Raw genomic sequence first — 144,179 nt, 5'->3', positions numbered from 1 at the left:
TGGCGGCGTCCATGCACAGCTGCTGCAAAGCGTCTATACATCCATTGAGCACGAAGCGCGTGATTGGATACAAGTCCTCGCCGAACGCCGACGCGGGACTCGTGCTTGGTACGAAATGAGACGAATTCACGTCGAACGTGGACACAGCCCTCGTGTCCGATAGGGTGTTTTTATCGACGTCATCGTGTCCACCATTTTGTTGCTTGGAGCTGCCTGGCGCTTGCCAAAGGCGAGCGTTTGAAAGATTCATCTGGCACTATACCGAATACGCGGTGCACCGAGACCTATAGGGTTCATCGTGGGGCTTATAACAAGAAAATGGCAAAGTGACGCCACGTGAAAACTCTCTATCCATTCTCAGAGTACGTTCCTGAACAAAAGCGGACTCAGATAATTGGCATAGCGGCTACTAGATGGCGCGCACATTTCAAAGGGGTTCTATTTTACACACCCGAGGCTTTGTTTCTTCATAGCTTGGTCAAATCTGTCCAGAACAGCTTTATGCAGACCTCAAATGGGCACCACCTTAAAATACAAGATTAATGGCGTAGCTAACTGCAGACCCAGCTAGCCTTCTTGCCTGCGTGGTTAGTATTCCCCGAATGGTCTGACGCTCGTTATGACGAATTTAGTTTGAATAAGCAAAAATGTGTTCCAAATCCTACCCACATAAATCCGAGTTACTCTGGCAGGTCGCGCCATGTGACAACACAGTTGGAGAAACGTTGGACGCGGGTAAGTTTTCGAACGCCAAGGTACAACGCGCTTATCCTGGAGTAAGATCGAGTTAATTTTGGAACACGGCCTAATTTTTGCTTTAGTCGACAAAATTGAGGGTAAATGTCCGACAGTCACCTTTTTGAAGTGATGACTCCAAGGATTCATCTAGGGCCACTAAATGAGTTACACTTAGAGTATCGGCACTCTGTTCCCCGTCATTGTTGTGGGCGTCGCCATAATGGGGCTTGTGCAGAGCAGACGCAACGGCCGATCGTCATGATTCAAAGGTGCGACTTCCTCAGCATTAGATTCGGTGTTAGAAAGCTCATGTAATATTGATTCTCTCTGTAGATAACTGTTTAGTCATTTGTGGAGGGCAGAAAAACGTTTACTGTGATTTCAGATAACTGACAATCATGAATGTAAGACACAATATGGCCAAATGCCGTTACTGTGAAGCGTATAGCTTATTTACTGGCACTAGGACGAGCAAGAGAAGGAGCAGCCGGTCAAGATGCAGAAGTGGCGCTGCTGTCGACACTGAGATAGAGTGCCTTCATACACACGCGCGCTTTTGCTTTGAGACAGACAGACATGTAGGCACCCTACACTGAGATGCGTCTTCCGCTCGCGTCCGATGCGATTCGGGTGCTTTCTCGCTCCGCGACTAAGTATCGCGTGCCATATATGTGCTCCTTAAAATACTTTCAAAAGTTAAACTATGTCGATTTTGGGCTTGTGGTTCACGTAACAGATGAATAAACCTGCCGACGCTTTTGTCGCCGTCGTCGTCGTCGTCGGGAACGGCGAAGAGGGACACTTTTTCCTCTTTCTGTTTCGCAGAAACGTACCCCATGGTGCATCCGGGAACAAAGCAGTGTGTTTGCCGTTTTGCCATCGCGGTAGTCTGGACGCGTAGGGCAGTCTTTCCACGAAGAGCATCACAAACGAGCACTTCTAGCGACATGAACGAGACTTTCCTGGCGCGGCGTCTGCAATTGACCCTGTACGTGTGACGTCACCGCTCCAAACAAACCGTTGCTAGGGGTGTTGTTATGCGTGAATATATAAGACTGAATAGACCGATCCCACCAAGCGTTCCACGCATACGTGACGCCGCCATAACTGTAGTTCGTAGGAGGCCGACGCCAGTTCACGAGAGAGCTCCTGCCGCCTCGTGCTCTGCTCCCGCAGACGTCCAGCAGGGTTGTGGCGCGTGCAGAAAGACTACAGCTCCCACGATGCATGTCGGCAGCGGCGGCGTACTCAAACTAGCTGGTGAGATCGGTCTCTTCCGCTCTGGAAGAACGATCGGGCAAAAATCGGACATAAAATTTAAACGTCTAAAGTTAATAGATAAAGGAAGCCTAGATTTCACACTTATTACGACAGAATTGTGCCGAGAATCGGCTGTTTTTCAAATTTTGCGACGGCAACTTTCGGTCCTCGAGACGTCTTGAGATGCCTGTTGCAGACAACGAACGCATGACGATCGCACACGAAATGACTAAAGTATGCCGTCTGCAAGTTTAAATCGTTCGCACAATGATCTTTTTTGTTGAACATGGCAATTCTAAGAGAACTTGCCAGGTTTATAAAAACGAATTATATTTCAGTTCGATACGGAATACTGTCTGGCGAAAATTATCTCGTGTATGGAGATCTGGTAAAAATACAATGAGGAGAGCATGTGTTTAGAACATCATATCGAAGAAAAGTCGGGCCTTATTGGATTTTGCAGTTAACATGCATTGTAAAGAAAGAACAATTATTATGACTAACATGAGCAGTTCGAGACTCAAAACTTCATTTTTCAAACTCCCAATCCAGGTGTGTTTCGTACCTGCCTTGTAATCATCAAACCGAAAAAAAAAATATATATTTATTCTTTTGGTTTAAGTAAGTCCCCAAGCGTGCATCACTGAGCAGAAACGCTTCTCTCTCCGTGTCTCTAGAAGGTTCGAGTTTACTCTTATCCCGGATGTAAAAGATAAGCAGGCCAGAATGACCTTGCTTAGTCAGTCTTGCCCTGTACTCCGTGTCACTAGTTGCGTGCAGTACAGGCAAAGGCAACGTCAGGCGAAAAGAGAAAGGGCAAGCACCAGAAAGGCTTGGGGAGGCTCCTTTCTAACGGTCCTAGCGCTCAGCCTGCCTCCCCTCACCCTCCATTGCCCGCCTCTCCCGCCCAGCCTTCCTAGTGTTCCCCCTTTCTCTCTTCGCCTGGCCTTGCCTTCGCCTGCAGCGCAAACAACTAGTGACGCGAAGTATAGCTCACTAACGAACATTGTAGGTCGAATGCGCGAGATGTGGAGTGTAGTAGTTGTAGCCGAGCACGGCTTTGTTGACTCACAGCCAGCTGTCAACCCAACGCACCGTCGTTCGCTGCTGCCGCCGTCGACGCTCATCTTTTTTTTTTTTTTTTTTTTCTGCACAAGTTCGCCGATTAAATCTTTATTTTCTGTTTGACGCTCGTCGATTCGTTTCCATTTGTGACAATATTTATTTATTTATTTATTTAAAATATCTCAAGGCCATCGGCATTACAGGGGGAGTGGGGGTTAGTGGCAGTAGTACACTTCGCAGCTCATTCTGAGCAGTATAGATTATTTATGGCAGTTCTAAATAAATGGTCAGGAACAATTGTTGCGATAGATGCGGGAAGGTGGTTCCAATCCACTGAAGATTTTGGAATGAATGACTCTCGGAGTGCATTAGTGTTGCATTTTAGAATGTCTACTTTATACATATGATCAATGCGTGGCGAAATATAACTTTTACGGACAGCTCGTTTGATCACACAGATGTTCACTGAAGCAACTGTGCTGTCAGAAATCATTGAAACGTGTGCTGGCCTACACTTTGACCGTGATACCTTTACGTCGTCGTCGCCATATGTTGTTCGGCTTCACAGTGTTTTTACCTCAAATATTGCGGAAACTAGCTCCACGGGAAAGCGTTCGCGTGCTCGCGCATTTTGACCGTCGATCAAAGCTGTGCACGGGCGCTCTTCGCTTCCGAACTCCCACATAAAGTTGACTCCTAGAAGAGAAGTTTCGTCGATCCTCACCAACCTCATTGAGCACGGTCGTGTACCCCCTCAGAAAGAACCACTGAACCCGCGAAGCGAGGGGATCACCCAAGCGAGGGGACCACCGAGTGGGCTAGCGCGCACCAGCTCAGAGCACATGGAGCGAACGTTCGCGCTACAGAACCCAGGATCCTGTGTTCAATCCCCGCCCCTGCCCGTTTCAATCTGGGTGGGCATCGTACCGGCGTGCGGTCGTGTGGTGCGTGGTGCACGTTAAAGATCCCGGGCTTGCGGCTGTACTGCACTCGCTAAATTGCTCATCTACAGCGAGTGACTCGTCGCAAATTTGAAATGGCTGACCAACCACACGCTGTATAGATATCCACACAGCCCCAATTAGTTTAACGCGCGAAGACATTGTGTCGTCTGCTAGCAAGGCAAAACTGGTTGTGAAACTTTATTACGGGCTTTAGTCATCGCTTTATGGTACTGAGACGATAGAAAAAAAAAGTCTTCATGACTAGATGTTGAGAAGTCACAATGCTTACAAAAAATTATTTACCTTTTTATCGGACAATTTCTAACCTTGCGTCAAGCCGGCCCCTATGCATTTGTCCATAACAACGGCCCTAGCAACAGTTTGTTTGGAGCAGTGCGCCATTTTGAGACGTCATCACTTACATGGTCAATTGGCCTTTGATAATGATGATGATGATGATAATGATGATTCTGCGGCTTTTCCCTTCGCAGCGAGCGAGCTCGAAAAAATTTTGTGCTCTAGTTATAAATAAAACGATGCAAAATAAAACAAAGTAACATTACGAACCCATTTCGTCTTTTGCCACTAGTGCTCCAGTGTCGCCTTCGTCCACTGGGAACACTGAGCTCGCAACCCTCTATCCCCCATCGCAGTGTTTACCGTGACTACCTTGATCGTATTGGGATTCCGACTGGCTCTGTTTCACCCGTGTCGGCATTCTTGGCACCTGGAGTCAAAGTGAACCAAAGAGCGTCCGCTACGGTCATTTCGGGGTAAGGCTGACGATGGTCTATCACATGTAGTAGAAGGCAGGCAGGCGAGCACCAAACGCTCCACTGTCTCAGCACCGTCCCCGCACGCCCGACGCACTGTTGATTCTACCTTGAGGTCGAATCGTTTCCGGTAGTCAAGTGCTCGCAGGGCGCCCGCTTTCTCCTCGAAAACAGTCGGCTGCCCAAACTGTTGTTATAGAGTGTGGTTTCTGCTGCTATACCTTGTTTATTGTCCGTGTAGAATGATAAAGTTGATCGTCCCTGAGCCGCTTCGAACCACTGGAGGGCCTCCCTCTCACGAACTCTTCAACTTCCCACTTCTACGCTATTGTTGCCTCAAGGGATTGATAATAGAGACGCCTCCGCCACTATGTCTGTAGTCCAGCCATGAGGGTGTGGTCGAATAGCCTCCTGACCCACCGGCGCCGATTCATGCGCGGCAGTCGTCCGTCGTAAACGAGCCTCTCGGGCTTCGAAACTCGACCACCCCAGGTACTCCTGGACGGCCTCGTTGGTGACGTTCCCATGACAGCCCCAGTGCCTGCCGACCCCCCTCAAATTGCCGTCGCTCCATGACGTCTCGCACGTCACCAAGGACGCACACAACCGCGTTGGCGAAAGTCAGCCCTGGGGCCATCACCGCCTTCCACACCTGTCCAGTTACAAAGAACCTGTTACAGCTCCACAGGTTGTGTTTGTGGAGAACGTTGGACCCTCGCACGGCTGATTGGCGGAAATGATCATGGTGCTCCCAAAGGTAGTCGGGAGAGTTAGAGAGGATGACGCCATCTCTCCATCCCTCAACAACAAACGTAACAAACGCGCTTCAAACCTCAGAGTCGATGAGCGCGCCACCTATCGTCGTCATGGCACTCTAGCGCAGCGCCGCACACGGAGCAAGCTGGGCGATTCTGACCAAAGCCTCGCTGTTCTGACACCTCCCATTCTAGCCTCCGAGGGTATCGGTTGAACTTGGCTAGCGGTTGCACTGCACTGGCTAAATTACTCATCTACAGCTGGGAGACAAGTCGCCCGTTGAGCCAGACTAAGTTCTAGGCTGTATAAACATACGCAGAATTCGATTTATTTTTCGAAAGGGGTATAGATAGACGAGAACAAGCAGGGTATCTGGCCTCCGCCATGTCTTTGTACGTGCGGGCAAGCACAGATTACAAGCCTGTCAAGGCCACATTCAAGCGCATGCTTCGCGTGCTGGTGCCCATGAGGCACCCGGGGCGCTAAGCCTGCGATTGTCTGTTCGCAGCGAGAAGTTTGGGTATCACCGCCTGGAGGAAATTTTTCACAATCCAGAGTGAGAATACTACAACTTCCTCAGCTGGTGCAAGCACGTGCAATGCCAAGCTTCTATGCACTATGAAAATTAAAACACAACTGCGTCGGAAGCATGTGCACTATCCATAGTGAGGAAAACAGCAGCGCTCCTCGCGAGCTTCTCACCGCGTATTAGCGGCGAGATGTTTGGTGGCACCCTCCGATGGTGTCCTCTCGTGACTTCATTGGCTTGCAAACAACAAGCTTGATGGTGTTTCGTAAAGAGCATGGTGGAAGCTTGAAATGACTGCGCTCTGAAAGAAACACTGGCAATAAGGAGTATTCACTGGGCGCCATATTTGTGGGTGATGTCTATAGCGCATGCTCTGAATGAGCTCACATGAATAGGCTGCTAAGACCGGCAATCTTGAGGGTGCGGAATGCACGTTACAAAAGAACTGTGGAAGCTCGCCATCAACACGCGCTCAGCAGTCCTGCACACAGCTATGGCCGCCAGTGAATACTTCCTATAGCGTCAAAATTGAAGGTCTTACATTACTCTTATTTCCGTCGATGAGAAATCCCTTGCTGACGTCATAGTCCGTATTCGGCCAGTCGTGGAAGGCCGACCAGAGCGACGCTTTCGATTGCTCGCGTCTCCTATAGCTGCCGTGCGTCATCTATAGCCTCCTTTTGCATCTCACCAAGGCGCACGCGCACTCGTGGAGAGGACCTAACAGCGGCATCCTCTACGAATTTCAATCGAGGGTCTCGAGCTCTCCGTTGACGTGAAACTGCTCAATGCTTCGTCCCAGCTTAGATTCCAGCGCACGGTTTCAACCAGGACTGCCTGCTTTGGAACTTACGAGTATTACCTGAGTGAGACCTACAAGCAGCGAGTTATCACCTGACCGGCAGAAGGGAGATGACTTTTGAGGCAAGTCTGTCGAGTTTTATGACATTAATGAGAAGCTTTTGCACTGAAGGTTGGCAAAACGCATCTGCGAATCAACAGTGAATTTGTACTAGCCACCATCACAAACATCCGACGACACCATTGACTCATTAGTCGAAACGGCAGCAATTTTTCAGCAAACATTTTACTGGAGTACGAAGGAATGGTGTCTTCTGGCTCTCGTTGATAGCTTTATGTCACTGTGAAAAAAAAATTTGTTAGGCACCGTGTTGAATTAGTGCGAGTCACTGTGTTGGTCCAGGTTGCCATGCTCTGTATTGTTCTGGAAGCTGGTCTGCACGATTGTCTTATAGCCGCGTTCAGGCAGCTGCGCATGGGCGCCGCCATAACCGACCTTAAATTTTTAATGCGAGAGCATTAACTGTCTCATGGAGCGAGCCGACGTCATCAGCTTTGAAACCATGCAAAACGACACCTTAATGAAACCATGAGCAAAGCTAGCCAACGGCACCTTCTACATTTCGGTCCAATTGGCTGGCGCGCGTCGACGAGGCTCCCATTGGCCACTGGACGTCAGTTTGTGTGGCGTCATCCTGACAGTGTTATCACGCTGTTGTGTTATCACTAATCTCCGCGTTCGCTCGCCTGTCATCGGTTGTACGGCCTGTGGCAATATATACGGCGAATAGAATAAACCAAGGGGTTCGTTCTGCAGGGAACTACGTTGCTGTCTGCTCCTTCCTCGCGCCGCAAGGCACACGGCAGTTTGAACGAGCGCTCACCCGGCGGCGCTGCGTGCCCGCGAGGCAGCGGCTCCACCGTTCCACGCCCAAGGTCAGCACGTTGTACGCCGCAGATTAAATAAGAGAGTGAAGAGCGGCGAGCGTGGTTTCGCATAAGAACTGATAGGGAGTTCTTAGGTGTACCACGAGCCTTTTGTTCCCTCTTATTCTGTTCGCTTCACTTCATCATTAACACAGCAGGGCAGGTTATTGCCATTCTAGGTGTTTTTGTGTCCCTCTTCCCAGCATAGACTTTTGTGGGGGATCGCCAACGCCCCCTTGAGTGTCTCGGCATCTCTGTAAAGAGAAGAGAAGGTCGGCTATGGCGGCTCAGTCTGGTGTGTGTTTAAAGCGTCTATAGAAACTAGTCTCAGGTTCCACATTCGACGTATTCTACTGCTTTTGACCTCCAAGCATCAATGGCACACGTGGCTTATACCCCTGTTACACGGGCACACTTAACCGCGGTTAACTCAGCTTTAACTGCGGTTACGTGGCAGCACAGATGCCGCACTATACCCTCGGACAGCTATTTCAAAAGAAGTGAAGAGAGCGCGTGCACTGCTTTGATGGGTGCTCAAGATGCTCAAGCGCACGTTCGCCCATAGCTCTTACTGCATCGCCGCAGAATGTTGTCGGCAAGTATTGTGCGCTAATTGTAATTTAGCTTAACTGCAGTTAAGTGTGCCCGTGTAACAAGGGTATTAGACTTAACACCATAGTACGATGCTGGTGGTCACTCCTAGTTGTTACAGGCATGTTCCTCCCAAGCAGGGGGCACGACCGTGTCCGCAAGACGCGACCATGTTATTCTGACTGCACCCTCTGCGTGGCGCTGTAACGTTCGATTTTTCACGTGCCATGTTCGAATATAAGCATATTTCAGCATCTTTAGATGCTGAAATATGCTTATACCGCGAGAACGTGTGTTTCACTCAACGAGGTAGAAGTTTCACTTTACATGATAGCGAAGCCGAAGCTTGCAAAAGCACGTTCCCCTGGACGATGTTCGCACTGCATGAGCGCGCGTGCTTGAGCGCTGAAGGCTCAGAGCTCGCTCAAGTATCCTTTAGTATCCTCTACTACGCTGGCACGTATAATGAAACGGAGTACGAAAACACTGTAGTGGGGAAGTGTAAAGACGGAAGTTCGAAACGCGAGCCAAAAATATTCTTTTTCCTCGCCTCAAGCGCTGTTAAAAACTTGAGAGCTACGGGCCTATACGACCATAAAAGCGGCGCTGTAACGTCCGGTTATGCACGCGCCACGTTCGAATACAAGCGTCTATCACCAGCTGTCCAACTCTCTCAATACACGGCTCTGCTGATCTCTATTGTAGTAGGCTGGATCGCGGATCGGGAGCCCGTCGGTGTCGCCACCGGCGGCCATTGCTTGACACCAGGCAATACACGCAAGTCTATGGGAGAAACGCACAAAAGTACGAATATTGAAGCATGTACGCTGTGCTCGGAGGCGAGTATTTTATGGTGTGCTGCAATCATTATCTGGGGTGTTTGGAGATCGAATCGGTATTTGTCAAACGTTCGAACGTCGGTTAAAAAAATAAAACGTACCGGAGCACCTACGGCCGAGCTGGCAAGCTTGCTCTCGTAGTGGAGTAAACAGAGGAACTTGCCGTTAATGAGACCGTCCTCGGGGAAGCCCAGAAGTTGATGTATAACAAAGAAGTTCCACCTCGACAGCGGCTTTCCGGGAGTGAGCGAATTCCGCGTAGCAAAGCCTTGGAGCTTGTCGTCTGCTAAACCCAACTCAACCAAACCGCCACCGACCCCTCGGTAACTCTGGGTGACTCTCGCCCCATTTAGCTGCACTACACCGGAGTCACTCTTGACCACAAAATATTTATTTATAAGAAATGCGAGGGCTGTAAGTTTTAATGTTTGTATACAAACTATTTGACGGGCTCATCGAAAAGCACCCAAAAAGTTCCAGTGCCGACAACAGCTTAGAAACGGGGGAAGCGGCACTTTTTCTCGTTCTTCCCATAGAGTCCCATGCATTGGCTGGTGTCAATCAATGGCCGCCGGTGGCGACACTTGGCCCCAGCTGCCGAGGCCGCGGTCCGCGATCCAGCCTACTACAATAGAGATCAGTGCTCACAACGCCAGGCAGTTGGACGACGGAGCCATAGAGTGCCCGGTCGCAGATTTGGAGCGCGAGGATGTGGTAGCACACAGCATCAAGGAGCCATTTCTCCAGGAGCCTGCACGTCAGCGCACAGCTTTTGCAGCGGCGAGGACTCGAAACACACATGCTCGCTCGGGAGAAGTGTGTTTCGGCGTCTCGCCGCAGCGGGGTGCCAGTCACATGGCTCTCCCCTCATCCTATGTCTGCCACTCCACCTCTTCCATTTCGGCGGCCGCTTCTCGTGGCCATCTGCCAGGCTTTGTCTGTATAGGAGGCGATGGCTCAATCCATGCTTCGAAGTGGCGGCACGAGCTCGGAGCTCGCTCTTGTAACCTCTGCTACGCTGTCATTTATCTAAAGATTCACTAGTGGCCACAGCTGCGGGCACGGTTTCTGAGCGCGTGCTGACGGCGACCTTCCGCAGTTCTTTTCGTAACGCGCATTCCGCACTAATGGAGATTGGCAGTTTTGGCAGGCTATTAACTGTGAGCTTGTCCTGAGCTTTCGCTTTAAAGATCGGATTGAAGTATGGCATCCAGTGAATAAGCCACCGCGCTGTTTACAAACAAGCCCTCACGAGCTATGTGCAAACGCGCAGTTTCCGCACAAGGTGTGGGCACTGCGCATGCGCAGAAACCATGTTCGCGTGAGGTGGAGCGTTTGCGCGTGCGCCTTGCTAATAGCAGCGCTACTGCACCGGCCTGGGATCAGAAGCGCGTATAGACTCTTTACACACGCGCCAGATTACAGCCGCCATTGCCGACCTTCTCTTGCCTTACCTAGTGCCACCAAATAAGCTACGCTTCAGAGTAACAACCCTTGGCCATATTTTGACTTAAAATCATACTTGCCAGTTATCTGAAGATTTATCTGAAATCACAGGAAACGCTTTTCCGCCCTCCACAAATGCTTAAACAGTTCGCGACAAAGCAAACTTCCTATAACCGAATCTAATGCTGAAAAAGTCACACTTTTAAATCATGACGATCGCCAGTTGCGTCTGCTTTGTACAAGCCCCAAAATAGCGGCGCCCACAACAATGTAGGGGAACGGAGTGCCGATGCTCTAAGCACGGTTCATTTAGTGGCTCTAAGTCTTACCGAGACACCGAGCCACTGAAACTGGCGTTGACGAGCCTCCACAAAGGCCAATGCTGAGGAGAACGACGCAGTGAAATCTAAAATGGCATTGACCTGGCCTGCAAAAGTAACGACAAAGTGCAATAAACGGAATAACAAAAAATAAATACAGAAAGTCGGTTATGGCGGCGGCCATGCACAGCTGCTGCAAAGCGTCTAAAAAAAATGGTAGCAGGGAAACGTTATGACGCATGTTCGAAACGCCACCTACATGTATTCTGTTTTGCTCGCCTGGAGCGCTGCTCGAAACTTGAAAGTAAAGCCCCTCGATGTGTTTTGCGTTCGTCTCGCTATAGACCATTCCAATGTTTACAAATCCACAGCTCAGCGTGCGATCTCCACAGCTCAGCACGCGCGTGTGCGTCACTTCGGAAAGCGAGCAAATCACGCGCGATGCGCGCAAACATTGAAAATGAAACCGGCCAGCAGCTCTTTTCTGGAAAGGTCTATAGTAGCTTCAAATGAGCCAGTGCACGAGGCCCGCGTCTCGAGCCTTTTCTCGAGGGGCCCTTTCAAACAAATGACGGCCCCAGCACTGATAATGAGCAGCACTTGGAAGCGGTTAGCGTCGGAGGACCCCGCTCGTGGCACGTGTTTTGCGCGTTTCAACAATAATAGTTGCACACTATACTTGTAAAAAAAAAAATAAAAAAAAATAATAGTGCATGCGCGTTTCCAAAACAATGGTAACGGTATACTTGTAAACAAAATAATGAAAAAAAAAAACTTTATCAAGAGATTTTACTCAAAAAACAAAAATACCTATTGCCATTCTAAAAAAAAAAAAAAAAAAAAAAAAAGGAATTGGTGATGCGAAATCTAGGCTGCAGGAGGTACGTGCTCAGCAGCAAGACCACTTCAATGACAGCTGCTACAACGGAAGTGCAAGCCACCGGGGAAGCCCTACTAAAATATTAAGATGGGCCAGCTGGATACGCATATTAGTAATAAATAACGCTAAGTTGTAGCTCGACCTTCGCGCTATTTATTTCTAAAAACGGGGGAAGCCCATTGGTCATCACACGCCACCGCGATAAAAAAAACAAACATGGCCTTTGCGTTCAGCGCATTGGTGCTCGGCAGTCCCGAAGAAAGGGCGGGCGTATCTCGGCAGCGTTTTTTATGGCAGCCGGGGTCACTGCATTTATGGCTCACGACGGAGGCAATTCTCGGCCCCTTACTTCCCTTACACCGACACAGTGTTTCCAAAACAAGCACGCTTCTGCCCACACCAAGCGTGGTGGGCGCTGCGCGTGCGCGGAAACCAAAATCGGGAGGAGTGAACCGTCTGCGCGTGCGCAATACCGACAGCAGCGCCACCGCTGTAGCGTGACGTCAGCGAGTCGAGCTGGTCTAAATCTGTTTCACTTTAACCCCGACCGCAGCTAGCCGACGCTATAGGACCGGATGAAGCCAACCAAGGAGTCAAAAGTGCATCTTCGTGGCGCTCGTTGTCTTTGTGCGTCCTCCGGCAAAACCAATCACCCGTTGAAAAAACAAAAGGAACGTTGAGCCTTTTTACTTTTGTGAAGAAGGAAAAGCAGGGGAGCTGTTCTATATGTGCCGCCATCTATGAGCAACGGCGGCAACGAGACAACCGGCAAGCCAATTGTCTGGTTACCGCCGTCGCTCATAGATGGCGGTAGCTGTCCAAAGTTTTCTGTAACCATTTGCTTGCTGACGGACACGATTCTGGGAAATCTTTCCGCTGTAAAAGCGCGGGATCGCGGCGCATTTGTTGTGCGTGGTTGGTTGGTTTAGTAAGGGATAGGCATAGCGAACGGACGAAGCCGAGAGCCAAGCTTTCTTATTTGAGGATGATGAGAGCCCAACTGCCCAGAACACAATTTTGGTTCGAAATTTCTTTTTACTTTCAGCCCGAAAAAAAAAAAAAAACCGGTAGAGCATAGGCCGGTTTCAGTCGTGCTCATTCTCTTTTCCATGGTCACGTGCCGTTCAAACTATGTGTACCAAATGTATTCGAAGTCGTGGGTTCAACATTTAATAATAACAATAGAAAAGCACACGAGGCCCATTTTCGTGGCCGCCTAGACGCTGGAAATACGTTGATCGAAAAGAAAAAGATGTTGCACAGATCGCAGGAAGTACTACTTGTGTACGTAATTCTCAATATGGCGACGAACCGAGGGCTAAACAACGCGATGGCGGCACACGACGAACCAACGTTGCGACGGACGTGGGGCGCCCTATCTGTCCCTCGAGGTACCGGCCTCAAGTGTAGAAGATCGAGTGGAAAGGATATGAGTGCGAAATAATCGTACGACAAACGCTGCACGCAGCTTCGTCATCTGCTTCACACGCTGGAGAAGCGAAGAAAAAAAAAAACGCGGTAGGGTGTAGCCACGACACTTCCGGCCATGAGCTTCCGTGCTCGTGTTACGGTTTTGGTTTCGAACACTCCAGTTTGTTTGTTTGCTTTCTTAAAAATATACCTGATTCCGTAGCAAAAATATTGACTGAGTAATCTCCTCATACCATGCATACTAAATTGCCTGGCAAAAAAAAAAAAAAAACCGTTTTGGGGGACTTTAGTTTTTTTTTTTTTAAGTTTAGCCACTTATGGTTTCAGTCAGAGCTCGGCGTTCTGATGTTCCCGCACGCTCTCGTCTCCTCTTCTCCGTCAATCTCTCGGCGCATACCACTGATTTGGAGGGCATACAATCTCTCCTTCAGAACTTTGTTTTCTGGTAAATTTCTGCATGAAAATCTTTCTCGACTCTAAGCCTAACCCATGCCCTCTTTTCATACCAATTCACGCGCGTTCGATGATGGAACCGAGCGAATCCGCTTAGCGGCTGCGATGCAAATGCCAGTGTGCATGCAGCAGCCTAACGTGAACGAAAGCGACATCGGGCGACTTTGGACGAGAAGAAATTTCATCGAGGAGTGTGCTGGAACTGCCGAGCAGCGATCACAGTGCAAATAGATCGTACAAAAGGAGCTCTGCCGACACCATCTTGAGGCCTCTTTCTTCCTTGCAGGACGGCCCTGCCACATTAGTTCACGAAAACTGTCTGGAGACAACATATCTGAAGCATACATACGCGTGAAGGAAGCATGTTTCGAACATGCCGGAGGCGCGGAATGAAAACATTGAAAAAAATCGAGATGATTTAATTATGATTTAAAAGGCAGTGCATATTAAAGCTGTTTTGGAATGATTATTTCAATCGAACATTTCCCTCCTAAGTACTTCCCAATTTTTTTTTTTAATTTAGTTTGTCTATCAGTTGGTCCTTTGCATGCGCATTCGTTTTGTATTTAAGTAAAAAAAATCATGAATAAAGAAATATATATAGCGGGCTAATACGAATAAATACCTATGCTCTTCCGGGAAACTCAGAGTGTCGATCTAACTTTCTTTCTAATTCCAATTCGTTCTTCAGTTACGCAATGTCGTGTCGCAAAAAAAAAACAAAAAAACTGTTGGTTTAGGTATTTTAGGGAAGAAGGAAGACCAGCGAAACTGTACTATGCTGGGAATGAAGCAACGGCCGGCCGCAAGTCGGCAAGCCAGGGTGGAAAGGCTTGAAAGGTTACCGCCATCTATAAGCGACGGCGGCACCCAGACAACCCGTCAGCCGTTTGTCTAGTTGCTGCCGTCGCTCATAGATGGCGGTAGCTGTCTGGAGTTCTGTGTCATCATTTGCTTGCTGACGGACACAATCCTGGGGAAACTAGTCCTTAACAGATCCGCTGTAAAATTAAATACTAGAAAGATAATGTCACATTTTGAGGAAACCAGAAGCGAAAGAAAAAGTAGATCTCAAGCTTTCCAACATTTTCAAAAAAAAATTAAAAAGTAGCGATTTTTATATGTTTTAGTACAGCGGGGTTTGCATCAGACTGTACTTTAAATGTGCACTAATTCTTCCGAATTGTTTTCAGTGATCGGGTGGATTGATCTGCCGTGTTTGCAACAACATATAGTGATAAAAAATCACATTTTCCTAAACAGTAATTCAAATCTAAACCATCTGATATAAGTGAAACAAACGGGAAACATTTGAATAAAAAAAGAGTACATTTTTCTTAGCCTTCTGAAGTGTGTCCTCAGGAAAGAGTGAGTCTTAGAATAGGGGGCCCCAACGCTTGGGGTCCCTCAAGCAGCTTGGGGCTTCGTACTGCACCTGCGCAGAACTTCTGCGCATGTCCAGTATGGTGCCCCAAGCTGCCTGGGGAACCCAAAGCATTGGGGCCCTATCCTAAAACTCCTTAATTCGGTCATAATGTCCGCAACGAACACCCTGTCTTTTGAATGAACTATTGGCGTCTGACAGTGGCTTTACGACTTCTAGTTTGCACACGCTAATCGTGATCAAACCAGTAACTTGGCAGCCAGTATGCCAAACATAAGGTGTCGAACGCTGCCATCTGTTCTTCACAACAAATAGTTTCTAGTTGGAAAATATTCTAGAAAACATATTCGCAATATTTCGAAAAGTGAAGTCTTCACTCATCCTATTTCACAGTGCGGAGATGGACGCAGGCATCCCAGGATTCTATGTACGTAAAACGCGTAAAAAAAGAAATAACATACTTTGCTTTTGGGCATTTTCATCTGAACTCAGTCATGGTGTTAAAATCGAATATTCAATTTTGATATAAAAAAAGAAAAATGTTTTGGCAGCATATATGAAATGAAAGACAGCGAAAACAGCAAGCTTGGCGGATTTTTAGCTTTCAAGTTATTGGCCATTGAAGCGGCCGAGACAAAAACTGACGTTGCTTCAGCCTGTCGGAGATGTCATTTTGACCACTCGCTTTTCGCAAATTGTAGGCGATTCGCGAAATTCATGAAAATTAGGTTCTCGCGAAAATGACGTCGGTTACAAGTACATTCCTTTTATCATTCGCTGACTGCTCGTCGACCCTTACGATAACTCTGGAAATGGTGTAAGGCTGTTCGTACCTTATCGATCGGAGACGGAGATTGTTGGGTTGACACACTCACTAACAAACTTATACGGACGTATCTCTTTCAGGAACGCAACGTCACATAATTCATTACCAATAAAAAACAAAAATCGTTTTTATCGCGCGGCCCTTTGCTCAACACCGGAGGCCTTTGCTGAACGGAGCAAAATTAGCGGTTTTCAAAATGTCACCCTTATCATTTGCTGACTGCTCGCTAATCCTTACGACAACCGTGGAGATGAAATGAGGCTGCCTGTACATTATCGATTGCTGACTCGCGTACTTGGTTCGTTGTCATATCTTTTCAAAGATAATCGAAACTCGCTTCATAACGTTACGTAGCGTAAGAAAACAGGGGCTGTCCGAACCAGCCTTAACTACCTTGACTTGTAACTCCAACATGAAGATGAATATGCTCGATAGTAGAAACGAAACTAAACTAAAATCAACTGTAATAACCTTTGGGAGCGCATTCTCGTCCGCTTCTTGTCGCAGGGGTTGCGGTGACGTCAGGATGCCGAGCTGTGATTGGCTCTGATTAGAAGGCTAGGGGGTGCACCTCAAGGCAGTTAGCATTGAGGTCTACCCACTATTTCTTACGATCGGAGCCAATCGGAGCTCGGTGTTCCGACAGTCACCGCAACTCCCACGCAGGAAGCGGACGAAACTTGCGCTCCGTATAATCACCGACAGCCAGGCGGGGCGGGGCGGTCCCGAGCATGTCATTATCGCTACGCAGCCAATCAGATTGCGGTATGGGCCGATAAAAACGCGAAAGAGCAAATCACAAAGCAAGAAGATTGAACGCAATGAGCCACGCCCGGCGTCGTTTTGTTCAGTTATGTAACCACAAAAGTGATTAGATTAATGAACATTCCTAAGGTGGTTCTTATCAACTTTTTTTTTTCGCCGGTGCTTGCCAGGTCCCCCTACGCTGGTTTTCCTTTGGTGCGTAGATCTCCCAAATCTCAGTGTGATTTCGCTGCCGCCCGGCGGCGAAATCACGCTGATTTCACTGACAGGCGGAAGCCGTAGCAGTAAAAAAAGCTGCGAGTCGTCGGAGCCGGCCATCAAGATGCTCGCAGGAGGAGAGCATTCACTATTAAGATTAATTTAAATATGTCTACATTGCTACACGAGATGCTTTCTTTGGTTCGCGATCGGTGGAGCGAAGGCTGACCGAGACCCTTCAGCTTTGTATCCGTCCGGTGGTTTGTACAAAACACTCGAACCGTTCTCTTACACACTCTAATCGCTCATTCACACTGGAAGCGGATCCGCGTTCGCAAAGCGGTTGCGAACGCGGTTGTATAAAGATCCAGTGCAATTGCACGCGCACTCGATGACTTCAAGTGCGCGAGCAATGGACCTTTTCCACATACCGACGGCACCAGGCGGTGGCTGCACGAACTAAAAATCGAGGAAGTAACCTACCTGCGCTACCAATCGATACCGGGAGCTGCGCTACCAGTTTCTTCGCTCTTCGAGCAGCGTCGCGTGCCCAACGCGAGCTTAAAGATGGGCATCCGTGACGTCCACCCAATCGTTGTGTTTTTCCTTCCGTCCACTTTCTTTTTATGTGTAACCCAATTATATATATGCTGCAATTACCTGGTCTACTCGCTTATCCACAAGCTCATTCCGAATTTCCTCGATTTTTCGTTCCGACTTCCACCGCTTGACATAGGGCGCTCGCGCGTGCGCAGAACGCTTCTCGGAAAAGGTCCATTGTGCTGGATCTTTACACAACCGCGTTCGCAACCGCTTCGCGAACGCGAAGCCGCTTCCAGTGTGAATGAGCGGTAAGGCTGACTCAATCATTCCCTAGCCCCAGAATTTGTTAAATTGTTTCACATTAAAGTCAGACCGCCACCGATGCTACACTCTAAGAAACGTAGAACGACTATACTCTCCCGCCAAGTACTTGGCAGCCGTGCTGATTGCATGTCGACGCCGTCTTTGGTTGCCGTCATGTTCACTATATCGGGGGGCGCTGTGAGTACAATGTCAATCAACATCGATACTTTTTTTTTGCGAACGACTGGAATTTATTAATGGGTATCAGTTTAAAATTGAAAACAGTGTGTGTGCAGAAAAAAAATAATTGAAAAAATCTAGATTTCTTAATCTAGATTAATCTTAATTTCTAATTTAGAGCGTAAAACTTCCTGTGTTTATAAAAATAAAAAAAAGAAGCGAAGTAGGATTTGCAAGATGGAGTGAAATTCCATCGAATTTGAACGAAATTTTGCGCAACGATTTCGATGAGAATTTTTAATGTTATATAATTTAGTGCGTAAATTTTTCGGTGCATAAATATGAAAATCGGTGGATGTTTTTTCGGGTTGATTTATATTAAATAATCTATGTAAATCAGGGATTTGTTCCGCAATAACCCTAAAAACAATTATAATCACTAAAGAACAACAAAAAAAAACTCTTCCAAAACTATGCTTTAACTTAGTCTACGATTTGTACATGCTCTTATAACGCTTCGCGCTTAAAATGTTGCGACCGTACTTTCCAACTGCTGACATTGAGTCTGAACGCAGACCAACGTCTGAGTACTAGCTCTGATACGTAAATTTCTCGAGCTTTTCGGTATTTTGTTTTTTGTTTTAATTCTGTTACTTATTTGTTTTGCGTGATTACAAAGCTTGAACTGCTCTAAAGCAAGATGTTTCCGCCAAGAGGAAGGTAAGTTTTTCTTCTTTCGCAAAATATTCAACCCAAAACGATCACCACTCTAATTTCGAACACTCTCGTCAAGCTATTACCCGAATAATGCGAAGGAAATGTGACAATCTGTGTTGACTTACTAACTCACCTAACTCTCATGCTCCAAGATCACTGCATTGACTGATTCGGGATAGTCGATGCGCTTGATCAGAGGTAAAAGTGCTTGCCCGACACACGACTAAAAATTAAGGGTTTCAACCAAAACAGTCTTCGAGATTCGGTCGGTCGGGGCCAGCGAGGGGTTTCGACCTTCCAGCAAACAGATCCAGAAATTAGTGTTTTTCGGTTTTAATGGATTTTATCTTTTTTCTTTTTTTTCTTTTCACCATCCGATGTTTATCTGTGCCGCTTGGTGTTAGCAGTGCTAATTGGCGAATCTCACATTTAAACGGCGTCATATATATCACTTCGTCGTTTTCCCTGAGACTGGGGGGTTTTTCGGAGAGCAGAAGTAACAGAAAAGACAGGTCTCAAACTCAGCTACAAGTTTATTTCAACAACTTCCTCTTATATAGTTCGTTCTCGTCGTCATCAACCAATCACATACGACTTGTCTTCTGCACCGTGACTTTACAGGTTCCATTTATCACAAAAGAAGCGGACACTCCCAACGTTTCCAAGTGAAAAGGTTCTAGCAGAAGATATGCCTCACAAAGACTTCAAGCAACTCTTTTGTGTCCTCACAATAAACAGGACAACAGCCCACAACAACATCCCACTCAAAACTGGTCACCTCCAAAATTATAGAAAACAGACAATACACACTAATACACACCACAGACAATACACACCAAAGAAGCCTTTCAGGATGACTAAAAAAAAAAACACTTAAAACTGTGAAAATTGCTTGCAGCGGTTCCCTATTTGCATGGAAGGTTGACTAATGCAATTTCCCAACGATCTAATCCTAATTGTTTCTCTTACCACCCTTTTAACATCGTTGCTTTCCTTAACAACTACATCCGTTCCAGACCAATCCGTTGTGCAGTTTCTACACTCCTCCAGATGCTTAGCCAACTCCGAATTTGCTGCATTATTTTTAACGTTCCTTTTGTGTTCTGTTAAACGATCGTTCAAACACCGAGAGGTTTGGCCTACATACTTAAAACCACACGCCAAAGGAACCTCATACACCACGCCTACGCTACACGGCACCGACTTTTCCCTATGCGCCTTCTGACAGCCCCTCTGAACCGTTTCAAAAGGTGTCAATCTATCTAACCTAAAATCCGTGCTGAATACGACATCCACGCCATATTTTTTTGCACATGCTCTAAGATTGTGGGACACCTCGTGAAAATACGGAACCACAGCGTACCTATTCCTGACTTCTTGCGTCTTCCCCTTTTCCTCCCTGCACTGTAGGGCAATCTGCCTTTTGATGTACTCTTCCCCATATCCTGCCATTACCAGTCTTTCCCACTGGTTTTTTAGTGCCTCCGGTCCGAAATCCATGCATGATCTCACCAAAGCATTACTAATCAAAGATCTGACTACCCCGACTTTTACATTTTTCGAGTGACAGCTACTCTTTGACAGAACCGGTTTTGGGTTTACCTTCCCATACTCCCAACAAAGACCTCGTTCCAAATGTAAACGCAGGTCGAGAAATTGCAGGACCTCGCCCCTTGGCCTCTCTAACGTGAATCTCAACTCTGGCGCCGCTGACCTTACTACTTGTTCTAAAACTTGGTCCAATCCTTCCTGAACAGAGCAAACTAAAATATCATCCACAAATCTTTTCACAAAACACTTTGGAGACAACTCTTCTACCTTGTCATACACTTGCTGGTCCACCGTGTTTAAGTAAATTTCCGCTAACAAAGGCGCTACAGACGAACCTATACAGACTCCCTCTTTTTGCACAAAATTGCGACCTTCGTATTCCAATACCGTTGACTTTAAATAAAGGTCTAGCACCGAAAGAAAACTATCCACCGCTATTCCTGTTCCTGATTGAAACTTAATAAGGTTCCCTTCCAAGGCAATCCTCACCCTATTCATTAGTCTGCTTTTCTCTAAAGGGTAATATAGGTCCTTGATGTCCATGGAGAATACTGCGCACTTCCTTCCGTGAAACTTTTCCATTACTTCAATCAACTCACCAGAGTTCTTTAAGGCAATTGACTTCTCCAAATTAGCTAACTTCAAACCTCGCTGCAAGAAGCATGAGACCACCTTCTGCCACGTCCCATTCGCAGTCCGAACTCAGAAGGCCCTCAGAATGCTCACTGTAAGTTTGGTACTTCTTTGTTTGACAAAGGGACAACCTCGCATTGAAGTTATCCTAAATTGCCCGTAAACACGAATTACAATTTTATTTTCACAGACTCATTACTAAAACTCGTCGATAAAAGAGGTTTATGACATAACTGGTATAAAACTCGTCGACAGAAGAGGTTTAGAATAACTGTCACCCTCTTTTAGAACTCGCCCTTGACATACGAGGACTAAAAAAACGAATGCCGCTAGATCCTGGAAAAGTAGCTCCACTGCCTTTTATGCCTACTATCGGGACACAAATAGATACCAACCTCTATACTACTAAAACCTCGCAAGACAATCGACTATTCGGTTTCTTTTGGCATGGAAATCGCCATTTTGGTTCCATCATACCTTCAGAGATTGAAAAGGGTCGTTCTGAACCAGACGCGCCAAGATCGCTATGGAGCACCATCGTACGGAAAGCCTTTCTCGCCAATATAGGCGTTTTTAGCACTAGGCTTGGGATCTGTAGGTATCTGTAGACATGAGCATGATTGATCAGTTTACTCAATCATGCTTATCTGTACAGATCCCCTATAATGACATTGTTCTTCTTGAGCATTTCAAGACAGAAAATTTATTTTTGAAAGCCGCCAATCATCGACGCCACATGTGCGGTGGCGATGAGATGTCCGCTTTTTTTTTTCGCCGGTGTGTCGGTAGCAAAATCTTGGTACACAAGAAATGTTTTTATAAAGCAACCTGTCATCGCTAACATAGATTGGCTTACCGAAAATGGAAATGTAAAGGAAAACTGCTCATTTCATGAGTGAAAACAGCGACCATACTGGGAGCTTGGCGCTACTGGCCAAAGATCTGGTGACATTCACAAAAAAAACAGTGTGTTTAGATTTTTGACGTCTCACAGAGGTTAAAATAATCCCGAGCTAAAACAAAATTCACATAAATCATATTTGTATTCAAATACTTTTTATTTGATTTAAATCATATTTATTTGATATGGATCGCTTTAGCTAGGCATTAGCGCACTTTATCACTACATGTATACTTACACATGACCAGACTGACTGATCAATCCGTCCGATCACTGATAACTAGAGCTCTACATATCCGCAGATTACCCGCAGGTCATCCGTGAATATCCGTAGTAAACTGGCGGACGCGGAAAAAAATGAATCAGATTTGGCGGATTGCGATCGAATGCTGATGCCAGGGGGTGCGGGTGCGGATCGAATGCGGATATCCGCGGGTCCAGATCTACATTTTTGCCGAGGTGGCACATAAACGTGTGAAACCAAACAGTGTAGAGTAAATAAGTGAATGACACTGTGAAGTGCATCATCGAATGTATAGCGGGAGCAAACTATTCCCTTAGATAAAAGGTGCCCATCGGGCAGAAAAGTTTTCTTTTCGTCATTCTCGCCGATGATCGCTTTTCAACGTTCTATCTCGTCAAAAATGTTGACCCTTGAACAAAAGTAAAGAATGTAGGAGCATCAGTCGTCCCGGGAAAGCGTGTTCTTGTCTCACATGGAAAGAGCGTAAAACGCTCTTTGGACAAAAAAAACCCAAAACGTACAAGCCACACGAAAGCAGAAGAAGCTTGCAAGTGTCTTCTTCGGCTACAAGTTCATCGAAGATACTGAATTCGATCCTCTGGAGTGGTGGAACTTTCGCCAGCACGAGTTTCCGCATCTCATTTTTGTAGCGCAGTTCGTGCATGTATCCCAGCACCAGGTGCACCAACGGAGAGAGACCCGTCATTGGCAGGCATTAATTTAAGAGAGGCGTACCAATCTGAATCCGTCCATGTTGACAATATTCTGCTTCTTCTAAGAGCAACCTTGACAAGTGAAACGTTGCGTGTGTCTGCGTTTTCTTTTTTTCTCGGAAGTTGGCATTGGGTTATTTTTAAGTATACACGGACTCAACTCGGCTACGTCACGCCGCGGTGGTGGCGCGTCGGGTGCACTTCCGGTCTGGGGCGGTGGCTGGAAGTCAGCGTATGAGATATGAATTCCTGTGTTCTTTTGGGAGAAACCAGACAAAAAACCTACCTTCTCGTCAAAATGCTGCGACGGGGGCTGTACCAAGACAGTTTGGAAAGGTTTGAAGATCTGTTTTCATGTGTTTGTGCCCCCTCCGTTCGTTCGAGAACGTGGATAGTAGCCGTGAAAAGGGCAAACCAGACGCTGTCGAAGCACGGTTGCTTGTGCGGCAACAAACACATTGTGGTCGCCAGATGTATTTGTTTTGTTCCAACATGAACGAGAGAAAACCGCCAAGTTGTCCGGACTACACGCGGGTTAAGTGCGTCTTCAAATTTACAAGGCCGCCTGATCATTCGAATTTTCGTCTGCTCTTTCAAACTTGTCTGCTTTTTGTCGTCTGCTCGTTCAAAAAGCGGCCCATACACCAAACTTTGACCAGGTGATTGCATTAGGAAGTAATTGCAGGCCTCAAAAGACTTCAGTAGGCTCGGTGTAAACCGTACACTGTTAGCAAGTCCCGTGTATTTGGCGAATATTTGGGGTGAAAAACACGCCATTTACACAAATTACCATAAATTTACACGATGAGTAACGGATAATTCGTTCAGAAATCATGCGAGGTTGTAAAAAACGTGTTTTGGTTCGGTCATACACGCATAACCGTGTAGCCGACCTCGAAAACACGCATCGCCCCCGGCGACGACCGCGGCATTGCCGGCTATCGAAGCACCGGAATGCTTGGGGACACACTTAGAAAGGACCGTCGAGACAAATGCCGCGGAAAGAAACATGTCTCGGAGACAGATATGCACCAAAAGCAATTGCGCCATGTCGCAGGACGTTGGCGAAACCCACGCTTACCGGGCTCGCCGCCATCTTCTGGTCGATGGCAATGCGGCTTGCTTCATGTCGCCCATGTTTGTATTTAGTTTAGGGGTCCTGATAACAGTTTCTTAGACACCACAAATAAAGTTATGGGTCTAATTATTCGTTCCAAACAGTTAAAATGGATATAAAAAGCGTGTCCTCGATGTGAACACGTGACATTGCAGTTGGTTTCGTTTTTGCTTCAACCTTCAACTGCAAGCGATCTGGCGATCTGGCCACGGCGCAAGCGCAACGCCGATGTACGCTGGAAGCAAGCGCCGGTTGGCTTTCGTTGTTTTTGTTTGACCGGAGAAAATCTGGCAAGTACGCATGGCGCCGCTACTGTTTTGGTTTGACGGGACGCGAGAAGCTTCGCATAGAGCTTCGGAGTTTGCGAGCACATAGTGAAGACGTGACCGGAGAAGTGCCCCTGTGATGTTCCTGGAAGACGGAAAGTAGCATTCGTAATCGTCGTGTGTGCTTTGAAAGCGGAGGGAGTCACAGGGTCCACGAGTTCGCAACCACAAGCCAAGGTTCACGACAGCGCGGCGTTGACTTCGGCGATCTCGTTCTGTTTGGTGCAACCCGGCGATGCGAAAAAGAGCTGAAACATTCGTCGTGTGTGGTGCGGTGCTTTGTATTCCGGGTCTGTTTGAACCACGCTTTTAACACGGAGCGCAAATTGTTTGTTGCGTGGTGGAGGTTCAACGGGTACAGTCCCGTCGTCGTCAGCTGATCCGGTCCAGCTGGTCCGGGAGGACGCAGCGAGCGTTTTTAAAAGTAAATCTTGCCTCGTTCCGTTTCAAACTGTGGAAGTATCCCGACACATACCGTGAGTAAGAAGCAGCGGGCGTTTTCAACAAAATTACGTTGTTTTAATTGAATAATGGACTCCGGATTGTCGTCTTAAATCTGTCGTTTTTTATGCTTCGTGTTGGACTGCGTTTGCATAGCGACGCACACCGCTCGAGTATGATTCGGTCCTGCAACGAGTTTGTTGCGGCAATCATGCGGCGTGAATAAATAAGGGCAAGGTTTCCTACCTGCCCACAGATGCATGTACTGAGACCATTTTTTTATGTTGTGAACGTGGTGCTCTTTCTTTATTTTGGAAGACGCGTTGGTGCATTTATTATGGTACAATCACTTGAGAGTTGAGAAATTAGAGAGCGAGCAAGCTTTCTCAACTTTGTCTCTTTCTCTCTGGCACTGCCCTGTTTCAGTTTCAGTAGGCATATCTACTAGCAGGTACAAACTGCTCTAAAGCAGGTAAAAAACGGGAAGCTTAGGACGGTGCGGACTCCGTGTTTCGCGCTTTTCGCAAGGTGACAGGGTAAATGCTTTTGTGAGATATGCGGAATATGCAAGCGATTTTGTTATGCCCGTCGTTTGCGTCTCTCCAGCAAAACGAATAAGATGATCTACTGCAAAGGCGCAATCACAAGCCAAGATTTAAGATAGCAGTCGTTTGCTTCGGTGATCCGTGTAGCTGTATTTTACCCTGCTCTCTGCAACACCGTGTCATGACGAAGAGCTGGAATGGTCACGGTTTGTGCTGGCCTCCCGGTTGACAGAAACCCGCGTCGCCCGCATCGGCACCGAGTGCGCTTGGGCTGTTGATGCTCCAGCCTTTCATCCGCGGCTTGTCGCCAGCTGATCCTGCTGCTCAACGGTGAGGAAGCGGCGAGAGTAAGCTCGGAAGTGAATGTAAATCCTCGTTCATTCAGTTATCCGGTGTCAAAGTGTGGAAGATGTCCAACGTGTACTGAGGGCGGGAACTACGAGCGTTTTGCCTTGCTTTTATAACCGAAACCAGACCAATGAGATAACTGCCTTGCGTACTCTAAAATGACGGAAGCAATAAGTTTCAACAGGTCGAGTACGTCACCGGGGATGTAGGCGAGATGGTGCACACTGTTTAAACGCTTGCAGTATCCACGAGTGGTACCAGGAAAGCGACGTCAACAGAGAAGGAGCTCGCGATTCAGCATAATGCACTGCTACGGGCCCGTGTATCTTCAAAGTTCGGGGTGGTGGCAGTATAAAAAAAAGACGCATCAGCGCCCCACACCAGTGTTCACGAATAACACCGGTCACAAACTCCCAAGCCCCACCGCTCTTCTCGACACCGACACGACATACGACAACAAACTGCATCAAAACGCCCCAAAAGTGAAGGCGTCTGCTCCCGTACTTCAACTGCTGCAACTAGCGGAAGTGAAGTGTTGGGCGGATGTCCGGATGTCCTTCACAAAAATATATAAAAAATGCTTTGCGCAAGGATCATTTTCATTTATTATTGTATACGTAATGACAAAATCCCAATAATTTGTTTTTCTATCTGATTCATGCTAGTCGGACTGCTCATAACACTGGTCAAGCAAGAAAATAACAAAAATTTGAACTTTTTCATGACCGGTTTAAGATTTATTGTTAACATATCATTATTTATTGCAACGGACTAACATTATAGATTTTGCCTCCATACTTTTTAAATGCAAACAGTTCTAACACACGGCTGTCCATTGCGCCGTGTTTTGTGTATTCTTCTATAAATCTGTAATGGTCAGTGACCAAGGAGCTCACCCGCACATGCCAAGCCTATATGCGCCGCGGGGAGAAATGGATATCGAGTAGGAAGTGTCGGGCGTTGTGTCGGTTGTTTGCCGTGTAGCTGTGTGCTGTGTTGCCTGCGTTGTATGTAGGGTTGCTGTGTGGCCGTGGTCGTTCACAGTGTTAACAGAGTCGTCTTTTTTTTAAACAGGCTGCTAGAAATCTCGATAGGTGGCGCAAGTTACCGCCCGATTCTAAATAGTTTGCTCAAGTTATTTATCCATGTGAGTTCGGCATTCGTTATTTCTTTTTTTTTGTTTTGTCTAGCGGCTCGTTGAAGCTATTGATGCTATTGACGCCGCCGACCGCCGACAACACACGTACGTACCTTTGCAAGTAGCTACGTCCGCCGCTTGGAGTCTTTACTGTGTATAAAAGACATCGAACGAGAACTAACGCGCCCTGTGTGCTTTCAATTCGGCTGAAAGGCGCGCGGCTCGCTGGGCTCGTCTCTCGCCTGTTCTCGGCCGCTGGCCGCCATGTTTCATAAGGAACACGCTCGAAATGGTTTTGTGGAAGGCAGACACGGTGTAGCGTGTTAAGTTTACACAGCACCTCCTGTGTAGACGAAAAACACAGATGGCCTCGTGTAAAACGAACACGTTTCGACGTGTCCGCTATGGGACAACGGTTTACACGTCTGGGCGTGTTATTTTTGCTAACAGTGTAGATACAAGATGTTGATCATTGGTACCAGTGGCCATCACCGACTTGTTAAGCTTGGTCCGTTCCCGCTTCCGATTTTCAGTATCGACGTCGATCATCGCCGCTACCTTCTACACTTTTGCAGCACGAGCGACGTCGCGATCGAAAATAGCTAGCAGAATCTCATCATGCTTTTGGCGTCCATTCTGCGGCGTTCATGCAAATAAATCGCCGCACTTCAAATTATTTACGCAAAGTTTAGGGGCGTAATGAGCCTTGATAATTTCGCTCAAGTGATTAAAGTGGTATAAGACATTGCCATGAGGACGTATAATCGACCATTTCAACGCGAAAAAGAGTATGAAGAGTCACACAGATGCCGACAACGTGACATTCCAATGGTTTGTTGACGCGGTGCTTCTTGCCCGCACCACATTGCGCATGCGTTAGAACTGTCGTCTGCTCTCTCAAACTTGTCTGCTTTTTGTCGTCAGCTCGTCCAAACGACAGCGGCCCGTAAACCAAACGTTGAACCGGTAATTGCGATAAGAAGTAAGTGCAGGCCTCAAAAGACTTTTGAAGATTGGTTGGGGTAAGTAGGCTAAATGTAAACAGTAGATACAAGATGTTGATCATTGTTACCAGTGGCCATCACCGACTTGTAATGCCCGACTCTACTTGCGGTTTTCAGTATCGACGTCCACCATCTCAGCTACGGTCCATGCTTTTGCAGCCCGAGCGACGTCGCGACTGAAAATAGCGAGCAGAATCTCATCGAGGGGGTCAGGCTTTAGCGCCCATTCTGCGGCATCCACGTGAAATGAATCGCCGCACGTACATTATTCACGCGAAGTTTTGCGGTGTAACGAGCCTCGGTAATTTCGCTGAAGCCGCTAAAGTAGACAGACATTGTTAGGAGGACGTAGAATAAACAATTTCAACGCGAAACAGAGCACGGGGACTCACACCGGCGCCGGCAACAACGCAATTCAGTTGTTTGTTTATAGGCGACGGCGAGCTTCTTGCCCACCGTCCACCGCGCATGCGCGGCGCCGGTGGCGTCCGCTAGGGGCCCTCCAGTTTGTTTGTAAACATGAGTTGGTGTATATGATTGCGAGCATGCAGTTGAGAGTTCGTGTTTAAAACTGAAATTGACAGGAGGTGCTCCTATTATTGAATATTGTGATATTTTCCCATTGGTGTACTCACACCTTACCACATATACACGAGTACTTTGCTGCGGGGAATGAGCGCCTTTCGTCTCCCACTTTTTATTGTTTGGCCTAAATAAATTGGCACAATGTTATTAGTCCGCCATTTGTAAATGTTTATGTTTATCCAATAGGCGCCTTCTTGAAGCGGGCTTTACAGAGCAAAAAGATAATAAATATTAAAATTTCCTTTCTTTGGAGCGCATCTTCTGGACAGAGTATCAGTGTCATACACTCCCAATACGATCTCATAACTGTGATAATATTTTTAGCGTTGCTTAGTGTCTCTGGAAGGATGGCCGCCCATTTTATAAATACGATAAAATGACTTTCACCCTATTCTGAGTCGAAGAGTTCGTTGGCCAAAGGTAAACAGACGGCTAATAGGGTATCATCCGGATGCTTTCTTTTAATTTTTATTTGTGTTTGATTTCATGATGGAAAATGAATGCACTGATTGAGGATGGGTTGCGGTTCCGAATTTTCCGAATGCGGTTCCGACGCAGATACAATGTCTGCGAATGCTGATCGGATGCGGATGATCAAGCTCTTATCCGCGCAGGGCTCTACTTATAACAAATCTGAAGAAAGAACTACTGCACATGTGGAGTACAGTAGTAATACTAAAAGAGAAACAACTTGATTTTTCTGATTAGCTAAAAAGCCTTATTTGCTTTTTTTCGCGTTCTGATTTGCTTGCAATAAGGCATTACCTTTCTTTTGTTTCTTTCTTTCACGTTTTAATTACCTTGCAATAAGACGTAATGTAAATCACGAACGAGAAGGAAGGTAGAAAGAAATCTCAATAATCTAATTTGCTCAAAAGAACGCAATGCTTTTTTCTTTTTTCTTTTTGTATTCAGCCTTTTATAACTATTTCTTGCTTAATTATTCTTTGATAGAAATACAAAACAAATGCATATAGAAAGCTTCAAATGATAGGCAAACGGTAAATAAGGAGCTCTTTCTTTGATTATTCTTACCGGAAAGGTATGATTTAGAGGGCCATAGAAAAACTGGTCTGATATAAATCATCATAGTAAACCTGTACTTACCTGAATCACAATATAAAAAAAATAATTAAAATCATGCTTTAACTCATCATGATTTTTATTCTGCACCCTGCTGCTCGCGCGTGCATGCTTTCGAAATGTTTTACGTGACTTCCACCAGTATCTGTCAACAACTTCTGGATAACCTGGACATATGTAATTGAAATCTCAATAATGTGGGGATGCCCTCTCAAGAGTGTAGATCGAACACGTCTATGATAACAACGCCTTGCTGCTTGGATTTCTTACGTCACCTAGTAGAGGCCAGCGCGCGTCGCGGATTAGATACGAATGAACCCCGTCAAACGTGGACGCAGCACTCGCGTCCAATCCGCGCCCCACGCTGGCCGCCGATAAATGACGTAGGAGGTCCAGCGGTACGGCCTTGTTATCGTGAAGGTGTTTCACCGGCGTGATCTTGAGAGGGCGGCACAGATCACTGTTGCAAAGCGATAACCGGGGCCTTTCCGCGTTTCCACTTCTGCAGATAAGGGCCAGCCGGATAAACGGTCTCTTGTTTTATCTGCCGTATTTTCGCTTGGCGCGTCACTGTACGTTGGTAGAAGTCGTGGGACGGTGTCCTCCGCTCAATCCGTCCGCGCGTGGCTGTCGTAGAAGAGGGACCCGAAGAGAAAACCAGAACGCGCACCGGAATGCCTTACCCAGAGCGCTTCCAGGACCAGCCGCCTTCGACGAGGGAGCCGGTAAGACGCCTAAAGACCTTGCCAAGTAACCCCCCACCTGTGAAGATGTAGACCAGGGGTTCTCAGCCATGGATGTGTCGGGGACCCCTTGCGGACCGCTGGCAGTGATTGGGGACCCCTTCCAGCCGGGGGGGGGAAGGGGGGGGGGGAGGGGGGGGGGAGGGGGGAGGAGGGGGGGACGTTAGTAAGTTAACACGTCTGGAGCATGAAACAGGTGCCTTTTATTGCTACGTAGCAGAAAAACAGAAAACAGGTGCCACATCACTTCATTCTGGTCAGTTCATCAATACGTGGCACACTCGCGCTTCAAACTACAAAAAACGTGCCAACTAAAAAAAAAAAAAATTTATTGAGGGTCTTGCGGACCCCAGAAGTGGCTTCGCGGACCCCCTGGGGTCCGCGGACCCCTATTTGGGAACCACTGATGTAGACGATACTTCCTGCATCGTTTATCTTTTACGTAATGTCTTTTGCAGAAACCCAGGGGATCCTAGATTCAATTCCCACCCTTGCCCGTTTCGATCTGGATGTGCGTCGTAGCGGCGTGCGGTCGTGTGTCACTACTGCCTGATGCACGTTAAAGGACCCAGGCTAGTAGTGGCACTGCAGTGGCCAATTTTCTCATTTACAACTGAGACACCAGAACCCCCTATTGGGGCTGACTAACTTCCAGCTCTCTAAACATACACACGCGACACAAATCAATGTCCTGATTTTCTGACGGGTATCTATAGTTGCTCTCCCCACAAACGTAAGCGTATTAGCTGCTGCTACATCATGCATGCTTAAGCCCTAATTTTTTTTAATCGATGCAGTGGCCTTGCCATTGAGGAGCGGGTGTCGTTATATCATCCTGATGCGAATCGGCAGTAAAATATTTTCGCCAGCTGCTCTTGCGATAAATACTTTGTTTCCTTTAAAAACTAACTTTCCAACAAGATGGTTTCGCAGTATACTTGCTAAAGTTTCTTCTGGTGTTCATTTGATGACCAATTTTGATCAATCTGACGTCAAGTAGCACCGAGAAAGAAATTTCCTTCGGATTTTTGGGCAACTCTATGTTTTCGGTGTTACTTTTCACATTACTTCGCTTAAGCTCGCAACATAAATATAGGCTGGTACGTGATCTTGTCTAGTTCAATCCCGGCGTTAGGCCAAGTGCAGTGCTTAAGTTAATTTTTCTCCTACCTTTCTATTTGAAGACGTTCTACGTGGATCGCGTTGTTCATGAATCTAACCCGGACTTCTGCTTATCTCAAATACTCTACTCAAGATACTGTATTTTAATACTTTTTGAAGTATCTTGGTATCTTGCAGATACTTTTGATCGAGAGTGTTTGATACTGTATTTTAATTACATTTCTGAGCATCTTGTACTCATTACCTTAAATACATTTTTGATATTTTGTCATTTTCCAAGTTTTTCGGTATGAAGTGGCGTCGGTGTGGCACGAGCAAACGTGAACATTGTTTCGAGCAACCATGTCCTGTGGAAAGCTCCAGTAAGCTACGGTGGCTTAGATTGAGCTTGTGATAAGATTGGTTTTATGCTGATTGTGACTCATATCTCACCCCAAATTCGTACAATGAGGGTTTTCCCCTCGCTTTCGCAAAGGCGCCCTTTGTCTCTCAGAGTATCTGGCAAAAAAATTATCAAACAAAAAGGGTGGTTTTATGGAAGCAAAGATTGCCACACAGAGGCACAACGCTGAACGCGAAACGACCCACGACAACAATGCAGACTTCAGTGTCAAGAAAATAACAAATAGTTTGCTTAGTGTATATTTTATTCTCCTACAGCAAAACGCCGAGGACTCTTTTTTTACTTTTCTTTTTGTCGTTAGTCCGGCGCTGATTGCTCCCGCGAGCACTATCTCTAAGCGAAAATTGATAAACAGAGCACAAGACAGGAAACTAACTACAGGCAGGATTGACCTCTTAAAATGCCAACAAAGTGTCCCCCAACGTTGAGTGCCTTTCTGAACGCAACCTACTTGAAGAAGGTGAAACCAGTGCTGTGGCTATTATGTGGGCTCTCTTTGCTGTCCATTCACACATTTCCGTATCTAAAATTTCTTTATAGTAAACTCCCCATATAGGGAATATGGATCGTACTTAAACGATGCGTCCAAGGTGCGTCGTAGGACGTGATATTAAAGGATGTCACTATAACTAAAATGACTTTTTTTTCAGAAATATTTCGTAACATCTATCCGTGATATCCTGCTCCTTATAGGTAAATATCAGTGATATCCAGCTCGTTGGAGATCTAAGTTGACTGCGCAACCCTCGCATGCGAAGAAAAAGAAACTAATTTTGCTAAGGAAACGAATCTGAAAACATTTTCACACAGCGCAACTTGCTTATATTATATCTGGCATTGGTTATAGGACTATAATGAACAACATACATGCCCTCTCAAAAAAAAAAAAGGTCGTCACGATTTTTGAAGTTTGGAGGTTGAAAACCTCACAATCGTTTTGATGAATGTGGCGAAGGAGTAGGTTTCCCTCCGGATGCGTTGTCAGGCATATGGATATATTTTTTGATAAGAAAAGTACACATAACATAACTTGAACGGCCGTAGAGAATACGGAATCCAGGGACCTTCACAGCGATCCCCTGCCTTGTTGACTCATTTTGATAAGGGCATGGGGGCGGTACCACTGATCAGGCTCAAAAGCAAGCAAAATTAAACGTTCGTATTTACACTGCGTGAGGTCGTTTTGCCTTTGAGGTATGGCGATTCTGATTTACGGTGTAGATGATTATGATACATTTAGACGACTGTTCTGACTGTCAATGAGAAGTAGCACTACTCGATAAAGCATCAACATTTCTGTGTGCAAACGCGTCGCTGGTAGCTCCTGGCCTCACAATGAATTTCCGGAGTAGGCGACGTAAATGTTCTTCTCTGGTGTAGTATTCCTACTTTATTACTCTGACTGAATAGTATATAGAACTTTATTGATTCCACCACCCAAGGGTTCGTGTGTTGTTCAGACATTTTGTGTAATTCACGATAAATGGAATCAAGGTACCAGCTATTCGTATCTATTATCAGGGAAAATCGATAAATGAGGCTTGATCAAGTGCATCAAGCAGATTTTGCAAGTTGTATCTTTCTTTTGATATGGTCAGAGAGTCAGATGGCCAACGTCACCATTACGGCGAAACGCGATAATTTATATCAATGGCCTTGATCATGTTTCAGTATAATGAAGCCACATATATATATATATTTATCTGCTATACACTTTGATGTCCAGAAAGAGAGCGAGGTTAATTAATTCATTGTCCCGGCGTAGCATGGGCGCACGCGAAAAAAAGAACTGTTGCGGTTTATTGCAGCTACCAGATAACTCCTCATCGCTGGTCGTAGGCAATGAACCGGAGCCTCGATGGGCTAGTCAATTTAGCGCAGTGGGAGTGGAGGTTTAATCAACAACAGTGACCAAAAATCAACCGCACCCAATGTCAGGGTCAAGGGAAAACAAATTTAATACGGCGAGCGCAATGCATGGGCCAATTTTGCCCACGTGCATTTGTAGTAAAATGGGTGAGGTTCAGCATAAAACCTGCCATGACGAGCACAGAAGGAGCCAGTGTTACTGAGATAAACCTCAGCAGCCTCACCAGAATATGTCCCTTTCGAAGTTAGGCCTCTTTTGTCGACCAGAAATTACTGCGGACTCATGAGTGTAAAATTTCTCATTGGTCTTACGTGTCTAATATTTATTTATTAAACACTTAAAAGCTAAGCAGTTCCTTGCTGTTCCGCACTATTGCTGTGATTTGAGGGCCTTTAGGAGAAGCGCCATGTATAGAAGGGTCTATATAGAAGTAAAGCAGCCTGGTAAAAAGAAGCCTAAGGTTATATACTCAACTTGAATCAATCAATCAATCAATCGAGTAACCATTCAATCAATTGGGCAATCAATACGTCGACCAACCCGTCAATCAGATAATGAAATCAATATTTTATCTGCATCTATAGAAATTCAGATGCCGAGAGGAAGACATAAAGTCAACAGTTGTTAGTCTGACATGGTCTGGTCTCCCGTCTTAGCAAGACAAGCTACAACAACAAAACAACAACAGGAAAAATACAATTACCATGTGCCTCAAACAAATACGATACAAGCAAAACAAAAATACATAAAACCGTTATTATTACAATCTTATGAAAGAATCTTTTGATTCTTATTCATGTATCTTCGCCTCCATAACATCTGTTCACCATTTTCACATTGATGTGTGCAGTGCTACTGAGGCGAAAGCGCAGTTCTGCGCGCAGAATGGTTTGCTTACTGCTCAGGCGAAGATTGTCACGAATGACAACGGATGAGGCGATGGTAACTGAAGAAGCTAAACGTTTAATGGGGCGAACTTGTGCCCAAACCAAAAGGAAACAGAAGAGCGTCGCGGGCGTCGATATCGGCGTAACAGCAGAGTCGAACGCTGGGGCGAGACTGACTCTTGCTCGCCGAGCGGAGCCCCTTTTGTACACGCGGGGCTTCTGGAACAATCGGCCTAGAATCTTCGGCTCGTAGAACATTCTGACCTAAAACAAGCAACACGATTCTCGAATTTACCTGGAGATTGCAATACCGTCAACAAAATTGCGTACCCGTGGCCAGGCATCGAACCCTGGCTTTTTGCGTGGAAAGCAAGCGCCATAACCGTTAGGCCACGAGCGCGTTGCCTACTTGGTCCGGTGCGCTCGCGGCAATATTAGACGCCCGCTCCTCCGACGGTACTGCGCAGTAGGGTTCTGGTGGAGTATGGTCGCGGAAACTAGAAAACAAAACTTATCTGCAAGAAAATTATATCCTGCATTGAAGTACAACGCCGTGCGAACGAGGGTAACAGCTGCGCTTGTGTCATTGACACAGGTGCAGGGTAGACGGACTTCGATTCAGCCGGAGCCTGCGGTCGTTGAACCAGGTCTGCGCTCTGAACTTTCCCTCCAAATTTGTTCCGGCGGTTTGTTCTTCAAAAACACGTCACTACCCTTTTTTTCTTCGGGCTAGCAACATATTGTCGCGGAGAAAACAGGTCTTTCTCCGTTGATGACGATTCTGATATTAACAAACAACTGTTTATTGGATTAATATGAGGTAGCCGCTTTTGTAACACAAATGGACAATTCGTCAACGAACTTTGGAAGAGATACTCCTGGGCGATTTCAGATAAGATCGACCAAAGGATGGCTAGTCGACATTTTCAAATCAACTGATGTTTTTATATGTTATTGTCTAGTGTCTGGTATGAACGAATCCAAACTTAGTTTTGACTAGAAAAAATACTTGGGGACAGGAAAAATCGTAAGGCATGAGGTGGTGGACAGTTGCATTAACGCGCACTGATGGAGGGGGCCCGTTTGAGAGTGAATAACGAAAGCGATAACATTAGGAGAACTCTAATACGTTTTAGGCGCAAACTATGGGTATAGCTTGCTTGTAATATAAAGTAATCATATTTATTTAAAATTTATTTATTTTTCTAAAAATTGACAAACATGCCTGCTCGAACGACAAATGGCAAACTTTGGAGGTCTGTATCTCATGAAATAATTTAATCATTATGATATAATTTGCAGATATTATTCTACTAATATATAGCTAATATTTAAAAAATAACTAGGGTATCTGTGTGATACAATAGTTAGGATATATTTAGTCAAACATGGAAAAAAAATCAAACAAAGAAAAATTCCGATGCGAATAAAAAAAAAAACACCACCCTCGATTTTTTTTTTTAATTTAGGTAACCTGTTATACTCTATTTCGGCATTCATTTCCATTAAAAACATGTTGCATCATTTTATTGAGAAAGAAGATACAACTCCCCAAAGTAGGGTCCTTTTTCAAAGCCTTCACTTAGCAGTGTTTTATACAAGAACTGACTCTGAGTTCCAGTTTCATGAAACCAACACACATCTTTTATATATTTTTATTCAGATGAGGCCAATGATAACTAAAGAAATCGTTCACACACTTAAATTAAGGAGAAACTACTGTGTACAAAGAGGTATATTACGGACTAGTGATCCGAGAAAAGATCATGCAGACATCGGCCACTAGGAACTTTGTTTACTTTATTCTCCTGCGACACTATATGCTATTCCCTCTTCCGCTCTACCTTCATCTCTCTCTCTCTCTCTCTCATATATATCCCTGATATATATCCAGAACAAAAACATGTTCAAGCATTCCCTTTCTGCGTGGTAGTGTTCTGTGGCTAGCAAAAATCATTTCCTCGCTAAGCTCACGATTATGGCAAAATAGTTGCCGGAAACCGCAGACGACACTCGTCGCTAGTTCTGGCAAAACGGCCGATACAATCTTTTTTTCGCATTTCCCCGCTCGCTGTCAAGGACAAGGGGGTTCGCTTCAACCAGCAAAACATGGCCGCCGACGCCTGTTTACTGAGCAGTCATGCCTGTCGCCATCTCACTCGCTGGCGTCACGGGCGATAATATCAGGCACAAAGGGGCACACCAACCGGCAGCATTATCCCCAAATACTCAAGCCTCGCGTAAATACATAGAGTGTAAACGCTGTCGCCATGTTATCGTAGTAAGACCGCCCCCCCCCCCCCCCTCCCCCAACGGGGGACTGCAGTACGCGACGGCGTACTAACACAACGGCGACGATATCGACATCGCGGGCTCCGAATTTTCCCATAGTTCTACTCCACGGGCATTTCTAGAAACGCTTGATATTGTGTACGCCCGCCTGGAAGGATTTCAGGCGCGTAGTTAAGATAAGGCGGTTCTCCGCGGCAAAAGAAAGCAATTTCACAAAAGCTTAAAAGCGGCGGCGACGCGTGTGCGGTGAACGCTTGTAGTTTTGGTGTAGACAGGGTGTGTGTGTTCTCGTTGTTGACACCAGCCGGCGATAAGGCACTGCAGGCGGTAGCTCAGTACAGCAAGGGCTAATCCGAGTGACCATCAACGTAACCCCACCGCCAACCCCTCGCGAACCGGTCGCCGACATGGCTCAGGCTGTGTCATGAAGCACGTGGTAGAAGCTCGGGTGCTTTCATATCAGCGCGTGGAGGGACGACAGTGCGATTCCGGAAAGTCTTTTTCGAAGGCCGCTGACCACAATTTTTTGTCTGGAGACTTTCCCTCTTTCTTCCTTTGACGTGGATCAAGCTTTGCCGACAGCCTCAGTTGTGACCTCTCTTTTCAAATGTACGTTTGCAGTGAGTGAGCTCCTCAGCCTCGGACTTGTCACTTGTGCACCCAGTAGTTCTTTCACTTGGCAATTATATGCCATCAGTTGGGGTTTAATTTCTATTATTTATGTATACATTATGAAGACGTCCTGGAGCTCCGAACGAGTGTTTTGTGCAGATTACTTTTGCAAACACAAAAAGACTATACCAAAGCAGCGGAATTTTCGAAGTGTTGGCGAGTTGGACCTAAACTCGTTGAAGCAAATTCTTCCGCCTGACTGTTCCACCAAAGTGAGTGCGACGGACTACCTGTGCTACCATTGCTTCATGCACATCACTAAGGAAATCTCGATGCGAAGCTCAGAGCAGTGCCCTGACATATTTGTGCCAGCTGAAGAAGCAATTGAAGATCTAAATCGCAGCATACTACCTACAGATGTGTCGCCGCTGAGACAACCAAGCGTCGTAAGAAGTCGGGACAGGCCTGCCTATGTCAAGAGAAAGCAGACAGAACTGGAGCAGGTTGCTGTCAAGAATATACGCTCAAGGCTACGTATTGCGTACGACAGGGACGCACCATCGGGGTCGTCCGAACCAACATGCTCCACATGCACTGAGTGGGTGGACAACTTTCGGCAGGCCTTTGAAACCGCCACCTCTCTCCGGGAACGTTGTCAACTGCTTACACTCCTGCCGTCAACACTGACGAAGAATGAGGTTCAAAAGATGATTCCACAGGCCTCAATGTACCTCATCAGTAAATCCCGAAAACTCAAGGAAAAGCATGGCGTGTGGTATGAGCCGGATCCTTACACGAGGTGCAAGGTGAGCCCTGAGAACCTGTCTGCTGCCCTAGAGTACTTCACGAAAGACGAGCTACAATGTTCGCGCCAAAGTCCCAACCAGAAGGACGTCATCTCTGTCATGCTCAACGGAGAGAAAACGTTCGTGCCAAAGCGCTTCATGACACGCTCAATACGAGAGGCCTTCCGTATATACAAAGACAAGCATCCCGATTCCGGCGTTGGGCTAACGAAATTTTATTCGTTGCGCCCTAGATGGGTCCAATGTATTCCACACCAGGAAGTGTGCGTTTGTGTGCGCTGCGCCAATTATTATCTTTGTATTGCCGCTCTAGAGAACGTTACAGGCTCAACATTCAACACTGGTGAAATGAACTCGGCATTTCTGTGCGACCCAGCAACAGAACTGTGCCTTCAAGGAGACTGTGATCACTGCCCAAAAGGCCAGTTTCTTACACTCCAGGAACTTGATATCCCGGAGGATGAAGAGATTGTGCTTCCAACATGGGAGTCCGGCGACTTTGTGAAAAAAAACTTTGGAACCTGAGACTTTCCTAAAAGTCATCCAAGTGACGGTTGGAAGTTGGGTACTTCACAACCATATCCGGCAAACGCAAGGTAAAGCGATCTACGATGAAAAACAGTGCATGCAACGCGGGAGCATTGTCTTTCATTTTGACTTTGCTGAAAACTGGACCATCGTGCTTCCTGACGAAGTGCAAGCATATCACTGAAAAAAAAACAAGTTTCGATATTTACATGTGTAGTGACGACAAGAAAATCTACGAACAGCTTTGCCATCATAAGTGAGGACCTGTGTCACGACGCCGCTCACGCTTGCTTGGCTCTAGAAAAAGTGAAGGAGTGGGTTGAAGACAACGTTGCGGTATACTCGTACGTGACGTACGTAAGTGACGGCGCCGCCAGTCATTTCAAGAATCGCTACCAGCTTCACCAATTTGCAAAGGACGATTGCCCACAAGCCCAGTGGTTATTTTCTGCATCTGGACATGGGAAAAATGCATGTGACGGAGTTGGCGGACTCGTGAAGCACCAGGCCACGCTGAACAACCTGAGAGAACGTTCAGTAAGCGCAATTCAGACGGCCAGGACAATGGTGAGCGTTCTATCAAAGAAACTGAAAGGCGTGCATCTTGTATATCTGGACAAAAATGAGGTTGTTCGGTATCGTGAACAAAAAAAAGAAGAGTGGCTGACGGTGCGCGCCTTCCCTGGCATTCAGTCTTGGCACGCGTGGCGGCTCAGCAAGTCATCAACAGAAGGGACCTGTGACGTATATGTAGCACGGACAGTCGGATCTGCTTGGAAGCAACTTTATTAAATGGGTACAGCGAGGAAAACCTTAGCGTAAAGTGCCGAATTTGATTTCCCAAGGACTGCTCATTTTGAATGCAGGGACATCTTATTTATCACATTTTTCTTCACGGGGTATTTAACTTACTGTTTTTGTTGGTGGTTACTAATAATTTTTATCTGATCACTATGAAAAAAATCCCAAAATGTTATCCTCGAGCAGGATAAAATATATCGGCTTGCCACGATTCATTCATACACCGAGAGCATCGAAGCTGCTCCAGTTAGGCACTATGGCATCCGTCACCTGAAATTGTTTGTAATCGTAAATACACAGCCAACCTAAATATCTTACTATTATATCTTTGTTTTTGTGCGTGGAAGTAAAGTTATTTATTTTACTCTAGATGTAAAATATACCGGAAGGTACAACTTCACACTGCATCATCTTTTCTCAAATCATTAGTCTCTAATATGATACCACTTTGTACGCTTATGTAAAATGCTGTATATAGTTTATCCTCCCTTTTACTGTGTGACCGATCGCTCTTTTTATCAATGACCTAATCTGAATAAATGTATACAAAAGATTTGTGCAAGTTTCATGAAACTGGAACTCAGAGTCACTTCTTGTATAGGACACTGCTAAGTGTAGGCTTTGAAAAAGGACCCTACTTTGGGGAGTTGTTTCTTCTTTCACAGTGCAATGATGCAACATGTTTTTAATAGAAATGAAAGCCGAAATAGAGTATAACAGGGTACCCAAATCTAAAAAAAATCGAAAGTGGTGTTTTTTTTTTATTCGCATTGGAATTTTTCTGTTTGATTTTTTTCCCATGTTTGCCTAAATATATTGTAACTATTGTGTCACTCAGATACCTTATTTATTTTTTCAATAATAGCCATATATTAGTAAAATAATGTCTGCAAGTTATGTAATAATGATTAAATTATTTCATGAGATACAGATTTCCAAAGTTTGCCATTTGTCGTTCGAGCAGGCATGTTTGGCAATTTTTAGAAAACTAAATAAATTTTTAATGAATATTATTACTTTATATTACAAGCAAGTTGTACCCATAGTTTGTTTGTAAAAAGTTTTAAAATTCTCCTAATTTTATTGTTTTAATTATTCACTTTCAAACTTGCCCCCTCCATCAGTGCGCGTTATTGCAACTGTCCACCTCTCCCTGCCTTACGATTTTTCTTGTCTCCAAATTTTTTTTCTGGTCAAAACTAAGTGTGGATTCGTTTATACCAGACACTAGACAATGTCATATAAAAACATCAGTTGATTTAAAAATGTCGACCAGCCACCCTTTGGTCGATCTTATCTGAAATCACCCTCCTAACTTTTGGCCATTTCCCCTGCCGTCCTCCTCGACCACACCTTCAGCGGTTGCCCCGACCACAGCTGAACTCGACGAACAAGAATCCACGCAGAGGCAAGCGAGCAAAACTTCTTTACAGCCGTAGGGGGTCTAAAGTTTGCGAGCTAGCAGGCGGAAGACTCCACAGCCGAAGGGGGTCGGACCTGCGGGTTGGCCTCCAGAGGGAGGGTGATGTTCAAGGCATGGTATCCGGGCGCCGACCTTTTGAGGGGGGGGGGGGGGGGGGGGGGGGAGGGTAGTTTAAGAAGACAAGAAGTCAAAATATGAACTGGCTCAAAGGGAGTCCGCTATCGACTTCGTTTATATCGGGAAGGGTGGGGTAGGGGTAGAGGGAAAGGAGAGCTGAAGGAAAAATGACCTTTTCAAGGACCTCCGGCAGCTGCTTTTGTTGGGTTTAGCAGCGCTCTAAGACCATTCTAGGCAACCAGTCCCAGAGGGTTTCCTTAGCACCAACCAGAAAACTCGAAGCCTGAAGCAAACATGGGCATGACAAAAGAAGCGAATTCACAAGACAAAACAGATTTCAAACGAAGTTCACCAAGGCAGCTAAAAACAATACGAAACAGATTCGAACCCACGATCACAAAACCAGGCACGTACAGACAAGTCAGTGACCAAAAGGAAATACGCACGTACACAAACAACAAAATAATTTTATATAGAGCCAAAAGCAAACCCCACTCAACACGTGGCAACCATTCCAGAATTCCCTGAACCTGGCTCTTTTCGGTCAACCGCTGCTGACGACCAGAGCTTCGGGCAGAACGGTCTGTGACCAGGGGGCCATAAACATGCCAAGGAAAGACACGGACCATGCCACCCGACACCCCGAGCGGGGGTCTTTGTGAACTACTTTGAGGGAGAGACCTCATCCGCCTCGCGGCGGCGACCAGCGGCCGACCACACCAGGACGGTCGGCCGCTGGTCGCCGGTGGTATTGTGGATAAAAACCGAGAATCAGGATCCCTATAGGGCCCCCACTAAACTGGTAAATAGCGATATCTCGCAAGTAAACTGTTCTTAATTCATGAACTGTGCATATAACCCCAGGAAAGTTTTCAAAAGAAATAACTCTTCCATAGAAGAGGGTGGTCAACGGCACATTCAGTGTGGCTACTGCCCAGAATCAGCCACATATGAATCGATTCCGTTGCCAACAGTAGCCAGTGAATCTGCCCTTTCATTGGAAACAACAGAAGGACCTGTTGAAACATTTTCGTTTTCCCTGTCACCTCGTAGAGTCGCTTACCTACGCAATAATAATAATAAAAAAACGTTCTGATAAACGCAGGGGGTAGAGGGAGAGGCACAGAATGCGTGTATTATGAGTACATCATTATTGTCATGCTTGGTTACGGGAGATTTGAGTGGTATTAGATACGTTCCGCACACGACACACTCATGTGATAAGCGGGCTTATCAGAATGATCGAGACAAGTTTAAATTTATTCATGAATGGAGAGTGTGAGGAGTATGCTTTAATAGGGTGTATTCACTTGCGGCCATAGCTGTGTGCGCGATTGCTGAGCGCGTGCTGATGGCGAACTTCATTTCATTTCATTTCATTTATTTACTCTCAAGGCCGAAGCATTACAGAGAGGAGTGGTGAAGCAAAAAAAAAATACAACATGAACATAAACACTGCAGAGGGATTACAAAAAATGGTTGCAAACGGCACTTTTGAAACGGTCGGTGTCAGTGATTGAAGCGATGGAGGCGGTTCCAGTCTGTGCAGGTTTTGGGAATGAACGAGTGGAAGTGCAAATTGGTGCGGCTGCTTGGGACGCCAACCTTGAACTGATGGTCGCTGCGGGAAGAAATGTACGATGGTGGCAGAAAGAGAGAGTCAGTGAGTAGAGAATTGAAATGATAAACCTTATGAAAGAGACAAAGACGAGATAGTTTACGACGCAATGAAAGATCGGGTAAGTTAAGATTAGATTTCATAGAAGTGACACTTCCCCAATTATTTTGGAACGTGCACTCCACACCGTCAAGGTTGCCGGTCTTAGCAGCCTATTAATGTGAGCTCATTCTGAGCATGCGCTCTAAACAGCACCCACAAATATGGTGTCCAGTGAATAGACCCTATAAGCATTTTTCGTGGGTCTTCGAAGGCGGAGGGTGGGCGCAGCGCCCTGAGTTCCGAGTGCTCTTGGACTACAGGTGCCCATGGGGGTAACTGAAATATTCGCGAGGGAAGGAGGTTTACCGCGACCGCTAGTCTATGGGCTGCTGCGCTAAGACGTGACGTCATTCGGCCGCTGCGGTATTCATCGGTGCAGTCGTCCGTTACCGCAGGCTCCCGCCAGTCATACTTCGTCCTGCTACCCTATTTTGATGCGCCTAGAGCCACTAAATAAGCTGCGCTTAGAGTATCGGCACTCCGTTCCCTAACATTGTTGTGGGCGCCGCCATTTTGGTTCGTATGCAGGACAGACGCAACGGCCGATCGCCATGATTCAAAAGTGCGACTTCTGAGAATTAGATTCGGTGTTAGGAAGGTCATGTAATATTGCTTTTATCTGTCGCGAACGGTTTGAACATTTGTGGAGGGCGGGAAAGCAATTCCTGTGATTTCAGATAAAGCTTCAGATAACTGGCAACCATAATTTTAACACACAATATGGCCAAGTGTCGTTACTCTGAAGCGTAGCTTATTTAGTGGCACTAGATGCGCCGAGCTTGCGGATCGCACGATCCGGGGTTCGATTCCCACTGAGCCGCTTGGTGAATCTCGATCGCTATTAGTGATTAGGCCTAATTATGATTAAGTTTCGGTATTTATTACTAAGATTGCCTTTATTAATTCCTATGCACTGCCTGCTTGTTGCCTTGGCTAACGTGTTACTAATTTTAGACACACTCGAGCATGATACTTTTCGCATAAAATCTAGCTAATGTACACATTTTGTGTTACAAAAAAAAAAAAGACAAAAAGAAAAAAAGAATCACCGCTTGCAGGCATTCCGAATGCACCCTGTGTGCAACATGGTCTGCTAATTGAAATATACGTATTTCAAAATTCGAAGCGCCTCTCCGCGGCGTAATACCACGACATGCAATGTGGGAATCAATGGGAAGCAAAATACATACGCACTCTGCTCCTGGTTTACAGGTTCCCAGAATCCACCGCGCGTTGTGACGGATTTATGAAAGTGATCTATTGAGTCTGACGTGAAGAAAGTGACACGTTGTGCAGTGTCGCATTGGTGTGTATATTGTTCGAAAAGAAAGATGGTTTTCCAAATTTAGTTATTTGCCGAGCCCGTCCGTACATTGCAGTGATTGGTTATCAGAGTGCTCTGCAGGGCAAAAACATACACGTAAAAAAATTTTTGCTTTTCTTTTTCTTCACAAATTCTAAATGTGATTTTGACTTCAATTTTATTTACAAATACTAAATGTGACTTTAAGCAACGCCAAGCAGCTACCAAGCCCTGCCTTGTTCGTCGGTAAACGGCGTACAGAAGAAGAGCCTTTTTTTAGAGCGCAGCTCTTAGGCGTCCGTTTCCGGCTTGAGCGGCGTCGCCGTCGGCTTAACCGCGCGGTGCATTATGGGTCAATTCTCCGCTAGATCTAGCGGAAAAATTTCCCCGCTAAATCTAACGGAAAAATTTCCCCGCTTAATCTAGCGGGAAAATTTCCTCGCTATATTTAGCGAAAAAACTTCCCCGCTATATTTAGCGGAAAAATTTTCCCGCTAAATCTAGTGGAAATATTTCCCCGCTATATCTAGCGGAAAAATTTCCCCGCTAAATCTAGTGGGAAAATTTCCCCACTAAATTTAGCGAAAAATGTCACCACTAAATGTAGCAGAAACATTTCCCCGCTAAATCTAGCGGAAAATTTCTCTGGGGGGTCACGTGACCCCGCCGAGGTCACTTGACCCCCTCCCCAAGGTCACGTGATCTCGGGAGGGGGGAGCAAAGGGGTCAGGTGACCACGCACCCATGTCACGTGCCCTCCCCCCCCCCCCCCCGAGGTCACGCGACCCCCCCCCCCCCCCCCCCGAGAACCCGTAACCATCAGTACCCTTCCCTCCTTCTCCTCAAGAACTGCGCTCTAATTCGGCGTTACAGGGAGTTTCTAAACGGCTTTCATTTTTTTTCCTTAAACACAAAGTGTGTTTTAGCAGCCCAATTCTATGAGAAAACTGTCACGAAAAACTGTCACGAAGAGTCGTCAAAAAAAAAAAAGAAAGTCACAAAGGACCGTCACGTCAGCTTTCCCGCTAAACTTGGGCAGCAAATTGACGTCCCGCGATCACGTCATGTGACGTCAGTTTTCGCGCAATGGACGTCCCGCGACCACGTCATGTTACATCATGTCACGTAACGCCAGTAGGAAGGTTTAGAATAACGTATGCAATTTTAGCGCACCATAGCGCTAAATTTAGCTCTTGCGTTAGCGCACGCGACGCAAGAGAGTTTTTGAATAGCGTTTCTCCGCCGCGACGCAAAAGCCCATGCATCTCGCGCTTGCAACGCCACCAAGACACAGTCGCGATTTTTATTTCACGCACAAAATGCTGTAATGTTTTGGGGAAAAAAAAAACAAGTTTTTTGGTCCAGAGTAACATTTTAGATTTGTTTAAACGTGAGAGTGCGACGCGAGCTGTCGGCGGGTCGTGCCCGCTTGTGTCGCCTCGGCAAGAGAGGTCTAGTGTCTGACCTTCGCCGATAAATGTTTGCGCGTCGTAAGGATCAAGTTGCCAGTGATTGTTGCCCACCTTACTGAGTTTTCCAAACCGAGTGCAATATTGTCCCGTATTGAAAATCGCAGTCGCGAGGATGCCGCCGACGTCGCGCTCACGATGTCGCCAAACCAGCGGCAGCCATGGTTCTTAAAGGGATACTACAACGAAATTTCGGAGCTCATTTTTTGGTCTATATGTGTTCAATGGAGCAGTATCATATCGAACATACCAATATCTTGTTAAAAAAGTCTCAAAAAGGAATTTTAAAACGAATTAAACGATTAGCAAAGAGCACCTGGTGGATGTCGCTAACGCCTCGTTTGTAATGCTCGTCTAGGAACCTTGACAGCTAGTGACGGAGGTTGTCTCGCCTCAGGCCACGACGAAAGGAGAGGGGAAGAACGAACTCCAGTCTTCCCGAGATTGCCTTTTGTGTGTCGCAGAACTCGCCATTGTCCCCCTACAAGATTATAGAAGATTAACCCGTCACTCAAAATTCGTACAAAAGCAGCCGCTTCGGTGGCTGAAACGACTAGGCCATCCCCGCGACGTCAGCCTCGCCGTAGCTTTGCTCGTCCTGAGACGACCTACGTCACGATTGCGTTGGATGTCACGTGGTCTCCGTTGGGCCTTCTCCGAGCGCTTGCCAGAGTGGGCCGTTTATAACGAAAAATACAGCCGCCAGGCTCAAAATACAAACGTGCGATTATCTTTTGCGGATATTGTGGGTCATATTCAACCTATTTTTGAACACGACAGAAATATTTCAAATTCCGTTGAAGTATCCCTTTAAAGGGCCTCTGACACACCAAAAATGTTTTTGTTTTTTCATGCTAGGCGTTGAAATGGCATGTCAGGATATTACAAAAAAATTTGTTTCACTATAGAGGTGCGTAGTTGTTTTTTATAAAAAAAAAAGAAATACGAGGCCCAATTCAAAGCTCCCGCCAGTGCACTGTGACGTAACAGTGTACCGCAAGGTGTCGGGGCGGTCAGAAGGGAGGCATCGACCTACGTCACTAAAAGTGGGTTCGCAGGAAGTCACGTGAGTTTCACTCCTCGTGCTCTACGCGACCGTGCCTAAGACTTTTTTTTTTCTACTCTTTGTACGAGCGATTGTAGCAAACAAAGTTTCAGTTCAAGTAGCTCTTTATCGCTGCACCGTTGGTTAGTTTGCGTGCTGTAAAAGTTGAGGACGAGGAGTCAGTGGATCGACGTAATGGAGGTCAATGATGAAGGCGTTGCGAGTACAAGCCAGTGTACGAGCGCATGCCGTCAGTCCGATGATATAGAGCTATACTAGGCAGAAAAAAAGCTACCAAGTTTTGAAAAAAAAAAAAAGAAGATTAGAACGCTCGCAGAAATTAAGATTGCTAGCGTACGACCCACCCAATTGCATTGCTGAAGGTTCGGACACCGAGGTCGTCGAATCATCGTATACTCTCCAGACTGAGGATGCCTGCCGTCTCTCGGAAATGCATGCTGTGTGATCTCTTCTTCAGTTGCTGAAATACCGAACAGTCTTTCACACAACACCTTCTAGGCGTTGTAGTTGATCACGTCAATTCACTGACTCCTCTTTTTTTACCTTTACAGCACCATTAAAGGTGTACTCCACCGATTTTTTGAGCTACCTCAACTCACTATATTTTCTGACTCCCCGGCCTTCAGCCTTTCCGGTATGCTATTCAGCATCGCGACATTCATAATAGGTATTCTGAAATCGGCAAATGAAAATGGTGCAAAAGCCAATATTCAAATATTCGCGCACTTTTCAGTGCCGTGACGTCAGTGGCAGGCAGGCTTGCCAGTCGAGCAAGTAGTCTAAAAATAGAATATGCCAATCATTTGTTCCGTGCTGGAGCGCGGATACGGGAGCGAGCTTCCAAAGCACTCATTTGACACCAAGAAACTGCTTCAAATCCGTTGGGAACAACTTCTGTAGTCCAAAAAGTTAACCCCTGCCTTCCACTGACGTCACTTTGTTGTTGTTGCCAGTAGAGACTTTCAGTTTGAAAAACATGGTGAAGACCAAAACTGTAAATTCAATAACCGCGAAAAAACAATATTTTGACCTAATATTTCGGATACTATTTTAGCATTGTTTGTTGGTTAGTTTAGCAAAATTTCAAGCAAATCGGAGATAATGAAAAAAACCGGTGGAGTACCCCTTTAAGCGACGAAAAGCAAATAAAAGAAACCTTGTCTGCTTGGATCGCTCGTGGAGGTGCGGAGAATAACAAAAATATATTAAAAAAAAATATTACACGCGCTCGCGGTAAGCACGAGGAGGGATACAACTCACGTGACTTCCGGCGATGCCTCCCTTCTGACCGCCGCGACACCTTGCGGTACACGGTTATGTCACAGTGCACTGGCGGGAACTTTGAATTGGGCCTCGTATTTCTATTTTTTATATAAGAAAACTACGCACCTCTATAGGGAAACAACTTTTTTGTAATGTCCTGACATGCCATTTCAACGTGAATTTTTTTTTTGGCGTGTCAGAGGCCTTTTAAAGCCGCCATTTTTGTACTGTGCTCGTCTTGGCTTTAGCCAACTTCTCATGAAGAATCCTCCTTGATGGAGCGCAACAGAGCGAAGCAAAGCTCTGCGTACACACGCAATTTCCGAGAAATAGCGTACGCTAAAATAGAGTACGCAAGGCGCAAAACGTGGCCAGCGTTCGGCGCATGTGCTGTGGCGACAACGCTATTCTTTTTTTACGCAAAGCGTTAGCGTGCGCCAGGCACGTAGCAAGGGTGGGGCATGCCCCCCCCCCCCCCCCCTCTCCCGCCGTAATCTTCCATTTTGCTGGGACCTCATCTCCCCCCTCCCCCCCATACAGCATTTTGTCATGGGCGCCGCCGCCCCCCCCCCCCCCCCCCCCCCCCCCGAATCAAAATCCTGGCGACGTGTCTGGCGTTCGCTATTCTAAAACTCCCTAGTTTCTGCAAAATACTTCTGCCATTTTGCCGTGGCCTCGAAACATTTCGTACTCCCCGGTCTTGTCAGAAGCATGATGAAACTTGCGCAATTTTTTCTTCTTTTGTCTACCAAAGGAAGTTGTAGAAAGACGACTTCGAAGTAAAAAGCAAACAAAACGAATCTCGAGACGTTATTTTCGCCTGACGCCCTTTCAGACAGGCGAATGACGCTTCAACTTGACGGGGTGTGCCGCGCGCCGCTTGTATGCTGGACATTCCAGGCAGCCGCTCGTCTGCTCCGCGCTCGCTTATACAAGCTGACAGTGCGGTGTGAGCTACGTGCTCGCCGGAGCAATCGACCGCCTCTTTTTCGTCAGCCTGTATCTGCGCGTAGGCATGGTCACGTGGCAGAAGATCGGCGTACAACTGGTCCAAAGAGCAGGTTGCTTTCGCCGCACTCTCAGCTTAGTGGTGAGCGGAGTACCGACCACGTGCCTTTGTTCGCCGACGATCGGGGATCAGATTGCGGCGACTGCGTTGCTCCTTTGTTAGCTTGTTCGGGCGCGGAGATTGAGCCGCTGAAGGCAGTATCACCGAGCCGCCAATCGCCGCCCGCGTTAATGTCGGACGACCGGGAACTGAGAACTGTGAGTGGTCGAAGTCAATTTGTATCTCTTCTGGTCACAGTGTGCCTCCCCGAGTGAGGTTGATATTGCTCGCTGGTGTAGGAAAGGCCGCAAAGCGATGAAAAGAATGTGAAAACAGTACCGAGAAAGAGAGGGATATCAGACAAAGAAAACCAAAGGGGTTGACCTATAGGCTCTTTGGAGCTAATTTGCATGGGCGCCGCCATCTTCGCTATCACGTGACCCGGCCGCTATAGCCGACCTCCATTTTCCCGTGTGCGGGGTGCGTTTGACATACGCTAGCCTCCATCGAAGCTTCATTTTCGTTCTCTTTTATTTTTGCGTTTCACATTGACTTATACAATGTTCATATTCTGGTTGTGTACCTTATGCTTCACGTTAATCATTTAAAAAAAAAACTAAAAAATAAAAAAAAATAAAAAAATTGAGTTAGTGTACAGCTGAATTCTAGAGTATTTTCATCCCGCGAATCTGAATATCACGTCGTTCGCTTTCCCCGAACATGCAATAAACGTGAGAAAACACCAAAAACGTCCGACCAGTCGATAGTACGTCAAAAATATAGACGCTTTCAGCGCGCGCCAGACTAAAACGCCATAGCCGACCCTCTCTTGTCTTACCGAGATGCCAAGTCACTGAGGCGCGCTTTGACGAGGCTCCGCGAGGGCCTGTGCTGGGTAGAAGGACACGGTAACACTTAAAATTGCAGTAAACTGTCCTGCTGTGGTAATGATGAAGTGAAGCGAACAAAATAAGGAGGAACAAAAACTGACTGTCGGTTATGGCGGCGCCCAAGCACAGCTGCCTGAAAGCGTTTATATATTTTGGCCGCCAAGTGCTTGTCGCTCGTTTCGGCAGCGCGTGTAATTGTGAATTTGCCAGGCATTTTCCCCCGCACTGACACCAGTCGTGGCGTCTTTTTCCGACCTTTTTGAAAACAGCAAAAGCGCGTGCCTAGCTTTGATAGGCGTTGAAATGCGCGAGAGCGAAGATTCCGAAAACTGTGTATGACTTAACGCTTCATGAGGGAGGGTCTTCAGCGGTACTTTGAAAAATAATTTTCTGCAGCCTCCGTACACCAAAGTGAAAAATAATCTCGATATTCGTTATCCTGGAGGCCATATAAGCACGACTTAAGTGTTTTTACTCATATACAAAACTGCTTCAGCTTCTCTTTAAGTCCTATCTGAGCATAGGTGGTAGCTTTTATTTTACATATCGAATGGAGCCCAACGTCGAGCGGGTCAACGACACACGATTATGGACCGTTTTTAAGAGACCATATAAGTTCAAGCCGTTTCCATGTTTTTTTCAGTGCGAGTGAAGTGACCCGTTGGCGTATGCGTGTGATTTGTGCATTCTGCAGATATCGAATTGACGCCAGAATAGTCGATCGCAACAGTGTTCCTCACCACATGTGCGCGCCTGACGCAAGCGAGGCAGTTGTTTCTGAATAATACGTGTACCGACATGAATCAGTTAGTGCCAAACATATATGAGGTGGATCGTACGGATGTTGTCCTGTACGAAGGCATAGTCGCCAATTTACATTTTGACGTGGGTAGAGCTGCTGGTAATCACATCTTTAACTTGGATTATTTGGCCTGGGCTTATTCGGAAATCAAAGACTCAAAGCGATCATACGTTTTTGATGCCGCGTCCCTTGCGGTACAGACGCAGTTCTTCGTTCTCCTTTCCGCTGAAGAATCGCTGCATCGAAAAAGGTACCAAGCACGGAGAGTCCCAGTACGCTAGGGGTGCACAACAGAACATGTTTTGTCTGCGGGACCGGGTTGGCGCGTCCCACTGTGGTCCCTCATTTGAATCGCACACGAACGACAGCGAGCAAAGTCGGCAAAGCCTCGGTGTAGATACCTGCCTGCAAGATTTGCCTGCCTTGGCCGCGAGCAGAAGTGAAGATCATTTTTGGCGGCGCCGAGCGGCGCGGCGACTGGTGGCGGTTCGAGTAACTGATCCGCGTAAAAAGTCTATACCAAATACTTTACTATACTCCGTTTTCCGCTCAGCTGAGACTTCGGTGGGAGCTACGTGCCAGCCGGACCAATCAGCCGCTTCCCTCCTATCACCTGAGCCGGCTCTCTACTCGTAACTATGGGCGGGAGGGTGATCACGTGGCGAAAGAGCAACGGTTGACGGTCCAACGAGGGCCTACAGCTCCCACCGCCGTCTCAGCTTAGCGGTGAACGGATTATATAGACCAACTCAACTCTGCTACGTCACGCGGCGATGGTGGCGCTTCGGGCGCACTTCCGGTCTAATAGTGTGGGCGGAAGCCCTCATACGGGACGGGCATTCCTGCGTTGTTTTGGAAGAAACCAGACTAAACCCTGCCTTCTCGTCAAAACGCCGCGACAGTGGGGACTGTACCAAAAGAGCAGGGAAAAGTGCGAAGATCAGTTGTCATGCGGCTTCTGCCTGCTCGGTTTGTCCAAGACAATGGATAGGTGTCAAGAAAAGGAAAAAAACAGACACCGTCGGACCACGATAGATTGTGCGGGAAGCACTTTGGGTTGAATTCATGATACTTGTGGTCGTCAGATATGTTTCTGCGTTTTGCTTGTAAATTTGTTGCGCGTAAAATTATGCAAAGATCGCCAGAGCGCTATTTCAAGTGTTCGCCAGTATACTAAAGGAGTTCCTTCAGACACTCATGTCGTTAACCCTGGGACAATCTGATTTACACCCTTAAGGTTGCAGAAAAGTTTAGTGTGATGAAAAATATTTAAACACCGCGTTTAGTTCGAGCACGGTGTGCTGGAAACTGTCTATTCGCTCTTTCGGCACGTTGAGTTGAAACGTGGTGGCGCTAGTGTGCATGTAGCCCCAACCACTTCCGGTTCTGAACTAGACGGCGGGTTTCGCAGTATCTGCAAAATCAAATATACACCCTATCTTCTGCAAACGGCCACTTACGTACATCACTGTCAGACTTAATTCACTTTTATGATAAAAGAATGATGAGTAAAAAAATTCGGAAATATACGTGAACCGGAAGTGTGCCGGGGTTATTGAATAGATGGCGCCACTGAGTTTGTTGTCAACCAAAATAAGGCGAATAAGTAAAGTTATTGTCGTGGCCAAAAGATGCTAACCAGCGGCAGTAAATATAAGCTTGCCGGGGGGGGGGGGGGGGGGGGGGGGCTGGGGCTGCACTTTATTAATGATTTACTTCAGCAACAATGAAATCTGTTACGAATATTAGCGGTGAGTCAGGAGACCGTCTGATAGCTTCGCTTGACATCTTTAATATATCACCAACTACTCTTGGAAAGTTATGCCAAACCATGTTGGTTGTATGTATGTCCGCCTTACAAAAATTTACGCAATTGATGCGCAAGAAAAAAACGCGTGTCACGCTTTATTCTCATCGTTGCTTCGAGCGCATTGTTAGTTGATGTGCAACGCGATCATTACCCTCTGGGCGGAGAGCTTACTTTACGATGTGCGCTTGCCCATGCATAAAGGGCTCGTGAAATGGCATTTTAAGGCTCATTCACACATTTTCCTTTAGGTGCACCCACAGCAACCGAAACAACAGCAACGACCCGGACATAACCGTGACTCGTGATTGCTTCACGGCGCCACCTTTTGCATCGCTTGTCACGAACTGTTATTCCGGTGAATTTGTGCTTGCTGTCGTTTCCGTCCTTCTGAGCGCAACCAAGGCTACTGTCTGAAACACCTACACGAACGTACTGACACAGGCGTGAGACATCTACTCTTGCATGTACCGGTACAGAAGCAGACGTTTTCTCGTCTCAGTGTAACCTTCTGCATAGAAACACGCCAGTATTTCAAGCCTCTTAAAAAAAATGCTCCGATATTACGAAGAACCACAGCGAATGCTAGGAGACATCATAGCCAATGAACCTGTTTCCTAAGCTTCTGCGCATGCCTACTCTCCCGCTGTCACCATTCTCGCAGAGCATCATCACGCGCGACCAACATTGTCAGCATCTATCTTCGCGCGTGTTTAGACTATTTTGACGCTTCGTTTTTTAGTATCGATAGTAGGGGGTGTAAAAAAGCACCGAAGACCGATACAACGGCACGATGCCAATGCTTTCTGACGGGTGGGAAATGCCCGGCTTCCCTTCATTTGTAGTTCGCAGACAACTCCCCAGACGGCGCTCGCCACTCGCAAAAGGTAATGAGTGCGAGGTATTTTCTTATTAGCTAATGGCACGGGGGTTTTATAGCCTCACTTCCTTTTCAGTGCAGAGTGAATATAGTTTTCACATTTAAATACTCTAAGCTTAAATGATGAAACAAAATGGCTAGGTGGCGTGAGCTACCGCCCGATCCAAAGGGCTCAGCCGGAATCATCCATCCATCCATCCAGGTCCATATCAGCGCTGTGAAAGTATCATGTGGCTACGCATCCCGAGGGTCGGTGCGCTACTTCCGAAGGTCACGTGACGTAACTTACTCGTACCGTCCCATGCGGCCTATCGTAATCTGAAACGGAGTATTGTGATTCAACTGTATAATCCTAGGGCTACCCGAAAAATCATGATGCCGTATAGTGGCTTCCTGATGGACACGATTGCACTGCGTCAACCCACAGCGTGTGTAATCTGCATAGCCAGCTCCAGTAGGCGGCGTTGGGCTATGGTAAACATTGGCAACATACAACTGGTACCAAATTATGCCGTCCTTTGTACTTCTGAAGTTGTAAATGCGCCGAGCAAAAAAAAAAAAAATAGTGTCTTCCGTATGATGGGCGTCAGCTACTTGTTTTAGGCTTTTCAGCAATCAAGTCACTGTAAGAACATGCTTGGTGGCCATGCTTTGTTCATTTTGAAAATGTTCTGCACAGGGTGTTTTAGATAGCGACCAGGCTCTTTAAATCGAGCGCAAAAATATGTTTCTTAACCTATCGTTCTACGATTTTGTGCAGCGTTGCCCACAGGTGGTGCATTTTTTTCTATAAAGTTTGCAAAGAGCGAACTTACCCGAGGAAAAGGTAAAAAAAGAGAAATGCCTTAACTCCTATAAAAACGCGGCGAAGCCACCGGTCTTCAAACAATAGGGCGCCCTATTGTTTGAAGGCCAAAGGCTTCGCTGCGTTTGCTTAACAGCTAAGCCTTTTATTTTTTTACTTTTTCCTCAGATAAGTTCGCTCTCTGAAAATTTTATAGAAAACATGCACCACCTGTGGGAAACGCTCCACATAATCGTAGCGCGATAGGTTAAAAATTCGATTTTTGAGGTCGATTTAAAGAGCCCGGCCGCTTTTTGAAACACCGTGTGTATTAATATTCAAAGTTTTCAAACATTTGATTTATCGGCTCAGTGCAGTTAGCGCGACATGTACCCAAAATAGCTGGCTCCTCAAAAGAAAAGAAAAAGATCTTGTTGATGGAGTATGTTCATCGCAAATTTGTGCAAACTGGCGCTTTCAGGTTAATTCAAGGAAGTGGCTTCTTTAGAAAACCGTTTGGCTTCTGCTCAGCACAAATTCTTTTTTTTTTTTTCGTAATGTGGAGACGCTTAACGAGCACAATAAAGCAGATTGTGACGTTTTTTTTTTCGTTTTTTTTTCCATCTTGCCGCAATAGAAGCTTCCGAACAATTAGAAGGACCTCGAACGATATCGTTTATCAACTGTGACAGAGCACCACCTTGATCATGGCGTCTAGCGTAAACATCCCGATAGGAGTGTTCATCTATCAGCTATCTTGATGGAGCTCTGTCGAACTCGTCCTTGGCTCACACCTGGAGACGGTGGCTTACATGAAAGTGCGGTTAGACAACAGAGTCGGTTGGGGCTAGCTTCAGCACACGTGCTTGCAAAGTATGACAGACAATTTAGAATGTTCCACGCTAAGGGACACGGTGTTTCTTGAGAAAACTGGTTCGCCGTAGTGATGCAGGATGTCCGGAACAACTATTTAGCGGACGGGATCATTTTCACCTTGCGAGGATTGCTGCGATAAAGACGTTCTTCGGTCATGGAAACACCTGTATGTTCTGTGCCCCTTCCGCATGGCGCGGGGATGACATTGACGGCCGTGCCGCAGTCGCCGAACCAGCGGACGCCACTCCTGGTACTGTCGTGTTTTTGGCCCTTCTTATACGTATGGAGAAATATTGAGAGAGAGAGTGAGAAAGAGAAGATGAAAGCATCCGGAGACGTTAGAGCACCAAGCTTTGATTGAAATTGTTACTAGGTAGGTAGACGCAAAGGCTAGCTACCTTTGTCTCTATTCATATGACAGTGTGCAGCGACAAAGGTATACGTATCTAAACCCGAACATCTCATTCGCTAGCACCACCTCCAACTGCAGCGTCCAACTATACCTTTGGTCGTGCCCCTTTTCTTTGGCAGTCCTTCCGCGGTGGCATCTACCGGAGCACGGCGGACGGGGCGAGCATGTCGACCACCAACCTGGCCGAGAACGCGGCTCCGCCGGCAGCCCTGCCGGCGCCCCCGCTGGTCCCGTCCTCCAAGATGGAGGAGGACACCGAGTCCGCCAGGGGAGGCTTGCGGCCACCACACCACGGCTGCTGCCACGACTTCCTGCGGCACAACAAGTTGACGGTGGCCACCATCGCCGCAGTGGTGGCAGGCATCACGCTGGGGGTCCTCCTCAGGCCCCTCGGTGAGCGTGGGAATGGGGTTACTATGGAATCTTGAACCAGCTCCTCGATGGCAAGGCCGTGATACTGGATTTGTGACGTCCCTTAGGGAAGCACGCACATGACGCGGATTTGACGCGAGTTCGGCTGGAACTTGTTCGCTCATTTGTTACGTTCCAATTACCTGTACCTCTCACACCGACTGCACCGAGAGTACACCGTCGAATTCGATATACGAGTGCAGCCTATCTTAAAACAAAGCACCGGAACTTACACTGTCTCGCGGAAGTTTCACAGCAGCCTGGAGGTACAGTACCGCTTGACGACAGCTACACTTTCGTTTGCTCGTATTTTTATTGTCGGAACTTCTACGACCACCCCCCAGGGCCGCGACATGCGACAGCATGACACGCCTACTCCTGTGACGTCGTTTGTGCCACTTTATCACTGTTTTCGTTGCACGGACGATGTAGGACGCTAAACGCACCAGTCCAAAACGTGTCCTAGTACCCGTTGTCTTACGTTAGAGAAAACGCTATTTTGAAAATTACTACTCCGTTGGTATCTAATGTACACAACGTGTGGTGACGGTCAAGCTTCCTTGACCCAACAGTTTTGCGCTCACTGTGTCCATCCTACGACCCCATGCGAGATATACATTCGAAACATCCAGAGGTTAATACTTGCGAATTGCCCAGTCAGCATGTACAGAGTGGCTCTGAAAAAACCTTTACAGTATGTTTTTGCCGCAAAACTAAACAACGCCTTGCAGAACGCTCAGTTTCCGCCCAAATGTTGCGCTAGAGGTTCGGACTAGATAGCGGAATTTCAGAGCTTGCCGTTACTTGAAATAAAAAATGCAGCAACTTTTTTTATTAATCTAAATGAGGAAAATGGGATTCGTTTTGTGTATCCGGCGTCGTTAATCTCCGCGTTTCTGCGGAAATTGTGGGCCGCCATTTTTTCATTGGGAATTTCCCCAAATCGCTTATAACTTTTGAATCAGATATGGGCAAGCTATGAAACTTTGTTAACTGGACCGAACCGCTAGAGCTACATTTAAGCAGAGACTGAGCATTCGACGATGCGTAATTTATACCTGCGCTGAAAAAAAGAAACCAAAAAAAAAAACTTTAATATTGTTTGATTATTATTCGATCGATTCACCCAAGCTCTGATAAAGAATGTATTTTAATCAAGCTGAATGGACTAGCCTGTGTGATGTAACTAGAGTTTGTTAACCGCGGAGTAAATTAATGCGGCGAATACTTAAATGACGGTTTCCTCGCTTCATCCCAAGACTGGCAATGTCTACAAATTGTCTTGGTTCGTTGGGAACTGAACGTGTGGTGGAACTGCACCCCGCAGGGCCGTTTTCCAAGCGCAACATCATGTACATCAACTTCCCGGGCGAGGTGTTTCTGCGAATGCTCCGTGGGCTGATCCTGCCGCTGATCACGTCCAGCATGGTAGCCGCGGTCGGGTCCCTGGACGCTCGTTTGTCCGGCAAGATCGGCCTGCGTGCCGTTGTGTACTACTTCACAACCACCTTCATGGCCATCGTGCTGGGCATCGTGCTCGTGCTCGCCATCCAGCCGGGCTCCGGGGACAGCAAGCTGCCGGCCTCGGGCACCTCCAAAGCCAGGCTGGTCACCACCGCCGACACCCTCATGGACCTCATCAGGCGAGAGACGGGCCTTGCCTTCTCACTCACTGTTAGAAAAAAGGGGCGGATTTGGGTAGGTGGGCTTGGGGTGAGATGGGAGGGGGGGGGGGGGGTGTGCAGAGAGATTTGATGGTGCGGATGGATGTGACATCACGGGCGAAGCGTTGCGCAGGTCTATGTTGTTACCCTAATATCTCACATTTCACACACAAAAAAGCAAAACATTTTTTCCACACACAGCTGTTGATGTTGATATTTACATACAGAACGTTGCCCTTGGACGGCTTAGGAGAAGCTGTCACGTCCTGTATAATGCGAGATGGATTAAAAATTGTCCGCACACTGGTTATAGAATTCGTTTCAATGAAAACCTTTCCGAACCCAAGCCAGTCATGGATTATTGCGTAGCAAAGCCTCGGCTGATTTGTAAATTATTTGTCAAGTCATCCACTGCCACTAGTCCATCCGTTAGGGCCAGTTCTCGTGCTCTTTCGATGTAGTCATCAGTCGTGGATGCGGATGGGCGTCCGTCTTCTTTACGGCTGACACTTGTGCGTCTTCCTTTGAAAGCAAAATCTTGAACTGCAATAACTAAATTGCACCTTGACAGCAAGAAAAAAGAATTATATATATATATATATATATATATATATATATATATATATATATATATATATATATATATATATATATATATATATATATATATATATATATATATATATATATATGTAAGTACAAGAGGGCGTCCTTCCAGAAAAGCTAGTTTCCCGGTGAAAATAATCTAAAAACAAAAATGCCTTCAAACTTAGGAAACGTAAGCTAGAATATAAACAACTGAGGCGGAGAAGTTTGCTCAGGGAAACTGTGCACGTCTTAAAACTGAAGCCAAATATCAAAAAAAGCTCGTAGAATAAAAAAAAAAAAAACCTTTAGAGAACATTGTTTGTCCTGCAGGACGCCAGAGCACTCTTGAAACTCGGTGATTATCAAACTATCAAACCCGTTTCCAAATCTCCCACCGAGTTTGTATTCTTTTAATGTACGAGAAAACACGCTCCGCGATTTCCGATGCAACGGTGGTTTTACTGTTGCAATTTGATTTCACTCTCATTATTATGCGATCTATTAAGTGTGTCCGAGAAAGTTAGTTCAAGATACCTTCCAGTCTGTTCCTCTCGCGACAAGCGTCAAGCGACGGCCAGTGTGGTCAGAGTCACCGACATTTTAAGAAACACAGGACCTGGCGAGTTCTGAGCATGTCATTGTCGTTCGTCAGCCAATGAGATTGCGGCGTGAGCCGATAGCCGAGGGACCGATCACGAAGCGAGAGGCGTTGCGATAATAAGCTGTCACTCACGCTTCTTGTTTGATTGGTCCCTCGGCATTCTTATCGGCTCATGTGTCAATCCCATAGCTGACGAACGATAATTATATGCTGAATATCGCTACGCTCTGCATTTCTCAAGCTGTGAGTGACTATGAAAGTGCAAAGGGGCGTTTTGCAAAATACCGTCTCACTGGGACTGTTCAATTTTATGTGTTCTGTGCTCCTTTGTGTCCCAATCGTGTCGCACTGTTCCGTGCCCAGATTTATTTACGAAACACCGAGAATTGTGTAACTCGCTATTCATAACATATGTTTTGTACGCACCCAGCTTGGGTAATTATGGTACCGTTCGAACCAGCTAAATCATTCGCGTTATGTACTGGCTAGATCGATAATGCTCCCTAAGTTCAGAGAAAACAAGTGACTAATGATTACGTTCACAATTTGCAGGAATGCGTTCCCTCCAAATGTCATCGAAGCTTGCGTTACTCAGGTGAGAAATGTTTCCTAGTGTTTTTTCTTTGCCTCGATCTTTAACAAATGCGAGCCAGGTAGCTGGGCCGTAGTACAAATTTCCTACGGAACCCGTAGAAGTAGTTGTATCGTCTTTCTTTCTCATAAGATACTTAAGTACACCATACTTGAGGCCGCTACGCCCGGTGTAACTCACACTTAGAACGCACTATAATGACAACGCGAGGCTCATTGTGATGATTTATGTTGAAGACCCCCCCATGACTATAAAGACATTCTTGTTAGATCAGAGACCGAAATCGAAAATAACAAATATGATAGCAGAACAGTAGGCCATGGCCGGGACCCGAACTCACCACTCAAAGATCCGTGGGCCGGCACTTTACCTCTGAATTACCAAGAAGGCTATAGGTCGCAGACATATCCCTGTCACACCCGGTACATATCACTCGATATGAGAAAACTTCTCTGCCGTGAACTTCAGTAACCGAATCAATATTTGGGCGCGGCACTCTTAGCTCGGCCTTAATTGATGCCTGCTTGAACTAGTAGTCTTGATTTGTGCTTACCGACATATTGAAAGTCCGCATCAGTTAATGTTTTCCGACTTCGCTTTCTTCTCGCTGATTACACATTTCTCTCTCTTGCGCAGTTTTCCACCCTTGTCATACAACCCACGGGAAACGCCAGCAACAGTAAGTAAACTCTTTCTCGCCGCATAACTTAATAACCGATCGGTTCACTCTCAGTAGTTGGTGAGAAACTGAGGGAGAGGAGAAGATGACAGCGTGCGATGACGTCAGAGCGCCTAGCTGTGACGTCACCGGCCGCTGTCATTTTCTCCTCCCTTCAGTTTCTTTCCATATAGTCAGTGACTGGTAAATAATGCAGTGCATGCTCCGCCCACAGGCCTAATCAACACGCTTCCAGTCTCTCTCCTATCGATAAAGGAAGTCTGTGGTCTGCTCCGCGACATGCCGACGGCGACGTCAGTAACATCAGTTTCAGGCGCGAGAGGAACGGCATCGTCAGGACGTGGCAAATATACTTGCGTTAAAGGAATGGTGAACCGAAATTTGAATTTTAGAAAAAATAATGCAGGGAGATGTAAGCGGGACGCTACAATCCCTACAACGCTACTCGTAAAGCGATATCCCGAATGGACAGTCGTATTTCTGGAAAAAGAGGTCGACATTGAACCAGGCCGACGAGGCGCGTGACCGTCAAGATACCTAGTTTCCTCCTCTCTTCGCTTCGCTCCCTCAAGGCCGCGAGGCGGAGAAGACGCGAGGCCGTTCTCTCTCCTTCTCGGAGAAACATGACGTGAACATTACTGTCAAATGCGCCTCCTTTTCTTGAAAAATACGGTCATCCGTTCGAGATATCGCTGTATGAATGATGTTTGATGCTTGTAGCATCCCGCTGCACGCTTTTGCTGCGTGTTTTGTGGGATCCAGATTTCGGTTCAGTATCCCTTTAAGCATGGAACCATAGCCTCCTCTATACTCTCAAAGCCTGGCGCTTCGATGACGGAGCCATAGAGTGCCCGGTCGCTGATTTGGAGCGCGAGGATCTGGTAGCACATGGCATCGCAAAGAGCCATTTCTCGGGGAAGCTGGACGTCAGCGCACAAATTTTGCAGCAAGGAGGACCCGAAACACCCTTGTACGCTCGGGAAAACTGTGTCTCGGCGTCTCGCCGCAGCGGGGCGCCAGTCACGTGGCTTTTCTCCTGTCTGTTGTCTGCCGCTCCACCTTTTCCATTTTGGCAGCCGCTTCTCAGCTTTGTCAGTAAAGAGGAGGCCGTGATGGAACACATGAACGATGGAACTGTGCGCCGCACAACTTTCACCGCTCGCCGCTAGGCGTACCACAGGCGCACGGAGTAACCTTTTCTGACCACATCCGAGGGCCGCGGCGCCGCAAGGAAGTGACGTAGAGACGCCAGCACCGGTTGCTAGGAATATTGTCGCGCGGCGCTCGTTTTCATGGTTCATGTGTTCACTGCTTTACATCGCACAATGTTAAGAACAGTGAAACCCTCCCCCCCCCCCCCCCCAAAAAAAAAAAAAAAAAAAAAATTCAAAATTTTAAAATATCTTTATTCAGGCAAACGTTTAGTGAAGATGAGGTAAAAGGCGACTAATGGCACCTGGTTATTACCCATCCCCCTTTGCAATTCAACCGCACAGCAGTATCAGAGGAAGCAATCAAAACCTCCCTATCGAAAAACCCCGTATTCACTATCTGGATTGAGGAACTGGAAATCTAACTGAAATTGTTTCTAGAAACCTTAAATCCAGATTGCAGACAAAGGAATAATTTTCGAAAACCTGGAATTCAGATAGATTTTCAGGTTCATAGTCCAAATCGCGAAATGTTATATACTAGGTTTTTCAGTATGGCTCACGGCATATAAATATTAAGATTTATAGAATGATATTTAATAATAAGAAAAATTATACTATGTCCCTCGTGATTTACTTAGTGAATTTTGAGAGGCTTTAGAGCGCTTTTTATTGGTTTCTTTTTTAACGTACAAGAGTGGGCTCGCATCAACCCCACTGAAGGCGCGAGTATGAAACACGTTTGCGTCGCTTCAAATCCACCAGGGGAATTTTAAATAAGACAAAACGAGGGTTGAGAGGACTTACGGCAGCGCGGGTTTTTTCAGGGATAGTGGTAGAACCTTCGCAATAAAAAAGCTAGGTGTATTTATGATCGCACATTCATGATCGTAAATACGCGCTAAATACAGTCAACGTAAAAACTTAAAGTCACTATTATGTATTTCTTCAGAGTATCGTGCTCCGTCCTCATAAATAAGAAAATAACAGCTGCTTTTGAATATATGGGCAATTGTTTTTGCCGTATAAATATTCGCTGGATAGGCTATTAATGAATTAAAATATATTATACATTTTGCTCGGCCGGTAGAATGGCTGCAGTCACTCGAGTGATTTCACGATACTTTTAAGGTATCTAAAATTATATATTTTGAAGTTACCTAACTCAAATGATTTTTTGAAGCAAGGAAGGTGGAGTAAAACACATGCCGCAAACAGTTTGTAAGCGCCTGAGAGAAAAGCGATTTGTGACGTCGAAAAGAGGTTGTCTGCATAAAAATCACCCGTGTGCACCGTTGTCGATCTGGATCTACTTTCAGTGGTTGATGACGCCGCCGAAAATTAGAGGCATATCTGTTCAAACGAATAAACGTCTGTCTGCACAGATACATGAGGTGGTACCTGGATCAATAGAGACAGATGGGCCAGTTGGTACATGATCTCTTTGCCGCGTCTCCCTTACTCTGTCCCTGTCTTGTGGCGCATTTTGTCAAAAGTGGTACCTGGAATTCGACTTCAGCGAAACGTTCCGGAGGACAATTCTATTGCACACTTTAATTTTATTTCGCAAATTTTACGTAAAATCTAAAACTTCCATTGGCGGGACTCTCATTTATCTCATATCCTAAATACGTCGTAAGGAAATGTCCGCAAAGCGAAAAGGTTATTTCCTAAGGCCAACCATTTGACAATTTTTTAATAAATGAAATACTTTACATAGTTGCAAACATTTCCTACTCCTTCAAGGATGGGCCATTGAAACATATCTCGAGTACTTAATTTCTTTAAAAAAATGTAAACAATGCCGGTTTTTTTTATTTTTCTTTTACGTATTATGCGTTATTTTAAATGGGTTTGCCAGTTGGCGATGATAAGAAAAGTTTTATGTCCTCGAACGTCAGACCGTGAGCACTAAACTTTGTAGTTCGTCTGTTCTTCGCGATTCAGCACATTGTTAATCAGGTTGCAAACTTACTTTTTCGCCATAAAAATAATGCGTTAGTCTCTTCATTAGTTTATTTCTATGAAAAATAGCGGCGACGGGTACGACTGAAGGCAGTGATAATCCTACTCCTTCCTCAGTTCAATGGTTTCGTCGCCGTATCTGGCTGAACGACAAACATGATCATTTAATTTATTTGCAGTATTAAAGTCCCGGTGAAGTCATTTAAGGGTCAAAAGGAAGGTATTCGCAATAATGTCCGCCGTTTAGGGTCAAAACCACTTCGTAGTCCTAATAGGAACCTTGTATGACTGTATCATTCGTTTTGTACCGCAAGGAACACACTTGTATCACAAAATTAAGCGAAAACTACATAACACATCAACATAGCCACATGCGCGTTGAAACCAAAACCAACCGAATTGAAGCCACCTTAAGGCGGCCTGGAGTTCCTGTATAGGCTCCCTACCCGCTCATTCACACTGGAAGCGGATCCGCGTTCGCAAAGCGGTTGCGAACGCGGTTGTATAAAGGTCCAGTACAATGGACCTTTTCCAAATACCGACGGCACCAGGCGGTGGCTGCACGAACTAAAAATCGAGGAAGTAACCTACCTGCGCTACCAATCGATAATGGAAGCTACGCTACCAGTTGCTTCGCTCTCTGAGCTGCGTCGCGTGCCCAACGCGACATTAGACAGTTTTAGTATAGCGTTGCTGGCTCTTACGTACGCAATACGGAATAGTATAGCGTACGCTAAAAATGACTTGCTCGGACCGAATTTAGTTGTGCGTTACGTTTTCGAGTGAACACCGCGCATGATCTTGGTTAGATTTGCTAGAGCTGCAGAATTCCGTGTGCTTATAGCGCAACCATGCTCCTGGAAAGAAATATTGAAAATGAAAACGTGTCCAATCATTTTATTTCAAATTAAACCAAACCGCAGCTGCCTCGTCAAGCGCGCTTTTCTGAGGGGTACAGAGGCTACGAGTAAAGGCCTGTCCAGACATTTGCGTTTGAGTGCGTTTGACTGCGTTGCGTCGAGAACCGAAAGCGAGTCACCGGCACCTCTGTGCTTCATGTGAAGCGTCCAATCCAATTCAAATAATCATCTTAGCACGCGATATAAGTAGCAGGGATGTCCTGGTTTCTTGCTGCCGCAACGCAGTCAAACGCAGTCAAACGCAACTGTCTGAACCAGGCTTAAGAGTGCGTAGCCAAATTCGATCACGGAGCCTCCGTCAATCTTCCCTTTGAAACGGCACCTTTTATCAATGCTATCGCGGAATGAAATTCATGACCTACTGATGTCCAGTACATAGCGAGAACTTCGGCGATTTCTTTTAGAGTCGCTCGTCCGTCGGCGATGAACTGTGCGAATAGGCTTAGCGTTGAGCAGATCGCAGCGTTGACGCACATTCCACGCGGCGAACATTTTCACTGTGCACTCCTTCAGCTGCACGGCGATCTGATTCGACCGCCGTAGGTCCCGGAAAGAATTGCCGAGCTGAACACCACGCAATTTCACGTAACACAGAACTTCGAAAACACCACGTCGCCTTTGCTGCGGCAGTCGAGGTAACCGCCATCTTGAAACTGGCGCTCTCGTTGGGTCCGAGATCTCTCGAGAACGTCCCGCAGAGCCCGCTAGCCCGCCACGCAAAATCCCCAGCGTTGCGTGCGTACGCAATACGCTAGCTCTTCTATTGCGTTCTGCGCACGCGCACTCACGACCCGCAATTTTATTGCGTACGCAAGGCTTTAGCGTACGATCCACTAAAACTGTCTATTAAAGAGAGACATCCGTAGCGTCCACCCAAACGTCGTGTTTTTCTTTCCGTTCACTTTCTTTTTTTGTGTAACACAATTATATATATGCTGCAATTACGTGTTGTACTCGCTGATCCCCAGCCTCATTCCGAATTTCCTCGATTTTTCGTGCCGACTTCCACCGCTTGGCATCGGGCGCTCGCGCGTGCGCAGAACGCTTCTCGGAAAAGGTCCATTGCTCGCGCACCCGATGACATCACATACGCGTGCAATTGTGCTGGATCGTTCGCAACCGCTTTGCGAACGCGGATCCGCTTCCAGTGTGAATGAGCGGGTAGCGAGCCAGAGTTCCGCGTTCATCTCCGTAGCGCCGTCTGTCCTGCACGGCATGTTGATCCCGCTCCTCACGTGACTGACTTCGGCGAATAGCGGCGCCGCGCGTTCGAGGCGCGCAGCGCGCACAGAAGCAGAGGAACGCACGGCGGGGCGCATGCAACGTCTCCTTTCCTGCACGGCACTTGATCCCGCTCCTCATGTGATCGGGTCTCGGCGAATAGCGGCGGCGGCACGTGGAAAACAGACGCGCAACTCTGGCTCCCGTAGGCAGCCTATACGGGAGCTCTATGGATGGATGGATGGATGGATGAATACGGCTGAGCCCTTTGGATCGGGCGGTAGCTTACGCCACCTAGCCATTTTGTTTTACCATTTAAACTTAGAATATTTAAATGTGAAATCTATATTCACTCCGCAGTGCAAAGAAAGTGAGGCTATGAAACCCCCTTGCCATCAGTGGATAAGAAAATACCTAGTTTTCTCTCGATTTCTGCCACCATTCACTTAATCTTTGCTTGGTAATCTCTACAGTCTTGAAATCCACTCTCCCTTCGCTGTCTCTAAAACCCAATGACTTTATTAAATCTATGTTGTCTTCGGTAGGCATAGGGTGAAGCCCTTTACAGTAGAGTATCAAGTGCTCAGCCGTCTCGTCCTCCTCTCCACAAGCAGTGCACACTGTATCAATTTCCTGGTACTTCACTCTGTATGTTCTGGTTCGCAGAACACCCGTTCTTGCCTCAAACAGCAATGAGCTTCCCCTAGAATTGTCATAAATGCTTTCTTTGGCAATAACTCTTTTGTTTAATCTATAGCTTTCCAGAGCCGTCTTTGTCTGCATTCCCTCTAGCCACCAATCTCTTTCTGTGGCCTTAACTTTCTTCTTAACTGAGACTTGCTCTTCCGTATCTTCGCTATAGCCCAAAAACTTTCCTCTTAATTTCCTAGTGCGCTGTCTCCACTTTGTGTCTACACTCCTCATGTATAAATAGCTGAAAACCTTTCGTGCCCATTGCTCCCGGTCCATTTGCCTCAACCTATCCTCAAATTCTACCTTGCTCACCGCTTCCCTGCTCTCAAATGATGCCCATCCCATGTCTCCTTGTACTCCCTGGTTTGGCGTTTTGCAATGTGCCCCCAAAGCCAGTCTACCTACTCCGCGCTGTTTTATTTCTAGTCTCGCATGCACTTCGGATTTCATGCATAGCACTGCGTTTCCAAAAGTCAAGCCAGGCACCATGACCCCTTTCCAAATCTCTCTCACCACCTCATACCTGTTGTAATTCCAAAGTGCTCTATTTTTCATTACAGCTGCATTTCTGTTGCCCTTACCTATTATATACTTTTCATGGTCTCTGAGATATTCTGCACCATCACATATCCATACTCCTAGATACTTGTATTTACTAGCTCTCTCAACTGTAATATTCTGTATCTTCAGCCTCTCAACTTCATCCTCGTTAAAAATCATGACTGCCGATTTTTCGCTACTGAATTCTAAACCTAATTCCTCTCCTTCCCTACCACAGATGCTCATTAATTCCTGCAACTCTGTCCTGTTGTTAGCCATTAGTACAATATATTCATCCGCATACATCAATCCCGGTAAGGATTGCTGAATTTTTTGGCCTAGCTTACTGTAAGAAAGGTTGAACCCAAGCTCACTCTTCTCTAGTCTATCCTCCAATCCTCTCAGATACAACATAAACAGCAAAGGCGATAACGGGCACCCCTGCCTAAGGCCTCGTCTTATCTCTATTTTCCCTGTCGCCTTTCCTTCCCATGTTATAATCACCTTGTTATCTTTGTAAATGTTCCTTAATAGTGCTGTTAGTCCTTCATCTAGGTTTAAGTTCTCCATTATGTCCCACAGGTTTCTTTGGTTCACATTGTCATAGGCACCCTTGATATCCAGAAATGCCAGCCAGAGCTGTCTGTTTTCTTTTTGCGCTATTTCTATACACTGTGTTAGAGAAAATAAATTGTCCTCCAACCTTCTTTGTTTTCGAAACCCGTTCTGTAATTCGCCCAGTATGCCCTCGCAATCTGCCCATTCCTCCAGTCTGTATGGTGTATGGCGTCCAGTGCGTAAGCTCCCTCTATCCGTGGGTCAGGTAACTACTGAGATGAAAAAGCCCTTAGCTGACAGCCGCGTCGTACTCTCTACCGCAGCGTCCATGTACGACTGGGACTTCCAGACAGTCAGCGACCCCGGCACCAACATCCTGGGCCTTATCGTGTTCTGTATTGCCCTCGGGGCCACCGTGGGTAGGATGGGGGACAGCGGCAAGCCCCTGCTGGACATGTTCACGTCCCTCTCGGACGCCATGATGATCATCACCAAGCTGGTCGTCTGGTAAGACACCTGTTCTATCTCTTCGGTTTTTATTTTTATTCGAATTTGAATTGGGGGGGGGGGGGGGGGGGTCTTTTCGGCATTTATTTTTCCTCACAAATTCTGTGTTTTTGAGTGTCAATTTTTGGCGTCAGACAAAGCTTCGGCGTTAATCCGGGCTAGTGTGTCATTGGTTTAGCCGGTGATAAGAAACGTACGAAGCCAAGAGCGGCATGACGATGCACTTTTACGAAGCTTGAATGGCTCCATCGGATCGTAGCAGGAAGTATAAAAGAAGAAAGTGGAGAGAATATCCGGATGCTTCCCCCAGGTTCTCCCCGGTGGGCGTGATGTTCCTGGTGATGGCAAAGATGCTAGCCATGGAGGACTTCTCGGTGGTGGCCGGCCAGGTGGGCATGTACTCGCTCACCGTGCTCCTGGGCCTCTTCCTGCACGGCTTCATCGTGCTGCCGCTCATCTACTCGATCGTGATGCGAAAGGCGCCCTTCCTCTTCCTCATGGACATGATGCAGGCCATTGCCACCGCCTTCGGCACGGCCTCCAGGCAAGTGAAGCTTCGTCTCCTATTGGCTATAGGAAATCCAACAATGAAGTTCCTAGCGGCTAAATTGAGAACTAAACGTGCGGGGAAAACAGCGGAAGGATTTATTTGCCGTTTTCTTCAACCACCACAGACTGGGTCCAGAGGGAGGACAATCCAAAGTGAAAGAGAAGGAAAGAGTACGGCAGAAGGAAATGTCTCAATCCCAGCTTATGATACGTCGCAGCTGAGATTGAGACGTTGCATGCTGTATTTTATTCATCTTTCTTCTAGTTTGGTATCTTCTCGTTTTCCGTCCCATCTAAGGTGGTTTAAGATGGTGAATCTACATCAGCTCACTTGCGCCATCACTGCTTTATGGGAAAGTATTGTTTTGGTTGCAACGCTCGGTTGACGTACCCGAACGCTGCGTCAGCATTTGGTTGGAGCTCGCACTCAATTAGTTGAGCGTCCATTGAACCGATGCGGAGTGCAAGTTCGTCTGCTTCTTGCGCAACGGAAGCATTGCGTCAGAACGCCGAGCTCTCATTGGACCTGATTGGAAGGATAGTGGGTAGACTTCAATGCTAGCTGCCTTGATGTCTACCCACTATCCTTCCAATGGCAGCCAATCAAAGCTTGGCGTTCCGACGTCACCACCAGTCATCACGTTGTCTGGAGGTGTCTCTTAGGTGGTGCTCATTGACCATGATTCTCATCTGAACGCCGACGCAGCTCTTGTGCATTATATCTGTGCCCCGCGCTCGATCGAGGATGCTAAAAAGCAGTGGTTCTCGACCACTGATGTTTCGCGGACCCCTTGTGGATTGTCGAAGATAGTGGAGGACTCTGTTCATGATGAGGGGAAGAGGAACGTTTAGGTAAATTATGATGATAATTTAATAAGTCGAAATAACTAAGGGTTAGTATGAAGCAGACTACTCTCATTGAGACACACACGAGAGAACTCACCCAAAAGTTGAAACGTTTTTGTCAATCTAAAAAAAAAACAAAAAAACACAACTTTTGTTGCCGGGCTTGACTGATGAGGCTGGGCTTCGTGGGGCCCTAGAATTTCTTCGAGGCCCTATCCCTCCCATGCACCGGAAAGAATCTCGAAGTGGCGACAAATGACGTCACTCAGGAGCCGGAGCGTCATGTCGTCAGACGTCGCGATCCTGGCAGTTGGACGTAGAAGCTCCGGCAAAAAGCACAAGCAATTGCGAGTGTATAGCGGTGGTTGCGGCGTCCTCCCAACTCCTGACTGACTGCTAAAGCATCAGTGGAACGTCAAGCTGGAGAGCGTGACACCGCAAGGATGGCAGCCTTTGGTAGCGGGACACCATTCTGACGACGTCGGGCGAAAATCGAAGGACCACTTTTTTGAGGACGCGGTAATTACACAAGTCGGAGTCGCGTTCCAGGCACCATAGTTTCACATAAACACCGAACTTTGTGAAAAATAAGCTGGACAACGCGCCCTCTGTGGTTTGATTTCCTTCCCAATAGTAACTGACAATTTAAAGGACACTGACAGGGTATTTATGCTCGCCAAGGTTTTTATTTGTACGTGGCATATGAGAGCCCAACTACCCAGAACACAATTTACGGCTCGAATCTTGTTTTCTTTCCGACCGAAAGCCGCCGGTCGAGAACTGGCCGGTTTGAGTAGCGCTCACTCTCTTCTCCGCGGTCACGTGTCGTCCTCTATGGTTTAGACACAACCACCAAAGGATAATCAATGTCATGGGTCATTGAAGGCCCGCACTCAATATTAAAATTAGAAAAAAAATGATACAAACTTTTCGCGTCTTCTAAAAACTGAAAATGGTACGTTGATTGAAAAAATAGTTGCACAGTTACGTGACTTCCGGTAACTCTCTCCTTCTTTATATTTCTTCTTTCTCCCTAGTTTATTTTAAATTTCGGTTTCGAGCAGTTGCGTTTTTTTGCTTCATTAAAAATATACTAACGCTGTACCAAAATATTGATACCCTAGTGGATCGCCTGGCAGACAAAAAAAATAAAACGGGGGTGGAGGGTCTCATGTCTCGGAGGCCAGGGCGGGAGGCACAGCTTGGAAGCGAGTGCTGTGTCAGCAGCGCTGGGCTGGGACTCGTTTTATCAGCAAGGACACGAATCCCGGCTCAACGCCGGGATTCGGGTCAGATTAAGTCCAAACGCAGCCGACGCTACGAGGTTAAAGAGGACCAATCAAAAGTGCGAGTAACAAGGTCTTTTACAGCGATTTGTTTGTTGCTAGGGTTCCGTGGATTTTTCTTGTGCGTGACCAAAAACTCTACACTCGCACCGCCGCACGCTTCGCACGCGCACGCCTTCCCCGTATAAAAGATTCCATGTAAATGACCAAAAAAAAAACGCGTTGACGAACGCGCGTGCAAGGTGCCTTTTGTTTTAGGCTTTTGCTTTAGAACAGTTACTGCTGCAGACGCCGGCACGTACGGCGCGTGGAACACTATCCCCTGCATTTTCCTTGATGCTTTGGTAGCTTAGCCATTGGTCTATTCAATAGATTAGTAATCAATAGGCAGCATTTTCAAGATCAGTAGACTCTCAGAAAGGTAACGGTTTCTCTCAAAGATTTGCCGCTGTGCGACACGCAGACCATGTCTACGTTCGCACCGTCCCCTCTTTGTCGTCGTTCCAAGCGCTTGCTTGCCTAGTTTCCTTTCCTTCCACCCTCCCTGGTGTGACGGTCCCGTCGCGCGTGTCTACTTTCCGCCGGGTGGCGGCCCCGACGCGCGTGTCTAGCTTCCTCCGGCTCCTCGGGGCGAGTCTGTGTAATGTGCTAAACAGCTTCTCTGGTCATCCATCTTCACAGAGTGGAATGGCTCATGATTTTCTAGTTTGTGAATGGTTCAGCGTTAATAGAACACGGACAGAAACATGACGATTACCATGACGGTGCTCTGTTGACGCTATTTGATCGGTCCCATCAGATCGTAGCGTCGGCTGTGTCTGGCTCCTCCGGTCACATAACATTCCCGTTAACCAATCAACATCGAGCACCTCACTCCTCTCTTGCCCGTCAACCAATCAGTGCCGAGCCTCACGGCCACGCTTTTATCCAGGCTTCACGAAATGCCTGGACCTGAGGTGAATTAAGAAAACTGTTGGTTATGCGGAGCGCAAGTTGGTCTGCTTCTTTTGCAGGTGTTGTGGTGACGTCAGAACGCCGAACTCTGATTGGCTTTGATTAAAGGATAGTTAGTAGACCTCAAGGCAGCTTGCCTTGAGTTCTACCCACTATCCTTCAATCAGGGCCAATCAGAGCCCGGTGTTCTGACGTCACCACAACACCTGCAAAAGAAGCAGACCAACTTACGCTCAGCATAGGTCTACACCCCATTGCATTCTATTGGAGGGAAGAAAGCAAAACTCCTGAGCTCACTATTCAAACAGGGAACATAATCTGGAAGTTAAGTTTATTGCACACGCAAGCTGGAAGAAGAGTTTAAAATAATAATGAAACACTACTTGGGTAGAGAAACCCAAATCGTCAAAGGCAATCCCTTTTTGTCACACTTCGACGTGTAATATTTCCAGCCTGTCAGGAGAGGTCTTTTGTTTATATTTGTTAATTGCCTGCAGATTTGTTTGGTCCAGTTTAACGAGGGCCGTTAAATAGTTATAGTAGGGGCTTATTTAAACTTTGTAGTCTTCGCTGTTTACACTAATGTGTACATTTTCGAATGTAAACGTTCGTGTCATGTCGGCAGACCACAGGTTGTTGGACTTTTTAAAATCGGCAAGCAGAACGTTTTGCGCGTTGATCGAAGGCACTGTTTAACAAACAAAAGGCAGAACAATTTTAACTAACTTTTTTTATATTTTGTCTCAGTAGTACGAACGCGTACGGTCCTTGTACCTCGCTCGAAGTTTGATGCTTCCGCAATCTATGCAAACGTCACCATTTTTCTTCCTCTCTGACAAAGAACAGGGGCAAAAAATTATGTATAGCTGATTGCCTAATCTAGATCTCTGCCTTTCGACCGCTCATGTGATTCTGAAATGCTTTGTATTACTTAAACAATGAACAATCTTATAACGATAGGAGCCCTCGGGTGTTCTCCCTCCTGTTCCTCTAAACGAAGATCTGTTTGCCGTATGAAACTATTCTCTAGAAACCAAAAATGTTGTACATTTACTTGATGTAAAAAATATATCAACAGCTGACGATTATCTCTATAAACTTAAAAATCTAGTGTGCATACGGAGAAACGTCTTCTCATTCGCTCAACTGACTATTTTCAAAACCCATACAAGCAACATTGACTATTTCTTGGGAACGTACAGCTAGTCTAGGTGGCGCAAGCTGTCGCCCGATAGAAAGGGTACAGCCGTTAGCATTCATTCATCCATCCACAAAGCGAATGATTGAATCCGAGTCGTCGCCGAATGCTGGTGCCACACTCGCTCTCCATACAAACTCAGCCGAGTTCACGCCGAACGCCGACGCAGCCCTCGTGTCCAATAGACGCCCAGAGTGCGTGCCCAAGCAATGGCGGACTCGGATGATCCGCGCAGCAGATGAAGCACACTTTTCAAAAGGGTCTATTGACCACCCCTTACACAGCGGCCTGAAATAGCAAGTAGTCCTCCCGACAATCACGGTAAAACAGTAAAAAAAAAAATACAATATACCTCATGAGGTTATTGAAAGAACACTTTTAAAGCGCTCATTTATGGCGTGAAAACGAGGTCTCTGACTTTTTTCCCGTTCTGGTGCTCGGCGGTGCAGTTCGGCAACCCTACCAGTGACCATCGCCATCCTCGAGGATAAGGTGAAGGTGAACCCCAAGGTGGTGCGCTTCTGCATCCCCATCGGAGCCACTATCAACATGGACGGCACGGCGCTCTACGAGGCGGTGGCTGCCATCTTCATCGCCCAGGTGCGCAAGGTGCCGCTGGACATCGGCAAGGTCATTGCCATCAGGTGAGGTCGCCTTTCGCTACGTCACTTGCTGGAGGGCAGTAATGCTGCATTCACGCTGGCATTTGAATCACGACCGCGAAGCGGATCCGTTCGTTTTTATGACGTTTTCATGCGCGTGAATTTGTACTGCAACATTAATCAACCGCGTTCGCAACCGTTTTGCGGATGTGGTTCCGCCGCCAGTGTGAATAGGGAGTTTTCGTAGACCAACGTACCCCCTCCGCTAAGCCCTTCGCAACGAAGAAGCCGACACTGCACCTGCGCGCCGATGGCCCTGGCTGTAGAGTTCCGGGCATCGTAGCGCGTTGCAGAGGGCCTTGCGGGCTAGCGGAGACGATCAACGAAAACTTCCTAATGCGGCGTAAGAGTACGGTGCTTGAAAAGCGTCTCCGACTTCTGTGTTAGCATCATATTACGCCCATACATTATAAGTGGTCCTGAAGTGGCAACAAATGACGTCACAGGTGTATCAAGCTTTCGGATGTCGTGATCCTTGCGGCTGGTGCTAGGCGTCGTGGCAAAAACTTCGAACGAATGTGGGTGTCGCTGTCATAGCGACACCCGCATTTCGTCCCGTCTGTTTCGTGCTCTTGTGTGTTTCTTTCGTTTTAAGTCAATGTTAAACTCCTGGCTGCCGAAACTTCTGTGGGTTGTCCAGCTAGAGAGCGACCTGCAGCAGCACATCCACCAGCGCTGCTATGACATCTCTGTAAGGTCGTGTACGCAGAAATCAAGATACCACTTTTTTTAGGCGATAAATATACTAGTGGAACCGCCTCTCGGGCAGCGCACTAAGAGCACGAACGTCACAACCCAAATATATAGCGTCACTCGGAAGCTATGCTCAAGGTATTGTTACTCGTTTCCCCCATTGTTCAATGCCGTCAACAGAGTCATTCGTCCCTTTGCGTCCCGTGACATTTGTTTACATTCTAGCGGGTCGTCGGCGCTTCCATCTTAGTGTTTAGATTCCCACGAACACCGTTTGCGAGGGTTATATGGTTCTGAATTGCGTCCTTTTGAGTTGCAGATACAGTGTGAGGAGGTCACGCGGTATTGTTTCGCTGTGTTGTGAACTGTCATGACGAAGAAGACGATAGAATGCACTTTTTATTTTTTGCATCTTCCGTCAGGCACGATCAGGGCAAAAGCGGTCGCTATCTGGCAACCTTGATTCTACTCACCCATGTTGCCTAACTTGCATGGAGGAAGGACATAAAGCAAATCAAGTATTGCCAGGGTTAATGTATGCAGGCAGACGACATTGTACTCGTATCAGAAAGTTGTGAGACAATACAGGAACTGATTAGGATTTGCAGCAGGGAAGGGGACAATTTAGGACTAAAATTTAGTAGGGACAAGTCGGGTACAATAGTTTTCAATGACGAGAAGAGGGAATCTCTCAAGATACAGGATACATTGATAGAACACGTAGAAAAGTACAAATATCTGGGAGTATGGTTAAGTGAAGGAAGACGGTATCTAAAAGACCATGAAGATATTGTAATAAAGAAGGGGAAACGAGATTCGGCTATCATGAAACACAGGGCATTATGGAACTATAATAGATATGAAGTTGTTAAGGGTGTATGGAAGGGAGTCACGGTGCCAGGACTGTCATTTGGGAATGTGGTATTGTGTATGAGGTCAGAAATCCAGGCAGATTTGGAGATACAGCAAAGGAGTGTGGGTAGGTTGGCATTGGGGGCACATGGGAATACACCAAATGAGGGAGTACAGGCGGATATGGGGTGGGCATCTTTCGAGAGTATAGAAGCGAACAGTAAAGTAAAATTTGAACAAAGACTAGCTGAAATTGAGGATACACGGTGGGCAGCAAAAATGTACAGGTATCATCTATATATGAAAAGTCTGAACACTAAGTGGACAAACCAAACCCCAAGCTGAGATTTAAATACATTCAACGAGAGGGGGCCGATCAGAGCATATCAGTAGAACAGGGAGTAAAGGAAACTGAGCGGAAATTGTGGGAAGAAAGAACGCAGGGGAAATCAGCTTTAACAATATACAGAGCAAAAAAACAAGAAATAAAGAAGGAACAGCTGTATAATAATTCAGTTGGGAGCTCTTTGCCGTTTGAAGCTAAAACGGGAATGCTAAGAACAAAAACGTATAGGGCTAAATTCCAGGAAGTGGACACTCGATCTGTGCGACGTATGCAACCGCGAAAGGGAAACTATAGAACATGTAATTTTAAGGTGCACGGGGCTTCGTCCCACCCTTTTGGGGGCGATGACGACGTATTTGGAGGGGGCACTTGGTTTTCCGGACATGGATGGACGAATGGATAAGGAAAGAAAAGAATTGTGGTAACTAAGAGGAGATTGGAGAATTGGTGGAAGAGATCTAGGGAGGGATAAAAAAAACAGATAAAAATAAGCAATGGAATCACTTCGGCGTCGTGGCAAAAACTTCGAACGAATGTGGGTGTCGCTGTCATAGCGACACCCGCATTTCGTCCCGTCTGTTTCGTGCTCTTGTGTGTTTCTTTCGTTTTAAGTCAATGTTAAACTCCTGGCTGCCGAAACTTCTGTGGGTTGTCCAGCTAGAGAGCGACCTGCAGCAGCACATCCACCAGCGCTGCTATGACATCTCTGTAAGGTCGTGTACGCAGAAATCAAGATACCACTTTTTTTAGACGATAAATATACTAGTGGAACCGCCTCTCGGGCAGCGCACTAAGAGCACGAACGTCACAACCCAAATATATAGCGTCACTCGGAAGCTATGCTCAAGGTATTGTTACTCGTTTCCCCCATTGTTCAATGCCGTCAACAGAGTCATTCGTCCCTTTGCGTCCCGTGACATTTGTTTACATTCTAGCGGGTCGTCGGCGCTTCCATCTTAGTGTTTAGATTCCCACGAACACCGTTTGCGAGGGTTATATGGTTCTGAATTGCGTCCTTTTGAGTTGCAGATACAGTGTGAGGAGGTCACGCGGTATTGTTTCGCTGTGTTGTGAACTGTCATGACGAAGAAGACGATAGAATTCACTTTTTATTTTTTGCATCTTCCGTCAGGCACGATCAGGGCAAAAGCGGTCGCTATCTGGCAACCTTGATTCTACTCACCCATGTTGCCTAACTTGCATGGAGGAAGGACATAAAGCAAATCAAGTATTGCCAGGGTTAATGTATGCAGGCAGACGACATTGTACTCGTATCAGAAAGTTGTGAGACAATACAGGAACTGATTAGGATTTGCAGCAGGGAAGGGGACAATTTAGGACTAAAATTTAGTAGGGACAAGTCGGGTACAATAGTTTTCAATGACGAGAAGAGGGAATCTCTCAAGATACAGGACACATTGATAGAACACGTAGAAAAGTACAAATATCTGGGAGTATGGTTAAGTGAAGGAAGACGGTATCTAAAAGACCATGAAGATATTGTAATAAAGAAGGGGAAACGAGATTCGGCTATCATGAAACACAGGGCATTATGGAACTATAATAGATATGAAGTTGTTAAGGGTGTATGGAAGGGAGTCACGGTGCCAGGACTGTCATTTGGGAATGTGGTATTGTGTATGAGGTCAGAAATCCAGGCAGATTTGGAGATACAGCAAAGGAGTGTGGGTAGGTTGGCATTGGGGGCACATGGGAATACACCAAATGAGGGAGTACAGGCGGATATGGGGTGGGCATCTTTCGAGAGTATAGAAGCGAACAGTAAAGTAAAATTTGAACAAAGACTAGCTGAAATTGAGGATACACGGTGGGCAGCAAAAATGTACAGGTATCATCTATATATGAAAAGTCTGAACACTAAGTGGACAAACCAAACCCCAAGCTGAGATTTAAATACATTCAACGAGAGGGGGCCGATCAGAGCATATCAGTAGAACAGGGAGTAAAGGAAACTGAGCGGAAATTGTGGGAAGAGAGAACGCAGGGGAAATCAGCTTTAACAATATACAGGGCAAAAAAAACAAGAAATAAAGAAGGAACAGCTGTATAATAATTCAGTTGGGAGCTCTTTGCCGTTTGAAGCTAAAACGGGAATGCTAAGAACAAAAACGTATAGGGCTAAATTCCAGGAAGTGGACACTCGATCTGTGCGACGTATGCAACCGCGAAAGGGAAACTATAGAACATGTAATTTTAAGGTGCACGGGGCTTCGTCCCACCCTTTTGGGGGCGATGACGACGTATTTGGAGGGGGCACTTGGTTTTCCGGACATGGATGGACGAATGGATAAGGAAAGAAAAGAATTGTGGTAACTAAGAGGAGATTGGAGAATTGGTGGAAGAGATCTAGGGAGGGATAAAAAAAACAGATAAAAATAAGCAATGGAATCACTTTAAAAAAAAGGGGGGATGGGGGTTCTGTTAAAACAAAATTGATACAAATAAAAAAAAAAAATAAGGGATGACGAAATGTTAGGCTAGGTGGCGCAAGCTGCCGCCCGTTACTAAGGGTATAGCCATTACTATCCATCCATCCATCCGTAGCTGAATCGTGGTTACTTCAAATTGTAGTTTCTTTTAGTGGTCCTAGATCCAACGATTGCGGTGCTTGCACGAACTGAAACCGCTCTGAAATCTCAAGATTATTGAAGTCTACCACGAATAAAACTAGAGTGCCTTTATGTCTACGCGTCTGCCCCGGGAAGCGACAGATTTAAGTCTACTGTGGGGCGTAATACCGATTTTTCTTTCTTTTGCTTATTTGCTCAGGCTCTCGTTAAAAGTGATTTTACTTTTAAGGTCTTACATTAAGTCGGTGCGACCGGGCAATGTTTGGCAATCTATTTCTTGTGTTTCTTTTGTAACTGTGATCTGCTAAGAACGCGGATTATATTCTCATCATCCTCGTTTTCGCATCCCAAGCCTCCTGCCTGCTGCACGAATGGTAACGTCAGCGCACTTCCGCGCTTAACACACCTTTTAAGTCTTTTTTTTTTTAATCGACTGATTTAGGATTTTTGCTTAAGGAAGTTTCAAAAGTTTAAGGAGCCATGACACGATTTTTCTAATGACGCTTAAAACTACGTAGAATCACTTCATAACGTTAATAACTGCATAAACTCTCCTTAGCTCTTCTTTCTAGGCGATGGCAGTCGCCTAGAATAGGCGACTGCAATTGCCATTAACGTTGGTGGCATAGGATAGACACCAGGCCACGTGTCCGGGTGCCTATCCTATGCCACCAGCGTTAATCATAGCCACGCGCTGGGGTTGGCGAAGTAGAAAGCGCGTGCTGAGCTCCAGGCATTGTTATAGACGCTTTGCAGCAGCAGTGCATGGGCGCCGCCATAACTGACCTTCAGTTTTTGTTTCCCCTTATTACGTTTACTTCACTTCATTATTACCATAGCAGGCTAGGTCATTGCCATCCTAGGTTTTATTCTGCCTTTCTCCCCAGCATTGGCCTTTGTGGAGGCTCGTCCACACCAATTTCAGTGGCTCGGTATCTTGGTAAAACAAGAGAAGGTCAGCAATGGCGGCTGTATTCTGGCGCGTGTGTAAAGCGTCTATAGTTCGACTATTCTCATAACCGCAGTGGTTGGAAACGAGTGTCCACCGAGGGCATTGATTGTCACTAGCCGAAGTCGAGTGCTCACGCAGTTCTCGTGTCCAATCTATGAGCCGCGCGGGACTGTCGTCAGGCGGGTGGTTTCGATCCCCCAATTACGTCATCAAGCTTTGCGAAGGAGAGACTGAAACAAATAGTCCCCTTTGATCTTCGCAATTTCAACACGGCGAAGCTTCTGAATCATTCGTGGTCTGTGCGAGTACACTTGAGTCAGACTAGGACCAGTACGCATCTACGAAGTCATGAACATTCCTGCCCTACATCGTTTCATGACCCGTTTAACTAGTATATTGTTTGTTCATCATTTCCCTAATTAGTATTTTTATTTATTTACAATCCATGGCTCTGCCGTTGCGAGCAGTTTTTTCCAAATATAGTTTTTTTTTTTTTAACCACGCTATTTATAGGAATCGTGACGTCTTCGCTGCAACATTCGTAACTATAGCTAAACTCGTTTTCACCTAAATAAAAGTTTTGCGCATTCTTTATAGGGCGCGCGAAGTTGTCCTTACAAGATGTGGTTGTCGGAGGGAGAAGCGATGCTTTTCGTCGTTCGAAATACGTGCGTCTTGATAAGATAACATATATCTAATCTTAAAGGCACCTACATGTATAGACGTTTGCAAGCAGCCGCGCCTCAAGAGTTCGTCTGGCCACCGTGGATGAAAACCGCCTTGTTTGGGCACCACACCAACAGCAAGGTGGCAAACCTCTATACCTCAATTCTTTTCATGAAGGGCAAAGTAGTGATGCTCCGCAAAGACCCGTTTTTTTGTTGTTGTTTTTTTTTTTTTTTTTCTACTACGGTTTTTGGCGTGAAAAAGAGTATACTGTTTCGCGTTTTCGGTGTTTATTTATTTTTTAGGTATAAATATCCTGGGTGTTTTTGCGGGGTTAGTTTTTTTCCTCGCAGATTCGGTGTTTCTTTGTGTCAACGTTTTTTTTTTTTTGTTTTTTTTTGTGGGACGAGAAACAAAGGTCTATCCGAAATTAGGTTGAAAAATAAATAGGACATGTGCAAGGTGTTCCCCAATCTGCAGAACGTACTTAGGCGTGATCCGAATGCACCCCGATACCGATAAGAGAAGAAAATGAGACAATGGGTGTTTTTCCAACGAAAGAAACAGCCTCGCTGACAAGGCCGTTTTCCTGGTAAATACAAAATAAAGCTGCAGATAAAATTGAGTGAAAAAAGGGTTCCTCATGATACAGTACTCGATTCAGTGCGCTTCATGTTTTACGTAGTCACCAAAATAAAGCTAGAATGTAAACTTTTTTTTTCAATTTAGAGATGACACTGTAATGGTATATCCGCACAACAATTACGAATTAGCCGCTACGGCAATACAGAAAAAAGTTCGTAAACTTTTACATTAGTACCAAGACAATCAAATGATTATAAGCGTTTCGGAAATGCAAAGAATATGCTTTAGAGACCTGAGAAAAGAAATACCTATTAAACTACGAGTAAAAATGCACGAAGAACAGTACAACAACTGCTGATGTACAACGTTAGAATACGTAAATAAAGTTAAATATTTATGAATGTAGATTGACGAACATTTTAAATCGAATATTTATATTGAGCAAGTTTGTCAGAAACTGGGAATATTGTATGTATCACAGCGCTTAAAATAATATGTGAATCAGGAAAATCGACGCTTCAATATTGTCACGAATCACAATTTGTGATGAAACGAATGGACGAAAAGAAATTAAACATTTGACGCGGCGAAATTGTGCTGAGAAAAGAGAAGAGAAGAGAACAGAAGGTAAAAGGACACTGTCGCAAGCGTCGAGTGTCGGCGTGGACGCGGAATCGAGTGCTGCCGAAAGATAGACTTCGTGCAGCGTAGTGTGGCTTGTTTTGGGTCCCTGGAATCCTAGAACATTCTACCTCGTTCGTTCTGGAAGTATATATTCTGAGCATGAACAAGCTAGACGGCTCTCCAACGTTCTAGAATCTTCCACGTACATAAAGTAGAAACGACAAGCAGTGGCGGGATTCGAACTCCGGCCATCTGCCTGGAAGCCATGCGGGCTACCTACTTGGCTAGCTGCACTCTTTTTGTCTTCTTTATTGTACTTGGCTAGCTGCACGCGGCATGACTCCCCCCTTTAAAAGCGCATCGCCCTAATGCAACAGAAAACAAAACAAATGAACGGTAAGATAAAAAAGGCTCGAGGTGCACCTAAGCATTTCTTATGAGTTGTGAATGCGACAGCATGCACGTCGTTCTTGAGTGCGTCCTCGTGCAGTTGGCGCGCCTCGCTGACATCGGCGGAATCGGCTGCAGAAATTGGCTGGTGCGCTCGGGCGGCTGTGCCGCCGCTCGAGCGCGCCAGCTGATTCTTTTTTTTCGGCGCGCGGGCACGCAGCGCCATGCGGAGGCGCTGATTGAAACTGACGCGCGGCGCCCTCCTTCGGCTTCATGTACTTGCCGTTCTGCGCGGCTTTTTGCGCGGCTTGAAAGTTGGGATGCCTCAGATCGTGGCTTCACGAATTTATCTGCCGTTTGGCGCGGCTGATGACGTCGGCTCGCTTCATGGGACCAATTAATGCTTTCGCATTAAAAGTCCTCTGGCACACGAAAAGCCACATTCCTATCGAGCGTTGAACGGTTTGAGTCGAACTACGTAAACCACATCGGGTCATGATCGGTGTCGTGATGATGTTTGCATTCCGTCACGCACCATTTCGTAGTTGAGATCCTCGAAGCGACGAAGTACCCTGTGCGGTCCGAAGTACCGTTGCAACAGTTTTTCGCTAACGCCGCGGCGACAGTTAGGTGTCCACAACCACACCCTGTCTCAGGGCTGGAATCGAACGTCCCGACGACGAAGGTTGTAGCGGCCAGCGGCGACACGTTGCTGGTCTTGAATACGGAGTCGGGCGATCTGACGGAGTTCGGTCCGTAGAGCAACAATTTAGGAGTCATCGCTCCAATCGTCACATCGCTCGTGGGGCAGCCTCACGTCAAGTATGGTCGTTACCTTCCGACCATGTACCAGCTGGAAAGGTGTAACTCTAGTGGTCTCTTAAACCGGCGTGTTCTAGACACACGTGATGTACGGTAAAACCTCGTCCTAGGTCTGGTGCTTCACGACGACGTACATGGAGATCATGTTGGCGATGGTCTTGTTTAGCCATCAGCCGTTTCGTCTGCGGGTGGTACCCCTTGGTGCGACGATGGCTAGTGTGGCTGAGACGCAGCGTTTTTTGCGTCAGCTGCGCAATAAACGACAACCCGCGATCTGCAATTAAAACCTCGAGAGGATGGACTCGATGAAAGACCTAGCGACTTCATTCGCAGTTTCCGACGGAAGGGCTTTCGTTTCGGGGTATCGTGTAAGGTTATCCGTGGTGACTATTATCTACCGGTTCCATTGCGTCGATGGTGGGAACGGTTCAAGCAAGTCCATTTAAACCTGTTGAAACGGGGAAGTTGGCGGCGGAATCGGCTGAAGTCCTGACGGTTTCGTGGACGGTTTCTTGCGTCGTTGGCATTCGCGGCACGATTGTGCGTAGAGATAAACGGTCTTCTGAAGCTTGGGCCAGTAGTATTCTTCGCAAATTCTGGCAAGTGTCCTGCTGTGCCCGATTTGCCCCGCCGTCGGGTCGTCATGGCATCCTCGGAAGACTTCTTCACGAAGGCTGGAACGGATAACCAACAGCCACGTTCTGTTGTTGTCGCCGTATAGTTCTCCTTGTACAGCACGCCGTGTCGAATGGCGAAGGTAGGCAGAATTCGTAAGAAAGCGCGGAGCACCGTACTCCCTTGCCTCTCCAGGTGCTCACTGAGCGCTCGCAGTTTAGGGTAATCTCGTTGGAGTGCTGCCATGTCGCTGACATCCAGAGCGCCGAGAAAAGACTCATCGTCGTCGTCTTCGGCAGGACCGGCCTCGATGGGGTCCCTTTACAGACAATCCGCGTCATTGTGCTTCTGGCCGGACACCACGGTCATGTGAAACTGCTGCAGTCGTAGGCTCCACCGGGCGAGGCGTCCGGAGGGGTCCTCCAGATTGGCGAGCCAGAAGAGCGAGTGGTGATTTGTAACCACGCGGAAAGAACTCTCATACAAATACGGGAGGAACTTTGTTATTTCCCAGACGACAGCAGGGCACTCCTTTTTAGTCGTTGAGAAGTTCCTCTCCGCCTTAAACAGCGTCCGACTTGCGTAGGCGATCACTGGCTCTACGCCCTCATGCCTCTGGGCCAGTACCGCGCCAAGTCCGTGTTACTTGCGTCCGTGCAGATCTCGTTTCAGCGAACTGGTCGAAAAGGCGAACAATCGGGGGCTTCTGGAGTCTTCACTTAAGGTCATCAAATGCCCAGTGGTGTTCTTCTGTCCACTCAGACTTTACGGCGTCCTTTGTGAGATGCACAGAGTCCGAGAAATCTTCTTACGGCCTTCTTGTCAGATGGCGGCGTAAATGCGGCTATGGCACGCGTCTTCTCGGGGTCAGGGCGAACACCTTCGTTGCTCACGACCTGGCCCAGGAACCTTAGCTCACCATAGGTTAACCGACACTTTGTTGCCTTGATTGATGGCCGGGGTTTGAACCCTGCCCATCTTCGTGGGAGTCAAGCACTCTGCCTGCTTGGCTAGCTGTGCTCGCGGCAATATATATGTGGTACAGTTTATTGACACTTCACAACATCTGCAGAGAAAGAAAATCTATTCAAGAAAGAATCATAAGAAATATTGGCTTAAAAAGCGAACAAACAGGTATTCCAGAGCACATGTACAGATAATTAGGATGTTGCAGTTTATACATCAAGCTAAATATGACATAATTATAATATAAAAAACGAACAAAAACTGAAATTACTAAGAAAATAGTAATTAGACCAAATAGAAAGCACTTTGAACCATTTATAAATAAAAAATACGAGACGCGACGAAAATATTCGATGCCAGAGATATATTCAATGAGTTACTCGAAGCGATTCTTAACACAAAATGTCCTGAAACCTTCCAAATGCCCACAAAAATTATGCAGACAAAAAAAAAAAAAGTACCGTATTTACTCGCGTATAGGTCGACCTGTTTTTCAAAAATCGCCTCATCAAAACTGGGGGGTCGACCAATACGCGAATCCCGGTATTATATTTTTCAACTTTTTTTTTTTTTCGGGGGTCCCGAAGTTAGGGGGTCGACCTATACGACGTATCGACCAATATGCGAGTAAATACGGTAAGTGTAAGAAAAAACGTACTAAAAGAAAAGTTACTTCTAGGGAACTTTTTTTAAATTGTATCTCTTAGCGAAATAAAGACAGTGCCGACAATATTATATATTGCCAAAGTTATGTTGTTGTTTTCTTTTCTTTCGTTAAACATTCAGAATGTATTCTCATTGATTACCTTCTTTTCCTTTGCACAACTACTGCCGCGTCCAACACACAACCCCTACTTATGTGGGAATTATGCCGTAAAATCTAAAAAGAAAGACACGCTAATTTGTATTATATTGCATCCTACCGGAACTTGACAACGGGCGTCTGTGCGGCTTTTTGCATGGACTTCGCAGTGTGACGGCCACGGCTGCCAGTATCGGCGCGGCCGGGATTCCCCAGGCGGGCCTGGTGACCATGGTGATGGTTCTCAACGCCGTCGGACTTCCGGCGGACGACATCACGCTCATCATTGTCGTCGACTGGATTCTGTGAGTGCCCCAATTCTTTCGTCGTTCATTCTTGACGATGTGGCGCAAGGGTGTGGCAACGAGCGTCTTCACACATCTGTAAGTCGGGGTCACGCAGCTTATTCGTCGTAGAAAAGACAACCTGTACACACTGTCTGAGACATTCTTTGTAGGAAGGTGTCGTAACACTGGTGATACAAAGACCTGACGGCAGACATGTTGGAATCATTCAAATGTATGAAACAAACATGCTCCGATTATGGTTGAGACATGCCAACATAATGTTTCCATCATGTTGGCCGTGAACAGCGTGTTTTTTTTTATATGATGTATGAACATACCGACTGCGGCTTGCGATTTCTTTTGCTGTGAGTAGGGTTACCTGGTGTGGGGAATTAGAAGGGAGGGGGGGGGGGGAGATTAGTTTTGGTCAAATTCAGAAATAAGTTTTGGGGGTTTATTTTTTTACACTGTGTCGCTGTTTTTCGGTGTCTACTTTCGGTGTCGGACAAAGAAAAACTGCTTTTATCGGAGCTTATGTTAAAGGGAACGGGACACGGTCGTGGAATTCCCCTGCCACCAGGTGACATGCGCGTGACCCGAATATTGCATACGTTGGTTTTTGTACCATACGTCGCCAGTTACGAGAATGCACCTAGAATGTGACAAGCTAGACAGATTTGTAATATATATATATATATATATATATATATATATATATATATATATATATATATATATATATATATATATATATTTATTTATTTTTTGACTCGAACACATCTTACTGACGGTGCACCACTCACCAGGCTTAGTGGTGTTCGTGGTAACATCAAGACGAAATGTTTTTATTACTTAAAAAAAATATAATGTCCCGATACTGATAAGACGAGCAAAGGGGTTCCCAGAGAAAAATGCAGCTCTCCCAACAGCTCAGTCTACCTGTGTTTCAAATCAAAATAACGAAAGACCTTTTGCATTACGGCTGATCTAGACATTTGCGCTCGAGACCGACAGACAACGACGCGTTGCACGGACCTTAAAGGGTAACTGCAAAGGAAAAAAGTTTTTTTGTTTTGTTTTGTAACAGCATAATTAGGATAAGCATGTCACAAAACAAATCTTCCACGAAGAAAATTTTTTTTCTAGCGATATATACGCCATAGGACGTAATTTAGTCGGAGTCACAACTTCTCCACATATAAAACTCCCGCCCTTTCGACGCGCGCGGAGTGGCTGTTATAAGTCACTCCCTGACGTATAGCAGCCATTACGTTACGTTTAATACCAGCTTCGTGGCGCGCGATTTAAAACGGACGAAATAGCCGCAAACTAAAATTAGTCTCGCGGCAATAAATATTGCTGTAAAAAATTTGTTTTGGCGGAAAAATTGTTGTGTGACATGCTTGTCCCAATTAGGCTGTTTAAAAATACACTTTTGTGTATTTTTAAACAGCCTTAAACAGTTTGCTGCAGTTTTTCCTTTGTTACAGGGACCGATTCCGCACTGCCATCAACGTCCTAGGAGACGCCGTCGGTGCCTGCGTCGTGGAGAGGTTGAGTCTTGAAGACCTCAAGCCCAAGGCGTCGGGGGCTCAGGGCTCCAAAGACACGGTCATGACGTCCATGTAGACGCTGAAACCATCTCAAACACAACGTAACATGCGCTGTCGCAAACCGGCCTCCCAAGGTTGCTTGCGAGTCAAGGACTCAAACATCGCCGTGTTTGCCAAATCCTGTCCGTAGTCAGGCCAAGGCCGCACCAGACGGTTCATCTGACCGCCTAGCAAATTAGCGGGCGGTTTGGAAGATTTCGTTGTCCATAGATATGACCCACATGTTTAGAGGACTGTGCTGCAGTTTGCACATATCTAGATCCCGTGTATAGGCGGCCTTTGCAGAAAAGGAAAGGACGTGTGTTGTTGTTGTTTCCGATGCGTGGGCAGTTTTGCGTTTCTGATTTGTCAAAGTTTGCTTTACATACAGTCATGCTCCAGGGTTTTCGGCCAATCACCCATAGGAGTTCGACAGTTTATGTTATAGGAGTAAATCGAAGTTATTATTAATCCTGTAGAAATATTCGTGTGGTTGTGTTTTCTCCTCTCTACGTACTTTGGAGCTGAAGATGAGTGCAGGTACTTCGCTACACCTGTACGACGAAAGTTCATACGTTGGTAGACTGTCTTTGAACAAAAACAAAAGAAAACAAAAACAGAAGTAGATCACTGGTAATTGTAAATATATTTAAGTATCTTAAATCGGAGATTCATGAAAGAAAATAGTTAACACGAGCGGCTAAATACACAACAGTAAAAGAAATGCAAAACAAAATTACCTATGTGAAATAAGTTAGCTGATAACTTGCTGAAAACGGTTAACATTTCAACAGTAACAGCTTAGAGTTATTGCAGTGGCTAAAACAATGTTGAAATTGTTTGGCTAGCTGGAATATAAAGTTGTGTCAGGTGTAAAAAAAAAGAAAACGAATTTTCCCGATGTAAAGGCATCGCTCATCTACACGACACGGTGCATCACAAGGCCAATAAATCTACTAAGTCTTTTATGGTAAAAATATACCAGCTTGTATAGGGCAGTTATTTGAAGTGAAAGAGAATAACGCGGTATGAGAGCAAACAAACGTCTTAGCTTAGTGGGCTGCAAAAAAGCCGGCTTAAGAAGTGGGACGGCTTATACCGCAAACATGAAACAGATACCTGTGGAGGCCGTCGTACTGTCCTACATAAACATTCCGATTGAATTGGCCGGCATAATTAACGCAGAAAATAATATTTCTTTTTTACTGACGACGTATAGCGCAATAGGTCATTTTATTTTTAAAGAGGCTACAGAGTGTTACCGATGTGCACTGCTTAGCATGTGCGTCAGTGTGCTGTACAGTACATGTAAAAAAAAATGTTGTAAACCGGTGGATAATCGCGCCACGTAAAAATGTCTTCTATTTCCGTAGGTGCATACTTTGTGATGAGTGTAACGAATGTTTTTGGTGAAAACACCTGCAACCATATCGTGTAAATAGTTAAACAGTGTAGAAGGTCAAGGCCTTGTTCACATATAATCAAATCATTATCTATTCTCACGTGTGGTTTGACTGCCATCATGAGCTGATCACCAGTGACCTGACGTATGTTTCATCGACGTCCTCCAGCATGAAGGGCTGAGTTGACTCTTGATGAATCTTGAGGCTGCTAGTGAGAGTATACTGTCATCCCCTTAAAAGAAAATATTTCATCAGAACTTTTATATAGTTTTCCAACTGTGTTGGGACTAATTTCTGACTGGCATCAAGGAGTATGGTATGACGAAATGGTAACAAAAAGTTACCTTTATTTGTAAAACATTTTGTCATAGTAATTCTATGCGCCGTTGGCATTGGCTATTTCTTTCGAATCAAACGATTATATTCTATACCCTGTATATACAGACATTGCGCTATAAAAGATTGTAATTGTGTTTTGATGACTCATAATTTATTCTGTTAAATTATGTCCCAACGAGGTTATTTAAACTTTCGCCGATATCATGTCGTCTGTTTGTATTGTCTTCTCCGCCCTTAGGAGATTCGTCTTCTGTGCATTGTTGTGATTTTTTTTTTCAGCAATAGTAGGGCATTGTTCAAATCATCGTGTTTCAGTGCAGACAAGTGCTGAAACCGATATCCTGTTTCAGGAAGCGATACAGCATTTTAGAATGTAAACCTCGTATACGCAGCTTCTCTTTTGTGTGACCTAGCTGTACTTTCAACACCAGTCAGCTAGGGGTTAGAGAGCTCCGTCTTTTGTTTTTTTTCGCTTCCGCTCAGACAAACATACTATACATGTTTTTTTTTGTTTTTTTTTTGTCAATCCTACGTAAATCAGGACTTCGGTACATTGAATAAAAAGAGTGTTTTAAAAAACAGTAATGTAATGAGTGGTCACTCACGATTATGACAAATATTTGATGTTATTAAAACGAAATGTACGTCACATGGAAAATCCTTTTTTTTTTTCTTTCACCCCAGCTAAAAGCGCTGTCAAAACTTTTTTTTTTTTCTTTTCGCATTAAGTTTTATTGTTGTCAACGCCACGTTCCGATGGAGGTAATCAAGCAGCTCGAAAATTTCATCGTTGCGGCGCTCGTCCTTATTATGCGCTTGGTATTACCGGCTAACTCTAAATCAATAATGCATAAAAGAAAAGAAAAAAAAGCTAGATCGCGGTGCATCCACTGCTCGTGGTGAGCGCCGTGACTGTTCTGGGAGCTATAGTCATCGCGAGGCGTGAGCCGGAAAAGAGGACGTTGAAGAAGGGAGAGGGGCGCTCGAGACAGATGATTAAATGGCTGATTCTCAACGGACGCTGGTTTGAGTCCCGAGTTCCCGAGGCCCTGACAACACGTGGTGTCATAAGTGCGCCAAGGCGATATCGCCGGAGGAGAAGCTACGCAAGCAATGGCCACGTCAAGCTTCTTGTGTCAACCCCCCGAGTAGTACACTTTTGCAAACCCAGAAGAATGGACCTCGTGGAAACGCCGCTTCGAACGATTTCGAGTCGTCAGTGGTCTCGCTGCGAAGCCGGGAACAGAACAGGTGAATGCTCTCATCTACTTCATGGGGGATAAAGCGGATGATATCCTGCTGTCTCTCAGTTTACCTGAAGAGCAAATGACAGACTACAGCGCCGTGCTCCCAGCCTTTGAGAACCACTTTGTCGTGAGACGGAATGTTGTTTATGAGTGATCCTTTTTCCATCGGAGATGTCAAAGAGACGGAGAGAACGTCGAAGTGGTCATAACAGATCTACACAAGGTTGCCAAGTTCTACAACTTCCGCACACTCCACGACGAAATGATTCGAGACAGGATAGTGGTGAGACTTAAATACCACAAGCTTTCTAAAAGACTGCAGCTTGATCCAGACCTGACACTTGAAAAGGCAACAAACATGACGCGACAGTCTGAGGTTGTGAAAGACCAACAGACCAGACTTCACACGTCCAGTGGCACAAACGTGGATTGAACTTTACGTATCAAAGAAGGCTCCTTCAAGAAAAGCCAATCGTGGAGGAAGAGTGGGCGAGAAGAGGGTACCCAACTCGACTCATGGCGAATTCCACTGGTCGTTTTGGAGCGCGCCGGGATCGACGTTTTTGGAGCGAGTCTATTTCCCTGGGCGATAGGGATCGAGACCGACGTGATTCACTGGTCGTTTTGGATTAGCTCCCGCTCCAGATCTCGATCTGGATCCGAAAAACGTCGCTCCCACGATTTCGGCGGATTCAACCGGAAGCCAGCCAGGCCAGCCCTTGGTGCACACACGTGACTTCCTTTTTCGTGGGGCATCTCGCCTGATCTCGCCCATCTCGCCTCAGAAGAAGAAGCACGTCGCGGGCTGGGCTCCTAGATTGTCTAGACATCAGAAGAATCCGTAATGGCCGCTTGCTCACCCCATTGGCTCGACAGCCGGTTCGTTTTCCGGGAAGTAGAAGAGAAGGTATTTGCCGCGCTACGGGCATTCCGGCAATCTTTGCCAGAAGCGCCTGAGCCATTCCTGCCAGTCGTGCGTCGAACACGTGTTAACGCCGCGATTGCGAAAACGTCTTTGAAACGACCGCGGCGGCCGCGGAAAGGGGATTCCCGGGCAGTTGAATGACGGGAAGGCATCCGCCGATCCCGGAGCAGTGGTCATGTTCCACGGGGGATCCGTAGGCGGCCCGACCCCGTTCGGATCGTGTGCTCCAGTCCGGATCTGGTCAACTGACCCCGGCGCGCTCCAAAACGCCCATGGAATTCGCCATCAGTTTCAAGCATCGACTGAACACTGCTCACGCTGTGGAAAGAGTCAACATTCGAAAGAACTGTGTCCGGCACGAAAGGCGATGCGCAACAAATGTCGCATGATTGGACATTACGCCCGACAACGCCGAAACTCCGCCTAATTTTATAAAGAGAATAAAGCTTTAAATAAAAACAAAAGGATGGAAGTGCTGGGTATCGATCCCAGTACCTCTCGCATGCTAAGCGAGCGCTCTACCATCTGAGCTACACCTTTTTTTTATTTCTTTATTGCAGGAGGATTGCAAAAACGGTCAATTCAATTTTAAAAAAAAATGCTCTGCAAGACTTATTGCAGGGTACATTAAAATACTCGCATTTCGAGGAGCGGTTTACAAATGTCTAGCCACTCGGGCTTCGTTTTACGGTTTGGAAAAATACTTTCCACTTGCTTAACAAGGCTGAAAAATAATGATGCACTTCTTTCACACTGGGGTCGGCATGACGGACCGCCATGCGCGACCTACAAATACTGCACAAACCCAACAAAATAATCATATCAAAAGGTATGCCATCATGGTTACTCACATTCAAGAAACGTATGACTGATTGGCTAATGCACAGTTGTTTCTTCAACGTGCACTGGAGCACCATCCCAAAAAATACCGCATCCCAGCAAAAAATGAAAACGTACTCGATGGTCTCAGGTTTCTTACACAAAATACAGTCTACCGACCACGGAACATCAATAACCTTACCTTCAAGCCACACCTTAACGGGCAGTGTATTGGAATGCAATTGAAAAAAGAACGTTTTAACGGAAGGGGGAACGCACATATTCTTCACTCGCTTGAGCACATCTTGGCCCTCGCTACAGACTACAGTTCTATACAACGGGTCTGGAAACAAACTTATCAATAAATCGCGTGTAAGCGTTTTCTTGCTAACAGCGGACAAATACTCAAAAGAAAAACGGGCAGACAAAAATAACACTGCGTCTACCACCTCCTTCTGATATCCCACTAATCTCTTAAGTTCGCTGCCATGGGACGAAACAGGAAAAAATGGCAAATGAGGAGACAATTTGGTTTGTATAAAGGTACGTATGAAAGGATGCTCTTGGTCTCGTAGAAAAAAGAATCGGGACACAATCTGTTTGCAAAACAAATGCGAGAGACCGAGACCACCGTGACGAATCCGATGGAAAAGATTGTCTCTCCTCATCGGCTCCCACTTTGAATTCCAAATAAACGTGGCAAAAACACGGTGAAATTTCTGCACATTCAAGCGAGCCCAATGAATGGCCTGCATCACGTGTACCATAATTTTGCAATGAGGAAAATATTACATACTGTCGCTCTGGCAAATATGGACAGCTCACGCTGCTTCTAACGGGAGGCGCGCCTGTCCAGGTTGGCGGCGACTCCCGACCAATATGATTTGGTATAAGATACCTTCACAATTTCACTCAAAGAATAGAGCTTTAATTAAAAGCAAAAGGAAGGAGGTGCTGGGTATCGATCCCAGTACCTCTCGCATGCTAAGCGAGCGCTCTACCATCTGAGCTACACCCCCTTTTTTTTTTTTTTTTTTTCTTTATTGCAGGAGGAATGCAAAAACGGTCATGTCACTTTAAAAAAAAATACTCTGCAAGTCTTATTGCAGGGTACATTAAAATCCTCGCATTTCGAGGAGCGGTTTACAAATTTCTAGCCACTCGGGTTTCGTTTTACGGTTTGAAAAAACACTTTCCACTTGCTTAACAAGGCTGAAAAAATAATGATGCACTTCTTTCACACTAGGGTCGGCATGACGGACCGCCATGCGCGACCTCCAAATACTGCACAAACCCAACAACATAATCATATCAAAAGGTATGCCATCATCGTTACTCACATTCAAGAAACGTATAACTGATGGGCTAATGCACAGTTGTTTCTTTAACGTGCGCTGCAGCACATCCCAAAAAAAAACCGCATCCCAGCAAAAAATGAAAGCGTGCTCGATGGTCTCAGGTTTCTTACATAAAATACAGTCTACCGACCACGGCACATCAATACCCTTTCCTTCAAGCCACACCTTAACGGGCAGTGTATTGGAATGCAGTTTAAAAAAGAACGTTTTAACGGAAGGGGGAACGCACATATTCTTCACTCGCTTGAGCACATCTTGGCCCCCGCTACAGACTACAGTTCTATACAACGGGTCTGGAAACAAACTTATCAATAAATCGCGTGTAAGCGTTTTCTTGCTAACAGCGGACAAATACTGAAACGAAAAACGGGCAGACAAAAATAACACTGCGTCTACCACCTCCTTTTGATATCCCACTAATCTCTTAAGTTCGCCGCCATGGGACGAAACAAGAAAAGATGGCAAATGAGGAGACAATTTGGTTTGTATAAACGTACGTATGAAAGGATGCTCTTGGTCTCGCAGAAAAAAGAATCGGGACACAATCTGTTTGCAAAACAAATGCGAGAGACCGAGACCACCGTGACGAATCCGATGGAAAAGATTGTCTCTCCTCATCGGCTCCCACCTCGAATTCCAAATAAACGTGGCAAAAACACGGTGAAATTTCTGCACATTCAAGCGAGCACAATGAATGGCCTGCATCACGTACCACAATTTTGCAATGAGAAAAATATTACATACTGTCGCTCTGGCAAATATGGACAGCTCACGCTGCTTCCAACGGGAAGCGCGCCTGTCCAGGTCGGCGGCGACTCCCGACCAATAGGGTTTGCTTTGCCTGTAACATTTTAGTGGCACACCGAGGTAAATGCACGGCACACGGTCCCAACACACCCCTTCAAACACCGAAGGGGTTGTGGCCCACTCTCCGTGCCAAAACCCACGGCACTTGCTCAAATTTATGGCTGCCCCTGTAGCCTTACAGAAGTCTCTTGCCAACGTCACAGCCGCGCTAATACTTGGCTTATCGCTACAAAAAACCGCGACATCATCTGCATAGCTCATGATTTTTATCTCCTCATTTTCCATCCGAAATCCGTGACATTGCTTGCTGTTCTGAACACTTAAACAAAAAAGTTCCAAATAGAGGTTAAACAATAACGGCGACAAGGGACATCCTTGTCTTACGGATGTTCGCACACGTATCGGTTCAGTCAACTCCCTGTTCACAATGAGCCTAGTGGTGCACTCTTGGTACGCCATTTTAACCCCGTCCAAAATACGCTCGCCCACATTCACGTGCTTTAAAACATCAAAAAGGACATCGTGCTTAACTCGATCGAAAGCCTTATCTAGGTCCAGTTGAAGCATGGCAACTTGGCCCATGCCATCGTCACATGCCTCCAAAACAGTTCGGGCAACGTGTACATTCGTCAAAATAGATCGACCCTGTATTCCACACGTCTGATGACCTCCAATGAGCTGGCAGGCAACACTCTGGAACCTCCTCGCTAGGATTTTAGCAAAAATCTTGTAATCTACATTACACAGAGTTATAGGGCGGAAACCAGTGACTTGACGTAGTTTCGCAACGTCATCGCTTTTGGGAATTAACACAGTGTATGTACGTGAAAACGACGGCGGCAGCACTTTCCTTTCGTATGCTTTACAAATGACTTCTAAAAAAAGCGGAGCGATTACGCTCTTGTATTTCTTATAAAATTCGGCGCATAGCCCGTCCGGTCCTGGCGTTTTCGATCTCGGCAAATCGTCTATTGCTCTCTCGACCTCTTGAAGAGTGATCGGCTCTGTGAGGTTTTCCTTCTCCTCTTCCGTTAGTTGCGGCAGGGACTCTAGAAGTTTTCCACACATTGGGTCCTGCCTTCCTTTAACTTGGGTTTCAAAAACTTGCCTATAGTGTGCGACAAAAGCCTGCTCAATACTACTTGGGCTAGTGTTAATCACTCCGTTGTACTCGATTTCGCCAATTTCGTTGCGAAGCGCGAACCTTTTCTCATCCGCCAAAGACCGTTTAGTAGGCTGTTCTCCCATCAAGTACTTTTCTGATCGAGCCCGAACAATGGCTCCGCGGTAACGCTCTTGATGAAAATGCGCCAGGCGTTGCCTCACCGTTTCCAAATCTTTAAGAGCTGTGCCGGGTCGCTCACACTCAGCTCTTGACAGAGCTTGCAAATCTTCGATTAAGCCACGTTCGTCGCAACGTGCCTCGTACGCTAAAATCGACGACCTTTCGATAGCGAGCATCTTCACTTCCTGTTTGATGAGCTCCCATGTCTCGAATATATCGTCCCTTGCGGTTTTAAAAAAACGTTTTGAAGACGTTATCTACCGCTGCAAGAAAACTTTCATCGTCAAGCAGTTTTGTGTTAAGCTTCCACAGCTTCCAGTTAAACTTGGCCTTCGGCGGCGCTTTTTCGCCGATCGTTGTCGAAATCATGCAATGATCCGAAAAAAACACGGGTGTGACGCGATACTTTCTTAACATTGCTGCCGCGGAGGCCGATACGTATACTCTATCTAGGCGCGCATGAGACGACGCTTGGAAATGGGTGAAACGAATCTCGCTGGTTTCATTCGTCACCGTTCCGGCGTCAACCAAGTCAAAGTCTTCAACCAGTTCGCTTAAAACTTGCGCACTCTTGTCACTGCTCCGCCTCAGGGGCGTTCTGTCTGCTGCCCTTACAACGCAGTTAAAATCGCCCAACAACACAATCGTTTTATCACAATCTAGAAAACGGCGTAAGCCAATAAAAAAGGAAGCACGGTCTTTAACCGTACTAGGCGCATACACACAAACAATTCGCCACTGAAAGGACGCCAAGGAAAAATCACACATGATGAACCGCCCTTCCGTGTCGGTGGTTACAGCTAACTCCGACAAGGGCAGGGACTTTTTAAGAAAAAGAAAACAACCGGCAGAAAAACCAACCGCGTGGGTGACACAAACTTCGTACGACGGCAGAAAAGGCTTAAGCGCACTAGCAACCTGTTCCTCGTCAGCCATTTTAGTCTCTTGCACCGCTAAGAAATCGGGTTTCTCTTTAAGCAGCAAACGCTGCAATTGGTATTGTTTTTTCCTGGTGCTCAAACCTCGAACATTTAGCGATGCGACCGTTATTGCTGGTTGGAACGTACAAATCATGTGTTTTGCTGTAGCACTTGCCTTGGCTTTCGGACGTCAGTCTTTGTAACCAGGCGTTAGCCGTCTTACTTGCTGTTGAGTCGCCTCCGGTCATCTGGGGTTAAGGTGGGCGTGGGCTGGAAACGCCCCTTCTTTGTCCTCTCCATCCAAGGGTTGGGCCTGGGTGTCATGCCCGGCGTCGATGGAGGGTTCTCGTCGAGACCACGCTTGATGGACTCGGTGGTTTCGTCCATAGTGTCGTGACCTTCGGAAGGCGCCTTCTCGAAAGTCGGGGGGGAGGCCTCGCGCGGGGCTACAGTCTTCTCCATTGGCGGCGCCGTGGGAGGGGGTGCCGCGCTGTCTGGTTCAGGAAAGCCACCAGCCACCTCCTTCTTGTCCTTTACAGGCGAGACTTCAGTCGAGCCGTCCGCTCCAACAGGATGACTGCAGGGCTCACCAGACGGTAGAGCTTCGTCTTGTTGTCCCTGAGCGGAACGCTCAGCCTCGTCGACATCCATGGTCAGGGGCGAAAGGTCTTCCGCCGCCGCTCCACCAGTTACTCGGGCGTAGGTCTTTACGCACTCCTCCTTCTCGTGGCCGAAACGTGAGCACACCGAGCACTTAGGCACGCGGCAGTCGCGCCTGATGTGCCCGGCACGCTTACAGCGCAGGCAGACCGGCGCCCTCCCTGGGATTACGATAAGGACGTTCGCCCCCTGAAGCCGCAGCTGATGAGGCATTCCGTCGGGCGTGACGCCGCTCTTCAGCGTCATGCGTGCCACCCGGGTAGTCGACTCGATGCCCTCGAATCCCTCGACGCGCCACTTCTCACGTGCAACTTCTATAACCTTGCCGTAGGGTTCCAAACACTTGCTCACCGCGTCGTCCGTCACATGATACGGGACCCAATGGAGGCGTAGACGGACTTCCGTGCTGCTGGGGTCGATGACCACACACCTCAGGTCCTTCACCTTCAACTCCTTGGAGTCGATGAGCCGCTTCTTGGCTTCCGGCGTTCGCAGCGTGGCTAACCAGACGTGGTTCATCTGGAAAGCACCGAGCGCCACAATCTCGGACAGGACGGCGCACCGCTTCAGTTCTTGCCGGAAATCTTCAATACGATAGGGTCGGCCTCTCAAATCGCAGTGCAAAAGTACTGAATTTAAAATCGTTGCACCCGTTGGGATGGGAGGCAACACCACCTTGTAGTCGTCGGCAGACGATGACGCAGCAAAAGTACCGCGGCCAACTGGGGCCGTTGTCGCAGCTCCGTTGGAGCCAGCCATCCTGCGACCGTTCTCGGCGAGTGCCAGAAGCAAAATGCCGTCTGAGCTACACCCCCAACAATCCTATATAAGATACCTTCACAATTTCACTGAAAGAATAGAGCTTTAATTAAAAGCAAAAGGATGGAGGTGCTGGGTATCGATCCCAGTACCTCTCGCATGCTAAGCGAGCGCTCTACCATCTGAGCTACACCCCCGACAATCCTGTATAAGATACCTTCACAATTTCACTGAAAGAATAGAGCTTTAGTTAGAGGCAAAACGATGGAGGTGCTGGGTATCGATCCCAGTACCTCTCGCATGCTAAGCGAGCGCTCTACCATCTGAGCTACACCCCCGACAATCCTGTATCAGATACCTTCACAATTTCACTGGAAGAATAGAGCTTTAGTTAGAGGCAAAACGATGGAGGTGCTGGGTATCGATCCCAGTACCTCTCGCATGCTAAGCGAGCGCTCTACCATCTAAGCTACACCCTTTTTTTTTTTATTGCCTGTTCTTGCATTTGGTACAGATAAAATGCTAAAACATGTAAATCACTTCTTTGTCGACGTGGTTACATTAAAGTCTCTTCAGGAGAACCAAATCATTCAGGACGTGCCACCAGTCAGGGGGTTCAGGTAGCGCCCGATACACCTCGCGAATGTAGGCCACACACACTTTCAACAAAGTTTTCTCTGACCGTGCGAACGTTCACGTCCGCATGGCGCACCCCCATCCTCGTCTTCCATATACTGTGAAGGCTGAGTGCCATAAACATGTCGTAGGGAACCCCGCCGTCATTGTCAACGGGCAGGAAGCGAATTCCCTGCGCTGTTATGGGTAGCTCTTTCTTAAGAGTGCGCTGGAGGATGTCCCAGTGGAAGATGGCATCCCAACATTCAATGAATACATGTTCTATGGTCTCAGGCTTTTTACATAAGAGACAATTGGTAGACCACGGTACAAATACGCCCTTTTCCTCCAGCCATGTCTTAACTGGCAGGACGCCGCAGTGTAATCTAAAGAAAAACGATTTAACGGTGGGTTTTACCGGCATTCTTTTAACTCTTTTCAAAACGTCTAAACCTGAGCTATTGGGGTATAAAGACCTGTACAGGGGGATTGGCAATAAAACATCCACTAAGTCCTTATACAGTTTTTTCCGTGAAACCGAACCCAAATACTCTAAAGAAAAACGCACTTTTAACATCTGGAATGACAGCACCACTTCACGCAAATAACCCCGGACACTCAAACACATGACGTTACTTGACGACACTACGAACTCAGGCAACAAGTTTCTTAATCGCGTTTGAATAACAGTGCGTAAGAAAATATCTTCCTGATCGCGCAGAAACATAAACCTCGATACAATTTGCCGAATAAACAAGTGAGACAAGCCTAGCCCACCACATCGAACTGATCGAAACAAGTTCGTACGAGCTGAGCGCTCCCAGGTTGAACCCCAGATGAAGACTGCGAACACTCTGTGCAGCTTCTGCACGTTGATGCGCGACATGGACAAAAACTGTAACACATACCATATTTTTGCCGTCAGAAAAAGGTTACAAACAGTGGCACGCGCAAACATGGACAAATCCCGGCCCTTCCAATTCTCCGTTTTTGTTCTCACCCTCTCTTTTTCGTCGTTCCAATATGGTTCGGTATCTCGGTAATACTCTAGCGGCACGCCGAGATACCTCGCAGGCAAGGTTGTCCACTGAACATTTACAAAAACCTTACGTGTTCTGTCCCAGTTCCCGCGCCAGAACCCTGTGCATTTCCCCCAGTTAATTAAGCTACCTGATTTCGCACAATAAGAAGAAGCAGTGCTGACTACTTCGCGCAAACTGTCTTGGTCAGCACAAAAAACGGCAATATCATCCGCGTATGAAAGGACTTTCACCTCGCTAGAGTGCAGTTTAAAACCCCGAATATTATGATTACTGATGAGTCTTAAGCAAAAAGGTTCTAAGTAAATGGCAAAAAGTAGAGGCGACAAAGGGCAACCTTGTTGCACAGAGGACCGAACATCGATTTTTTCGCTTACACTTTTGTTCACTACTAGACATGTAGAGCAACCATGGTACGACATTTTGACACCCTTAATTATTACAGAGCCGACGTTTACATGTTCCAAAATACTAAAAAGCACCTGATGTGACACACGATCAAAAGCTTTCTCTAGGTCGAGCTGCAACATTGCAACTCGGCCGTCGAGAGCGTCACAACATTCCAAAATGCTTCTTGCAACATGTACGTTAGTGCCAATAGTTCGGCCCTTTATGCCGCAAGTCTGATGCGACCCTACAAGACATTGGATAACACTCTGTAATCGTGTGGTTAAAACTTTCATGTAGATTTTATAATCTACATTTGCTAAACTTATCGGTCTGTAAGAAGCAACAGACAAAAGCTTAACTGGATCGTCTGATTTCGGAATAAGTACCGTATGTGTTCTTAAAAATGACGGTGGCAATCTATTGTTTTCGTACGCCTCGATTAGCACTTTTTGGAGAACATACGCGGCCTCAGTTTTAAACTCCTTATAAAATTCGACGCCAAGACCATCTGGTCCGGGTGTCTTTCCAGTGCTGAGGTCGTCGATGGCTATCTGAATTTCGTGAACACTAATCGGTGTCTCTAAACTATCGCGGATGTGTTCGTCGAGTTGGGGCATCAAAGATAAAAATTCCGAATCAAAACCCTCCCCTTGTTGTGTGCTCTGCCCGAGAAGATTGCGATAATGCTCGACAAATGCTCGCTCGATTGCTTTCTTATCACGTGTGACTGTGTTATGGCAGCAAATTTCTTTTATCTCATTTCGCTGCGCGTATCTTTTTTCATCGCCCAGCGCACGCTTATTAGGCATTTCGCTTAACCAAAGCTTTTCGGATCGCGCCCTCACAACGGCCCCCCTGTATCTTTCAGCATCGATCACTTCCAATTGATTCTTTATGTTCCTTATTTCCTGTTGAAACTCGCCGGGTTTTAAGCTTTCTTCGATTAGAATGACGTTCAATTGGCGCCTCAGCTCGTTTTCTTTCCTCGTTTTTTGATGGTTTAATATAGTACTTCTTTCTATCGCGTTCATTTTTACCTCTTCTTGCAAAAGTTCCCACCTTACCCCCCATCTTGCTTGTTCACTTTCGTGTAACGTCCTAAAAGACTCTTTGACGGCAGCTCTAAACACTTCGTCCTTCACCAGACTACTGTTTAACTTACATAGTGACCAATTCCATTTTTTTGCTTTACCTCTGTCACCCAAGGTGAACATAACCATCGCGTGATCACTAAAAGAAACATGCTGAACCGCGTATTGGCTGCATAAGTGAATAAGGTCTAGTGAAATATACGCCCTATCCAGTCGCGCGTGACTATAACCTTGAAAATGTGTGAACTGTACGTTGCCGTTAGACGCGCAGTATCCAACGTCTTCTAAAGCATTCTTCCCAACGATATCGTTTAAATAAAAAGCACTTTGGTCGTGTAGGCGTACTTGTCCGGAACGATCTTCTAGAGTGCAAACACAACTAAAATCACCCAGAAAAACAATAGCTCTATTACATTCGAGGTACGGACTGAGACTTTCAAAAAATTCTTTGCGTTCGCGTTCGCGATTTTGGGCGTATGCACAAATCACGCGCCATTCAACATTTGAATAAGAAAAATCACAAAAAACGGAGCGGCCAAAAGCGCTCGCGCCTACAGCCGTCTCGACAGCGCCAACTGATCTGCGAATAAACAAACAGCACCCTCCCGACGTCCCGACAGCATGAGAGACACAGACATTAGAGAGTTTTAGTAGATCGTTCCGATACCTCCGATAGCCCCGATAACGATACTATGCATGCGCAAGGGAGGCGGTGGCGGTGTATCGGGATATCGTTATCGGAGTCATGGGAACGATCTACTAAAACTCTCTATTAAAGAGAGCTCGAAAAGGCTGCACCATACGGTCTGTCTGTTCTTGGCTTTCCACTTTGGTTTCCTGGACGGCGATAATATCTAGCTCGTTGTCCGCAAACAACCTGCTAAGTTGGTATTGCCGCCGCCTCGCCGCTAGCCCGCGTACGTTAATCGTGGCAAAACGTAGGGCTGCCTCTAGGCTGATGGCCATTCAAAGAAAAGACAGACCGTATGGCGCTTACCTCGGACCGTACAGCCTTCGCTCTGTCGCGACGCAGTGGTGGCGACTGACTGCCCGTCGCGCAGACTCCGAGGTCCCAATCGGGCTCTGTCTCACACACTCAAGGGGGTGGCTTGGCCGCCCTCCTCTCGTCCACGGGAATGTTCGGTTTCGGGGTGATGCGCATTCTCCATGATGGGCGCCGTCTTGATGGGCGGCTCCTCCTGGCTTGCCGCGGCGGGGTCTATGCCGCCGTCTTCCCTGGTTCGCTTCGTGGTCAGGCCACTTGCAGAGGCCACGGCGTCGTCCATGGGCACATCTCCGACGGCCTCTACGTTCCCGTCGTCGTGGGCCTTGGCATGCCTGGTGCTCGGCGCGGTCACTTCGCCGGCCGAACAGTCCCGCAGCGCCGCTTTCAGCGTCGCGTCCGCACCCTGTACCGTGCCGTCCACGCTAGTCGCCGCGTCGCCCACGGGCGCAGGCGTGGCACCCGTGGACGTGCCAACAGAGCCCGCAGCGGCCTCCTCGGCGTCGGCCTCGTCCATGAGAAGCTCCGATTTCTCGTCGCTCCCCACAGGGGCCGTGGCCGCCGCGTACGTCCGCACGCACTGGGCGCCCTCGTGGCCTACCCGCGGGCAGACGTTGCACCTGGGGACGCGACACTCCTTGCGGATGTGTCCCGTCCGTTGGCATCGCAGGCAGAGAGGGGCCCTACCTGGCACCACGACGAGGGCCAACTCGCCGCCGACCCGCAGCTGGTGTGGGATGTCGTCCACAGTCGGAGGACCGCCGTGCGCGTCATTGTGCCGACGCTTCCGCAGCCATCGACGCGCCACTTCTCCTTGGCAACTTCGACGACTTTTCCGTACGGAGCCAGAGCTGCCCGCACGTCGTCGTCAGCGACGTTGTAGAGCAGCCAATGCAGTTTGATCCGCACGTCCTGGTTGCTTGGATCGATGACGATGCACCGACGGCCCTTTACGACGAGCTCGGACGCGGCCAGCAACTTCTTTTTGCCCTCCTCGCTTTTGAAGGTCACCGCCCACACATGGTTCATTTGATACGCCCCAAGGGCGATAACCTCGGGCAGTAAGGCGAGACGAACCAGGGCGTCGCGGAACTCTTCGACGCGGTAAGGCCGCCCCTTGATGTCGGCGTGAAGAAAAACAGTATTTAAAACAACTGACCCAGTTGGCAGTGGTGGCAAAACAACGGAGTATTCCTGCGTTCCTTCCTCGGTCCTGTTACCGCGGCCCAATGAGGCCGCTGAAACCGCTCCGACGGAGCTCATGATCGCACGTCCTTTCGCTTCGGCGGCCGGAAGTGGCTCCAATCTGAGCTACACCCCCAACAATCCTATATAAGATACCTTCACAATTTCACTGAAAGAATAGAGCTGTAATTAAAAGCAAAAGGATGGAGGTGCTGGGTATTGATCCCAGTACCTCTCGCATGCTAAGCGAGCGCTCTACCATCTGAGCTACACCCCCAACAATCCTTATAAGATACCTTCACAATTTCACTGAAAGAATAGAGCTTTAGTTAAAGGCAAAACGATGGAGGTGCTGGGTATCGATCCCAGTACCTCTCGCATGCTAAGCGAGCGCTCTACCATCTGAGCTACACCCCCGACAATCCTCTATAAGATACCTTCACAATTTCACTGAAAGAATAGAGCTTTAGTTAGAGGCAAAACGATGGAGGTGCTGGGTATCGATCCCAGTACCTCTCGCATGCTAAGCGAGCGCTCTACCATCTGAGCTACACCCCCGACAATCCTGTATCAGATACCTTCACAATTTCACTGAAAGAATAGAGCTTTAATTAAAGGCAAAAGGATGGAGGTGCTGGGTATCGATCCCAGTACCTCTCGCATGCTAAGCGAGCGCTCTACCATCTGAGCTACACCCCCGTGATACCTTCAAGAAATTTTAAAGATTTTTAAATTTTCTCTTTGTGTATATGCGGCAAAAATTAGACGAATAAGGCAAAAATTCTTTCACATTATAGGCGTTATAAGCGAACGACACCGGCGTATACCTGTAATTTTAGCTATGTCCCTTTGTCTTATTTGAGCAACCATCCCGGTGTTCTCCAAGCAATATCTTCGGCATTTAAATTGAATGTAGTTGCCACAAAACCAGAGCTGGCTGTGGTGAAAGAAAGTGAGCACTGTACAGGGTGAAGTGTTTACTACCGCACTTTGTACTGACTTATATCTCGAGAAGCGCATATATCTAGGGGTATACATGCGAGGGCTGGAACATTTTTACTACCGATTTACCGTATTTTCCAGACCACGGCTCGTGGATGATGCAAGTCTAAAAGTTGAAATTTTATGCTTTGCGGTGTATGCACGGGTGCAAACTTTTGTTCTTTCTAGGTCTTTCATTATGAAGGACGAAACGTGACTGATTTTGAGAATGAAAGAGTATTTTAGTGAGGGTTAGGAATGCTAAAAGCTTCTTTGCGGGCAAATTAACGTTTATAATTTTTTTTCTGTGAATTATTGTTTTACCCGCGGACTGGCACCGGCCGTGTAATATGCACCGCGTAAAGTTTATGCACTAGGCGCGCACTATACTTAAGGAAAAACAATTTTTGCAACCTAAATTCGCCCCCTGTCTATTCACCATGTACGAGCTGTAGTCAAGAACTAGGGTAATATGTTTTTCTAAAGGCACCGACATCCTGCTTAGGTCAAAAAGTCCCCAACAGATGAACGATATATTCCAGCGCAGTTTTCTCAATCACCTGGGGAGGGTGTAGAAAAGGAAAAAAACCGGTCTTTGATGGAGAGGTGCTCGACGACTGCTCCACGTAGTCAGCGAATGTGCGTGCCCTGCATTAAGAAAATAAGCACAATTTGTGCACAAAATAGCTAGATTAAAAATATCAACAACGCTATTTGCCATTGAAAGCGGGCGAGCGCAGTGCGCAGCGCAATCACCTTAAAACGACAAGCTCAGGTAGAAGTAAATTTACGTTTTGTCTATTTCACAAATGTGGAAAATATTTCCAGGAAGATGTCGCTGTATCTGTCAACGCTCGTGGTTTTCTGGATCTTGTACGCGCTTTTAAACGTTTCTTTTTGGTTATCATTTTCTCTGATGTTCATACAAAACATCTCAATTTAATTTACACGTATTTATTTTGTGTGTATGTAGAAGCTATGTGCAACATCAGATAATATAACACGTAGAATAAAGTCATCAGAGATTAAATGAGGACATTTTAGTAGGCTTTCAGGTTTGAAGGGTTGCCGCTATCGTATGAAACCTACAAGATACAAGAAGCGAAAATATGCAGATGAGCTGATTAGGAAACATCATAATCTAAATCCTGAGACACGAAGAAATACAATAACGGACAAAACGCCACAAAATCTCACGGGCAACTCCGGTCGAGAATTGGTGTTGCCTTGTTCGCTTTTACTTTTGTTCCTTCGTGTCTGACGGATTACGTTATAATATACATATGTGTGTGTGTGTGTGTGAGAGAGAGAGTGAGTGTGTGTGTGTGTTTCTTCTGCATTCTTTTTTTTATACCGATGCCTTTAGAGTTTGTAGAACCGGAAAAAGCCAATTCTCGGGTTTCATGGTTTACCCAATGCAACAAAATCTTGCAAAAGGTTTTTTTTTTTCTTTTTTTTTTTCTTTTTTTTTTTTAAGAGTAAGAACAGTTTAATTTTTACGGTTTCAAGGTACGTTCTATACACAAGCGAACGAGTAGAATGGTGGCCTTTGATGGCTGGTGAAAAAATGATTTGCAGACAGAAATCGATATAGAGCCTGAGCATTCAGACGTTAGTTCGTTGTATTAGCGCCGAGATATTTCGGTGGCCCCTCTAATGGTTTCCCTCCATGACGTCACGACTGGGATTTGCCTCGCCGTGACGTCACCAGTTGTTACCCTGGCTACTTACCACCAGGTGCGACGGCGAGTTCGATGGTGTGTTTAAAAAGCGCAGTGGAAGCTAGGAACCATTGCAACCGGAACTAACACGGTCAAAGTTGACAATCTGACAATGCTCATATGCCAATGGTCTGGCCAATCATGGAAAGCTGACCGCAGCGACGCTTTTGGTCGCGCACATCGCTAATAGACCTATTGCTAAATTACCCAAGCATCAAGGAAAAAGCAAGGATTGGTATTCCACGCGCCACAGGAGCACGCCTTTCACGTATACAATAGTCGAAGTAATACTTGGGTCACATGGGCAACGCGAATGCCATTTACAATGAATGACATTTGAACAATCGGCCAATCAGCGCGCGACACTCCGAGCGTGGGGCGTTCCACGCGCGACAGATCGCGAGCCGATTCGTTGATCACACGAATGTCATTGGTTGTAAATGGCATTGGAGTAGCCCATGTGGCCCAAGTATAAATAACCCGAATAGAGCGTTGACGAATGCCCCTGCAAGATGCCATTTGTTTTAGGCTTTTGCTTTAGAACAGTTACTGCTGCAGACGCCGACACGTACGGCGCGTGGAACACCATTCCCTCCTTGATGCTTTGGTAATATTGCAGTAAATCTATTGTTCGATGTCACGGTGACGAGGAGACTTATAAGCTTCTATGTGCTACGCATTTGAGGCTGTCACGCAAGTCCTTAGAATGCTCGGCTTCGGCACGCGCCAGACAGCTCATGACAATAAAATGTTAATTTTAGCAAGTTTTGACACCATCAAAAACTGAAGCAAAAAGGGAAATAACTGTTCACAGAAAAGCACCGCAACTTTCGTTCGTCTATACTGTTGATGAATATGTACCAGATTTTATGCCCCATGAGCATAAAACTATTTCGACTGATATTTAAGCCACAATCATATCTAGACCGCGTTAGGCGGAGAAAGGGGGAACGGGACGACGATGCGGCCCTCTCTTTGAGGCGTCGCAGGGGCGGGACGTGCGAGCGCGGTACCGGTCGGGGGGCCTCTTTGCGCGAGTGATCGCGCGGACGGGCGCTTTGCCGAGCGGTGGGTGCGTGCCCGCGCCTTAGGCACGGGGTTGGCTAGCTTGAAAGACTATATACTGTACATAGCGCGTTCTCGGGTTTTGGTTTTGTTATGGGCATGACACCACTGTTGTAAATAAAATTTTCTAAACACAACAACCGTTTGTTGTGGCTTAAAGGACCAGCGCCTGAGAACATGAGTTCCTCACGCGCTGGTCCTGCCGGTACCTGAGCGTTCGCGACTCGCGGATTGAACTTCGCTTCAGGTACCTAGACAACCTCTAGGTCCCTGAGATCAGATCGGTGCCGTTGCGGGTGCGGGGGTGTGCTCATCTGGAGTGACGCTTCGGCCGCGTGAGTGATCGCGCGGACGGGACACCTCGCGACAGTGCGCCTTCGGGCCTGTGCGTGTGGCAGCGCGGCAAAGACCCGTCAACTGTGCAGAGACTGGTTCGCGTATATATGTGTACACATTGTTCTTAATCTCTGCGTGTTTCTTGCATAGTCCTGTCCACAGTGTTGTAAATAAATTTTCTAATCACAAAATTTGCAAAAGGGTATATTAGTTAATATGCACTAAGCTAATGAATAAAATATATTAAAATTATAAGAATAAACTCCCTCTGGCGGCTACGCGGTGCAAAGTATGTCTCGTAATAGGTAACAAAAGTGCGCGTATAGTCGTACGCAAATAAAATTTCATGTAATGCTAAAGGTTTTAACAGGTGTGAACGTGTCTCCCAAAACTACGGAAAGAAAACCTACTGCTACTATCTTGCCCTCTAAAACGCCCTACTCCTGTAGAACATTTTCGTGTACTCTCGTCCCTACCCACCTAATAGGCGCATCGAATGACGGTGACGAAAAAATAATAGAACGTTTCAACCTGTAAATATAGTAAATACAAAAAGGGAGGCAAAACGGGAATATTTGACGGTTACGCTTATATCCTAAATGTCTCCTATTCCCGTGGCGACGGCAAAACAATGTTTTCACCCATACTGGAAGTGGCGACAATTCAAGATGGCGGCGCCCTTATGAAAAGGTTCCATACTACGTTCACCCAAGCCGAGACTAGAAGAACCGCCTCAGCGCGATCTTTCTGCCTTTGCACGCTAACACAAATGTGAAGGCGCGGGCACGCGCAACCAAAGTACTGCGGAAGCCAGCGAGCTCGCGCTCTAGGCGGAGCTTGTAGTCTCAGCCTAAGTTTGAGTTTAATAGCTCACCTTAAGATGCAACCCCACCCCTGGTTAGTGTGATTCTGAACCAACAGATGGCGGTGTGATCGCCTTCCAGGCCTGTACATCAATGCGAAAAAATCTCTGCGGCATAGCTTCAGGTGGCACATAACCTGCTCTTCGCGCTGCGCGAGCGTTCTAACGGTTCTTTTCTCGCATACGCTAGTTTACTGGGTTTTACTGGGTTTTCACCTCAGTATTTTATCCTGAAGAGGAAAAATATTTTTCCGCAATATGTTTTATTAAAGCGATAGCTTTATAGGCCCCGCCTCCGGATGAAGTGCCGTTTAATGAGGCGGTTTAGTTCCCCGATGAACTCCTCGTAGTCAGTCGCTGCTCTCCGTCTTTAGCTAGCCTCAAACTTCCGAGCCACGACTGCGATGGCGCCCACAGGTAGCACAAGTTCAACGATCTTACACTATATATACTTTGTGTGGTCGCTTCAGGTTGAGGAGAATAAGTCCAACCTCAGGCGATTCTGGTCAAAGACTCCATCCCCATCTAGCTACATGCTCTGTAATTGACGTGCGAGTCTGTAAGATGTAAGCACGTAGTCAATACAGGTTTTTGCTCTTTCGTACACACCCTTGTAAACTGACCCGTATACATGTCTCTCGCAAATTACCTACTTCGACTGCAGCACCAAATCCTACCCTAGCGGTGGGGATAACTCGCTTCCAAGTGAATGCATGCGGACCGCACTGTCCACGCTGTCGCGCTTATTTCGCGCTGCCCCCTGGGAGAGGGCAGCCGCCGACGCACCGATATACCGGATTTTCCAAGACAATGGGAACGGCTGTCTCCGCTGTCTCCGCTGTCTCGAAGGCTGTTCGCAGCAATAGATGGCAAAACTAAACCCTTCCAATTGAAAAGGAGAAAATCCTTGGGCTGCACAAAAGCAACTGCTCACAGTACATAGAAACTGTCGGCTCCAAGGCCATTGAACGAATTTCTGCAAAAGTAATAGATTATCTATGTAAAAGTATCTGATCTTCAAGTAATGCTACTGTATTATGGGGTAAATGGGTCAGTCTTCGTTTAAACAAATAATGACAAAAACAACGATAAATATTGTCAGTATTAATTTTGAATTCGGGTGCGACGACAATATTTCAAGGAACTCGGGGAATGATGTACAATGCGAAGAACATAATTTCTAAATTGCAATTCGTTAGACGTATATTATATTGCCCGAGAAAACAATTCACATATTATTTGTCAATAGACAGTTTGAGCTGTCAAAAAGGTGTTTGGAACAAACTTCTTATTTGTATTGAACCTTACACAATTAAAACGTTCTCGAACTAAAGACAAATTGTTCGTCCGGGCCAGAGTCGGGATTTTTCGAGCCGGATTAGAGATTCGTCGGGGTCTGGAGGGCCGGAAGGACAGAGTGTAACGAAAAATGAAAGCAGTCAAGTAAATAAACCTATATAAGCATATAAACACAAAACTGTATGTTTGAGAAACTTTTAAAAGCCCCAAGGTATATGACTACATGCACTTCCATTTTGAAGGTAATATTTTGCTAATTACGACATTACACTACAATTATGTCCGAGAAAACTCACGAGGCCTAAATTAAAGTGTATGGGAAAATGACATTTGGCGCAGTGCAAAAGACTAATGAAAACAATTAAACTATATATGGCTGACAGTATGCAAGAGTTGTGACACATTGCACTAAGGATACATGATAACGTAAGAGGATTTTAACATATTTGCAAAGTGATGAAGCAGGTGACGAAGAATGGGGGCTGGTGATGACAGCGTTCAGTGAGAAATATGGCGAGAGGACCCGCGTTGCGACGAAGCTTATTCTCATTCTTTCTGGTATCTTCGTTTGTCCATTTGAAACCCGTCGCTGTGCCGTTTCTTTGCGCTCACATTGTGCGCCGGAAGCAGCGTATCTGATGGAAACGGGCCACAAGCTGGGCTTCATTGGAAGGACCGCAGCCAGCCGCAGGCCGTTCGGAAGTTTTCTGGGTGCTGGATCTTGCCCACGGGCCGGGGTTTGGAGACCCTTGGGCTAGAATACTTAAACTATCGACTCTATAGTGTGCTTTGAAGCCTCAGCACCTTTTTCATGGAACCGTCGGCTGTCAGCAATTGGTAAATATTAATAATATATATATATATTTTGAGAAACTTAATATTGTCCTGCGAATTCTTATAAGCGAATTCCTCGTGTCCGTGAGTCATTGTGTGCATACAGCCAGGCCCCCAACGTTGCTCTATTCTCGGTTGTATCGATGCGCTCCAGTATTCACCTCGAGATTCGATCGACACGGCACACGTGGTGAAAAGCAGAACTACGCTTTGTATTACGCTTACTTGGAGCAAGGCGCGCGCGAGCCCGCGAGGCCGAAGCCATTGGAGGCGCCAATGCAGCGCTTGCGCACTGGGGTCAACTGCTAAGAGCATGTGCTCTACAGCCTTGCCCGTGCTCTGTGCGGTCAGTCGGGATGCTTTGTCTCCTCCCACATTGTGGGCAGATGGAATCACCACGTGGCTCATGGATAAACAAAAGCACGCTTCCACACAATTCAGTCTGGGTCTCGAGGCCGATACACCACGCGGTCACATGAAAACATGCAGACACTAAAAACCATACACACTCCGCGCTGTCGAGTTTCGATGTTTACCTTATTCCCCTATGCCTGGGTGACGTCCTCCAAAAAACCCAAATGAAGCATTCCAGGGAGTGAAAGAGGTATCTGTTTTCCCGTGAAAGGACCAGCTGACGAGGCTAGTGTTCCTCGACTTGAGAGTGCTTGCAACTGCTCGTTTGGGGTCACCTGACCAAAAGGCCGCACTTGCAACACAAGGTGCGATGTGGAGGCGAAAGCGTCAATCATCTGCAAGCGCCTCCGACAGCATCAAAGGGAGGTGTCCGCCTTCAAGAATCAAAAGATCTCCGTAGTTTCAGTTGCTCCCTCTTTCAAATCTAGGCTCTCTATTCGAGGTTCATGCCAGGTGGCGCCGTCCATCGACTAGCGACGCGGCTTGTTGATCCGTCGCTAAGGTACCGTCGCGTGCTGGTGGCCTCCGCTGGCTCTGACGCCGGGCCCAGTCGCTTCTCGGTAATTTGGCCGCGCCTACACACCGTGCTCATGGAGGTGGATGCGGTCCTCGCGACGATACGGGACGAAGGATCGCTAGTGCGTGAACACGTGAACGACGCTGCCGTGACAGGAGAGCAACTCTGATAAGGGAGACGAAAGGTGAGCTTGGAGTCGACGGCCAGGGCTGGCTGTCAGTCCAGATGTAGTGGTGGTTTCGAGCGAAGCCAACCCACGTCTCATGTAGAGGTGATGTTGCTAGTGTCGGAATGGGTTGGCTAGGATTCCGCCACAGACGCTACATTGAGTAGTGGCCTGATACAATAATCGTTCATACGGATTTACGTAGGTGTTATCGCAATGCGTTGAGTCGGCTGCCGTTGTAGAGTGTTTCTGGTGTAACACGAGCGCCGGCCCAGAAATCTGCTTTTATATTTCCCTTACTAGTTCGGAACCTTGGGATTTCTTTCTTAACACACAAAACGCCCTTACTTCAGAGGACGCTTTATTTTTTATTGATATTTTTTTTTACAAACGACGTTATTGCTTGTTGTCTTTTAAATGGTATTGATAATGTTCGCGTCTGATGAGATCCCCGCAACATGAAGAAAAAAGAATTGCTTTGTAAAATCGACTGTTTTTTCAAACTAGAACGCAATTGAGATTCTTTTGTCCCTGCTGTCCTTTCGTTTCTCGGTACCAGTTGCTTTTATTGCTTTTCGCTGCTTAAGAACTAGGCACAGATGATGAAAAGGCACCCCGTTCAATTGGTCCCTCTAGCTCCAATTCACGAGGACACTGAGCCTCCGCCCATTGCCCTCGTCAAAACTCGGGTTGTAGGATGTCAGTTTGAACGTTTGTAACGGACATCTCTCTTCCGTGAGAGCTAATTTAACCCAAGCTAGAAGCACATATTCTAAGGTAGGCTGTCACTAACGCATAATTAAGAGTGGGACACTTTTTTGTGTGGATGTTAATATAAAATTGTATTATCAATTACTCTCCTAATGTATAGCTATCTTTTACTTTGAGCTTATTGAGAAAGCATTGAAGCAAAAAATACATTGATTTTTTTTTATGAAGTCATCAGAGTTCAGATGATTTGCGGTTGTCAAACATAATATAGTAAGATAAGTTTGTTTATAAAAGTACGAATCATCTAGATATTTTCTTTAAGTCAAATCTATTCCAAAACACACCCTTTTATTATGGACAATATACTGCTATAAATTCTGATTTTGTGAGCTTTCGTGCCATGCACAACACATCTGGATAAACTTTAAATAAACAATATAAAAACAGCAATACATATGTGACCTTTGTCTACAGAATTTTAACTCCCGATTCAAAACGTGTTAGTTCTAAAGCCCCAAGGCAATGTGCGCTGAAACACAAGTCCAGGCCGACGGCCCGCCCTCTATCACTAACTTGCTTTTCAACGAGAGGCGAGCCTTCGCCTAATCAGTAATGAAGTGTTCAATTCTGCTTCTCTTTGACTTGCAACGTAGAGTTCACAGTTCACCCACATAGTTCAGTTGGAATGTGATATGGCAGCCTAGTGCTCCTTCATCAAAGTTATCTAGGAAGGTGAAATGTCAAGCAGTGAGCAATAAACAGTGGCGCAATCATTCCAATTTTCACTAGCACACTTACCTTGTGCCGCCTACTTTTTTCATGCCAATATAAGAATAATGTTCATAAAACAGACTCGCCATGGTTCTAGCCCCATTTTTCCCTCCCCCGACTCGTTTCTCATTCGCTTTGCTTTTCCAAGGCCAATGTTGACAGTCTTTAGGCGCACTTAATTTTTGCAGTTCGTTATTCTTCATGAGGGTGCCAAGCATGAAATTTATGACTTGCCTAGACACCGTTTATGTGATTGGTATTAAACCTAAAAAGAACTTATCAACTCGCGCCATATTGAAGATGTAGCTAATTTAACAAAAATAAAGTGTAAATTTATATCCCACACGAAAACCTTGGGAAGTACCATTTGTTAGAAAAATTAAGATCATCCTACAATAACCTATAATCTTCCTGTCATTCTTAACCACTTTAGCGCTAGAAATATTGGAATTGACAGTATATCGATAAGCGTCTTGCGGGATATTGCAGTTAGAACCAAATGCATTAATTTTGATGACGTGTTATGTCCAATTTGTATATTTATTTTCCATGTGTGTATAATGTATATTTTTCTACCATTTATGTTCAGCGATGTTTGTTCTTAATTAGCGGCGAGATGTTTTGGTGGCGCCCTCCTATGGTTCCCCCTTGTGACGTCATTACCTTGGAAACAGCAAGTTCGATGGTGTTTGTAAATAGCATGGTGGAAGCTTGAAATCATTGCACTCTCAAAGGAACACTTCCGACACCGTCAAAATTAAAGTTCTTTCATTCCTCTTATTTCGTCAATGATAAATCCCCTTTCCTACGTCATACTCAGCGTTCGGCCAATCGTGGTAGGCCGACCACAGCGACGCTTTCGGTGGCGCACGGGGCTAATTCTTCTAATTTGATAAGACTACAGTATTTATATGTGCTCTATTACTGTTGTATTTTGGAGCTTGAGGCCAGTCAGGTTGTTTATGACAACTCTTTCCTCCTGTCTCCACCAACATTGATTTCGTTGGCGAACGAAGAAAGTATTATTATCAAAAATACTTTCTTACATACATCGGGAAATATGACTGCTTCGGTGTGCTTTGCAACAAAGCAAAATGGCTCGTTAAACAAGCATGAGATTCTGAAGTTTTTAATTCATACACATTTTCTTTTGCAATTCTTGCTAAACTGGCGCTTTAAACTAGTATTGAGGCCATGTAATTCCAGAAATGTCTAAATATATGTATACAGGGTGTTTCTTTTTAAGGGAAACAGAGTTGATTGAAAAAGCGGTGAAAGCTGCACATGCGGTTTGCCCTGGCGAATTATACTGCCGGGGGGAGGAGGACGGGGGGGGGGGGGGGGCGTTACATGGGGGCTAATCATCACGATAATTGCAACAATTACCTAAAATCTTTAAATTAACTTTTTGATTGGTGCAAAATATACCTGTGATTCAAATTAGAAACTTGACGACTGTTATCGAAAACTATTAAATCGGTCATTTTTAGAAATACTCAGAGCGCGTGGGTAGTGCACTAGTGCATTATCGCACCCGTAGCCTTGCTCCTGCTGCTGGTAACTTCAGCGCTCCACCGTGCATCCCCGATGCTCCAAGTCAGTTTAATATTGACTGGTTTAGTCGTTTTCGATGACGCTTAGAAAGTGTGTTTATTTTCAATAATTAAAAGAGTTATTCACATTTTTATTAAATATTATATAGCCGACTGGTCGTTACGATTAGCCCACCATACAATGTCCCCTGGCCGTATAACTCACCTACACAAACCGCATTAGTGTAGCTTTCACAACCTTTTTATTTAAGCAGATGCCCCGCATATTCGATTTTTATAATAAATAAAACATATTCGATGATGGATGAAGTTTATCAAAACAGGTGATCTGCCATCAGAATACAAATGTTGATGATTTCCTTTAGTATAAGATTTATTTTTGTATTGAATAGTTCGCACAGTGAACTTGAACACATTTATACTAGCACTGACTTTTCCAGAGTACCATTTATAGTCATCAAATCTAAATCAGGCATGCGAAGTTTTATATATATTCAAAGAGAGATTTAATTTATTTTAAGAGTTTTTTTTTAAATAATGGTAAATATATTGATTTAGTATAGGTGGTCTTATACAGGGTCTTTTTACGCTCTAAAGATTATGCTAAGAAAGGTGTGAAAGCTTCCTTAATGCGGTTTGTGCAGGTGAGTTCTTCGGCGAGCTAGGGCCCGTAACATGACGGGCAAATCGTTACAATGGGCCGGTTAATTCACTGAGATTTGTTCATTACCTTTTTAACTAGTGAAGGTAAACATATGGTTCTAATGAAAACAAGCCGAGCGTCATCAAAATCCACTAAATCAGTAAATTGCAGAACGTCTTTAAACGCATGGGAAGCGAGGTGCTGCATTAATTTTTACCCCTTCTGCAAAAGGCGCAAGAATGGCGGTACGAAAACGCGCACGCTCGGTTTTTTTATTTTGTTTTTTGTTTTTTTTTCCTGTGCTATTATACGCTTTTTCACACCGCTAGCTTTACGCCAAATTGGACGAGCGGTAACTTTCCCCATAGCCTCCTATATATTGACAAAGCCGGGTAGATGTCCACGAGAAGCGGCCGCCGAAATGGAAAAGGTGGAGCGGCAGACAACAGATGAGAGGAGAGCCACGTGACTGGCACCCCGCTGCAGCGAGACGCCGAAACACACTTCTCCCGAGCCAACGAGTATGTTTCGGGTCCTCGCCGCTGTAAAAGCTGTGCGCTGTCGTACAGGCTCCTGAGAAATGGCTCTTTAGTGCTCTGTGCTACCAGATCCTCGCGCTCCAAATCTGCGACCGGGCACTCTACGGCTCCGCCGTCGAACTGCACGGCTTTGTAAGTATAGAGGAGGCTATGCTTCAGCGCACTACCGCGTTTCCTAGGAGCTCTAAACCTTCCTAAAATACACCGAATTTGTAGTTTCCACGGACGCTCAGCAAGTTTCTAATTACGGCCATATTGTTATTTTTACTACCCAATTAAAAAAAATTTATTTAAACAAATTTCAGATAAATATTCTACGAATCGTGACGCTTCACCTACTATTGGGGAGAAGATGGAACAGTCACGCCTCTAGTGGTATGCTTCAGCTGTGTGGACAACAAACCGTATTTTCTTGTTTGTTTTTGATCCGAGAAATCGAAGATGGCGATTAGAATGCCTCTTCTCCTTGTGCGAATAAAGCACTTGTCAGAGCGAAGCGTTCGTGGCCAGACCGGAGACTAAATTTCTTTTTTATGCTGTGTTAGTAAACACCGGACTGTAGGCATAACAACCTCAATAAAGCGCCCCCTATAGTTCGGTCTCCTGCCCAATGGGGGCATTCACTGGACGCCATAACTAGAGTTCCTGTATACACGTTTGCAAGAAAGGCTCCTGTGCGCTGCCATCTTTCATTCATTCATTCATTCATTCATTCATTTATTTTTCGTGCTCAAGCGCCAGCATCTTGAGCGATGCTGGCGCCCCGTACCGTTTCCGCCATGCTGGGGTGCGCCAGGGGCACGTCAGTGGGGTGCGCGATGACAAGATGGTGCCGTTTGCTGCATCGCCGATGGCTAACGTTAGCGGCACACTTACTGTCTCGGAACGCAGGAGGAGCTATCCACACAGAATCGTAGCATCACATATTGTAGGACGGGACATCTTTAAGGGTTGGAGCTGGCTCTATAACGATCGCAGCCTCTGTTCCTGCATGTTGTGGAAGCCAGAGCTGCCTCGAGCGCAGCCATCGTTGATGCAAAGGCCATGCGACTTGTGGCAGATTCTGAAGAGCGCCTTAAGACTTCAGATCTTTTTTTGAAATTTTTCGATTTGTTACCGGTTTAGGCATTTTATTTAATTGTCCTTGCTATTTCGCTGTCGAAGACGACACGTGTACGTTTTATAGTTATTTTTTAAATTTCTTTCTGCCCTCAGTGGTGTGCGCTTCGGCGAGAGACGCTTGGCAACATTTTACGACAACCAGCGAACGTCCTGGCTGAAGTGTAGGTCCGCTTCACCTTGGCGCGCGGTTCGAGGTTAAGCCGGGTCCCTACGGGAGCAGAGTTGCGCGTTCATCCCCGTAGCGCCGTCTCTCCTGCATGGCACGTTGATCCAGCTCCTCACGTGACTGAATTCTGCGAATAGCAGCGCTGCGCGTTCGAGGCGCGCGGCGCGCTCAAAAGCAGAGGAACGTTCGGCGGTGCGCGTGCAACGTCTACTTTCCTACACGGCACTTGATCCGGCTCATCACGTGATCGGATCACGGCGAATAGCGGCGCGGCGGCACGTGGAAAATAGGCGCGCAACTCTGGCTCTCATAGGGAGCCTATACAGGAACTTTAACCATAATTAAAGCCCCTCTAACCTGGGAAACTTGGCGCCATTCATTGTTGTGGAAATGCCACAGAGACACGTGCCGGGCGCCACTTCTGCGAAGAACATGGCGTCTGAAATCTAGCTCGGTGCTGTGCTGTGCCACCATGATCTCCCCAAAGGCTGCACGTCGTACGTGCCTCGTGCATCGACGCATCTTGCACTACTTTTGAAACATGAAGGGGCTTTAGCCATATTTGAGGGCGCTGTGTAGAGCGCATGCTCAGATCGAGCTCGCATGAATAGGCTGCTAAGTCCGGCAATCTTGATGGTGCGGAATGCACGTTGCAAAGGAACTGTGGAAGCTCGCCCTCAGCACGCGCTCAGCAGTCGCGCACACAGGCATGGCCGCCAGCGAATACTCCCTCTAATATGTCCCCTCTCGACATATAACTCGCGTTAGAACACTGTACTCGCGTATACAAACCGCGCAGGTGCGACTTTCTTTTAAGAAATCGGTAAAGCTTAAAAAACACTTCGTACATTCTTAACTAAACAAAGGAATATACTCATATATTCCCAGAAGAACCATTCATAGGGTGGAAAGCGATGTGGCTGACCCTTCGGAGCCCGCCCTGACGCTGAACTGGGGCTCTAGTCCGGACACTTGGCGAAAAAGTCGGCGACGAATCAGGCGGCCGCGATTGGCCGGCGCCGCGCTTGACCTTAGCACCGTCCAATCGAGGTGGTCTATTTCCTCGCCGACTTTTTCGCCGAGTGTCCAGATGAGAGCCGTGTTCGAGCTGTGGCGGGCGCAGGCTCGCGCCGGCGGAACGAGGGGTCTCTCTAAGTAAGGTAGCTTTGGCTTTGAGTAGAACCAGTAACTCAGCTACGCTTCAGAGTAACGACACTTCAGCCAACTTGGTGTTTAAACCTATTGTTGCCGGTTTTCTGAAGCTTTATTTGAAATTGCAGGAAACGCTTTTCCGTCCTCAAGAAATGTTAAAACAGTTCGCGACTCAGTAAGACAATATCCCCTGAGCTTCCTAACACCGCATTAAAGAGGAGGAAGTCGCATTTTTGAATTGTGACGATGAACAGTTCCATCTACTCCGCACTAAGCACCGAGACGGCGGCGCCCACTCGTGGATCGGAGAAAGGTGTACCGATACTCCAAGCGAGCTCATTTGGTGGCTCTAGCTCCGAGTAGGGCCACCAAGTTCTCTGGAGTCAGGACAGACTGATTTTGACCTGTGCCACCATCGTCACTGTCTCATTTCTCTATCTACCGAAAGCACATCGACAATAGATTATTATTTTGAGTCTTATATTCAGCGTTTTCAAATATTCGTTAAACAACACTGCAGGCCACCAATTTTCGGCATTGCTTCCTGCATCAAGCGTGTCATTGGATCTATAAGTTCACGCGGAGCGCTGGCGCAGCACTCGTGGCCATTGCATACTTAAAGTGCGTGCCTAAAATACAAGGGCTTAGGGTAATTCATGTAGCAGATAAGGAGGCTTGCGCTTTTGAAAAGAGTTTATTCCCCGGTATTTCTTAGAGGTTTCGTATTGTTGGTCGAGTACTATATTACACCTTTCATGAAACTTTTGACCGTTCAACGGTCACATGTTTAGTCAGCCTGACTATTTCGGTCAACCTCTTAACATTAAATAAGATTTTTGAGTAACCATAGTGTCTCACAACAACGCTACAAGAAAAGCAATTTTGCTCATAACAATACCTTTAATTATTTTTGTTGTTTTTGTTGTTGTTGTTTTGCTGAAAGAGCACCGTTGACAGCCTTAGCACTTTCATTTCTTATTCGCTACGCTGAGTGGTGCTCCAAATGTCTTTACCTTATTTTTCAAAGGTCTTAAAACGAATCTGTCATTCCTGCTGAGTGGAAATATGCAAAAGTAATTCCCGTTCACAAAACTGGCTCCCTGCTACTTCCGGTAAACTATAGGCCTATTTCATTACTTCCTTACTGTTCGAAGCTGCAAGAGCATATTGTTTTTAAACACCTCGCGAATTACTTAGAAAACAATGCTGTTTTCTTTTCAAATCAACATGGTTTCCGTCATGGCCTTTCTACTACGACACAGTTACCTGAAACAGTCCATGATTTCGCAAATATCCTGAATCGATCCAAACAAATTGATGTCATATTCCTAGATCTTTCTAAAGCTTTCTCCTTAAACTTAAATCAATTGTTTCAAAACGAATGTATATTTCGCTGGCTCGAGAAATACTTACAGGACGGAAAACAGTATGTACAGATCAACTCGAGTGAATCATCATTAGTCCCTGTTTTATCGGGTGTTCCGCAAGGGTCGGTCCTGGAACAATTACTGTTATAAATTTGTATAAACGATGTAACCGCTAATATTCCAGTACGTGTTCGACTGTTTGCAGACGATGTGGTTTCATTTACAGAAGTCAATGAAATAAGTGACCAAACTCTACTAAACACCTGCTTGTCCAAGATGTCGCATTGGTGCGACTCGTGGCAGATGTCATTGAATATCAAGAAGTGTGTTCGAATGCATATAACTCGTAAATTAAGCCATCTTTCTTTCGATTATTCCATTAATAGTACTTCACTAGCCGAAGTTACTTCTTATAAATACTTGGGTGTCATTATATCGAATGACCTACGCTGGAACACTCCTATCATGTCCACTGCACGCAAAAGCACTATCCAAGTTATGGTACTTAAGACGAAATTTAAAACATGCCTTTTCCGTCGTTAAATTGACAGCCTATAAAACTTTTATATTACCCATCCTCGAATACGCTTCGGTGGTTTGGGATTCATTTACATGTACCAATATAAACGTCCTTGAAAATGTTAAAGGAAAAAGTTTACGCTTCATCCATAATAAATTTCAGCGAAAATATCCCGTCTCTGAACTGTACGCCCTTCTTGGGGTGAACTTACTAAAGCATAGACGCATGTTTACGAGAATAAAGTTCATATATAATTTATTATACAACCGGATCAAAATCGACATCTCTAAATATATTTCACCCGCACTTCAAAATTATCCCATGCGAAGTTATCATTGCAGAACACTTAAAGAATTCAACTGTCGGATTAATGCATTTAAGAATTCTTTTTTCCAAGGACTGTTCACGGCTGGAACTCCATGCAAAGCGATATAATAACAGCATCACCAGAGTCGTCCTTCTTTAATAAACTCCGCGATTTTTGTGATTCTTGTATCTGATGCTCCTTTCTTAAGTTTTTGCGATAAAGATAGTCTTTGTGTAACGCTGTTTTTTTTTTTTTTTTACATGTTTAACTTTTTTGTGTGTTTTTGGATCAGCTGGAACGAATATCCTTGTGCTTGTTACCTGCTGTTTTTTTTATTACTGTTTTTGTGTACCATATGTTGTAAACCACTCCTGCCACGCCCCCTGAAATAGGAGACAGTAGTATCAATAAATAAATATAAAGATTATTTTTATCAACCCTTCAAAATTTTAAAGTACCCCGGTATGATGACGTTTTTGTTACACTGCTTGTTTATGCTATTGTCTCGGCGCTATAGTGGGTTTCTGTGCTGTTCACTCCGGCTAGAATTGAAACTGGGGCTGTAGAATTGGGAAATAATATACTCAACAGCTAAGTAAAATATTATTAAGACATTCAATACCTTCACTTGCAACAGGGAAGAACCACAAAATAAAATTGCAACTCGCGACGCACAGCGTCCTGTGATCAAATATAGTGACATTCAGTCCTCCTGACTTTAGCGGAATTTTGAAAAGGGTAGATTTTTATTTCCGCCGGCGAGTGGAAAGCAAAAACTCAACGCTGGAAAGCAATCGAAGAACTATAGCCGTGTGAGCGCGGCCTCTTCTGCGGGCTAATTTGTAACCAACCTACTGCGCAAAGTTACAAATGACGTGCTGTTCGTGACCTCTTACACCGTAAACAACGAAACTAGTTTAGCAACGAAATGTGCACTGTCCATTTTGAACATTCATACCCCGAACTACAGTGTTGTGGAACCACCTTCCAGCGTCTGTGGTATCAATATCTGACAGTGTTAATTGCTTTCAAAAATTGCCTTAACAATGTTCACATTTCAGCGTTTCACTAATATGTACATATTGTTTTGCATTCATAGGTTGTTATTTATTGTATGTTGTTGAATTCTATTGATGTAACCCGCTCCCCTCTGTAATGCCTTCGGGCCCTGAGGGAACTTTTAAATAAATAAATAAATAAAACTAACACCGCCGGACATTTGTTTTCAGTAATATTCTAGTATCAAACGTATACCTGACTCAATGCCGTCTTCCTGTTTTCTCTGTTTTGTTTGACGTGTGTCGTATACCATCGCAGACTAACGCAACGATATTTATCGCACGTGCGTTAACTCGAGGTTAGTGGTCGCACTTCAAGGACTCAATTGTACAAATTCAGCGAATACATTAGGCCTCGGGCGAAAGTGAATCAGCTTCCCGCTACCTGAGTTTCCTCGCAACGATTGTACATGTTTACTCGCAAACAGGTGCTTTATCTTGCGATTTTACCGCTGCAGCTCATATATCGAGGGAATCACGAATGCGAAAGTTGATTTATCCTGCCGAAACTTCCGAAATCAGCACTTGCGTTAATAAGCGGATAGCGTGACTAACTACAAGTACGAAAGATGGCTGAGTGGATCTCCGCTAGAGCGATCGAATCTGACGTGGCGAGCGATGAAGCCCTCGCGTGTGCCGGCATGTAGGTCAAATATGGCGGGGATCTGATACCGGCGGCTACTTTTCCTTTTCTTTTTGCTTCGCATTTATGTCACATACCTATTTTATGAACACTTGGAGCGTCGCTGCAAAGCTCTTTTGGAAAATGGAGGCCACAAGCAGTGAAAATTGAGATCTGGAAAGTCACAACACAGCGTGCACGCGCAACTCAATTGGAAAAAACGAAAACCAAAAACAAAAATACATAAACTGTATTATGCTTTTATGAAATAAAAGTATACTGTTTATTTACCACGTCTTACAGACTGGTCCTTCAATTTTCACCTGATGACGTCACAAAGTGTAATGTTGCCGCCGGTTACAAACCGCTCAAACTACTGCTGACTTCGCGGGCTCATCTATGTGAAGCAGTCAGGGGGAAAGGGAAAGTTCAACAAAACGAACAAACTGGCGTTATCAGTTCTGTCTGTGTTACCGTCGTGTAAATAAAAGGCGAGCACGGCAACCACTCGTGCGAGGGTGATTTAAAAAAGAAAGAATAAAAAGGTGCTTTTTTTTAGGGCAGGCAGCGCTATGCTGTTTTATGTTTTATTTGTTCAAAGCTAATGCGTTTCTTTATGCGTACCTACCGTTCATGACCTTATGAATCATCTGCTTCTTTCACTCAGACAACTGCGTGACCCAGACACAGACGATAATGGCCGTTAGTTTGGTTTGACCTGTTCCGCCCGTCTGATTCACATGGGCGAACCCATGACGTCAGCACTAGTTCGAAGGAAAGCCACCAGTCAAGCGCTCGCTGTCCGCGTATAAAAGATTTCAACTAAATAACCCAAATAAGGCACTGAAGAACGCGTGTGCAAGATACCTTTTGTTTTAGGCTTTGGCTTTAAAACCGTAACTGCGGCAGAAGCCAGCACGTGCAGCGCGACCTTTAGAGAAAACTATAATGTTTAAAATATTTCCAAATGTATTTCGATTGCATTTTAAGAGTATTTTGTATTTTCAATATCCAGCCGTCAACAGCCAGACAGCGCCGGCAGAGTGAGAGCCCACGGTCCCCCCCTGTCTTGTTCTAGCTTGGCAAAGGAGGAATAATAAGTCTCACATTGCGTGCCAGCGGCTTCAAAGTGCGCAATGTATACGAGCGCCACGCACGCATATTGGAGCATGATGCAGCGAAAAGACTGATGCTTCTTCAGAGTAGAGGCGCGCTCCGGTGATACGCAGTCACGTTCCCATTGGCCCGCCAGGGCCATAGCATCCGCTGTACTGGCATGTTACGCAATCACGGCTTCCTGAGGTACCCAGTATTTCTTGCTTCAGACACGGCTAAGCGCCGCCACCACAGTAATAGCTCACATTTGAACAATGAAGCCGCCACTCCCAGGGGTACCCAATATTTCTTGCATCAGTCGCTAGATAGCGCCAAACCAAACAGCATTGCAGGTTGCCTATTACACTCAAGCCGGCGTCACACTGCTTATACATCATACAAAAGACAGTCTGCATAAAGATTTGAACGCGAGTCATTGCGAGATCTGTGCTTCGAGGAATGTTATACTATTCTAACTTTTTAGACAGTAAGGACGACGACGACGAGGTGGGGTGATGCTGTTTTTTCAAAGCCCTTGCAATTTTCTCAGAATTCGCACTATTATAATAGCTTCGCATACTGCTTAGATTAACATTCGACGCTATTTGAGTGCTACGCGTCTTTACCTCTTGCCAACACCAGACGCTGGTGCTGGAATCAGAATGCTCTAAGTATACGACCGGTTACTTCATACTACATGGACATTCCTATCCAACCCAACCCGTATCAAGAACTCTCTGACGATGCCACTGACCAGAAACTCGAATGTAGTCAAAGAAATCCATCCACAAGCCAGGCTCTCAAAAATACAGGGTGATACAAGGAGACGCCAGGCTCTTTAAATCGACCGGAAAATTCGGTTTCTCAACCTATCGCGCTACAACTTTGTGCTGCGTTGCCCACAAATGGTGCTTTTTTTTTTTTTTTGTAAAATTTTAAAAGAGCGAACTTACCTGATGAAAAACTAAAGAAAAAAAAAAGGCTTAGCTCCTATGGAAACGCAGCGACGCCACCGGTCTGCAAACAACACGGCGCCGTTTCGCACGCGAGATAAGAGATGGCGCAAGCGGTCGCGACGCCAACTGCCGCCAACGAACGAGCAGACGACGCCGAGAGCCGGCGTATTTAGCAGAGAAGGAACTGCAGTTCCTTGCTGTTACCGCGCCTGTCTTTTTTGTTTCAGCGACTGTCGCCGCCTGCGGAACGCGCGCAGCTTTTGAGTCGAAAAGATCGTCTGCTAAAAAGGCCTACTCTCGGCGCCGTATGCTCGTTCATTGGCGGCGTTTGTTGCGCCATCTCTTGTGTCCCGTGCGAAACGGCGCCGTGCTCTTTGAAGACCGGTGGCGTCCCTGCGTTTCCATAGGAGCTAAGCCTTATTCTTTCTTTACTTTTTCCTCAGGTAAGTTCGCTCTCTGCAAATTTTACAAAAAAAAAAATGCACCATCTGTGGGCAACGCTGCACAAAGTCGTAGCGCGATAGGTTAAGAAACCGAATTTTCCAGTTGATTTAAAGAGCCTGGCGTCTCCTTGTATCACCCTGTATATCAACGAAACAAGGCATGCCAAGCAATCAAATAATCACTGAGTCACAAGACATGAAACTAGAAAGATACGTCAAAGAGGGTACTGTGATCTCGAACAATGAGTCATACAATACAGTAGGCTCTCGGAAACGTCCTCGACCAGGCACGAATTTTTCAAGCAACAACACCATCATCACACCCACATCAGATCTCACCTGCATCGGACATACTGCAATCTTCAGACCACAAGACCCCAACATTCAGATCGGAAATTTCAAGAGCCTCAGCTTGAGAGATTTCTTCAAAAACATTGCACCTTCCTGCTTCCGAAATCAAGGTAAACAAGAAGCTGAATCTCATCGCAGTGGACACACGGTATCTGTACAACACGGCGGCTCTACTGAAATTGACCAAGATCCTTGGAATTCCTGTCCACACCTACGAGCCACGCAACAAAAACACCTCAGTAGAGGTCATTCACGACATTGACTCAGTCATCTCAATGCCACGACTTTGCGAGAAGCGCGACAGTAGCACCAATACGGCGACTGGGAGCGTCACGTTCTGAACGTATAACATTTGGCTCTCCTACTTTACCCACTCATGTGCTTGTGAGGTGTGCTAGGCAGGGGGTCGACTCTTTTACACATAGGCAGGCACAATGAACAAAGTGCGGACAGTCAGGTCATGTCCTCATTTACACATAGGCAGGCACAATGAACAAAGTGCGGACAGTCAGGTCATGTCCTCAGTGCTTGCAAGCGCCCAGAGGCTTGCGCGCGATGTTCAAAAGACCACCTGTTAGAAGTTTAATTGTGACGCAAGTACCGCTCACTGCATGAACTGCGGTGGGGAACTCGAGGCTTTGTTCCTCAGTGCCCGAAACGAAAGCCTCAGGATGTTCATGGAATGCGCTTACACTCTCCTAATGTAGAAGTCACGTCTACAAGCCATGCTCAACCGGCACCCCAGAGGGTCACAGACAATACGATAAAAGAACGCAAGAAACTCTAGAGCAATGCTTGGTAGTTAGCTACCACAAAAAGGGGCTCAAGCGTTCAAAACCTACACAAGATAAATATCGCGAAAAGCAGAAATCTGGGAGGTCTTGCTTAGATTTTCCGCTCTTAGTATTGCATCCCGAAGTAATCTTAAGTCACCAATCCAAAAACCTAGCTGATGTGATTGATTCCTCCGAATAAAAAAAAATTAATTATGCTGACGTTTTGAAGACAGTCTACACTACGATCACGCATTGGAGTAACGAGTCTGCCGCTACCCAGCACAAAACAACCCATGGAAACCACGGACAGAAAGAGACTTCTAAGCCAAATGAACCTGATCAGTCTGACTAAAAAATAACCCTTAAAACAGTAATCACCACAGTCACCAACTTTCTCAGTCAGTTCTCCTCGTCATTATTACAGGGCCTCATCCAAATTCCTGAATTTCTCATTCCCATAATCCTGGATTTCTTCTAAGCAACAACAGTTTCTGTTTTGCAATGGAACGCACGAGGCCTGCAGTCAAAAGCGTCTGACCTCCGTCACTATCTCAGAAATTATCCTTGTCCTGTTATAACGATATCTGAACACGAAGTTCGGATATTTAAGCTTAAGATCAAGATATCAAAATTTTTAGTCAAGAAATCATTCAGGGAACAGCAGAACATTATTAGCAATCAAAGATTATTTAATTTATGTTGAACGAGACATGACAGCGAATATGTATCTTTAACCGTTAAAGTTGATACCAACTCGATAAGTTTGTAACCTCCCAACGCAAATTGTTCTGTGTATGTTTATACAGCCGGAAGTTAGTCTGCCTCAACGGGTGGGGTCTCCCAGCTGTAGATGAGACATTTAGCCAGTGCAGTGCAACCGCTAACCTGGGGTCTTTAACGTGCACCGCGCAGTAGTGGTACATGATCGCACGCCGGTACGATGCTCACAGAGATGGAAACGGGCAGAAGTGGGGATTTAACCCAGGGTCCCTGGGACCTCCCAACGTGACGTTCGATGTTCAACGGTTAGAAAATATCCGTTCCATTAGGAGATTTCAATGGTCATCAGGAGCTTTGGGGTAGTTTAAGAAGCACTCGTAAAGGCCATGAGCTCCTTGACGTTACCATTAACGCCGATCTTGTTTACATTAAGGGGGGGGGGGGGTTGCAAGGATTTTAAGATTAAAAGAATTTGCATCTCGTCATTTTTACATTGCTTATTGTGTCCCGAAGGATATAAAAAATATCTTCTTCATTGAAAAAATATCGCGATTCCGCTGCATAATCGCAAAGGAAAAGTCGAGCTTTTTCCGCCACCTGCAGCCGCGAGTGGCAGCCGAAGGAACTACGGCGAAAAGCTTGCGTGACCTCGCTCGGCTCTAAGCTGCAGCATAACGCCCGCTAATGTCAGCAGGGAGACGAAGAGGAAGCGTCCTCCGAGAGAGCACACGGGAACCTACACGGCACCACGAGTCACGTCACTAGGAGGGGGACCAAATATGGCTCTGAAGACTGAGAGTGAGTTGAGGGGTGCCAGAAATGCCAATATTTATATTTTCTTTTCACAACAACTAGGACACGCAGGCGAAATCGGTTTCCTGTTCTTTACTTTAAAAGTGTCAAAATGTAACTTTCAAAAATGTTTGACCGAAGTCTGAAAATCCTTGCACTCCCCCCCCCCCCTTGCACTCCTTGCACTCCCCCCCCCCCCCCCCTTGCACTCCTTGCACTCCCCCCCCCCCCTCCCCCCTTTTAATGACGGTTCAAAAAACGTTTTTTTTAGTCATCGAGCCTGTTTCTGAACCTTCTTTACATTTGCGTCCGAGTCGCAGAAGTTGTGCAAGGGGAAACTTGTTTTCTCTCTCTCAATCTTTAAGGCCATCAGCCACACGTTCTGTTCTTTTTTTTTTTTTTTTTTGCAGCGAAGCTGTTTATGGCTAGAGTTCCGTGGATTTTTCTTGTGCGTCAACAAAAACTCAGGACCCGAATTTGACGCGTAATCGCTTCATTTTAAGCAAAAGCTTATGCGCTTCATTACTTGAACATATGCATTTTCAGTAGATCAGTTATCAATAGGCACCATTTTCAAGATCAGGAGACTTTCAGGTAGATAATAAAGGTTTCTCAAATATTTGCCGCTGTGCGACCCGCGTCGCCCATGTCTACGCTCGCACCGCCCTTTCTTAGTCGTCGATCCAAGCGCTTGCATGCTTTCCTTTCCTTCACTTTTTCCGGGGTGGCAGTCCCGTCGCGCGTGTCTAGTTTCCTCAGGTTCCTAGGGGCGGGTCTGTGTCGAGTGCTGAACAGCTTCGCTGGTCATCCTGTTTCACAGAGTGGAATGGCTCATGATTTTTTTTTTGTTGTTGTTTCTCTTTTATTTTTCTTCTTTCGTCGCACGTGTAAGTGTTGTAGATAGCAAGTGCTTCTCTTTTATTTGGCGCTAAAAGTGCATTCTTTAGTGATATGGAAATAAAGTTGTCTAAATATAAGGCGCTGTGTATATATCAAACAAACCTGAGAAGACTGAGGGGATGGGGTTTACCACTGTACCGGTAGTACAAAATAAGCCAGATTCTAAGCGCAATCTGTGTGAACTGCTCAATGCGTTTTACAGTTCTATTTTGTGTCACTATAGCACCCTCGGTTTAGTTTCAATGAGTGAGCACTAGTTGGTGCCTTTGCTTTGCAGATGGCTGGCGCCCTAGTGAAAAGGCCATTTGTATGAGAAATTTCTTGTGTTCAATAAACACATATGGATCATACAATATATATAAGAACATATAAGAACCATACAAAAAGCTTATAAGAAAGTTATCACAAGTTTCTTATATGGTCCTTATATGTACTTATATACCTTATGTAGTTCTTATGTGTGTCTTATATGTTCTTATATATCTTGCATGATTCATATGTATTTATTGGACCCAAAAATTTCTCATACAAATTAGATTTTCAATAAGACAGTTTTGACGTCATTAGCATTATTTAAGAAATATATAGCACGGATTTATATAGAACTGCTAAAATGAATTTTAATTCACATCAGAACTACAATTCAAATATATATTTTAAACGTACTTCAAGCCAGGGCTCCGCAGTATCGCGATACAAATGTATCGCGATAGTATCTTAGAGATACTATATATCGAGTATCTGTATTGAAAAATATATTTGTTTCTAAGTAGTCAAATACATTTACAATGTATCGCCTGTACCGCAATACTTTGCAAGATTTAGGTATCTCGTTACATTTGTTGCCCTTTTTAAGAGAAATTTAAAAAATAAAAACATGTTTGCTGCAAGGTGCTTCAGAATTTATATTATGAAGCTGCCCTATAACATGATCCCTCAAAGTCAAAAATATTAAAAAATGGTTTAAAAGTTACTAGCAAGAATTACAGAATAAACTCCTCTCACAAAGCCCTCAACTTTTTCCGGTTTACTAGAGTGAGTGTTGCAAAGGAGTTGAGTGAAGGAAAGGTACGGCCCTGTTGTGTATATCTCCCCACACTATGGGTGACTCAGAAGCTTATAAGACGGTTTGAGATGCGTCTTCGTGGCAAAACGGGGTTCATTTCGTGCAGACGCCTTTTGTCAAGCAGTCTTTACCGTTCAGTAACTACGTGGTTCACCAAGAATGACATTTTTTTAGTGGCATTAATGATAAAGAGTTTGAGGCAGGAGTAAGTGCGTAAAATGGCACAAAAAGAGAAACACTAGCAATTGCCATTTGCATTAGCCACGAACTAGACCCTCCCCACGTTCGGGAACAAATGTATTTCTACATGTATCTGTTGCTGTATTCCCGAATACCCTTTCGCCGTTTTTGCAAAAAGTATCTCGGGGATATCCCATTGCATAAAAGACAAATGTATCTCAGTATCGGTATTTTGGGCCTTAAAATACATGTATTTCAGTGTTTGTATTCCCCAGACATGTACAAGTTACTAAAAAAAAGGTAATAAGTTAAGTTACTGACTATTGGCCTTAAAAGTAATTTGAGTAAAGTAGAAATTACTTAAATGGAAAGTAATTGAGTAAATTACTAACTACCGTAAAAACTAGCGAATTACATTGAAGTTATATTTATATTTTTATAGTAACAAGAAGGTACATATATGTTTTGATCCATCAGCGAAATTCTGCTAGCGAAATATAAAGCGGCTTGTTTCTTTTTTTCACAAAAAGGCTCTAGTAGCTGATCAGTGATGCACTGGGGATGTGTCGTTTTTACTTTGAGGTTTAGCACCGCATGAGCTTGATTTTGCAGACTGCGAATGCTTGTTTACAGTCCTGCGTGAAGTACACTTAAAAAGTATTTAAAGTAAGGCACAAAGTCAACGAGAGGTTATGTACTTCAGGTGTAGTAAGTACACCGGGTGCAATGTACTTGAGTAAAATTACTATAAATACAATATACTTTCGAAGTAAAGTACAAGTACTTTTTAACACAATCTTTCATGATGCCCTATCACACCCTATATATTTTTTTTTACTTTATTTTAACTGTTATGCATTGCTCTAGGGGTAATCGGAGGTATATCGGTTTGTTTCTGAAATGGCTGCAAATATTGGATAAAGTCGCCACAGAGTGGTTGTTTTACCCTCGCTGACGAACTATTTAACACAATACACTTATATCGGTCTTATAGGGTGTATTCACTGGCCACCATATTTGAGGTCACTGTTCAGAGCGCATCCTCAGAACGAGCTCGCATTAATAGGCTGCAAAGACCGGCAATCTTGATGCTGCGGGGTGCACCGTTGCAAAATAACTGTAAAAGCTCGCCATCAGCACGTGTTCAGCATTAGCGCACAGAGATGTGGCCGCCAGTGAATACACCCTATAGCCGTCGTTGCTTCACTCAGAGAAATGACCAGATGAGCCGTCGTTACTTCACTCAGAGAAATGACCTGATGACGTCTCGAAAGACGATAGCGCGTTTTCACATGGAGATACGAGATTTTAATGCGAGAGCATTAACTGGTCCCATGGAGCGAAGACGGCGTTGGCTTTGACCGTGAAAAACAGGCATCTAAATAAACCACACTTGAATTGACTGCGACGCGTCATATCATATGCTTCGTCACGGAAGTCGGCGGTTTGTTCAAGGTAAAATCGGACGCGCTTCAAGGAAAAACAAAGAAAAGCACAGCAACGCTGACACATCGTCACGGAAAGCGTGGAGCCGGCGGCGTTCGCCTCGAGGACGACGTCCTAGACGTCGTCCTCGAGATCCTCCTAGAAGTCGTCCTTGAGGTCGTCCTAAACGTTGTCTTCGATATTGTCCTAGAAGTCGTCCTTGAGGTCGCTTTAGACGTCGTCCCTGAGGTCGTCTTAGGCGTCGTCCTCGAGGTCGTCTTAGAAGCCGTCCTTGAGGTCGTCCAAGACATCGTCCTTGAGGTCATCCTAGACGTCGTCCTAGACGTCGTCCATAGGCTTCGCCCTTGGGGTCGTCCAAGAAGCCGTCCTTGAGGTCGCCTGATCATGTACAGCTTCGCTGGTCTTCCTTCTTCACCAGAGTGGAAAGGCTGAACGTTTTTTTTTATAAACCTGATGAGTTTTCTTACATCTGCCATGTTTTCAATAATTCAAAATCAAAATCGTATAATTATGCAAATGATTCAAAGTGTTGCAGACAGAATACTTCAGTCATTCCTTGTTCATTCGTCATGCGTTCTTCGTCTGCAGCAAGCATCTCGAGACGTCTCGAGGACCGGAAGTTTCCGTCGCAAATGCTTCATAAACAGCCGATTCTCGGCAAACTTCTGTCGCAATGAGTGTGAAATCTAAGCTTCCTGTATAGACATTCTCTGTTTACTCTCGTTTTCAGTCACGTGAGTTCCGTATCTGGTATGCGGGACAAAAAAAAATAATGAAACATTTAAACCTGTAATATCTGAGCAAATATAGGTGAGGCAAAACAAGAATGTAGGACAATCACGCATTTTTCGTGCACACATTCCAGCGGCGTGGAGAGATCAAAACGCTGTTTTATTGCATAGCAGAAGTGACGATAATCAAGATGACTGCGCCCTTGTGAAAAAGAGCCCTCGACGGGTGCCCCATGCGTGCATGCACGTGCAGCTTGCGCGTGAACTTGGTTTTATGCAAGCTTGCAATTACACGGTCTTGCCCGCACGAGCAGAAACGAGGCGGCGGCCAGTAATAAAATCTGGTGGAGCCAATCAAGCAGTTTCAAGAGTGAATTGTCACGGCGCTAACCACCTCTGTGCGTTTTCTATCATCAACTGAATCAATCATGCTGATTGGTTCCTGATTGGCTCCATCGAATTGTCGCGTCGGTTGCGGTCGAACTTGGCGTGAAACGAAGCGTAGCAGTCGGGCAACTCTGTTCGTAAGTCGTATTTGGTGCTATATTTGCTAAAAGTTCAGAGGTTGGCCGAACCAGTCGAACCTCTCTGTAGGCTCGACGAAAGCTCGCAACATCTCTAGTCTCGGTCCTTTTCTGCGCGTCCTGTGGCTCTAGATGCAACCACCGAGACTGCGACGCTTCCGAGAGCCGGCGTTGGAATCCTTATGGCATCCACGTACCGCGTTTGGGTTCAGCGATGCGTCCAGGGCGCTAAACGTCCGTTCCGGCTCGTTCGCTCCTGCCGAGATCTAGATTAACCAACCCGGAAGTGATGTAACTCCAACCCCGCTTGAAGCGGAGCCCGGGTGAAATTTCGATATAGCCCCTGATGTACTTAAAACATTGGCTCAACATATTAACAGACACACCTGAACAAGTGACCCAAATTACGAGTCGCAAGAATATTTTTTTTTTTATGTAAAGTTCTTTATTTTCAAGATTAGGTCTGAGAAGCTGAAGGGTTCTACTGTCAACACGGAGAACATAGCGTCAAGTGCTGTGATATGGCGTAATATTGACGCTACACAAACTCAATTCCTAAGCAAGCACTGAGCGCAAAGCAAAAGACAAGCAAGTGTTTGATTTTAACAGACGACACGGTGTCATCAAACTATCAGAACTTCATCCGTCACAAAAAGTGTGGATAACGGACTTAAAGAAACAAGGGACAGTTCTCAAAAAGGACGACGCGCCGCGCTCTTATTGGGTTGCCACTAAGGATGGCATCGTCAAGCGAAATGCTAAGTTCCTGATTATTGACCGAAGTGCGAACAAAAATGTAATGTGCGAAGATGACGAGATTAATTGGGATGGTTTACCGCACAAAAGCTTACACAGCGAACATCAAACTGATGAGCCTCTCATAGTTCAACCAGAGCAACAACCTGGCTACACCACACGCTCAGGAAGACTGGTGAAGCCACTGAGCCGATTTAGATACTAAAAAAAGGAAAAAGAAAAAAAAGAAAAAGCAAAGGGAGATGTTGTGTATACCAAAGTACTGACCTGAAGACGATGAAGCAGACATTGAGCTCGTGCGCGCTCTCGAGCTAGAAGGGCTTTGAGCTATATGAAGACGGACCTTTTTCTATCACCTCTCTCTGACCTGTATACAGATGTATAGGGAGTATTCACTGGCGGCCATAGCTGTGCGCGCAAATGCTGAAAGCGTGCTGACGGCGAGCTTCCACAGTTCTTTTGCAACGTGGATTCCGCACCATCATGAGTGCCGGTCCTAGCAGCCTATTGATATGAGCTCGTTCTGAGCATGCGCTCTAAACAGCACCCACAAATATGGCGTCCTGTGAATACTCCCTATATAGATGAGTAAATCCATGTAACACAACAGAGTTGTCGGGCTCGGTTCTCAAAGACTTCTCATAAGCCCGCGCTCGTTCCCAAGCCGTGCAAGCGTGTGTGCGTGGCCTAGTCGGTAGAGTCACGTGTCACGTGTGACGTCACGCGTGTGACGTCACAAGTAGTTGTGACGTTATGACCCTATCGAGCAATCAGGTTTTTCCGGTCCCACCGATGTCGAAGCTGACACCGACGCTGACGCCAGATTTTCTGCGACACAAGCTCCTTAACGCTATCGTGATAAAAGACGCCAGAACTGGTGTCAGTGCGGGGGAATACACCTGGCGGCCGAAATATCTGAGTAACGACTCGTCGGAAGGTTTCCATGTTTTCTCCCGTTTAGTTACATCTTTGGGGAAAACGAACGTGATATTGAGATTCACGGGATTAAAATACACGAGATGCCAGCTCTAACTAAATTTTTTTAAGAACCCTTTCACCTTCCCTTTAACCAATTAGCGTCGAGCAGCTCACTCCTCCTCTCCCACCCGTCAACCAATGAGTGCCGAGCCTCGCGGTCACGCTTTTATCTGGGCTTCACGAAATGCTGAACACCAAGCCTAAAAACGTTTCACGTTAAAACGTGTGACTGGGTGTCAACTTGCCATCTGCCAGACGCAGTGCGGATGCCCCGCAGGGCATTGCCGCAAAATGGCACCTCGACAGAGGTTGATATGTCGTGACATGCTAAAAAGACCCTCGCTTAATAAGGTAAACGGTCACAGTTCGATACCCGCCTGGTGCCAACGCTTTGTAACTGCGATGGCCTCACCCCCCCCCCTCTCTTTTCCACACACACGCACACACACTAAGAAATCACGCTTTAACCATGTTTCACAACATGTCGAACACCTAGCCAAAAAATGTTGAACAATAAAATAAAAGACGAGTACATGTAATTGCGTACTGGCACAAAGTATCGCGCAATATTAAGTAAGATAACCGGTAGATGTGATGTTGACGTTGTTCCCCCGGTGCCTTGTAGACATTTGGCAGTTGACTATAGTTGACACTGAAGCGTTTATTGACAAGGTATCGTTAAAACAAACGAATCCGCCGCCGAACCTGGATTATTTATATTGCCGCGCGCAGACTTGCAGAAGGGTCTCGTTTATTCTTGCTGCGAACATAACTTCTATCGTTTATCCCTGCTTTTGTTGTTCTAGAAAGTGCGTGTCCGTTCTCGCCCCGAGCGCGCTACGCTCGAACCTTCTCCGCCGAATCTTCGAGATAGTGACCCACTCTAGATAAGAGGCCGCCCGCGACCTTGTCGAGTCAGTCTCGCCCGTGCGCTCGATCCTGCGGTTTCGCCGACATCGACGCCCGCGACGCTCTGCTGTTTTCTTCTAGTTTCCTTTTATTATTTGGGCACAAGTTCGCCCCCTAAACGTTTAGTTTACTTCAGTTTTCGTCGCCTCATCACTTGTCATCCGTGACATTTTGGTGGAGGTGCGGGGTACCGCATGCCTGTGCAGCGTTCCCCTCCAAGGGCCCGAAGTGCAAGCCCGATTCCCGGCTCCGGGAGAAGACCACTCAACGAGCGGCATTATTCCCCCCAAAGCGACGTCATCCGCGGTACGAGTCCTCGCAAACCTACTGCCGCGGATGAGGATTCGTAGCTGCTTCTCTTCAGTAGCCTGAGGGTCGGCGCGGGCGCTCAGGCGCAGAACATCCTCTAAGAAGCCGGTGACGCTCTTGTTGGGGCCCTGGGCCCTGGTTCGCAGTAGGTCCTCGGCTCTTTCCCGGCGGTGGTGGTTGACGAATGCAGCCTTCAGATCGGTTTTGAAAACGTCCCACGACGTCAAAGAGGACTCATGGACCCGTCAGGACGCCTCGTTCGCTGGAGTCTGCGACTGCAAGAATTCGACGTAACCATTGTGCATAAGTCTGGCCGCAAGCGTAACGACGCCGACTGTTTGTCTAGGGCCCCAGTCGAATCTCCTCCCGAAAGCACTGACGACGACGATGACGCCCGTTTTCTCGGCGCAGTGACATATGCCGACATGTTAGCACTTCAACGAGACGACACGAAACTTCGCGCCGTGATCGAACACCTCGAAGGTCAAGGAAGTTCAGTTCCGCGAGTCTTGGCCTGAGACTTGTCATGCTTCATTCTGCGTCGAGGCGTACTCTTCAAGAAGAACTTCGGAACGAGCAACCCTGCCTGGCTGCTGGTTGTTCCGGCCAGCCTGCGAGAAGAAATCTTTCAAGCATGCCACGACGACCCGACGCACCTTGGCTACAGCAGGACGCTCGCCCGGATTCGTGACAAGTACTACTGGCCGAGACTCCCGAAAACCGTCCATCTTTACACACGGTCGTGCCATGAGTGCCAACGACTTAAGAAGCCTCCGACAAAGCCAGCAGGACTCCTGCATCCGATATCTGCCCCGACTGTGCCCTTCCAGCAGGTCGGAATGGATTTGCTTGGGCCGTTTCCAACATCGACGGAAGGAAACCGGTGGATTATTGTCGCGACCGATTACCTTACACGATACGCCGAGACGAAAGCCCTTCCATCGGGAACAGCGGTGGAAGTCGCCAAGTTCTTCGTCGAGTCTATTCTCCTTCGACACGGCGCACCTGAAGTGCTGATCACAGATCGAGGGTCATCTTTCCTGGCACAGCTGACTCAAGAGGTACTTCGGCTCAGTCACACCGGCCATCGACGAACCACCGCTTATCACCCGCAGACCAACGGGCTAACAGAGCGGCTGAACAAGACCATCGCCGACATGGTCTCCATGTACGTCGACGTGGAGCACAAGACGTGGGACGAGGTGTTGCCGTACCTTACATTTGCGTACAACACAGCGGTACAAGAAACCACAGGGATGACGCCGTTCCAACTGGTACACGGCCGGACGGTTACCACGATGCTGGACGCCATGCTGCCTCACGTGCCAACCGATGATGGCAACGACGACGCTCAATTGATCTCTCAACGCGCGGAGGAAGCTCGTCAACTGGCAAGAATCAAGATTCAAGAGCAACAGCGAGTCGACGCACGCCGGTATAACCTTCGTCGCCGGGACGTCCACTTTCAACCCGGAGACCGGGTGTGGGTGTAAACAGCGATCCGCCGCCGTGGTCTCAGCGAGAAACTACTGAAGCGCTACTTTGGACCCTACAAAGTGCTTCGTCGACTGGGGGTCTGAACTACGAGGTGATGCCCGATGGAACACGGACTTCATCACGCCACCCTCCACGACCAGAAGTCGTACACGTCGTGCGCATGAAGCCGTACTACGCTCGATAGGACTGTAGACCTTATCTGTTCCAAATGACTCTTCAGTTTACCGTTATTTCTGTTTGCTTTGTTTTCGGTTTGTGCTGCATCGGGACGATGCGCTTTTAAGGGGGCGGGGGATAATGCCGCGCGCGCAGACTTGCAGAAGGTTCTCGTTTATTCTTGCTGCGAACATAACTTCTATCGTTTATCCCTGCTTTTGTTGTTCTAGAAAGTGCGTGTTCATTCTCGCCCCGAGCGCGCTACGCTCGAACTTTCCCCGCCGAATCTTCGAGATAGTCACTCACTCTAGATAAGAGGCCGCCCGCGACCTTGTTGAGTCAGTCTCGACCCTGCGCTCGATCCTGCGGTTTCGCCGACATCGACGCCCGCGACGCTCTGCTGTTTTCTTCTGTTTTCCTTTTATTATTTGGGCACAAGTTCGCCCCCATTAAACGTTTAGTTTACTGCAGTTTTCGTCGCCTCAACACTTGTCATCCGTGACAATATACCGCCCGAGCATCCCTCTCTCCCTCCGCCGCGGAGCTGACGTCGCAGCGGTTGCGCAGCGCCGCATCGTAAAAGCCTGACGTTTTCGTCGAGTGATTGGCACGCCGGAAAAAAATCCGCGAGATTTTTCTATTGTGTGAATACCGTTTTAGTAGCTCCACGAAGAAACGCGCATCACCCCTATAAAAATGATTTTTGACTTTTATTGAAAACCTGTTGACTTCTTGTTGACTCTGATTACTTTCTTTTGACTTTGACTTCCTGCTGACATAGTCAACAGAAAGTTTGTTGGTTTTGTGTTGAAACTTTTCTGATGATTTCTTCAGCCCGAGTAAAAAAAATATGCTGTTGACTTTCCATTAACTTTACGTTGATTTTTTTGTGCTTACTTTCTGTTGAAACTTGACAGTGTCATCGGAAAGACTACAGACGTTCTCTTTACTCTGTGTTGAAAACGTACAGTTGACTCTATGTAGCCAGTGTCAAGAGAAAAGCTACAGACTTTCTGTCGACTTTTTATTCAACATAGTATATATTGACTGGATGTCAAAAGTCACTAAGTTTCTCAATGGTCTCTGACAAAGTGGGAACGGTAGTAAGGAGCTTCATTTGCCCCGCCCCAAGCGTGAGTCTCCCTCCTACCCTTGACAACGCTTCAACGTCTCGCGCTCACGCACCTCGAGCGCGCGCGCGCAGACAAAGCACGGTCATAACCTCCTCTGTACACAGAAAACCTGGCAGTTCGACGACGGAGCCATAGAGAGTGTCCTGTCGCAGATTTGGAGCGTAAGGATCTGGTAGCACAGGGCACCAAAGAATCATTTCTCGGGAACCTGGGCGTCAACGCACAACGTTTGCAGCGGCGAGGACTTCAAAACACACTTCTTCGCTCGGGAGAAGTGTGTTTCCGCATCTCGTCGCAGCGGGGCGCCAGTCACGTGGCCCTCCTTTCATTCGTGGTCTACCGCTCCACCTTTTCCGTTTCGGCGGCCGCTTCTCGTGGCGATCTGCCAGGCTTCGTCAGTATATAGGGGCCTATAGTACCGCGGACAGCATGGAGCGCGTGCTGAAGGCCAAACGTTCGAAAGACAAGCTTGCTAGGGGCGCTTCTGTTTTCCTCACTCTAGGGTTGCTGTATAGGTTCCCTACGGGAGCCAGAGTTGCGCGTCTGTTTTCCACGTGCCGCCGCGCCGCAATTCGCCGAGATCCGATCATGTGAGGAGTCGGATCAAATGCCGTGCAGAAAAGTAGACGTTGCACGCGCCCCGGCGTACGTTCCCCTGCTTTTGAGCGCGCCGCGCGCCTCGAACGCGCGTCGCCGCTATTCGCCGAATTCCGTCCCGTGAGGAGCAGGATCAACATGCTGTGCAGGAAATACGGCACTACGGGGATGAACGCGCAACTCTGGCTCCCGTAGGGAGCCTATAGAGCAGTGCTCTCAGACTCATTTGTGTGTGGGGGTCAGATATCCCACATCGGAGAGGTCGAGGGCCAACATAAGATGGGTAAACGGGGGGGCGGAGGGGGGGAAGCGACTTTGTGCTTCATGTTTTTTTGTAAACTCACAGCCTTGCCAGTGATATCTGTAGATTTTACTTGTTTATAAGACTACTTTAGGCCCTGACCTGATGCGATAAGTATTAAAATGACACCGCCCCGCCAACGTGCTGGCATTTTTAATAGAAGTACAACGTCCCCTGTCCCAACGGAGCGAAGCCTGTCGTCTGTAGTAGAAATCTTATAGATAAGCTCCCATTGGCTGCGCGCGTCATTGTCTCATGGAACAAAGCCCTTTCTATGGCGGCACAGCGGCCCGCCCGCCGGTAAGAGGGAGCGGCTAGCCGCCGAGACAGCAGATCCCGCCCGGGCAGACTCCGGGGTGGCTGCACGGCCGAGCTCTGCGAGGCGCGGCCACTTCACGAGAGCGCGCGCTCGGCCGTTGGCCGCTACCCCGGCAATTGCGAAACGTGGCCGTCCATGCCAGTACGCAGCAGACGTACTGGCATGGACGACATTCATACTTTCGCATTCACAACTCATAATAAGCGCTTAGATGTCCTCGGATTTTTTTTTTTCCTTTTTATGTTATTCTGTGGCAGCCAATTTGGAGCAGAGTGGAAAGTTGTATTAAGCCTCCAAAACTTTGTGTCATAAAAAACTAAAGTGTAAACTTTTTTTTTAAACGGCTGTAGTTTTTCAATTGAAAAGCTGTAGCATTTCAATTGAAAATCTACAAAAAAAGCATCTCGGAGGCGACTTTTTTCATTAAAAAGTGGGCCAAGATTTAAAAGAAAGGCAGCAGAAAAGCTAGAGAACGTCAGATGAAAAGTTGTTGACATTTTATATCCTCCGATGATTTTTTTTAACAGACTTTCAACAAAAAAGCACCACAGTTTTTTTGTAAGGGCTAAAACATAAGGCCGTTCCTTAGAGCATCATGCAGTGCAGCTATCAGACTCCGGCGCCCAGAAATGCTTCGCGGAATTTCGCCTTGCCCCAGTTTCGAGCAAAATCCGCATCGACCGTGAGCGAGCGGTCGAAGGATCGTTCACAGCAGGAGTCTTTTGCCAATCGATTCCCCACTTGGTCAATAGCGCGTACAAGGGACCGATACATTTTACGTGCTCGATATTTGATGACTAGCGATGCGGTGACATCGCTTATTAACAATGACTTTTTCGTAGGCGGTATCGTCCTTCAAGTTGGTTATGGAAAAAACTTATATATTTATTTCGGCAGGCTTACAAAATTGAAAATTATTCCAAGCGGAACTAGGAATTCCCACCACTCATATTGACAAACTTACATGCAGGGCGTTTTTCAAAGAGCGGACTAAATCGCTGCTGTAAAAAGTACACATTGCACAGAAAAAGCGTGATGTTCTATTGGTTTCCGTCAAATGGCTTATATAAAAAAAATAATTCGGTATCTTTAGTTCTTACTTACATTCCAGTAAATAACTTTAAATTACTGAACTTAAATGTACGGCTTTAATTAGAAACTTCCTGGTCGTCATCAGAAACTACTGAATCAAAGCACTTTATAAAAATATATGAATGCAAAATATTTTAGAGTGTTCTGGGAAGAAGGACACACACACACACTTAATATGGACGCGTTTTTTTGGTTTCCTATCAAGACGAATCACCGCGCCAGAGATCCTGGTTCACCGTGGCCATAGCGCGCAACTAAAGTGCTCCAGAGGTAAAAGGAAAGCGACATAAAAGAATAATACATGTTCACATATGTCGAATTTGAAACAAAGAGACAAAGCGTATTATGCGCCTCTCCTTTAAAGGGAGGCGAGGCGGTAGTTGCGTGCTTTGGCTGCGGGTAGCGATACCGCCGGCGCAAAGGTGCGCTTCGATAGAAAACCAAAACCCAGAAACGCGTCCAAATAGTTTTTTTTTTTAACTTTGAAGGTGCTGCGCATGCCTTATATGTTTGTAAGGCACACTGATTTAGTTGTTTCCGAGGGTGCCCAGAAAGTTTCAAACTGAAACGATACCTTTAAAGTTACTAATTAGAGAGGAATTGCTGAAACGCAATTAAGGACCTGATTAAACTTCGAGTACTCTCGACGAAACCAATAGAACATCGCAACCTTTTTCATCCCCAAAAATTTGTGCGATCGTACGCTTCCGCCATCTCTTAGAGAGTTACGGTAGCGGTCCCATAGAAGCCCATGTATTTAATGTAAAAATTTGACCATAACACCGAAACGTTACGCTATGAGAAATTTGCCATGCTACTACTCCATTCTATAATATAGAACCGTTATTTTTGTAGCAAACGTTCAAGATGATGACATGCTTCCAAAGTGCAGGTTCCTCGGTGGAATAAGCGTTTTGATGTATTGCCACTACGGATAGTATCCAAGTTAATCAAAATGTACTGCTTATTCTTGGGTATAAAAAAACTCGTTATGATTGTTTAAGTTATATAAAATCCCTCGACAATAATATGGCAGATTCTGTAGTGTCTATAAGATGTGTATCACACATGTAAATATATATATATATATATATCGCAGAGGCACCACACCCAAATTTTTGAGAAAGCATCAAAGTTCAAGCGAGCATAATTTAAACATACAACAAAATACAAGGTTTTCCAGACGACTGCAGTAAATTAAAAAAAAAATTGATAACGTGCTGGGTACATTTTGTTTCTAGAGCGCAGCTCTTAGGTGTCCGTTTCCGGCTTGAGCGGCGTCGGCGTCGGCGTCGCCGTCGGCGTAACCGCGCGGTGCATTATGGGACGCGTGACGTCACTGATGACGTCATTGGCATTCACATCATTATCGTCATTGATGACGTCATCAGTGACGTCACTGGTGACGTTATCGGCATCTGCATCGTTATCATCACTGATGACGTCATCGGCATCCGCATCGTCATCGTCACTGATGACGTCATCGGCATTGGCATCGTCGTCGTCACTGATGAAGTCATCAGCGACGTCACTGATTACGTCATCGGCATCCGCGTCGTCATCGTCACATGACCCCGGTGACGTCACGTGACCCCCTTGAGGTCACGTGACCCTCGTGAGGCAACGGCAACGCCGCTCGGAGGGAGGCGTAGCGGACAGGATGAGGAGGCGAGGTGGAGGGAGCAAGGATATGCCTTCCCCTCAGTACCCTTCCCCTCCTCCTCCTCAAGAGCTGCGCTCTAATCCGGCGTTACAGGGAGTTCTAAACGGCTTTCTTTTTTTGCTCAAAAATATTTTCTTGGGTTCCTGAGTCCAATTAGCCAAATATGGTGGATTCGTTCTCGTTTAGACGTTGACAATCAAATTCAGCTTTCTGCTACAGACATCGATAAACTAGCAAATAAAACAGCTGGTTTATATTTCGATAATATGAACTGACACAGAAATGTTTCCAAAATATTTTTGCTATTTAATAATGTGATGTGATTATAACAAGTGATTTTATTCTAAGACATGGGATCACTAAGGTGAGAAAAATTTATGATACGATGATTGCTCTTGTGAAATTAGCATTAACATATCAAAAGTAATATTTAATGACGCACTAAATGTTTTGTTAAATTAATTATACCAATTACCCTGCACACACCAAAAATAGAACTTCGTGACAACAGAAAGGCGGAAGCCCAATATTTTGAAATAGCACCGGCCTGCAGTCGGCGAACTTGATAACAATACGGCTTGTTGCTAATTTTATTTCTTTGAATGCTGCAAAAACAGAGGTTTTGTTTTTTCGAAATCCGCACAAAAGGATTGTAATGTCTCCAAATGTTTTCTTGCACTCGGCAGAATGTCTGAATTGTAGATGTAACCCTGTAGAATACCATTCTTCCGTTAAGTATTTAGGTCTCTTTCTTGACGAGCACGTGCTATGAGATGAGCAAGTAGAGTCTGTTGTAAAGAAATTGCGGGTCTAATATGCGTATTTCTATAAAACTAAAAGTGTTTACAGCCTGAAGATAAGATTGCTTGTGTTTAAAGCTTTAGCGGAAGCTGCATTACGGTACGACATCACACTATACGGTCATTGTTCAGAATTCAAAACAAGAGCGATAGTGTTCTCATACACATGGTAAACAACATGTCATACGGAACTGCTTATCGTGTATTGGAAACAAGAAAAAGCTAAAAGGTTAGGCATTTTATTTTTCAGACACTTTTTTAGATACGTAGTAATTCCGAATAATTATTTCAGTAATTCCTACAAAACTGCCGTCATTAAAAGTGGAGATTTGAGGCGTACTGAAAAGGTACGTTATTCCGAAGATATACACATTTGATGCTAAGAAACATAGAGATCATTACATTCCTTCCTTATTTAACGAATTTACAGAGTCCCTTATGAATGTAACATCCAAGACAATAGTTATAAGAAAACTAAAAGAATGGTGTCAAGCATCCTAATTTGACTATTGCAGCCTGACCGCTGTAGTTTTTCTTGATTTTTTTTCTCATATGTTCATGCCTCGAGGTGTTTTTGTTTTACGTGATAGACTGTTCATATAGGTTTCTTTTATATTTCTTGGCTTTTTTCTTGATTTATGAGTGTTCGTTAATGCACAGTGTTACTTCGACGTTTTTGGTTCGTGTACCATATGGTGTTAGTCATTGCGTAATTCTAACATGTATTTCACTGGTCGCCTGGCCCCACAAACAAACAAAATGCTGCTTTCGTGGGCCAGTCTTTTTATTTTTGTATGACTTCGTTTAGAATAAAAAAATATCTTTTTTGTTTCGTTGCCACTTTAGAACTTGGTCAATCTTAAAAACGTCCATGGACTAGGCGCGGTTCCCAAATTTGAAATGATGAAAGAATGCCAGAAAACAGTCGAACCATGTCCACTTCAGGACGATTTTTCTCAAAGATGACTCGTTTTAGAGGATTTACCATAGCAGCGGCTTTGATTTAAGCCCCTAAAGTTTGCATTTATTCACCAGTTAAACGCTCTGCCCGTCTAAAAAGTTGCTGGATGAGCCACGGGTGTGTGAATGTGAAATGATGAACGAATGCCTGGAAATAGTAGAACCATGTCCATTTCGGGAGAAGTTTAATCAGAGATGGCGCATTTTAAATGATTTTCAATAGCAGCAGCTTATAGACGAGGGGCCTTAAATTTGTATTTCGTAACCAGTTAAGCGATCGGTCGACCCCAGAAAGTTGGTTCCTGGATGAGGCGCGGGTGCCAGAATTTCAGAATACGAATGAGTGCGAAAACCGGTCCCACTTTGGGACCGGTTTTCTTAAAATGACTCTTTTTGAAGTATATGACAGTTTAACAGGGCTTTGCATTTTATATTCCGCCTTTAGTTGAAAACTGCGCTGCCCTCAAAAGGTTTTCTGACGAGGCGCGGGTGCCCAAATTTGGAAAGATGAGCGCATGCGTGAAAACGGCCAGACCATCCCTAATTTGAGACCGGTTTTGCCAAAAAGGATATATTCTGAAGTATCTGCAATGGTACCAGGATGGGCTCAAGGGTTTTAAATTTTATATTCTACCTTTAGTTGGGAACTTGGTTGCCTTTCAAAAAGTTCCATGGCGAGGCGCGAGTGCCCAAATTTCAAAAGATTACCGAATGGGTAAAAACGGCCGACCATACCCTACTTCGAGACGATACTAGCCGGTGTGCGTTGACTTTCGATAATATGTCATGATTAACGAAGATTAGGCAATTATCCTTCGCCTTTTCGCACCGCGAGCCTTTGCGCCTTTTGCACGAGTGGTAACTTCAGCGCAGCACCGCGTTTCCCACGTGCTGCGATATTTTTAAAATTTACTGATTTAGTTGTTTTTGATGACGCTCAGCAAGTGTCTAATTTGAACAATTTGCTTATACTTACTAATTAAAATGATTCGACAAAAGCATAGTTAAATATGAAACTCATCGCGACGATAAGACCTATATAATAATATTCCCCTGGTAGTATACCTCCCGTGACTATGCAGCATTAGTGCAGCCTTAACGATTTTTTTAGAAACAATGTGAAAAGCCTAAAATAAGCTACCTGTGCAGATAATATAAAACTAATAAATTTAACAATGTAGTACATTCGGACGTGGTATAAATGCCGCATAGTTTCTATGCTTCGTTACACCTTAATTCCAGGCACAGCCGATGCTACGAGCTAATAGGATCAACTAAAGAGCATCAAAAGCGCAAGTCACTGTTTTTTTTTTCTTTATGATTGGTCCACCGACGATAAAACACGCACGGAAACATCACGTACACTACGATAGTGTGTTTTGACGTTGCCTGATTAGATTAGCATAGGCGATACTGCCGCGTGCGTGGCAGGGTGTTGTGCATTTGTGCCCCAGCTAAGGCGGAGGAACTTTTAATACTTTTGAGCACATTAAAAAGCATCTCAAACTGATCGACTTCTTTTTTTTTTTTTTTCTTGCTAATATAACTGCGTTTGTACAGGGCATGAGAGAGAAAATACTATGGAAATAAAGACGCTAGCATCGATTGCTTGAATCATATGGTCGAACGCAGGTGACTTCGAAGGAGTTGCACTTTGCTTTTCAAGGGGACGAGGTGTACTGTACACGGTAAGGTGCACGCCTCGCCCGCTTGGGTAGAGCGTACGTTTCTCTCGACCTTGTCAGAGGTTTCAAGCAGTATGAGGTTGATCACGTGTTCCTTAGTGATCTTGTATCCTTTACGCTTTGTTCCTGTAGATAAATGCCGAAGAAGTTTGGGATTTGAGAAAGTGTGATGAAAAACTTCCAAATGATGAATGTTTTGTAAAAACGGTTCACCGGCATCTCGAAGATTTGGAAAGAGCTAATGGGGAACAGTTCGGCATTAAATGGTAATTGTTTAAACAGGAAACGGAGTTGTCTGTAACGTTGGCGTTTTTGTCTATAGTTCGTATTTAATGATAAAAAAGGCAAACACACGGACAACAACAATAAATTAAAAACAGCACTGTTCGTCTTTCTTTTCATTCTTGTCCGTGTTTCGGCGCTGTTCTAAATTTTAAGCAGGAAACTGAGATGATAGCTCTTGACCGCTCCGTTTCTTTTTTTTTAGGGGGAGGGGCATTTGGTTCAGGAAGATATTGGCGGCGATTTTAGAAGTTCTGCCGATTGTCAAAAGCCGCGACTTTGGTAGCACCATATACTTTAGCCACAATTAGTTTTACATGGATTTGTCCCATTCGCTAGAATGCTTTCATTGATTTTAGACAATTTTTATTTTATAAACTGCTAATTAAAAATGCAGCAATTGGAACCAGAGAGGATGATTAGCCCACTTTTGAATGTCACACTTGTTCGCGAATTTGAAATGAGATCATAAGCAACAAATTATATTCGTGCTTTAAATATTACGTATTAAAATCTCATATTTTTAATATTATTATTATTAATGCACATCGCGGCAATGTATGCCCTCAATTAATGCCACGATCACAAAAATACGCCATT

General features: G+C 46.1%; 2 protein-coding genes and 7 non-coding genes across 9 annotated transcripts; 1 reads left to right on the top strand and 8 right to left on the bottom strand.

Moving 5' to 3' along the window:
- The first annotated feature begins 29,778 nt into the window (after nt 1–29,778).
- LOC8026657 (excitatory amino acid transporter 3) lies at nt 29,779–87,610 on the top strand. The gene is made up of 10 exons (XM_029971296.4): nt 29,779–30,023; nt 55,342–55,615; nt 56,961–57,276; nt 59,039–59,081; nt 59,715–59,757; nt 67,129–67,312; nt 67,623–67,856; nt 72,595–72,789; nt 83,882–84,016; nt 85,489–87,610. Exons 1-10 carry the CDS (start codon nt 29,973–29,975, stop codon nt 85,625–85,627), a joined length of 1,614 nt encoding a protein of 537 aa, XP_029827156.2. The 5' UTR covers nt 29,779–29,972; the 3' UTR covers nt 85,628–87,610.
- A 3,659-nt stretch (nt 87,611–91,269) lies between these two features.
- On the bottom strand, nt 91,270–91,342 carry Trnaa-agc. Its single transcript has one exon. It is a non-coding gene; the product is annotated as a tRNA-Ala (tRNA).
- A 3,570-nt stretch (nt 91,343–94,912) lies between these two features.
- LOC120846838 lies at nt 94,913–96,112 on the bottom strand. The gene has a single exon (XM_040218726.1). It carries the CDS (start codon nt 96,110–96,112, stop codon nt 94,913–94,915), a length of 1,200 nt encoding a protein of 399 aa, XP_040074660.1.
- Nucleotides 96,113–96,236: 124 nt separating this feature from the next.
- On the bottom strand, nt 96,237–96,309 carry Trnaa-agc. Its single transcript has one exon. It is a non-coding gene; the product is annotated as a tRNA-Ala (tRNA).
- Nucleotides 96,310–96,377: 68 nt separating this feature from the next.
- Nucleotides 96,378–96,450, bottom strand: Trnaa-agc. Its single transcript has one exon. It is a non-coding gene; the product is annotated as a tRNA-Ala (tRNA).
- A 5,190-nt stretch (nt 96,451–101,640) lies between these two features.
- On the bottom strand, nt 101,641–101,713 carry Trnaa-agc. Its single transcript has one exon. It is a non-coding gene; the product is annotated as a tRNA-Ala (tRNA).
- A 67-nt stretch (nt 101,714–101,780) lies between these two features.
- On the bottom strand, nt 101,781–101,853 carry Trnaa-agc. Its single transcript has one exon. It is a non-coding gene; the product is annotated as a tRNA-Ala (tRNA).
- Nucleotides 101,854–101,921: 68 nt separating this feature from the next.
- Nucleotides 101,922–101,994, bottom strand: Trnaa-agc. Its single transcript has one exon. It is a non-coding gene; the product is annotated as a tRNA-Ala (tRNA).
- A 68-nt stretch (nt 101,995–102,062) lies between these two features.
- On the bottom strand, nt 102,063–102,135 carry Trnaa-agc. The gene has a single exon. It is a non-coding gene; the product is annotated as a tRNA-Ala (tRNA).
- Between the last annotated feature and the right edge of the window lie 42,044 nt (nt 102,136–144,179).

The sequence above is a fragment of the Ixodes scapularis genome, unplaced genomic scaffold (genome assembly GCF_016920785.2).
Source record: "Ixodes scapularis isolate PalLabHiFi unplaced genomic scaffold, ASM1692078v2 PGA_scaffold12__126_contigs__length_90152505, whole genome shotgun sequence".
NCBI classification, from domain to species: Eukaryota; Metazoa; Arthropoda; class Arachnida; order Ixodida; family Ixodidae; genus Ixodes; species Ixodes scapularis.
The sequence above is the reverse complement of the archived record's forward strand: the minus strand, read 5'-3'. Positions and strand labels throughout refer to the sequence as shown.

What these genes read in the sequence shown, in the direction of transcription:
- LOC8026657 (XM_029971296.4), top strand. Translation starts at nt 29,973, where the DNA reads ATGCCTTACCCAGAGCGCTTCCAGGACCAGCCGCCTTCGACGAGGGAG. An exon ending in GGTCCTCCTCAGGCCCCTCG is followed by an intron (nt 55,616 to 56,960) that starts GTGAGCGTGGGA and finishes TGCACCCCGCAG; the next exon opens with GGCCGTTTTCCAAGCGCAAC. An exon ending in ATTGTCGTCGACTGGATTCT is followed by an intron (nt 84,017 to 85,488) that starts GTGAGTGCCCCA and finishes CCTTTGTTACAG; the next exon opens with GGACCGATTCCGCACTGCCA.
- LOC120846838 (XM_040218726.1), bottom strand. Translation starts at nt 96,112, where the DNA reads ATGGCTGGCTCCAACGGAGCTGCGACAACGGCCCCAGTTGGCCGCGGT.